This window comes from Carcharodon carcharias, chromosome 25, assembly GCF_017639515.1.
Source record: "Carcharodon carcharias isolate sCarCar2 chromosome 25, sCarCar2.pri, whole genome shotgun sequence".
Lineage (NCBI taxonomy): Eukaryota > Metazoa > Chordata > Chondrichthyes > Lamniformes > Lamnidae > Carcharodon > Carcharodon carcharias.
The window spans coordinates 182,136-326,314 of record NC_054491.1 but is presented as its reverse complement, the minus strand read 5'-3'; the positions used below and the strand labels follow the sequence as shown (position 1 = coordinate 326,314).

The 144,179-nt window shown below is 43.9% G+C and overlaps 2 protein-coding genes across 2 annotated transcripts; both read left to right on the top strand.

Annotated features, from left to right (window-relative positions):
- The first annotated feature begins 57,454 nt into the window (after positions 1–57,454).
- LOC121269694 (myb/SANT-like DNA-binding domain-containing protein 2) lies at positions 57,455–65,437 on the top strand. Its single transcript, XM_041174502.1, has 4 exons — positions 57,455–57,733; positions 61,032–61,080; positions 62,342–62,786; positions 64,798–65,437. The coding sequence occupies exons 1-4, from the start codon at positions 57,727–57,729 to the stop codon at positions 65,197–65,199; spliced, it is 903 nt and encodes a 300-aa protein (XP_041030436.1). The 5' UTR covers positions 57,455–57,726; the 3' UTR covers positions 65,200–65,437.
- Positions 65,438–96,891: 31,454 nt separating this feature from the next.
- Positions 96,892–140,813, top strand: LOC121269490 (cystathionine beta-synthase-like). Its single transcript, XM_041174086.1, has 16 exons — positions 96,892–96,951; positions 97,265–97,374; positions 106,651–106,757; positions 108,175–108,309; positions 109,342–109,421; positions 115,653–115,787; positions 116,105–116,174; positions 118,508–118,599; positions 123,054–123,179; positions 124,050–124,134; positions 132,045–132,150; positions 133,709–133,789; positions 134,488–134,622; positions 136,118–136,226; positions 138,839–138,923; positions 140,680–140,813. Exons 1-16 carry the CDS (start codon positions 96,892–96,894, stop codon positions 140,811–140,813), a joined length of 1,650 nt encoding a protein of 549 aa, XP_041030020.1.
- The last annotated feature ends 3,366 nt before the right edge of the window (positions 140,814–144,179 follow it).

Here is a 144,179-nt window from a genome sequence, read left to right as displayed (position 1 = left end):
GCGGATGATTGAAAATCTCAGCTGGTGTTGCTAAAATCAAGTAGTCTCCAGATTATCTTGGTAATCGTTCAGCCCTCAATGTGGAGATCAATACCACCTTTCCCTTATCATAAAACCTCTTCCTATTTTCTTTGCGTTTCACTTCCTTTTATACCTAGAGATTGCATTCAACTGGTGAACAACAAGATGGATGTAATCCTCTGCCTAGATACCCTCTGCCTAGATGGCTGCTTTGCCAATGCCCTACCATCTACAGCCCCTCCTTAGTAAACTCAGTTGCTGGGATGGTTTTGTTTGGTGTGGAATTTTTAAAATCTGCTTCAAATCTACTGATCTGCAACATTACTCAAAGTTATCAGGAATCTTGTTTCCTGCTTGCTAAGGGATTCAATTATATTTCTTGCCAATTTTTGTTAATTGGATAATTGAACTTACCAGCAATAGCAAATCAGAGCCCAGAGGAGGGGCAGGAGGGGAGGAGGAGAAGAGTTGAAACTGTGATGTGATTGGCTGGAAAATACTATACATAAAACTGTCTAATGTGTCTCATGATCCAACTGTCTAAAGATATGGAATTTTTTTGGAGATATACAAAAATCTCATTTATCAATGGATTAAATCCTGCTGTTCTCTGCCATACAAAAAACCATTTCAATAAGGAACAAGCCAACAGCATGCTACATTGATATTTCAAAGCATGGTGAGGCTTTGATTTATGTCAGCGATTGATTGGGTGAATTGTCAATCTCAGTGCCCTTTCAAAGAGTTATTAAGTAATTATTCTCCATTCAGAAGTAGTCAGACTGAGCTGCCGCTTAGTTGCAGAAGTTCAAATGTTATCCACGTTGATGGACCCGTCCATTATTCTATTGGAAATCTATATGTTGTTTGTTGTTTTCCCAAGTCTTTCTATGTGTGGTCAATAAACAATCTGGTTAACTTTCTGAAAAATCTGTGCTTCCTTCAATTGTCTCTCTGTCCTATTGTATAAGCTACCGACACATCCTGTCAAATGGTTATAGATTTGAATTGAAGAAAATGGGAGTAGAGTGTTTGAATAATTTCTTTACAGGGGCATGATTCATGAGGAAAGGGAGAATATATAGAAAGAAAGATGTGGAAAGTATCACAGAACAACTATTTCAGCAGGATTTGTGGTTGACTCTTAAAAAAAGCCTTCTGAACAAGGGCAGTCAGGGATGGGCAATAAATGCAGGTCTAGGCAGTGATGCCCACATCCCATGAATAAATAAATCAATAAATAAATTGTGGTGTACTTTTCTTTACAGTTTTTTGAGTAAATGTTTTACACAAACTTGATTTCAATGCGACCTTTAGAAAAAAAAATCTCTTTGGATCATCAAAATGGGGAAGCCAGAGCTTTCTTTACATTGAACACAATTCAATAGATGTTGGCTGAAAAGAAATGTATTTGACTCTTTGAGGCCAATAGCATCCTGCCCAGGGTCCCTAAACAATGGGGCATCCAATTAAAACTAACAGCTAGAAGGAGGCCTGAGTAAGCAGGTGCAGGTGGTCTTGAGTTGTGCTCACTTCCCGGTGCCATTTTGTAAAGGCAAATACCTAACCATTACTGGCTTGAAGCAGCTGATAAAATTCTCCGGAGGGCTAGCTTTCCATTAATTGCTTCAGAAACCAACTAACTCTTTTATTTACTGGCGAACATCTCCAGGTGAGTTATTCCATCAGAAACGGTATAAAGAGCAGGCTGCCATAGAATGGAGACTGAAGTGTTTTATCGATCGCGCATGTGTGGCTGCTGTATTTTTGCTCAACAAGATTTGTCAGCAAATTGTAGGCTGGATATTATTTTTCCCCTGATTTATTCCAGCGATGCGATGAAAGAGCAGTAACCAATGTTATTCTATATAGACAACAGTTAAAAATTGAAAATAATAGCAATATGAAATAAAGACACACTACAGCCCACAGTGGGTCAATCGTTGCATCATAATTTTGAACTGTATCCTATATCAGTACTCTGATTAAAGGTTATAGCCCTAGTCAAATATAATTAGACCATTTGTGCATTTCCAGTATTTCCGTATAATGGTCTACTAGCAAACATGTACCATAACATAGGCATTGAGTTTGGTTAGGGCTAAAGTTTCTGCTTGGATTCAATTGCCGATTCTGGCACAAGTTGCACCCAAAGCTGCATTTGTTTTAAAAAGTGCTTTTCCCTAGAATTTTCACTTAAACTCCTTTACTAAATGGAGAATCTGCCATGACCCAGCACAATTAGGTAATGCTTTAAAACATATTTCTCTTAAAATTTGCTTGAAGACATTTTCTCCCATTTATTTAAAGGTGGTGACAGCTGAAAATGGGTTTGTCGCATGAGTTAAGCATTCTTGATCGCAGGGCCGAATCTAAAGTGTGTGTCAGCGAGCCAGCGAGAGCTCTGCATCATCTCTTTTTGTAAGGCCCGTCACATTAAGTGCCGATAAGGCTCCCACCTGATGCCCAGGATTGCTGGGGGACCCAGGCCAAAATTGAGTGATGGCGGGAGGGCGATCAGGAGTTGGGGAAGCAGGAAGGGTAGGGAAATGGGTCGGAAGCAAGGGCTCTCAGTGGCCTCACCCCCCCAATCCCAATGCCGTGTTCCTTGGTCAGGCACTGAGTGCCTTTGAACGAGAGACCCCAATCCTGGAAGACCACAAGAAACACCGACAGGGTTTGCTTTTTGGGCTTCCCACATGGTGAGTCCCCCACACGCTGCTGGGAGAATAACAGCCATGGTGGCATGGGGCACTTAAGTGGGCATTTAAAAAAAAATATTTGTTCATAGTTTGTGGACATCACTGGCTGGGCCAGCATTTGTTGCCCATCCATAATTGCCCTTGAGCAGGTGGTGATGAACTGCCTTCTAGGACCGCTGCAGTCCATTTGTTGTAGGCACACCCACAGTGCTGTTAGGAAAGGGGATTTTGACCTATGATATTAAAGGAATGGCAATATATTTCCAAATCAGGATGGTGTGCGACTTGCAGGGGAACCTGCAGGTGGTGGTGTTTCCATGCATCTGCTGCCCTTGTCTTTCTAGAAGGGAAGAGATTGTGGGTTTGGAAAGTGCTGTCGAAGGAGCCTTGGTGAGTTACTGCAGTGCATCTTGTAGATGGTGCACACTGCTGTCACTGTGTCTTGGTGGTAGAGGGAGTGAATGCTTAAGGTGGTGGATGAGGTACCAATCAAGTGGACTGTTTTGTTCTGAATGGTGTTGAGCTTCTTGGGGCTACACTCAACCAAGCAAGTGGAGAGTATTCCATCACATTCCTGACTTGTGCCTTGTAGATGGTGGACAGGCTTTGGGGAGTCATGGGTGAGTTACTTCCCAGACAATTCCCAATCTCTGATCTGCCCATGTAGCCACAGTATTTATATGGCTGGTGCAGTTCAGTTGCTGGTCAATGGTAACCCCCAGGATGTTGATGGTACTAGAACAGCTTATTCAGTAATTGTCTAAATAAGGGCCTCAATTGGTGGCAGGACGAGAAGGTTGTCCACGAGCTTTCCTGCCACTGACTTAATCGGGGTAGAGGTGGGAGTGTGGTGGAGTCCTCACCTGTTAAATGTACCCCCGCCACCAAACCTGCCTCAGGGAAGAGCATTAAACAGCCACACAGTCAACCACCCCCTAATTATATTCAAGTACATAAGTCAATTTCTTAACATATTAAAACAAAAATCACAGTTAAGAGCTTTTGGAATATATATTTCAATGTGCTTGCACCCAAAAGAACCAGCCTAATTTTTAAAGCCTCCCTGAAGGCCTGCAAACAAGCACAATTAGCAGAAACCCTGGGAGAAAGGCAATTTTGTGGGTGCAGTTGCCCAGGTATCTCTTGTCCACAGAAAGCTGGACAAATCCAACCCAACCAATTACCACCCCACCACTTTAATCTCAATCAACAGCAAAGAGAATGATAAAACAAAAACAGAATTACCTGGAAAAACTCAGCAGGTCTGGCAGCATCGACGGAGAAGAAAAGAGTTGACGTTTCGAGTCCTCATGACCCTTCAACAGAACTGGGTGAATCCAAGGAGAGGGATGAAATATAAGCTGGTTTAAGGTCGGGAGAGGGGGGGTGGGGGGGGGTTGGTTGGGCGGGGTTGGGGGGAGAAGTGGAGAGAGGTGCTGTGGTTGTAGGGACAAGCAAGCAGTAATAGAAGCAGATCATCAAAAGATGTCAAAAGAGCACTTCTCCCCCCCCCCCCCCCCCCCCCCCCCCCCCCACACCTTAAACCAGCTTATATTTCACCCCTTTCCTAAGATTCACTCAGTTCTGTTGAAGGGTCATGAGGACTCGAAACGTCAACTCTTTTCTTCTCTGCCGATGCTGCCAGACCTGCTGAGTTTTTCCAGGTAATTCTGTTTTTGTTTTGGATTTCCAGCATCCGCAGTTTTTTTTGTTTTTATAGCAAAGAGAATGATGCTTGAACAAAGGGAACCATTAAAAATGTCAATAAGGATGTTAGGAAAGGTAATTGACCAGTTATCAGTTGGGCATTGAAGGACCCATAGGTGAATATGGAAGGAATGAGCTTAGAGAGCACAGCGAGAAAGGTGGGAACCATACTACAAAGTGACAGCAGGCTCCCGAGTAGAATGAACAGGGGTTTGGGGCTTACCAGGATCAGGGATGTGAGAGAAAGGGGAAGTTATGGTAGAGGCAGCTGCAGTCTCAACTTTGGAGAATGAAGAAAAAACAATGAACTCTAACTTACTGCTGGGAGTGAGAGTTGGAGAAAAAGTTTGATCATGGAGAACATTGAGTAATGGATTGTGCTTGATCTCCTCGATAGGTAATGAAATTTGGTTTTGCAAAGCAAGGCATTGTAGAACTTAATAGAGTTGAGGCATATTGTAGGATGAATGTTCCTAACAGTCACATGCAGGGTACTTGAGTTTGTAGCTTAAGATAGTGAAGGTGTGCATTGCCAATGTTTTCCATTATGTAAACTGTGGGTGGGGATAAAAGAGGAACAAGGTTCCTAATTGCTATTGTGTGCTCGGAAAATGTAGCCTCAGCTGTAAAGCTTTGAACATTGCTTCAGCAAAAATGTTATCTTGAACTAAAGCAAAGTGGAAATAAGTTGACTTTTTCCTTTTGTTATAATTCCACTTTGCATCAGCATTGGATAGATATCTGGTTTTGTGCGGCAACTTAAATAAGGTCATTTGGCACAAACAATCTTTCAAACATTTCCATCTTGTAACCCAAATAATGGCAACAGCTGTAGTAAACTGTTCCAGATACATTCTAATTATTTCTTTTTAACCAATGCTGTTGCGTCTAAATGTTTGCTTCTACATCTGTCATGTTATTGAATGGAAATGAATTCTCCCCTGCTTTGTTTCTACCGCACTGATTTTGAATGTGTTACTCTGCATTACAGCCCTGAGCTTTGAGTGGAAAATTGATGTCAGTTCCCCTCCCTTGACTGTAATTTGGCTTCGAGTTTTAGTGCCCTTTGGTAGCTCGTTTAATTTCCTCTGAATAGTGTGTATATAATACTTCACAATTAGGTGCACATTAACTGTAATTTCCTCCCTGTTTGTCACTGTAACCTGCTGTTAATTTATAATTGCCTTGATATTTGTCTTTATTCCAAACTCAACTCTCCATCTTAACTGCAGTTGTCTGGGAAAAGCATAAAACTCCCACTTCAGTGATAATCAGGGGCCAACAGCCAGTAATTATTGTATTTATGAGTCAGGCTTTTCAATTAGGCCCTATAGAACCCTGTACACTTTACCTGGACTCCCTTATTATATGCTCGCTGAATCTGAATTGTTATGTTACTGCAGCTCCTAATTGAGGCTGCATATATAGTTAATGCATATTTATATTTCAGTCCTTGATGTGATCATTCTTTCCCTCTGGTAAATAATGCCTAATTTGCTCTGAACGCATTGATCCTAGTTAACCTCAGTTAAAAGCTCACAGGTAACATAGAAGTTTTAACTCTCAAAGGCTGACATTCATTCATTCATATAAGCAAGAAGATTGGTACTACTTTGTTGGGCCACAAAGTGTAGTTTTCTGCGGTGAATAAACACTGGTGCAAATTAAAAATAAATCCAAATGAATTAAAAGCAGGTAGTTGGAACTTGCTATCCTCAAGGACATATCTGGTAGCTTTTGCCCATCTCCCTAATTCATTTGCATCAAGCTTGACTCACTTTCTTAACACTGACTCAGAATTGGAGGAGGATGTTGAAAGAAATTTCAATGAAGGAACCCAGCTTTGTATATGCTGCGTGTTCTCTCCTCTGCTATCCTTACATCCAGCTTTTTATGTTCTTTGCTGCATTATCCATGCTATACTTTCTACATTTCTTATTTATTCTCCTGTGTAATAGCTGTAATACAGGGTAGCACATTCAAAACCAGCTATTTTAGTCATCCTAAAGTTATTAGTTTCTCAGTCACCTTTCTTAACACAAGATATCCCAATGAAATAACTTACAGAGTCAGAACAGCTAAGGCAGAAATTTTTGCCTGTTTTCAGGAAGGTGACAACACATTGCATTTAAATAGCACCTTTAATGTAGTAAAATGACCCAATGTGCTTCACAAGAGCATTATCAAACAGAATGTGACGCTAAATCACATAAGGAGATATTAGGACAAGAGGTGGATTTTAAGGACCATCTTAAAGGAGCAAAGAGAAGTAAACAGGCAGCAGGGTTAGGAAGACAATTCTTGAGATTAGGATTTCAAGGTATAGCCACCAATAGTGCAGTGATGAAAACACAAGGGTGGAATAAATCATACCTGAGTCCCAAGGGCATCAGAAATGATTTCCGATACATCTCCATTTGCTCATGCAGTATTCAGGTAAGCCCTAGGGGCCACCTTAAACAGACACTAGGCTTCTTGCATATGGTATAAAAGGTCCAATGCCTGGCTATGGACCCCACTCTTAAATTGGTTAAAATACGGTGGGGATTATACTTTGCAATCTCTGGTTAGATTATCATGATGTCCAGCAAAGACAAGGTAAGTAAATCTCCCCCCTCCCCCTTCCCCACTCCTCTCCCATTCCCCCCTCCCCCACTACTCGCTCCCCCTTCCCTCCCCTCCCCTCCCCCCTCCCTCCCCCACCCCTCCCCTCCCCCTCTCCCCTCCCCTTCTCCCAATCCCCTCCCCTCCCCCTCCCCCCTCCCCTTTGCCCTCCTCTTTCTCCCCCTCCTCCTCCTCTTCTTCTCTCCCTCCCCCTCCTCCTCCTCCTCCTCTCTCACCCCCCCTCCCTCCCAGGAACAGCTGCCGACATCCTGATCTTGAACTGGGTTCGAGCAGGGAGCTGTGCCAGGACACACAATTGGATTCACAGCCTTTTGGTTTCATGATAACGAGGTCCAAGTACCAGTTTCTGGAAATTCCTTGACATGCTTTTTCACTACATGCTGGAGTTACACATTCCACTTTGCAGCTGTAATCAGTGCTGACCAATTTCTACGCCACTCTCTCATACTGAAGGAATATTTGCAGCCCCAGATGATCATGTGAGGAGTGAATGGCAAGTTTAGTGCTCGGTTCTTCCACAAGTTCCTTACTTTAAGGTTACAAAATTGACTAAACGGTTTCTAAATCCAGTTTATTGTTTGAAATAAAGCTCCATCAATTTACAATCACATTACAAGTGATCAGTCCGTAGTTGAATGAAATCAGTCAATTGATCAAGCTGCTGCTTCTGTCCTCCCTTTTATTCTTTTCCTTGTTGACTGTAAGGGATAGCAACAATCATTCTTGCGCTCTAGGTTTTATACCTTCTGTGGGACATTCTGGAATGTTCCTTTCAAGTGAGATGGGTGCTAGTTAGCCAAATTCACATTGTCCATCTGCTATGAATCTCTGCCTACTTACTCCTCAGATAATATTCTTTCTGTCTTCCACCCACCATTGTTCTCAATCCTTTTGTGTGTCTTTCATCGGCATAGATGCTCCCATGTCTCGACCAAGTACTATAAGTCAGGCATAACAACTTTGCTTATCAGCAGTTGCGGGCAAATGCATTGTGCCAATCAGCAGGTGGATTGACTTCCTGTCTCCACAGGATACACGTTGTGCTGATGACCACAGAATGTCTTTGAATCTGATGCCAGGACCACCTTGCAAAGCCTGTTGGATGTTTTTGGCCAAATTATGCCTGATTTTGATTGGTCAGGTAGAACTCGCAAACCTTGGCCAGCCAACTTTATTTGAGGCAGCATCTCTACAGAATGAACAGATCCGTTGCAATAATATTAAAATATTAAGGCTGAATTTAAAAATACCTGTTGACAGACACTGTGTGGGAAGCTGTTAAAGTTCCATTGCATCTTAAGTGTGTCCCTGAGCATATGTGTAATTGTTATTAGTAATGGTTATCATTGTACATATGTAATTATTGGTAATAATAGTTATCATTTATCATTTATGAATAGTTGTTTGGTAGTACAGAATTTGAGTATTGTTGAAAAAGAAGCATGTTACCGGAGCTTTTCGTCTTGCACTCATCAGGACAGATTTGCAAGAACACCCTATTGTAAAGGGAACAAAAATTAAAACTGCATGAGAAGAGAGTGCTTATTGTTTGGCAAGTGGACTCTGATTGGTAGAGGAATTGCCATGGAGAATGCAGTAGGGAACAGTTAACTGCCAAACCTTTGTTCAAATTCAAACCAGACAGGTTGATTCTGATTGGTCAAGGCATTATCATGGAGAATGGCTGGCCCCCAAGCTTTTGTTTGGTTGAAAAAGGTTCAACACATAGACCTGCTCCTTCGGTCTGCAAAGGACAGGGCTCTGTGTGTGAATATATGTAGCTTCTATCACGCATATGTGAGCCACACTGTGAGCCTGACTGATAATCTTAAGTTGGTTGTCAGTGTAATTCTTAACACAGACAGGATTGTTTAGCAAGTGCTGTCCAATCACATAATCACATCTAATGTTGGACACTATGTTCTGTGTTTTGTGAGCACAGGCTGGTTGGATGCGGTCAGTAATTTGCCTGTTGTGAACAGCTGAAGGGACATACTATTTCATACAATCCACCAGTCGTTGGGACGTACAGCCTATATATCAGGCAGTCCACTTGCCAGCCAATCAGCACTTTCTTATCATGAAGTATAAATTGTTGTTCTTTTCACAACTGACATTCTTGGGAATCTGTCCTGATTGAGTGCAAGATGAAAGGTTTCAACAGCATGTACTTTTTTCAGCTATTATCATTTTGTGCTTAATTTCTATGAAAGGCAATATATGTCTTTGAGCCTTATTACATTGTGGTGTTATGACCAGGTGAGGGGGGGTTCGACTAGTTCCCCTCTATTCCCTCTCCTCATTTGACCACAACTGTTTTTTTGTTTAAAATTAATTACATGCAAACTCTGTGAATGTTTAACTATTTACGTTCTGTGACTATAAAAGACACAATCAAACGGTTTTCTTGAGCTTTTAGCAAAAGAGATAGTTTTTATTGTACTTAACCTGGTCTAAGGAAATAATAAAAATGCTGACTTTTCACACTCATACACATACATTCAAAGTTCACTCCTTGTCACAATAATGTGATATGTATATATGTGATATTAATCTTTAATTCCATAGGCTGATTGAATATATATTGAATAGGTTTAAAAATAATTTTAAAAAGCAAGCACAGACACTGGCTTAAGATGGCTGCCACAGGTCACCAGATGTGTGGTATTACAAATCAACCCGTTTCTGGGAACTTCTAATGTGAATTACATTTAAGGAATGCCAAGGGTACCTCCTATGGAATTTCACAACACTGATGTCAAGAATTACTTCAAAGATTTACTTAAACTGTCTTGGCCCTCACTATTTGTATTTCTATAAAGTTATCTTTCAAGTGGAGACAGGAAGTCAACCGGGACAATGGCTATATAAAAATATTTTTCCTATTTTATCAAGATGGAGGATGGATCGTTCAGGAGTTAATGCCTGGGACATTGAAGAAACTAATCGCCTAGGCCATAACAATAACCAAGGTATGTCCAGACACGAGCTAATCAATTATCTTCTGAAGTCACTATGGGGAGAGAGGTTATGTGACCAGAATAACCATTTGAAATGGCTTTTAATACAGCACCCAAGCAGTGAATGGGAGTCTTGAAGAAATCTGCTAAGGGAGCAGTAATACCAGCTCTCTCTCCCCTCTCTCTCAACTTCAAGATCCTATCTCTGTTACAGTTGGAAGTTCATCAGAGAGATAGAGTACTTTCAAACAGAAGGAGTATCAGGTGCAAAAATCATCGAATTTTGCAAATGACAGATTATGTTTCATAAAAATGTTTCAGAAATACCAGTGAAAAACTCATAAACAGTTAACTCTCTGGTTTTTGTCTTTTATTGTTGAATTTTAATTTGCTTGCTCGTGTGTTGTGAATGTCAATGTATATCTTTACTTAGGTGGATTTTTAACTCCATAAAAACTCACCCCTTTGTGTTTTAAATTCAAGAAAACTGGTTTTTTGCAATCAGCTCATGAATAGTTAGATACAAACATTGAATTATTACCTTCATCCTTATAAATTGCAAAAAAAAACCCTGTTACGATCAGTTTGAGGAGTGGGAAAGGAAAGGCAAGTCCTGATATGTCTCCTCATCGGTTGTAACGACGTACAAATAGATTACAGAATGGGAAAGGTAGATTAAGTAATTTATTTAGAACCCAGTAAAATTAAAGGAATATATAACTTTTGAAGGGTTGGTGACTTGGCTGACTTTGTGCTGAGCTCAGTGGTCTTGCTGCTTTCACTCAGTGGTCCTGCTGCTCTCGATGTTGAAGTAGTTTAAAGTTATGTTCTTCTGGAGTCAATTGCGCTAGGTTGAGTTCTTTTTAAAATACCTGTCTGCAGCCCCTGGGTAGTCAAAATCAGAGACAGGTTTCAACTTCCAACTTGAATGGAGAGGAAGAACCCACTTAGCAACTTGTTCCTTGAGCATCTCAGTTGCATGACCTATTCTGCAGAGAAATCAGGTGCTTAAAACACACAATGGGTTCGTTTGTCACATGACCTTCTTGCTCCAACTGCCCAGTGGTCATGGCCAGTACATTCCAGTTGTAATTTGATTAGATCAGGGCTGTAAATTCCTCTCTCAGCCAGGGTCCCATTGTCCAAGTGATGATGTCTAATGGTTTGTGTCCACCCACTTGAGTACCCAGGTGACTGTCGGAACACTTTGCTAGTTGGATAGCAAATGGGCTCCCATTCACCTCTTTCAAGGCATTTGTTTCTGGTGCATCTTTGTAGACAGCTTGTCTCCATTTCAATAGTTTTGGAATGTGGAAGGGACAGTGATGTAATGTGTAGCCATCTTTGACTTTGATCCCAAGTCACTGAAATGTGACTTCAGTCTTTTTTTCAAAATATAATCAATTAGGGGTTTCCAGCCAGTAAATTCAAAAATAATTTTCTAATATAAAGCATGGTTTCACAATGGTGGACTAACATTAATTTCTGTTACCATGATGTTTTGTCACATCCTTGTGCTATTCGATTTTCCTCTGTCAAGTTTAGGTGAAATGCTTCCATCATTTGTAAATTGGGTGGCTCTACATAAAATCGCTTCCAATTTAGCTGATGTTTTTTTCTTGATAGGCATATTTTATTATTGTATTCAATTTTTAACTGTTTTTCTTGAAACTATTTCGTTATAATTTAACTATATCGCACATGTATCCTGCTTCCTAGACTACCCCCATTGTCCCACAGACTTGCACTCTGGCTCCAAACATTCCCCTTTCAAATACAGCTTTCAAACCTTGATGATTCCACTAATAACATTGTCTGCCCTTGACTTCCTTCAATGATAAAATAGGTACCATTGCAAAATCCTGAGTTCTTCTTGATCTTTACTGGTCCATTGCTCCACCTAAGGGAACACCTCACCCGTGGTCAATCAATTAGGAACTTTCCAGAGACTTGAAATAATCTATGCAGAAATTGCAAAGTTATCTGACCCACAGCAGCTACCTCAGCTGCCTTTGATATCCGTTTTTAAATAAAAACAATTGCAGAAAATTATATCCTGAAGTCCCTGTTTAAAGTTATGAATGTGGCATGCCTTTACAGCATGTGACAGAGGGCAACTTGGCAGTGCCTTCTGTCACATGCTGTGTTAGACATAGTCACTGCTGTGGCTGCAACATCAAGGACAGGACACTTCGATGCAGATGCACCCTCAAAGATAAAGTACATTTTCTCTTTAACCTTGCTGGGGCAAGGCAGGCAGTCCATGAAAATCGAGGGGCTCCTGTTCATTCAGCAATGCCATGCCTGCAGGAGCATCTATTATCACTGAGGGGGCAGGGGGTGCACCTCAGTAGGCAATGAAGTGGCCAGAAAGGAAGGCTCTCCATGAACCTGCTGGGAGGTCACAGGGGTTTATCTGATGGCCTCTCCATGTGGCAGCTCTAGTGTTCAATGGTTTAATTGTTCTGTGTTAGATAATGTTAACCTGATAACTGATTTATGCTCACTGTGCTTTATTGATTATTCCTGGGTGTTTGACTCAGAGCTAAAGTAAACAGACACCATGAAAAGACCTAGGGAGGAAATATCCCCTCCTGTCTGCAGCAGATTTTGTGGCGGGTGAGAGTGGAAAATTTGGACAGAGGCCAAAAATCCGATTCCCGCCATTGGAAGACAATTTGGAATTTTCCACTCACCCCTTTCATGGCAGGTTGATGGCAGGTTGGGTATGCATTACCATGTCCGGCACTAGCCGGAATCACATTCCATTTTCTAATCTTGCGTCACACCAGCGGGAATTCAGACTGATCAGAAACGTATTTGAAAATGAGTGACATTGGTCAGCCCTCATTTCACTCATGACTTTGAGGTGTGTGCAACATTCAAAGCCTAGCTGCAACAGCGCTGCTTCACTTTCTTAGTGAAAGCCATGGAACACCATCCTGGTGGGGGTGTAGGGCTGGTCTGCTCCATACTCCGGGGGCTGCACCCTCAAATAGAGGCCACAATTGTGACTGGGGCTGTTGGGTGGGGGGGGGGTGTGGTGGTATGGGTGAGGATTCAGACACATGGGAAGCGATGGGGTATGGAAGTGTTGGAAAGGGGAAGGGGAAAGGGAGGGGGAGCAATGGCAAGCAGAGGGGAGATTAAGGGTGGGGAAGCTGGAGTCTGACATGGAAGACTAGAACACAGACACAAGGGGGTGGATGGGAATTGAGCTGTATGAATGGGAGAGGATATACACAGACCCTGGAAGAGGAACTGGGGGGAGGAGTGCTACTGTGGCACAAGAAGGATGGGTTGCACAGAGCTTCATAGAGGAGGGGTGGGGGTGTGGGCGCAAGGGAGATTGGGTTGTGATCAGTCAAGAGGGAACGGGGGAGCTCACTGAAAGACAGTCATGGTCCCCGGTCTAGAGATAACAAGTCGGAATGAAAGATTAAAGGCAGTTCTGGGGATTTTCAGGCCATACTACAGGGCTATGCATGGCACTCACATCATAGTCCTGTTTCAGAGACGGAAAAGCCCTGTGTGCTCAACTAGGATAAGGTACAGCTTGGTGTGCAGGGTGTATTCACAGTCTGTAGTGATGGAATTGTTTGGCTTGATACTGGGCTGCAGATAGGATGGTCATGGTTAGGGGAGGCATCTGCAGCCTGAAAATGGGGAAATTGTGATGGGTGGGGGTGTTACTTGAAGGTGTCCTGAGTGGGCTCTCCTCTGTATGTGACCATGCACACAGCCTTGAGTTGGGGAGGGGTGGGATCCGTGTGGAGCATGGGGACATCAACAGTGATAGGTTCAGTGGGAGAAGGGCTGGAATGTCCACCACAATGACAATAAATCCAGGGTTACTAGGGGAGACTGAAGAATAACCCAGGAGTGATCTACCTGCACATCATGATGTTCCAGGAAAATTGAAGAGCCTCGAACACTGACAGGGGGAAACTCGAATCTGGTCTCAAAATAAAAATGGAGCACTACCATCTTGAATCTACAAAAGTAATGGTGCAGTTTGAAATCAAAACTGGACAAAATTTACATGGGAGGGGTCTGAGGCAGTGTGGGAGGAGCACATGGCTAGACTAAGGGGCTCTTTCAGGGGGTACCCTCAAATTTCACAGAGTCACAGCTTTAAAATAGAGGCAGAGCTCAGAATAAAAAGGAAGATTTCCTTGAGAAGGTGCCATAGGAGCCAATGTCTTTTGCTGCACACTAAAGGGAGACTACAGGAGTCATTGGCTTTATAATAGTTGCTCCATTTGAGCATTAACAGAGAGGAATGTGATAATGCAGAATGCAGGCACCCATTAAGGAGGCACAGCTGCTGCATATCTGCCAAATCTTCAATGAAAACCTCTAATGTGCTTTCTCCAATCAGCATGGCTAACAGGCCAAAGGGCATCACGTCATTGCTCAAGTGCTTATTCAGTATACCAGATCTGAGATTGCAGGAGTGAGTCATGTGTCCAAACCTCTTCCAGCCTCTGTGGGATTGAGATGTCAAGTATCAGTGTTGGCATCTTGGTCACCTAGATCTGTGACTTTGCATCTCAGCTACAAGGCTGTGTCAGCAGCAAGTTAGTAGCGCTGACCCAGGTTTAGGGCATGAGAGTGGCTTTCTGGTAGTAACTGGGAGCTTCTCTATACTTGACCAGTATTCATTTATGTGTTGCATCTGTCAGTCCACAGGGAGAAGGAGGATTGAATAATGGCACCTGGGCTCAATGCTGCCTTCTTGATGGTACTGATCAGATGGAGGAGGTAAAGAAGGGCCCAGCACCACCTAGCACAACGTCAAGAGGAGACCCTGACTGAGGTCCATGGTCCAGGGGAGGCCCAACAGGAACCAGAGGATGAGGAGGTCAGACCCATCCTGCGGAGTTGACTGGCATGACCAAGAATCTACTGAAGAAGACTTTCCTATCTGGAGATGAGCTGCACACCCCTGCGCTTTTCCAGAGATGTGGTGGATTGGATCTGCCACATTCTGCGGGAGGATCTAACGCCCCGTCGACTGGGAGGACATCCCCTGACAGTGGCCCTGAAGATCACTGCTGCGCTCAATTTTTTGCCTGCGGTTCTTTCCCGGGATCCACATGGGACCTATGCAGCATCTCACAGTCCTCCACACACAAATGTGTCAGGGAGGTGACAATTGCCCTCCACAGTAAGACTCATCATTATGTAAAGTTCACACTCGATGAAGTTAGCCAGGCCACTAGATTTCATGGGTTTGCAGCTATCTGGGAATTCCATAGAGTACAGGGTGCAATTGGCTGCACGTGTGACTTCAAGGGCTCAACAGTATTGGCCCCTGATGTTCATTAACAGTAAAGGGTTCCACTGCCTGAACATTCAACTCTGTGTGTGATCATCAAAAGCACATCATGCACGTTTATGTCAGGTACCCCGGGGGGTCCCATGACTCGTACATCCTGAGTCACTCTAAGGTGCCTCACATAGTCAAAGGACCTCTGTGATTACAGGTCTGGCTCCTTGGGATATGGGGTACTGGCTGAAATGATGGCTCATGACACCTGTGCTTTGTCCTCAGACTGCCTTAGAGGAGAGCCTCAATGCAGCGCATAGCTCCACACGATCCATCATTGGGTAGACCGTTGGTATCCTGAAGATGCACTTCCGATATTTGGACCGCTCAGGCGGGGCTCTCCTGTGCTCTCCACAGAGGGTGTCCTGCATAAGCATGGTCTGTTACACACTTCACAACCTGGCGCTTCTGAGGGGGGGGATTCCCTTGCCAGAGGGAGACATGGGGGAATCTGAGAGCTCCTCGGATGGTGAAGAGCAGGAAGGGCAAGAAACTGAAGAGGGAGATGAGTGCAGCCTCCAAGTGAGGATGCCATCAAAGAAGCATGACATGGAAGAGGTGCCTGTGCCACATTGATAGCCACAAGATTCCAGGAGGAGGAAAGTGCAGGCATTGGGTGATAGCCACATTCCTCCTGTCCCTTAATGCCATGCCAGTGCACTGAAAGGCCTTCCAACCAGTAACATTGAGAACTGGGGCTTAAGTTGGCTCTGCTGGCGTGTTTGGACCTGCTGGTGCCTGTAAGAGAGTGAAGATAGATTTAGTTGATGAACAGTCTGAATATGGGATAATATATCACTCACTGGGAGTATCAGGATGTGATCAACCCATGGCGGGGAGGGGGGGGGGTTTGCGGGGGGCGGGGGAGCTCATCCACACTGGGTTGCTGGGAGAGGCTGATCTCGCCCTATCCACAGGAGTGATCCCTGTCCTTCACTGCCAGCTCAGCAGCATCCTCCTCAAAGTGAGTGAGCTCCTGTATCCCTGCTCCTTGTCTCAGACCTTCCCATCCTGTAATGGGCCAGTTTGGCCTGCATGAAGGTAAATGGATGGAATGTGTTGAGAAGAGATGGAGCAGAGGTTGGGAAGTAACCGGCAAGGCAAGGTTGGTGGGCCTCCTTGAGCCATCCCTTGGATAGGGGACATCCTGGTGTTGGCGCAATCCTCTTATCAAAGCTTCAAGGGAGTCATGGCTGAACCTCTGGGCAGCTTCTTGTGTGCAGCCATCTGGAGACGTCTTCTGAAGACAGCTGGGCTGGAGAGAGTGAATGTGTGTGTTTGGTGATGTTTAAATAATGGTGCCTGGATCTTCGACCCCATTAGGTAACGGCGGGGTGGACGAATCAGCTCCCGACCTGCCGTGTAATATGGAGAGATACTTGCCTATGCATAATTAATTCACTTCTGAGCCCAAAATTGGGTGAGACTTCCCGCCACTCCAATCAGTGGAAAAGGCGTAGCGAAAGTGTCCTGACATGGCACTTAGTTCCAAAAATCCCACCCCTAGAGGCTAGAGCTTGGATAAGAATGGGTGCAGATATTGTCTGATTGCAGAGATATTTTAAAGCACTGTAAATAAACCCGTTATACACCTAGGCCAGAATTTTCAGGATGGCAGGGGCTCAGCCAATGATGTTTGGTCAATGTTTGACTCTACAATTCTGAATTAAAACATTCACAAAGGAACAGTTGGTGATATTGTAGACCAAACAGCGCCATTCACAGATTATTAGAGGTACTGCAAGTAAAATGATTTTGAGGCTATCACGACTTGTTGATGTGTTTATCCAGTGTGGCTCTGAGTGGATTGAAAATGCCACCTGTCATGTTATGTTGATAAAACAACCGGACTAAATATTTTCAAAGAAATGCCATTTTTTTAAAAAAAAATTAATCGAATTCTTTGAATATCCCCAAATCAGGCAGCAGATCACTGACCAATTCAACATTAAAATTATGGATAGCGCAGAAGGAATTAAAATTCAACTAATGATGATGTCATGTAAATGACATCAGAAGTTGACAATGAATTATGGCCCAGATACTTGTCACTTTTTGCGCTTTAATGCCCAGCAACTATGAGGGGTAATTTTGATTTTAGATAATAGACTCCCGATACCAACTTGGCCACTCATTGAATGACTCCTTTCCTTGCTGTTTCCATGGAAACAAATATCAGAGAGCTGTTTAATAAATGGTTGAAGTTAACTGCCTTCCTCATTACACCATGGTCTTCTGGCTTCATTCCAGCTCGGTTAATACATCTCCTCAAATGGTTTCCCTTCCCGCTTTACCACTCTGCCCTTAGTAACCTTATACTTATATCATTTATATGCTACTCCTAATGATGTCAAAAATACACTTGATGATGGCACATGACTCTACCTCTTCACGACTACTATTGACTTCTGAGCTGTTGCCATACTATCTTGACTAGCTGATACCAAATCAGCTGTAAGTATTTTTTTAGATCATTATCTGCAAAACAGAAGTTACTCTTTTTGTGTTTCTGACTGTAGCTGCATCAGTCTTGCTGGGCTGAGTCCAGTGAAGCACAAGCTCAAGGTTTTATTTGATCCTGAGATGGCTTTTACCCCATATTCAGTCAGTGGCATTTTTCCACCCTGTACAATACAGCCCATTTTTAAAAAGTTCGCCCATGGGATGTGGGCATCGCTGGCTAGGCCAGCCTTAATGCCCATCCCCTAATTGCACTTGAGAAGGTGGTGGTGAGCTGCCTTCTTGAACCTCTGTGGTCCATCTAGTGTAGGTACACCCACAGTGCTGTTAGGGAGGGAGATTTATGCTCCTGTTTCTCTCCCTCTGCAGTTTTAATCTACACCCCCGCCATATCAAGAATTCATTTCCCAAACGGCTTCTTGACTAACCTCCCCTCCTCAAACTCCAGTTAATCCAGAACTCTACAGCCTGAGTCCTCTCTTAAACAAAGTCCCACACATTTAACAAAGCATCCTGCTGGGCTTTGAGACTTAGCGTCATCTTGAAGGACTTCCGGGCCTTCCATCTCATTTACAAATACACCCCCCGCCTATCATCTTGGGTTACTGTATCCAATTAGCTTCTCTCCCTGTAATTCCCTGCCCACGTCCAATCACTCTGCAGTACCATATATTAACTGCTTCGGTGAATTCCCTCCACTCATCTGGCAGATGCTATTCTTTCAGTTACTGCAACTTTGGCCTTTGGAACTCCCTACTTAAACTGCCTCTCTCCCTTGTTGAGAAAAAAAACTTCCAAAAAGCTGTTCAACTAAGTCTTTGTCTCACCCCCAAAGTTTCATAGTCAGCCTCAACCTGTAGATTTCTCAGTAACATTCTGTCATATGCAGCCCGAGTCGTTATTAAATTGTTTAAGCTACTTTACAGGTCCCAAGCTTGTTCGTAATGATCAACATGTTAGGTCAGTAGGCATTCAATAGAAGGCTTCTGATATTTGGCTAGATGCAATTTCTATCTCAGGTCTGTCTTGAACTGTTTCAGGCAGTCGTTGAAAGCATAATAGAACACTATGGCCCATTGTGAGTAAAGTGCAAGCCATCTCTTAACTCAAGACTCCTTGCTGTTCAGTCAGAAAATCCAGTGTCAATTAACGTATTTGAACTGTTCCAAAATAAAGATTAGAAGAAAGACCAAACCCAGCGATAAAACAAATTCGGAGCAATGTAGAGAATACCGCAGCATGGCATCAATTAAGAAATGATAGAAGAGTAGAAACTGGAGTTCAAATCGAGCCTGACTCAGCAGGCCTGAATCAGTTTGTAGCCTTGCTCAAGGGGCTAATTGACTTGAACCATTAAAAGAGTCGATTTTTATCTGGCTGCTAAAGAATGGAACAATTTGAATGAACAGGTGATTTCCAAATACGGATCTATATTAAACTGGTAAAAGTGTGCAGGCTGACAGAAAAATCAATAAAACTATTATTGGCCATGGAGTAGAGCTAAATTTAATTCAGTAAAACTGCAGGTAGTTAGTTGAGATTGACTGGTTTGACAGTCTATTCTCCTGATCCGTTGAACAGATCTGTACTTCATAGCCCCGATTTTAAAACTAACCTGACCGTTGATTTCAATGGTGTAAAACAGATGTCTGACCAGTGCCCACTGTATTGATGCTAGGCAAGTTAGGTTAAAAGCTAGGCACATGTTGCTGCTTCGCGATATGTAATCTTCAATGAGTCCTCATGTTAACAGTGCATGTTACATGGCTGCTAGTGGTCACAGGATGGGGTTAAGTTTACTTTAGCAAAGGAGTTGGGTGAAGCCAGGGAGCTAGTTGTTAATTTAGGGTAAGGCCTTAAAGTAAGAGCTTCTGATGGCTCAGCCTGTAAATGCATTGAACGTACTTCACTTTGGCATCGCATGTAGAAGTTTCAGCTCTAAGGTAAATTGAGACAACACATAATGGCCTTGGTATGTGTGGAGATCTGACTAACTGTTATGCTGGGTGATTCATCAGAAGCACCCCCTTATTGAAAACATATCTCAGAAAGCATAGCTTTACTCAAAAGGTAACAAACATATTGAATGAGCTAAAGAGTAAGAGAAAAAGCATGTAACTTATTTATAAAACCTTTTGTCTCATGCCTCAGAACATCCTAAAACACTTCCATGAGGAGAGGTAAAATATGACTCCCCTGTCCTACCACCCCCTCCCCCCCCCCCCCAAATCTGACTGTAACAAGTTTCTTGAAGAATTTAGAAGGATGAAGTAATTTTGTCAATGTCTGTGTTTAACCATTTACATACTGATTGCAAAGAAACAAGTCTGACAGGCTTTCCTGAGGTTTAAAACAAAAAGGGATTAGTTTTTACTCAGTTAAAAACCCACCCAGGTAAAGATAGCAAAATATTTAAAAGGGTAAACCTATACTTCTCGAACTTTTGTGACCCACATTCACACATACACGGGCGTGTAAAATTTTCAAGTTATACTGTAGGTAGTTACTTTCTTAGCCAAATAAAAGTTCAGTGTTGAAAGGTAGAGAAATGCAGAGTTCACTGTTTGAGTCCTTGGCTGTTGCAGATTTTTCACAATGATGCTGAAGTTCCAGGAGTGGAGTTGAAGCCCATGTAAAGCTACAATTGTCGAGACAATTTATTTTCAAAAACATAATCTGTCTTTTCTGGAAGACAATGAGTGTTGCACTTAATATTCCTTTTGATGGAAAATTCACTATCTCTGTGCTGGATTTTTTAACTGTAAGGGATGGAGTCTTAACTTGGAAGAGGAGAGAAGAGAATGCTTTACTACTTCATTGGCAACTTTCCTGACTACACACTTCTCCTGTCTTTAGCAGCTTGTATTAAAGAGATTTCAAAGTGGTTACTTCAGTCACATGACCTCCCTCCCCACCATATTGATTTAAGAAGGGGTATGTTTACCTGATGTCTTAACCAGCAGTTGCTTTTGTTTCATAGCCATGGGTGTAAGGGGAAATGTGAGAGTCCCTAAAACGAAATATAAATTTCTTGAAAGGAGAAAGCACTTTATACATTAAAAGGAAGAAATACAGCTCTACATACATACTATACATACTATATTACAGAGATATATACTATATTACAAACATTAACCCCAAATTAGTCTGCTCATGACAGCTCCCCAAATGGATAATTCCCAAATTAATCTGTTCCACAACAGGAACCTGATTTGGTAAAATTCCCCTTGGTTCATACATCATCAAGTCTCTGAATAACCGTACACAGGCGGGCACTTTGGTCAATCACTCTGTTCCTGACTCTCCCTCCCATGGTCTCCAGTTGTTGATTATTCCACTCCAGCTGCAGCACTGAATTCTGGAAACAGCGTCCCTTTAAGCCAGATTTCAGGCCCCATTCCAGCCTCTTGAGGTCTTGTTCAGGCATTCTCAAAACTAGGAATCCTTATCAATTCTCCTCCTGGCCCCTGCAAGACTATGCAGACTTCATAATCCAAGTTGTTTATGCATCTTTTGAAGGTGCCTTTCCATCTGCCATCAATCAGGTGGTGTGTCCAAGAAACTCCATCGCCTGATGACCACACTATAGTTGACCACCCCATGTAAGGCTACTCATTGTCCTGGTTGTAGTTCAAGAGTCATCGAATGCAGTAAGAAAAAGGACTTTTGATAAATAAAAAAAACTTTTACTTTAATAGTCTAGCAGGAAAACAACAGCTGTGGATGGCCAATATGGAAAACAAAGTATTGGAAAAACGCATCACTACTGATTATTATTGATTAATTAATCAAAGCACAATCACAGCTTTCCTTAAATCAATGTCTACAAAATAAAATTCTATACAAAATAATTTTAAATATTTAATATAGGCTTAACACCAAGAGCAAAGCAGAAATAAAATGTAAAAATACAAAACTACAAAAAATAGTGGCTGCAGGCCTCAGGCCTACAGAGGGTAGTAGACTCTGTAACGTCCCAGCCATTAACCCCCCTGAATAAGTCAGTATCCATGTTAATGAGATAGGAAAACATATCTCCATAAAACCATTGTTCCAGCAGACTTTCTGTCTCCACTTGAGTCTTATAGAAATATAAATGCTATGCTCTGGACATTTCAATAAATCCCTTTGAAGTGCTTCTTGGCAGCCTCAGGTATGAAATTCCAAAGAAGGATGTCATGGTATGTCTGAATTGTATTCCACATCGGAACTTTCCAGTAACTGGCCCCTGGCAACGCTAGACATCAAGTGACTTGTGGCAGCCATCTTTGGTCAGTGTCATTTCTTGTCTTTCAAAAGTCCTTTTTGAACAGTTTGGTGTACGTTTAGTCAGCCAGTTAAATTATAGATTAATATCATTCATTCACAAGGCACATCTCTGTGACACTACACATAGAATTAATTAGTGTTGTGGCATAGGTAAAAATGGTAACCATTTTGTACAAGACAAGGGCCCACAAAGAGCTATGAGAAGAATAAGTAATTGGTCTGTTTTTGATGCTATTGGGTGATAGAGGAATATTGCTCAGGACACCCCTTGCTGTTGTTTGGATTGTAGCCAGGGATCTTTAAAATCCACTTAAACCAATAAAACTCATCCAACTGCAATTTGAACATTTTATCCAAAGGTATGGAAGTCAGATCTTGTGGGAGTTTAAAAAGCAGTTGTATACTCTGCAGAGTGAGTTGGTTACATGGGCCAAATTACTTCTTTTTCTATCCTTTTCCTTATGGTTTTCCTTGGGTTTTGATGTATCCATACTCTCAGTTAGTTAAAAATTGCATTACAGATTGATCAGTATTTTCCAGGAATAAACTTGTTTCGTGTACTGTCACCAATAGGATTGAATTTCTGTGGCCTTTCTCCTGCTCACCCATCTTTACTTTTCCATTTATCCAAGCGGCTTTTGTGGCAAAGTTAAAATGGATGAACTGGAGGGAATTCACCCCTTTTCAGTTTTACGTGGGCCAATTTGAACATTTTTAGTGCCTTTTAAGTAGTACAATGGTAATTTGCAGAAATATCTGACCAGCATTTGCATTTCGGCCAAAATTCAGTTCATTGGAGCCTCTGAATATAGATGGACATTATTATTTGGGTACGTTGCATTTTAAGGTCGAGGTTGACAATGAGATTCGATGCCAGGCAGTGCACAATCTCAAACTATTTGTGAGTGATACAAGATTCATTTGTAACCTTGTTATAGGTTAATGATGAAGAAAAGGGAGTATAACACATTGTAAAAACAAGGCACATATTCATGTAATATTATTGTTTCAGTACAAATCCACTCAAATAGTTAGTACTGATGCATTGAATATAATAGAAATGCTACTGTCTCTCAACCAACTGCGATTTGGAGTGCCAGGCTCATAAATGAAGCAATGATTTAGCATTTTAGTGAGTGTGTTAGCGCTAATAAGGGACAGGGGCACTATAATGCCTGAAATATTTGTCAAATCACAAGTAGACAGACTGCAGCAGGAGAGAGTAATAAAACTAATTCCGACCACATCTCTGCCATTTTCCAGAGGAAGATGGGGGTCAGCATAGGTTGAGGCAACATAAAATGAGCAGCTGTCTCTTTGCTACTGGGAATACAGAAGCAGGACTTTGGGAAAGCGAAGTGATTTCCCCTGTAGTACAAATGCTAATGTTTGTTTTTAAATTGGAAGTATATATGTATATATAAATATACCTTGTCGTCTTTATTTAATTTTTCCATTTCACAGATACGCTACTAATATTTTTCCTCCATACTGAATCGGGTGTAAAGTAATTTACTTTTGATCTTAGTTATACTCAATTTCAATATATTGCCGACAATTTAAATAAGAATCAACACAAAGTGGGGATATTGATTATTATTTGAATAACTATTTAAGAGTGAAGTTCTAAGTGGTGGTGAGCCACTGTAAATGCCCATGGTGCATGGCTTTGTGGTTGAAGAAAATATCAATTGCTCAGTTCATCAGAATTTTATTAGACTATATAAAAGTTACGCTGAACCCTTCTGAATAATACTGTACTGGTCTCTTTTCCACAGCCTAATTGCCACTGCTCATTAAAAGTGTGAAAACTCTATGCTGTAGCGTTACAACAACAACTTGTATTTATATAGCGGGCAAATCGTCACAAACCGCTTCACAGAAGAGCACTCAGACATAAAGCCTGGACTTAACACTGTACACTAATTTTTCTATGGTTTCACTTAGCTTTAAGGACTCCTGTTTGCTGTGAAATCAACAAGATTATGGAAAACAACAAGAGAAAGTTGATGTGCTTCAGATGGAGTAGGCCCTCTTTCCATACTCTTCTACCACAGCCCCAACAGGCATAGAGAGGCCACAACTCCAAATGTTAAATAGGTTCTGGTTTGATAGGATAACCCCCTCACTGCCCATGTCAACCACCCCAAGCAAAAGCTAGAAATCGGTCCTGTCAATCCTAAATGCATAATGCCTCCATAAAAAATAAAAGCTTTGACCACAAAGTAATTTGAATTGTGAGCTGACAGCAGTGCAGCAAGGGCAACAGGTCACCTGAGACCTTGGTGAACTATGAGACAAACAGCATATTTGCTTTAACAAATGAGATTAAAAGGGTGAGAATTCAGGAAGAACTAAAAGGTGGGTGGGTGAATTCAATTTAAAATCAGGTGTGAAAGAGAAGAGAGAAGGAAAGAAAGATTGGATCAAGAGAGAAACAAAGAGACAGAAAGGAAAAGTAAGAAAATAGATATTGGGCGGAATTTTCCATGCCCTTTGGAGTTGGGCATTATGGAGGGCATGAGCGGACAATATGGCGGGAAGGCCAAAAATTGGTTTCACGCCATCATTAAACCAGTTTGCGATTGTTCGCTCCTCCTGGCAATGGTGGGCCACGTTTCTTGCCACCACTCAGCGGGAGCTTCACTTTAACATATCTGCCTATCATTATTAGCACTGCTCGCTGGAATCATCCCCTCATGTTGGATCATCTGGGGACGTTGGTGTGATTGCACACTGGCGTGTTTTACAAAAGCTTTTATAAGGTGTGCACCTGGCGAGTTGCACTTGGAGGTGAGAGCACAGTAACATTGCACAGCGCTCCCGAGGGTCTCCTATTGGACCTCAAGGCTGAGGCGCCACGCATTCAGGTGAGGGCACAGGAAAGTTGCTTTTTTCCTGACTGGCTGACAGTGCAGTGCCAGAGCAAGGGCGACACTGCAGTTGAGGTGAATTGGGGGAGGCAAGGGCTACACTGCAGTTGATGGTAGTGCACAAGCACATGCAGGGTGGTGGAGAGAGTGAAGCGACCATGCAGGGTGGTGGAGAGAGTGAAGCGACCATGCAGGGTGGTGGAGAGAGTGAAGCGACCATGTATTGAGGAAAATCTTGTGTAAAGTGACCAATCCTCTATAGTTGAGACAGTTCAGGCACAGCCACATTAACATGTTTGGAGTCGGGTCTCTATTTTCTCTGCCCACTCAAGCATCGCAGAGGCATGAAAATGCCACCAGGTGCTCCAGAGCTTTGCACGCCTTGGGCACAGACTGCAAACTAATGAGTGTTTTAGTGAACTGCAGAACAATTGGATGACTGGGCATGTTGTACGATCTCCTTGTGAAAGCTGGCCATGGAGCAGTCACTGGTGGAGGTGCTCACAGCCCCTTGCAATGTCATCACCCCCTTTGGACCAGTCTTCCCCATGGCTCAAGCTAACAGTGCAGCCTTGCAGTGCGGCTTAGGAGGATACCTGCACCTGAGCTGAGAGCACAGCCTGCAGTCCAATGGCCAAAGCTGTCGCCAATCAGTTGGTGTAGGGTGGAGGTGGGTGGGGTTTCTGGCAGCCTTGCAGCGCACTAAACTTTGACCATCCAAATGGTGGCCAGCACTTTCCGGGATGCATTAAGGGGCCTTTAGACTTAACCAAGAGGGATTCTTAGAACACCCAAGCTAACCCAGGCGTCTCTCTCTTTCATCCTGCAGAAGGACTGCATTAGGACAATGCAGCCTGATGACCGAGCTGTATGCCTCGTGGCTTAGAGAGTGTGGAGACAAAGGAGAAGAAAGTGATGGAGGATCCTGGCTGGGCAGAGGAAGGAACAACAGTCTCAGGAAGAAGGGGCGCTGGAGTTCACAGCCACAGCGCTGAAGAGCCACAGTGAGCCGTCGCTGGTCAGGGCCTAGCTAGACTCAGGGTCTATAGATGGCGCTTGTCATTCCTGCCCAATAACCTGTGTTGCTGAAGGTGGCGCATGTCCAAGGAACTGGTTGATCACATCTGCTACCTGCTGCAGGATTTGGTGCCATGGGGACATGGAGGGCATCCACTGCCAGTGGCTGTGAAAGTGACCATGGTGCTCAATTTCTATGCCAGTGGCTCCTTTCAAGGCTCTACAGGTGACCTCTGTGGGATATCGCAAGCCTCCACCCACAAATGCACAAATGAAGTCACGGACGCCATCTTCGCGAAGACACAGAAACTCATGTATTTCACCAGGAATCAGGAAGCAAGAATGCTGGGATTTTCCCAGATCTCAGGCTTGCCACAAGTTCAATGCACTTATGTGGCACTCAGATCTTGGTGGCAACTATGTCAACTGCAAGGGTTTCCACTCGCTGAATGTTCAGCTGGTGTGCGACCACCACAAATACATCCTGCAGGCCTGCACACAGTTCCTAGGGAGTGTCCACAACTCCTATATTCTCAGCAGGTCTCAGATCCCTGGAGTCTTCCAGGGTCCAGAAAGGCTGCAGGGATGCTCCTTGGGGCCAAGGGCTACCTGCAGAGAGCACAGCTGATGACACCCATGAGGCAGCCTCAGAGTACAGCAACTTATGCTTATGCTGCAACTTGCACCTTGGTGGAACAAACTATCAATGTGCTGAAAATGAGATTCCAGTGCCTGGTCCGGTCTGGTGGAGCCCTGCAATACAGCCCACAGATGATGTCAGGCATCGCCATCACCTGCTGCACCCTTCACAAGCTGGTGCTGCTATGGAGAGAAGAGCTGGCTGAGGAGGAGATGGAGGATCTGCATGTCTCCTCCGATGAGGAGGACATCAGTGGGGATGAGGGTGAAGAGTCCTTGAAGATGAGGGTGATGGTGATGAGGCCACTGCACTGGTCAGATGAGACAGGCATGCTTGGGAGGCCCTCATAGCTGCTACATTCAGGGAGGATGATGACGACCTGCAGTGAGGAGACACCATAGATCCTCACATTGCATCTGTGAAAGTTTGACTCCAGTCTGGCTGATGGCAGCGCACATACTCTTTGTGATAAGGCTCCTGTCATGGAGACACAGCAGATGCCCATAGGCCCTACATTCCGGGAGGATGATGCAGTGGGAACACTCCATAGATGTCACTAAGCTTGTGTGAATGTCTGAATCCTGTCTGGCTGATGGCAGCTTGCTTGCTCTCTGTGAACAGGGTCATATCATGGTGATGCAGTGGGGAAACTTTAACTTATCCTGATCGTACGGCACCCTTCATGAGCTGAACCCTTCAGGACCGCACTGTCACCGGACACAGGTGCTGATGAGATGGGGGGTCAGCTGCACCTTAAAGGTGCTGAGAGCACAGAGAGAATGATGGAAACTCTGTGCCGGTGGCTCAGGACATCCTGGCAGCAATGATAAGCCCCATCGAGGTGCAGGCATCACTGATGTGACCAGTGACAGTGAGGGCACACCATCAATGTGCTGGGAAGGCTGCACAAAGTGCAGGAAAGAGCCCCTGGATTGAGACACCTGCTTTTATCTTGTGTAGGGACCAAGAATTCACATCTGAGTGACAAAAACGCTGCTCATCAGAACAAGGAGCCATAGGCAAGGAGACATTCTTGGGAGTTTACTGTTAAAATGAACACTATGTACAAGTTCATTAACACCTGTTCCCAGACTGTGTAACTGCATCTTCTTAACCTTCCTAACACTGCCTTGGTGCTCCCCCGACATCCACAGCGGAGATGGAGGCAGCCTACTGACTGTGATGCCCTGTCTATGATGACCTTGATGGGCGTCCTCTGGAGGGCCGAGACCTGCAGGGCCCTGGCCTGCTTTCGGAGTCCTGATGTGCGGCAGTGGCACCCTCCTCGGCCTGTGGAGCTGGATTTGCTGGGGTCACAGGAAGAGGGGATTCAAATGGGCCAGACACCCCTGGAGTCACCTGGGTGGATGACCCTGGGTGTGCTCATGCTGATCCCCCTTCCCATGGATGCCCAAGGGCCCCAGGCTGACTACTTGAGGAGAAGGGGTAGCTGGACTGAGACTGAGCAGCCCTGCACCCCTCTCGTGTTGACACTGTTAGAGGCCAACTGTAGCGTTGGTGATGGAGTTCAGCCCACACACCAGTGCAGAACCAATGTACTGGACCAAATTCTCCACGGCAGGTGCCATCCTACCAGTATTAACCTTGGTGCATTGGCATGCTGGTGCTACCACCTCAGACTGAAGGCGGACTGACTTCACCATCGTGCCTTGCAATCTGAGGAGTGCAGCGGACATCACTCCCTGATGTTCCTGAGCTTGCCTTTGTAGCTTCAGCAACTGAGGTATAACCAAGTCCAGAGGCTTGTCATCTGACTCAAACTCAGCAGATTTCTGGCCTCCAGCAGTGCCCCGAGTGCCAGAAACCTTGGAAGTCCTTGTTGCCACCTGCTGTGGATCAGAAAGTGTGATGTGCTAACTAGTTGAGACCCTGAGGATACACTAAAGCTTGGTTCCAGCGAGGTGTGTGTCTCTGCGCTGGTGGAGGGTGTGGGCGAGCGCTGTGACGGGTCTTCAATGAGGGTTTCAGCAGATTCCTCTTCCGAGGTGTCATCGAGGCTTGAGCCAAGGACCTGGGTTGTGGATTCTCTTGGCTGTTCCCCAGATGTGCCTGCGAAAGCAAGAAGAGATAGTTAGTGCCTGGCAGTGGCCTGTGAAAGAGGACACATCACTCACAGCGTGGTTGTCTGATGTATGTTGCACTGCTGGATCCTCACTTGGTAGAGCAGCACCAACCTCACTGTCAGCACAGGAACAGTCCAGATCCTCTCCGGTCAGCTGGATGGCTCAATTTTCAAAGTCCGTGAGGACCTTGATTTCAGGCTTTCCTCCATCAGTCTGGGACCTCTCTCTGTTGTTGTGTGCCAGCTTGTCCTGCATGAATAGAGATGGAGAGAGTGTAAGCAGGACACCTGTCAGGCTAGATGATAAGTATGCCTGGCATGTGTGGGTGGTGAGTGGTCCCATAGACGGGATGAGAACAATGACGGTGTGTGTGTAAGAGTGAATTGTGATGTCCCTTGAACTGAGAGTGAGTGAGGGCCCTGTGGATGAATGATGGGTTTGTGAGTGTATGAGAGTGATGCAAAGAGTGATTTACCCTGTTGGAATGAAGGAGATTGTATATCCTCTTTTGGCACTGGGTGTCTGTCCTCTTTTCAGGGCATTGGTACTGACCACCGCTGCCACTGCCTCCAAGCTGGATTGGTAATGTTGCTGCCCCTCCTGTGCTCAGAGCAGGGATAGAGGATGTCATGGTGGGCCTCCACGGCATCCAAAATTACATTCCAGGGACGTGCCACTGAATCAGGGCATGCAGCCTTCTTGCCTTTTGGGGCCAAGTTGTCTGTGCAACAGTCTTGGGCTGGAAGCACTGAGAGGTGTGTGCATGGCTGCACTTTAAATATGGTGCCCAGCATGAGAAAATGGTGAGGTGATGACGTGGCAGGCGAATTGGAGGCTGCCAGACAGCAAAACGGCATGTTTCCCAAGAGTGCATGATTAATATGGTGGGATTGGGACGATACAACATGAAAGCCGCCATTGCAGTCGGTGGGGGTAAAACTTTTATTTTTCCACCCACTACCGCACTTCATGCAAACCTGGGATGGTTCTGCCCATTATTTTTAAAATCTCTTAAAATAATTCACACTCAAGAAGCTCGACACCGTCCAGGACAAAGCAGGCCGCTTGGCTGACACCACGTCCACAAACATTCACTCCCTCCACCACCAGCACACAGTAGCAGCAGTGTGTACCACCTACAAGATGCACTGCAGGAATTCACCAAAGCTCCTTGGACAGCACTTTCCAAGCCCACGACCACTGCCATCTAGAAGGACAAGGACAGTAAATAGATGGGAACACCACCACCTGGAAGTTCCCCTCCAAGTCACTCACCATCCTGACTTGGAAATATATCGCCGTTCCTTCACTATCGCTGGGTCAAAATCCTGGAACTCTCTTCCTAACAGCACTGTGGGTGTACCTACACCACATGGACTGCAGCGGTTCAAGAACACAGCTCACCACCACCTTCTCAAGGGCAACTAGTGAGGGGCAATAAATGCTGGCCCAGCCAGCGAAGCCCACATCTCATGAATGAATTTTTAAAAATCATGAACACCATTAAAAGGGCACAATTAATTGCTAGACTTATCTTTATCTGGTGACTTCAATGAGTAATTATGTACAAATTTAGTAACTTTAAGAAAGTTGCCACAAGGTTAAGCAATGACATGCCATTTTTCAACAGCAGAACAGGGTAAATTGACAGAAAATTGTGGCACTTTGCAGTTCATATGATGTAGCCTCCTCATGACAAGTTGCTGGCTGAGTTGTGCTATGATAACAGAGTGTATCATTCAGACAATTACTTTCTCAGCAAAATCTAGCTCATTATGCATTGCGCTTAGTACAATGTCTTGAAATTGCAATGAATGAATGGAAAAATTGAATTTTAATTTGAAGGCTAAAAGTTTATTCCTGGCAATTTGATGCAAGTTCTTGTGCAAAAAGCTTCAATAATTTGAATTATAAAAATATAAATAACACAGCCATGTGCTTTCAAAAAATGATTCAGCAGATCATTTCAATTAAGCAATTTTGCATTAAGAGGATAATCTACAGAGGAATAGAAACAGAATATGCCATAAACACTGGGCTGATCAGGCAACATCGATGGGGAGAGAAACAGGGTTAATGCTTCAACTTGATGAGTCAGAACTGGAAAAAGTTAGAGAGTGATGGGGTTTAGGCAAGTACAGAGGCAGGGAAAGGTCTGGAGGTGGGGTAAACAAAAGGGAGGGCCCGTGATACGGAGGAGAGATTAAATGTCAAAAAGGATGATGGTGAAAGGCAAAAGGAGATGGTAATGGGACAAATAAAGAAACAAAAGATGGGGATAGAGGAAGTGTGTGTGGGAAAAGCAGCATAATAACTAACAGCTGCCATTGGAAAAAAAATGGGGTTAGAGGTTATGGTCTGAAATTGTTGAACTCACTGTTGAGCCCAGAAGGCCTAATCGAATGATGGGGTGCTTTTTATTTGTATGATTGGAAAAGCAGTTAGAATTTGATGGTAAGTTTTACAGTCCTTTCAATGGCTTCAGCTGACATAGTGTAAATGGTTGTGATGTGACAAGGAGTGGATCTTTCAGGGCAGCAGCTCAAGATATGGGCAAGTTGAAGATTTTCCCAGGAGGGAAAAACAGTAAAAACCGGGAAATAAGAATGCTGCTCCGAACTATTTTTTTTTCCTTCTGGGATAGACTGACTTGGATGGTCACAGTCACAGTTTGAGCTTTTCCTCGTGTTCTTGACCACATTTTTCCTGATCCGTCCTCAAGCAGTTGAGGGTTATCTAGATTTTCCATGGAAGGTTGAAATCTGGGACTTCACCACGTGGGTCACTTGCCAGGTTGAGGTTGGTGATGTTTGCAGTCACCCAGGAGATATGCAATTGGGTGGTGAGGCTGTCATCAGTTTGTGAGGTGTGGAATCTGTTCCAGTTGGGATTACGGGATTTCAGATGAGTGCATGGGGTTTTGTTTTTGAGGTTCTGAGTCAATGGGAATACTTTGTTAACTGTTAGCCGCTGATGTTCTTTTTCCCTGCAGATATATCGGGGACTTCAATATACAGGAGGCCACTCAAGCTGTTTTGATCTCAATGTCCCAGAAATAATCCTCATGACTTCCCGGGTGTGGATGTCTACCATGTTTGAGCGGCAGCTCCTGAGCTAGGTTGAGCACCAGTACTCTGCTGTTGGGTAGACCACAGTGAATGAAGCAGTGTGTCATGTGTTGACTCTGCTGCCCTAAGTGGTACCCACCAGCTTCTGCATGAGATTCACTCTTGCCTTGACCTTGGCCTCCATGTTCTGGAGGTTTTCTTCCTCAAGCTTAGGTTAAGTTTGAGATTTCAGTCTTCCAGCATCAGCAGTGTTTTTGCTTTTGTAGACTGTAGAGGATTTTCCTGTCAGAAGCAAGTTTCCTTTTATATTCATGTCAAAGAAGAAAAGCTATTGGAATGTTGAAGTATATTATCACAATGAATATGTCAGAGTTTAAATTGGTCCAAGGATCCTGAAGGGGAACATGAATATGGCCCACATACATCACTCGGAGATTTTGTTGCAGACTGCTAGCACACCCTGTGCTAATATATTTCTGAACATATCTTCTGAGCTAGAATGGGAGTTGGAGCATTTCCTGATACTTGTGTATGGATAGACTTATGTTTGGATGCAACATGATCATCTATTTTGTTTAGACAGTCCGTCTAGAAAATATGAAACATTTTACATCTGCAACTACATTGGATCAACTTTCTTCATTATGAATTCCTATGCCCATATTTATAATTGCCTATGTTAATTTGTTACTTGGTACTTACACCCTCCATCCAGCGCCACCGCTGTTGGGAGGGTGTAAGTACAACGTGACAAGTTTACACAGCAAGGCAGGATTTTCAGGTCAGCAGAGGCTGTGGTCAGTGTCCCCAAGAATGGCCAGGGAACGGACTGCCACCTGCGATTGGCACCCGACCGCAATTTCACGCTGGTTGGCCAATTAACGGCCAGCCAACGTGAAAGGTGCGCTGAAAGGCTCAGTGCTGGCGGGGTGGGCCTGGGAGGAGGACAAGCACTGAATTCAGCACGAGCTTGTGTAGCGCAGAATGAAAGCTCCCTGAAGGTAGAGAGGTGCCTCAGAGAGCTGAAGAATTTAAATTCAATAAAAACAGGTTTTAAAATCTGGGAAAAAATGCTCATGCATCAGAATGAGTCATGTAAACATATGGGCACTGAAATTTGTGTCAAAATATTTTTATCCTTTTTTAAATTAATCTTGGAAACCTCATCCCGCCATGGGATGAGGTTTTCTGAAAAATCCAAAAGCCGCCTGGCCGATTTGCCCGCCCATCAATCGTAACGTTGGACTGGCAGCGAAAAATCCCAGCTAGTTGCACCGTTAATGGGCTTAATAACCCTCCTAATTGTCGGTGGGTGTGCTGCCGACTCTCGTGCGTGCCCGCTGACTGAAATACCACGCGCGTGCACGATGATGTCGGGACATTCACTCAATGTCATCACGCGCTGTTTAATGCCCACACGCCGAGTGATAAATCTTGGCCCTAGTTTCCATTACAAGTATGGACAGGCACTGAAACGGAAATATCACAATAAGCATTAAGTAGATGACCTTAAAATGGGGCTCCATTACATATGCGTGCTTTGGTCTAATCATTCACCAGCCTCTAACCTTACCTCATTTGAAGGCTACACGTGATCTTGACTTTCCACGTGCATAAAATATTTTACAGCCTGTGTTTGTGTCTACTTGCTGTGCACAAACAGGCTGTTGTCAGAACTTTGCTCACACTTTTATATCAGCATTTGACATTAAAATGTCTATATAATCATTTCTACTGGAAGTTTCCTAAGCTGATGTGATACTGTAGTTGTAAGTTGTAGCCACTAGGTGGGATTTTAGCTGCTCTGCACCATATCACCACACCCCTGATGTACTGAGCAACTCCAAGGGAGATTTATGGGTGATTGTATAATTTGTTTAGATGAATAGTTTTTACTCTTCTCCTACTCAGTTAGTGATGAATTAAGTGGTAGTACCAGGAAACAGTAAATTGAATCCAAAGGCATGTTTGAAAACAATCATTAATGTACATTTATATAGGGTTGCCAAAATAATTTATTAATTCTAACTTTTTCGCTTAAATCTAGAGTACATTTTGCAGACACTTCTGCTTTGCTCCTGAGTTATCAATGGTATTAAAGACAGGTAGAAGGAATATACATAGAGGAGATCATTTCTATTCTTCCAGAACAGCTAATTATATCCATTAGGGATAAAAAACTGGGCACTGGTACCTCTTCTCTATCTCCCTTTCTGCACTTTTGTAGTGATGTTCTCTTAATTCCCTCTCAACCTGTTGGCAATTCCTTTCCTCATCATCCCATCATTTACCTACACACCAAAGGTACACATGGAACTTGGATTCAAATGTAAATATGTGTGCGAGATATTGAGCTATCTAGATCTTTACGGCAGGTAAGGAAATAGATAATAACACTGAAAAAAATACCTTTCGGTAATGTATTTAATTAGCTTACATTGACCTTTCCAATTCAATTAAAGGTAGGGATGTTCAATTTGATCAGGCCTGTGTATCATGTATGTTTTGGATAGGAAATGGTAAATACACTCAAGCGCATAAAAAATATCAATGTGTTTCACTTAGATTTGCTGATTAAAAATTGGGCAGAATCATCCCAGGTTTGGACTAAATGCAGGAGCAGGTGAGAAAAAGGACCCGCTGGCTGCAATGGGGGCTTTTCACACCGGATTGTCCCAATCCCGCCTCATTAATTATGCATTCCTGGGAAACACGCCATTTCGATGTGGGGAGCGGGACTCATTCACTCGTCACACCATCATCTTGCCACTTCATGCCGGGCGCCACATTTAAAGTACAGCCACGCACAAGCCTCTCAGTGCTTCCAGCCCAGGACGACTACAAAGAAGACATGGCCCCAAAAGGCAAGAAAACTGCAGCCCCTTGGTTTAATGACACATCTCTCGAGCAACTTTTGTGTGCAGTGGAAGCCTGCTGTGATGCCCTCTACCCAGGCTCTGTCCATAGGTAGTACATCACTAATCCAGCAGGCGAGGCAGTAGCACTGGAAGTCAATGCCAGTGCCAGGATGAATGGTCCCGTCCATTCTGTCAGCGTAAGTCACTCTTTTCTCATCACTCTTAACTCACACATTCCCAAACCCATCAAACATCCAGCATGATCTCACCCATCAAGGGACAAAAGCGCTAACTCTCTCACACACCCTCACATCTCCATCAGGCTCATACCCTCTGGAGCGCACGTCCTCATCCTGTCCATGGCTCCGCTCATCACACAAACATTCCACATAGTGCCATGTGTCCTGCTCACACTCTCTCCATCTGTTTCCATGCAGGAGAAGCTGGTTTACAACAGCAGGGAGGGGTCCCAGTCTGGGGGTGGAGTGACCCACATTAGGTCCCTCACTCTCTTTGAGGAGCTTGCCATTGTGCTGACTGGTGAGGATATAGACCATGGCCGCTGTGACAGTGAGGTTGGTGGCAAACACCCTTGTGAGGATCATCCCTCTCTCAATGCAAATGTGAGTGCTCTCTCCTGCTTTTAACCCTGTTGCCATACGCTAATTATCTCTACTTTGGTTCACAGGGAGCTCTGCCAAGCGGCCAACACCCTCAGCCAACCAGTCCCTCAGCTCCATCCATGTCCTCACCTCCAGCCAAGAGGATTCCTCCTCCATTTAAGAGCTACAAATAAGCAGCCTGGAAGACCCATCACAGCTCTTACCCACACCCTGCACCAGCGCAGAGACACACACCTTGGTGGGATCTAGATCTAGAGCAGGCTTGGGTTCACAATCTGGTCTACTGTACAGACAGCTGACGCAGCAGGAAGTGGCAGCTTCAGCCGAAATCCCTGGCACTCGGAGAACTGCTGGGGAAGAGGCATCTGTGAACTCTGAGCCAAATGACGAGCCTCTGGATTTAGCCTCACAACTCATCCTGGAGAGACAACAGAAGACAGGGGAACATCATGCAGAGCTGTTGCAAGCCTTCAACAGAGTGGCATGTGAGTCAGAGGAGTGTATCTGCCTGCTCTCTGATGAAATGGTGCCCACATGTGCATTAATGGAGATCTCCATGGGGAGGATGGCAAATACCATAGAGACCCTGGTCCAGCAGAATGCCGAGATGTGTGCAGACCTGCACTCTATCCTGGGAGCCATGGGTGTGTTCCTGCAGTGGCAACATGAGAGGGAAACGGGGCACTTTGATGTCCCCGCAGGTGTTCAGGCCGGGGACACCGGAAGGGAGGAGGATCGGCAGCTGAACGCTCCTGTGTCATCCACTCAGGAATCTCAGAGGCTGTCCTCTCCCCCTGAGTCTCTTTGCCTGTGATCCCCTCAACCTCGTCCTCTGTCACCACAGACTGAGCAGCTGCCCCGAGTGAGGACAGCCAAAGCAATCTGGGGCCCCCATGGCCTCAGCTCTCCAGAGGACCCACGCTGAAGGCATCAATGACAACAGGGCCAACCATTGCACAGGCTGAGCCCACCCCTGCTGCAGATGTCAGGGCAGAACCTAGAAGTCTAAGGTGTTCAAAAGTTAAGAAATTCTGATCACAGTTCGTTGCTCAGGTGAACACATTACAATCTGGAAATATATTCACTTACACTAAGTAATGTTTAACGGTGTCATTCAGCTAATTGACATGCTCCCACTCCATCCCCCGCCCACACCCAACTAGCAGTTCAGCTGCTTGCAGCCGGCCCATGAGTGATTCTGGAGGGAAAGTTTGTGTGTGTGTGTGTGTGTGTGTGTGTGGGGCAGGGCTTTTGGAGACTTGTTCAAGCATTCACCCACGCATGTGGATCATTCACGTATCACACTCACTTCAATGCTGCCGGCTGGGGTTCGCTTTCAGTTGTCTAGCTGAGCCGATCTGCATCTCCACCCACCCAATGATCACACCCCCATGAAGAACCTGATCTCGCCCACCCCAACTCTCATCTCACTTTCACCAGCATAATAGTACTACAGGTTTTCTTTCACCCTCACATCCTTCCCCCTCTCCCAGTCACCCATTTCCTTTCCCCCATCACTGTTGACCCCCCTGGAATCACCTTCCACTTCCCCACCATGACCTACCAGCCACAACCTTTTTCCTTTGGGGATGTCTTGGTGAACATGCACATTTCCTTCCTTCCCAAAAATCCCACCCCCATCCATGTTAACTCCCCAAAACCTCCACCTTCCCACTCCCAGGGTCCACACACCAAATACCCTCACCATCCCTTCTACCGATACCGTTGCACCCTAACCCTCCCAACCTACCCCTCACTCTGCCCTTGGCCATTCTCACCAATCCCTCTTACCACACCCACCCTCAGTTTGCTTCTCATTCATCTGGAACGTCTCCCCCACCCCAGCCTACCCCTCATCGCACTACCTCCAACCCATGGACCCATCCCACAGTCATAGTCCATTTCCCCTCCTGACTCCTTCCTCCACCCTATCTGCTTCCCCTCTCGCAACTCCTTCCTCCCCACTGCACATTTTAAGTGCCCTTCCCCCCGGATACCTTCCCCTCCCTGGACTCCTTCCCTCCTCCAAGCTCCTTCCCTTACACCTTCCTTCCCTCTTACACCTACCTCCCCAGTTGTCATCTTTTCCCTGATACCCCTCCTCTCCCATACTCCCTACCCCCCCAACCTCACCCCCTCACACCTTTGTCACCCCCTTCCAACCTCACCCCACGACACCTTCATTTTCCCCATTCCAACCTCACCCCTCCCGACAAACCTTCCTCTCCCAGTTAAACCTAGACCTTCCTCTCTCACCGTCCCCCTCCCCCCCACCAGTATAACTTCCTCTCCGAAACACAGCTGGATCTTCCTACACCCACCCTCCCCACCCCCTGTTGGCCATCACCTTTTGTGAGCAGACCCTCAACAGTGACTTTCCAATTTCTGTGAGCTGCTTCGCAGCAGCACCATGTCCATGAGAATCCACCTATCTTGCCATGGACGCTCCACTGGGGTCCCATTACTGTTGGGCTCCAGCATCTTCTGCTCCTCGAATGTTCGCAATGTGAGAAAGGCCCTGACAATAAGTCCTGGCTTCTGCGCGTCACACTTGTCAAAGCATGTTCTGCACCGGTATGTTTTCCCAACGATGTGGGTGGATGATCCTGTGTGGAGGGATGATTCTGGTGGGATGGTCTTGTAATGATATGCTGATGTATTACAACGGGATTCCTGATGTCCGACGGCAGGAAATGTGGCCCACCATTGACGGGCAGAGCGGACGATTGCAAACCGGTTTCACAACATCATGAAACTGGTATTTGGCCTTCCTGCCATATTGTCCACTCACAATGCTGAACACACCCGAAGCCAGTGGGCTTGGGAAACTCTGCCCATTGTCATGTAATAGCAATGTACTTCTTCAATGTTCATGGGTTGCATTTCCAAACAGTCCTGTTTTGGTGTGAAAACTCAATACCAAATTCTATCTGTGCCAGCGTAAGCTTGTTTAAAATAAACAGAATTAACAGTTTTCTTAAAATATTACAGGCAAGAATGTGATTTGAATTTGGTTTCCCTCAGTAGGGCAGGTGGAAATATGCCCTGGTATTGTTTCAGAAGTATATTCAGACAGCCTTAATGTCTGGAAAAGCCATTTAGAAGCCACTCCAAAAATTTACCTACAGGCTATTGGCGGTCAAGCAAATACTGCAGATTTGCTCATTTATTTCTATTAAATATAGAAATATTTCTGATAGTGCTGTTACTGAAGCCACTTACACTCAATTCAATTGTTTTCATAATGTGAGGTGTTAACCATTTTAAAAATGTTAGGACCTATTTAGTATGAGTGTTACTACCAAAGCTTTAGTGATTGCACAATATGTCCAGTAACATTTTAGGCGCAACATAATCATAGATGAGTTCGTACTCTTCTGTTCATAAACTGGTAAAGCGAGAAGCACATTTGTCAAGAGGACAACAGCCTTTTACTAACAAAAAAAAAATGGAACTAAAACGTACAACAAGCAGAATGATGAGGGCACAACGCAGAACCTGGAGAAACCGAGTCAAGTGAGAAAGTTGAGTCCCCGGTAACGAAAGGTAGCGAGCGATGAAGAACTAAAATAATAGAACTCACGCTCGTTAGATAAAATTGGGAGAAATGCGTAGTTCTGTCTTCTGTGTCGCTTTCCTGTTTTTCTGTTCCCAATATATTTATCAAACACCTCTTCCCAGTCATTCATTATCACCTTACCGACATTGAATACATGATTCAAATACACGTTCCAGTTGTGAAGCTGAAAAGCCTGAGCTTCAAGGCCAAATATCATCAACGTTAAATAGATCTTACTGTGGCTCTAACTGTCTCAATTAGAATCTCAATGGCAAAAGTAGGCAGTGACACTGTAGAGCGAGTCCTTATAACCTTCACAATTAAACTGACATTTGCTTTAACGGAGCGTTGTCACCTCACTGAACAGTCTGTCATGAAAACCCTGTGGAAAGAATGTCTTACTATGTGGCTCTAGATAGACGCTACTAATCTCGCTTAAACTATTGCCATTCAGAGGAATGAGCAACGCAGCAGACACAATCTCTTAAAGTCCCATTTTCCAATCTAGGAAATATTCTCCCAAACATAAATGGAGGGAAGAAAAAAAAATTTATTCCCAACAAAACAGATAACAATATGTAGCTTGTAAAAAGAATGGATATTGTGTTTCCTTTTGTAATTTGTGTAGGATACATCGAAAGTGAGACTGTGCCTGAGTTATGCTTATATAGGAAACACGTATATCACAGGGTAAGTGTCTTATCTGACGTGAAGAAGGAATTGATCAAAAATATTGCCTGTTGGAGTTTTAGTTACTCAAGACAGTTGTATACTTTATTAAGAATGAACATTGCACACAGAGTGAATTCTCCCAAAGCATGAGCACAAGTATCAGAGAGGTCAAAAACACCTCATGACTACTTCTCTTAAAAAAAATCACTTTAAAATGTAGAAGGATGTAAATCATGTATTACAATGATTTGGTACATGATTTATGCTCACACACGAGTGTTCGAAAATGTCTCAGCGTTCAAGCACTACCTCAGCACAATGTGCAAAACAGCAGGAAGAAGAGAGATGCAAATACAATTGACACTGAAGTTGCATTAAACCTCCCCATCAAGGGCAATAATGGATTAAAGGCCGCTACGGTGCTACAGTTTTCCAGTCAATATTCTTTATTTCCTGCATAACCTCTATTTCATCTTCTTCACACACCATTAGGAGGAGTCGATTTGCTGTCAATTGCCATCTCAGGCAGATGCATTAATGCAGGCTCACAAAAAGACGACACACTGCATTATCACTTCACTCCCTTTCAAATTAGAGCATAATGCTGGCTCCTCACAGCTTGTGACATGTTAACACTATCAGCTATTTGTTGTGATTGGGCTTAATGCATTGTGTCTAAAGATTTCATCAGACGTTTGATGACAGAAATAAACCACTGCCCACTGGGAAATTGGACTGATTAATAGAATTAGACATTGTGTGGAATCAATAAGAAAGAGGTGGCCATGTGAGACCCTTGGAGATTCAACGCTTCAAGGAGACTTTTGTCAACGTTCGAGAGCTGACAGCCTCTCTTAGTAACCTGGAATCCTGTGTGTGTTCTGCTAATGGAACCCTCATTCCTCATCTGTAAAAGCTAGGATCAGGCCTCTGAGAGCAAAATTACATGTACATCCCTCAGCATTTGCACAGCCACATAATCGTGATTCAGAATAATGGTAATTTGCCATTAGTGCTGAGATATTGTTTTAAATTGCATTTTTTTTAAAGATGTGAGGTATTTTTTAGATGCAGTCTCTGAGCTTATCCAGCATTGTTTGACATGTTGTGCATCCCAATCATTTTGTTTCAAAGTCTGTAACTTTGATTTACCTCCCGACTCTCAAAAAAATTCAAATTCATTGCTTACCTGGAAAATAGATGAGATATATAGTGTTTCAAAATGTTTAGAGGGGCATCAGGGGATGATTTAAGGCAGAAACAAAAGTATGAAATATTACACTGAAGACAGAAAAACTACATTTTTTTATTCATTCACAGGATGGGGGCTTCGCTGGCGGGGCCAGCATTTATTGCCCATCCCTAATTGCCCTTGAGAAGGTGGTGGTGAGCTACCTTCTTGAACAGCTGCACTCCACGCTGTGTAGGTGCACCCATGGTGCTGTCAAGGAGGGAGTTCCAGGATTTTGCCCCAGCAAAAGTGAAAGAACCACAAAATATTTCCAAGTCAGGATCATGAGTGACTTGGAGGGGAAGTTCAAGGTATTCCCATCTACCTGATGCCCTTGTCCTTCTAGATGGTGGTGGTTGTGGGTTTGGAAAGTGCTGTCAAAGGAGCCTTGGTGAATTCCTGCAGTGCAACTTGTAGATAGTACACGCTGCTGCCACTGTGTGTTGGTGGTGGAGGGAGTGAATGTTTGTGGATGTGGTGCCAATCAAGTGGGCTGCTTTGTCCTGGACAGTGTCAAGCTTCTTGAGTGTTGTGGGAGCTGCAGTCATTCAGGCCAGTGGGGAGTATTCCATCACACTGCTGACTTGTGCCTTGTAGATTGTGAACAGGATTTGGGAGTCAGAAGGTGACTTACTTGTCACAGGATTCCTGGCTTCTGATCTGCCACAGTATTTATATGGCTAGTCCAGTTCAGTTTCTGGTCAATGGCAACTCCCAGGATGTTAATAGTGGAGGATTCAGTGATGGTAATAGTATTGAACATCAAGGGGCGATGGTTGGATTCTCTCTTGTTGGAAATGGTCGTTGCCTGACACTTGTGTGGCATGAATGTCACTTGCCACTTGTCAGCTCAAGCCTGGATATTTTCCAGTTCCTACTGCATTTGGATATGGGCTGCTTCAGCATCTGAGGAGTCACATATGGTGCTGAACATCAGTGAACATCCCCACTTATAACTTTATGATGGAAGGAAGGTCATTGATGAAGCAGCTGAAGATAGTTGGGCCTAGGACACTATCCTGAGGAACTTCTGCAGTGATGTCCTGGAGCTGAGATGACTGACCTCCAACAACCACAACCATCTTCCTTTGTGCTAGGTATGACTCCAACCAGCAGAGATATTTCCCCCTGATTCCCATTGACTCCAGTTTTGCTAGGGCTCCTTGATGCCACACTCGGTCAAATGCAGCCTTGATGTGAAGGGCAGTCACTCTCACCTCACTTCAGGAGTTCAGCTTTTTTGTCCATGTTTGAACCAAGGCTGTAATGAGCTCAGAAGCTGAGTGGCGCTCAGTGAGCAGGTTATTGCTAAGCAAGTGCTGCTTGATAGCACTGCTGATGACCCCTTCCATTATTGATCAAGCATTTTGATCGTAGTAGGGCTCTCTTTCACCCGTTATGCCATCACCTCACCGCTTCATCACACCAGGTGCCATATTTCAAGTGCAGATGCACGCACACCTGTCAGTGCTTCCAGCCCCTAACTGCTTTCAGGATGGACCTGAAAGGCAGAAAGGCTGCAGGCACCAACCCCCCCCTCCCCCCCACCCACCCCGCTTCAGTAATACATCCCTTGAGTGCCTATTGAATACTGTGGAGGTGCACGTGATGTCCTGTACCTCTGCTCTGGCCACAGAATGGGCAGCTGCATCACCATCACTAAACCAACATGAGTGGCAGTGGCAGCAGTGGTCGGTGCCAATGCCCTGCAAAAGAGGACAGCGAACTAGTGTGGCGGCAGGATGAATGGTCTTATCCATTCTGCCAGAGTAACTCACTCTTCTTATCACTCTCAACTCACACACTCAAACCCATCACACATCCACAGGGATCTCACGCCTCAAGGGTCAACACCACTAACTGTCACACACACCCTCACATCTCCATCAGGTTCATACCCTCCTGAGTTCATGTCCTCATCCTGTCCATGGCTCTGCTCACCACACAAACATTCCACACAGTACCATGTGTCCTGCTCACACTCTCTCCATATGTTTCCATGCAGGAGAAGCTGGCTCACATCAACAGGGAGAGATCCCAGACCAGGGGTGGAGTGGCCCACATTAGGCCCCTCACTCACTTTGAGGAGCGTGTCATCGCGCTGGCTGGTGAGAACATGGACTGTGCCTGTGGTGACAGTGAGGTCAGCAGCGAACACCCTTGTGGGGATCCTGCACTGTATCATCCCTCTCTCAATGTGAATGTTAGTGCTCTCTCTCCTGCTTTTGACTCTGCTGCCGTGCACTCATTATCTCTGCTTTGGTTCACAGGGAGCTCTGCCAAGTGACCGACACCCTCAACCAGCCAGTCCCTCAGCTCCATCCATGTCCTCACCTCCAGCCAAGAGGACACCTCCTCCATTGAAGAGCTGGAAATAAGCAGCCTGGAAGACCTGTCACAGCGCTTACCCACACCCTGCACCAGCGCAGAGACGCACACCTCGGTGGGACCTAGATCTAGAGCAGGTTCAGGTTCACAATCTGGTGGTCACCGCATGGACACGTGTCCACAGCAGGAGGAGGCAGGTTTGTCCGGGCTCCCCAGCACTTGGGGGACTGCAGGGGAAGGGGCATCTGCAAGCTCTGAGCCAGATGATGAACCCCTGGATTTGGTCTTGCAACTCACCCTGAAGAGACAGCAGAAGGCGTGGGAACAACATCACACAGAGCTATTGGAAGCCCTTAACAGAGTGGCACACGAGTCGGAGGTGTGTGTCAGCCTGCTCTCTGATGAAGTGGTGCCCACATGTGTGTGTATGGTGTATGGAGGTCTTCATGTGGGGGATGGCAGATGGCATAGAGATCCTGGTCCAGCAGAATGCCGAGATGTGTGCAGACCTACACTCAATTCTGGGAGCCATGGGTGAGTTCCTGCAGTGGCAACACAAGAGTGAAATGGGGCACCTCGACATCCCTCCAGATGCTCAGGTGCCCCTGGCACCTGAAGGGAGGAGGAGCAGCAGCTGGACACCCCTGGACAATTTCAGACCCTGTCTTCTCCCTCCAAGCCTCCTTTGCGTGTGAATCGCTCAACCTCATCCTCCGTCACTGCAGAGGGAGCACTGGCCCACAAGTGATTCTGGAGGGAAAGGTGTGTGTGTGTGGCAGGGCCTTTCAGACCCTCGTGCAAGCCCTTTCCAACACATGCGGATCCTTGCTGTATTACACTCATGAGCATTTTCAGTGCTGCCTGCTGGGGTTCACTTTCAGTTGTCCACCTGAGCTGACCTGTATATCCACCCACCCATGATCACACTCGAATGGAGCATCTGATCTCGCCCACTACAACTCTCAATTTGGACAGCATGATCGTGATTCAGTTTTTTGTGCGCTCCCCTGTCTTTTCCCCTCCCCCAGTCACCTATTTCCTTTCCCCTATCACTGTTGACACCCCCCCCCGGCATCACCTTCCCCCTCCCCTCTGTGCCAATCCTTTTTCTTCAGGGGTGTCCAGGTGAACATGCACGTTCCCTTCCTTCCCAAAAGTCCCAGCCCCATCATCAATAACCTCCCTGACCTCCCCCTTCCCATCCCCAGGGTCCATGTCTGCCACCAAGTCCACCGCCACCATCATCACCATCCACCCTCGCCATCACTTCTACTGCTACAATCAAACCCTCACCCTCCCACCCTACCACCTTACTCTGCCATTGGTTATTCTCACCATTCCCTCACACCATGCTTCCCAGGATGCAGTCATGGACTATTCAGAGTCCTCCCTTGCATGTTCCTCTTTCACACATGCGGATCTACCACCCCCCCCCCCCGCCCATCCCCCCCCCACCCCACCCCGGCCCCGGGCATCCCCACCCCTTCCAGACCCCTGTCACCCAGCAGCCATCCATCCAGCCGGGCTGGAGGACTGAAGAGCCTCGGCACCTGGGAGTGTCTGGAGATGTAAACCTCAGGGGAGCTGCCTGGGTACCTTGCATAGATTTACAGATTTGCAGAATCTGCATCTTGCGATCACACACCATCTGCATGTTCATGGAGTGGAAGCCCTTCCTGTTGACAAAGGCACCGGGCTCACCTGCTGGCGCCTTGATGGCCACATGTGTGCAGTTGATGGCACCCTTGACGTGGGGGAACCCAGCAGTCACTGCAATGCCTCTGGCTCGCTCAGCCTGGCTGGCCTCATCCATGCAGTAAAGGATAAAGTTCAACACCCGCCTGAATAAAGCTTCTGTCACCAGCTTGATGCAACTGTGGACAGTTGATTGGGACACTCCACACAGATCCCCCACTGAGCCAAGGAAAGTGCATAGAAGTTGAGAGTCACTGTGACCTTCAGAGCCACTGGCATGGGATGTCCATCCACACAGTCGGAGCTGATCTCAGGCCCAATCAGCTGACAAATAGAGGCCACTGTCTCCCTGGAGAGATGGAGCCTCCTTCGGCATTGCACCTCAGACATATTGAGGCAGCTGCATCACTGCCTGTAAACCCTGGCAGCAGGATAGTGGCATCTCCTGCGGCCCCTTCCATCTTGGCCTTCCTGCTGGCCCTGAGCCCCTTGTGCCTGCGCCTCTCCTTCCACAGGTCCCTCCCCTGGAAGCTGCATTGGGACAAGTGGCCTCCTCTCCCTTCTGCCCCTCTCTGCTTCCTCAGAGGAGGTGCCTCCAGCGGAGACCCCATTACCAGGGTAAAGGAAGGTTGTCTGATATCTGGAAGGGTTTATACGGTCTGAATCTTCCGGGGGCCTTGGAGACACCAATGATTCCTGAAATGAAGCCTGGAAATGCTAACAATGAAACCCCAAACAGAGATGAAGCTGCCGAGTACCAATAAGCAACCAGCAGCAAACTATCCCCAAAACTCCTCATTACTCACACTGGCAATGCTGCTGACCCTTTTTATCCCATCTTTGGATGAGGTTTATCAAATTGTTGGCAGCCCGCCTGACCGTTTTGCTCATGCGACAAGCACAAAATCATGAGGTCTAGCTTAATTGCCTTTTTAATGGCCTTATCTGGCCTCGTAATTGACGGCGGGCGTGGCTCCAACTCCCGCGCACGCCCGCTGACTGAAATATTGCGAGAGTGTGCAATGACATCATCAGGCGCTATTTTAGGTTCGAGCGGGTCAGGCGCACGCCCTCCTGCTCAGTGAAAAATTCTGCCCGATTTTATTTGCATAAATCTGTATCAGATAATTAAGAAACCTCACGCTAAATATGAGAAGAAAAATCACTGATTTGTGAAATATGATTAACCTAACATAGAAATACAATCACAATTAGATATCATACAATTCATAAATATTGGTGCTTTCTTGTAGTCAATTTCAGATTTCCATTGATTTCAACCAAGGAGAATTATCTGGTTTCATGAAATGCAGATGGAGAACAAAAAAGTTTCAATACCAATGGGAGTGGATGGCTGAAGTGATTCAGGTTTAAGAGGTAACAAGAGTGAACACTGTAGGTGCAGAGGGTAAGTGATCTCTCTTCGCTTAATAATAAATGACCGCAATCAAGTTCAGTGGATCCATTGGTACAGCATTCTTACAGCCATTTGAGCTGGTCAGATTTTACTTTTCAGTTCAGTGCACTCTCACTCAGCGAATCATTCAGATCTGTAGCCTAGTGGCCTCCAGAGTTCTTATTGTGCTATTGCATGTGCTTTAATAGTTCACAACGATATATAGTTATCCAGCATAGGATGGCATTGTAAAGCTGGAGCACTGCAAGCCGTTCTTTTGGTTCAGACTTAAGACTCTTGGAAACTTACCGTATAAAATACTACAGCCCTAGACCACCCATCAACCCCACCCCAACCAAAACCTTGACATGTGAACAACTAACATCAGTTAATTTGCTTTTAGAATCGGCTCACACTCTTGTCTCTGGGTCAGAGGTCCAGCATTTATTGCCCATGCCTAATGCTCTTGACAAGGTGGTGGTAAGTCAGTTCAGCTCTATTTTCTCAGAACAGAAATCATTTCTATAAGATGGAGGGCACTTTTCTGTGTTGAGGCAATATTGCTGGTAACTATTTTTTGGTATTAGTTCTCAGGTTGTGGGCACAGTAGCAAGGTCTTATTTATTACCTCTTCATCTTTTCATAAGCAGCTTGCTGGGCTAGTTCAGAAGGTATCATAAATCAACCACATAGTGTGAGACTGGAGTCACATTTAGCCTAGAATATGAACGGGTGGTAGATTGCTTTATTGAAGGACATTAATGTACCAGGTAGGTTTCTATATAATCATGCTGCTTTCATTTTTGCTCTTCTGGTGGCTGCTTACAGATAATCAGGTTTATTAAATCTAGTTTTACACTTTATCATGGGCTGATGTGGGCACAAACACCTTACTACCATAAAAGCAAAATACTGCTGATGCTGGAAATCTAGAGCAAAAACAAAAATACCTGGAAAAACTCAGCAGGTCTGACAGCATCTGTGGAGAGGGACACAGTTGACATTTCAGTTCTATGACCCTTCATCAGAAGTACGACATATAGAAATGAGATGAAATATAAGCTGGTAGCAGGGGGTGGGTCTTCTACCAGCTTATATTTCATCTCATTTCTGAATGATTTAGTTTTGATGAAGGGTCATAGAGACTCAAAACGTCAACTGTATCCCCCTCCGCAGATGCTGTCAGACCTTACTACCATATGTTCCCTTCAGCAGTTAATGTAACAGTACTATGTGGTGCATGATGCACAGGTTGATGTGGTGATCTATTATGGAGTATAACTACAGAGTGGGGCTAAGGTAGAATGGGTTTCAAATAAATTGGTGGCTTAAGATAACTAGCATTCAATTAATTAATGTCGTGTTTAATAGTATGGAAATACTAATGAATTAGTGCTAAGTGTCAGAATTGCTGGGTCAAGCAGTGCAAACAGTAAGAAACAGGCAATGACATTAACTAATACAGGGCATCTGGCAACATAATCATAACTTGGAAAAATATTCTGGTGTTCAATAAGATGGTCCACAAGAGATTTGACAGAAAAATTGAAGTGGATGGTACATGAAGAAAAGCACCATCATGATAGAAAGTTGAGTAATTGACAAAAGTTGAATGTGTATTGCTCAGGTTGGAGCAGAGTTGGCAGTGGTGTACCCCAGGGCTCAGTGCTGGGTCCACTCTCATAGATGACTTGAGTTTGAGTACATGCAGTACAATCTCAAAATTTGCTGATGGGCCAAAATTATTTTCTGTAACGATAGCACTGTTGTCGTTTAAGTGGATATCTTGCCGTTAGGGAGGGAATCCCACAGTGTGGAACTGAAGTGATAGAAGGGAGAGCCATTAATGGTGGGGCAAAGTCAGCTGTGCAAGTGCCTGGATGGCATTGGTTAGCAGGTAATTATAATTTCTATTCCAGCCATGCACAGACCCAGATTGGAGAACTAAAGAATCCAATCAACAACAGTGTAAACCTCAGCCCATGTCTGGGTAGAGGTTACAAATAGCAACCACGGCACTTCTGGAGAATATTAAAGGTTTCGCACTAATATTACCAGTCAGGAGAATGTCCATATACTGATAAGCAGCTTGTAGAGAAGGCAGGGGAGTAGCATTAGGTGAATTGTTCCTTCAGGGAGCTGGCACAGACACAATTGGCCAAATGGCTTCCTTCTGTTTAGTAATAATTCTGTGATTTGTTATGAGGTGCAGATTCCTCTCTGGTTTTCTAGGATACAGATCCTAGATGAGCAAGGTGCGCTCTCAGAATCCAGGGGATACAAAACCTTAAGAATTTTTAATAGCTTGGGGGAGGCAATGTGTAGTCGTATTTTCACTGGGCTAGTAATCCAGAGTCCCGGGGTACTGCCCTGGGGACCCAGGTTCCAATCACACCATGGCAGATGGTGGAATTTGAGTTTAATAAATATCTGGAATTAAAAAATAATGGTGACCATAAAACCATTATTGATTGTGTAAAAACCCATCTGGTTCACTAATGTCCTTTAGGGAAGGAAATCTGCTGCCTACATGTGATTCCATGTTTATCCCTGAACAAGGGTAATTAGGGATGGGCAATAAACACTGGTCTAGCCAGTGGTGCCCACTTCCCATGAATACATAATTTTTAAAAACTAGTTTGCTTAATCGGTTGCTCTGTCCCAATAAAATAAATGCATCCTGTGACATAGCTTTGGGTAGCTATGCTGTCTTTCATAACTTAAAATAGAGTGTTCCCAAGAGTTTGTCAAGATTCTTTGGGGTGCTCTATAAATGTGTAATAACTGCAAAGAGAACTATAATCTAATTCTCTCCCAAAGAGAAAAATTTGAACATCATTGGATTGTCAATGCTTGTTTAAATCAATTATGATATTGGGGTCAGACCTTGTCGACTCTGAGCCAGTGAACTGTAGACTCTTTAATAGGCAGCTCATAGGTGAGAGGGATCGAAGACTGGGCTACCAGCAGTGACCCTCAGGTAACTAGTTAAAGGCAGGTGAAGAGGAAGGGTGACTGAGCTGGAAAGACAGGTGACCGGGTCCAGAAATGGGATGGGTGATTTGTTTGGTACCGCCTACCCACCATATTGGAGGAATTTAACATCACATGGTCAGTGACTTACAGGATTGGCAGCATCCCAAGTGTATATATCTGTAACATATTTTCTCTGTCCCTTTTGAAATCGGATGCCATACTTAAGTTGTGACTAAAGGATCTGTTTCAGAAGCCGATTATTTGGCATGAGGGTGCAGTGTCCAGACCAGTGGAGCTGATTTTGTGTGATCATGATTGTGATGCTGGAAGAATTAGCTTTGGTGAGGATGCTGGAGTTTGTTCACTAGTCTTCCCATTGACTTTGAGCATCCAGTGGAGACACTGTTGGTGGAAATTCTGCAGCATCCAGAGGTCTATTTGGTGGGTGACCCAAATCTCACAGCCGTAATGAAAGGTGGTAACAGCAAAAGCATTGTAGACTAAAGCCTTTTTCTCTTATGGAGGTCTCTGTTGTCAATTTTTTGAAGGCTCCAATGGCTCAGCTGATTCTGTGCTGGAACCCCACTTCGATGGTGACTATTGAGAAAGGTAGATGTTGGGATATGGGAAGTGATCAACAGCTTCTGAAGGTGCCCCATCAATAACAATAGCTTCAGGTGTACGTGCTTGTCCAGGGGAGGGCTGGTGGAAAATTTTGATCTTGCTGGTGTTGAGTGAAAGAACAACGCGTTTGTATGCGGAGTTGAAGAGGTTGAGGGTGGCAGTGTGGGCCACAACTGCACAATCATCAGCATATTGCAAGTCATGGCTGGGTTGAAGGTCACCTTGGTCTTAGCTCAAAGCTTGTTAAGCAAAGGAAATACTGTATCTCTGAAGAGTGACTCCTGAATTGCCCCTAGACCGAGATTGGCTATTCCTTGCCACATGAGCAATTGTGTGTATAGAATCCATATCTGACCTCTTTGTCAGAATTCATAATCTTGAAAGAGCGAGTAAGAGAAGCTCACATCCTTCATTCTAAAGCTTTTGAACTTCTGAGTAAACATAATTGCCAATGAACAGGTTGTTTAGTTTATAATCAAAAAGCTCTGACCTATGCTTTCCCAAACACGAGGTGCTTTTCTGTGGCAGATTCTGCCGAATGAATAAACTAGACTCCCGACCCCCACTGTTACACATCTCCAAACGACAACTAATCCCTGTTCTCTTTTTATCTGCACCAATTCATGGAAGGGATGAGAATGCTTTCAGTGCTTTATCTGCATCCAGCTTCAATTAGCTCCAGTTGTACAGGTCAGATAGGTTTAGCAGAACACTGAAAGCTGAGCTTTTGCTAATCACCGAGTCTGGCATCAGCTTGCACCTAAATCCTTTAGCTCATTTGTTTCGGCAGGGATAAAGAAAGTATAAAACTTAACTCTTCTGTTCTGATGGAGGGAAAGATGTTGAATAGGTACACACTTCAGTCTCCACAACAGCTTTATTTTCCTCTATGATAATGTTAGTAACAACACAGTGAATTGTGGTGAAATGCATTGAGAAGACTCCAATGGAACAAAAATGTATGTTTAATTCTGAATTGGATTTAGCATCTGCTAAAGCCAAATTATGTTGGGAAATTGTGCTAAGTATTCAAACGAGCTGACCCTGAAAATATAATACAGTCAGTTGTGGGCTAAATGTCTTGGGATGGTTTGTGCTGAAGTTGCAACATTGGAACATTTGACTACATATGACACATATCTATTTAAAGGCATGTGTTTTCATTACAGTACTATGATGCAGTGTGTGTGTGTGAACACACTGATTTAACATGTAACGTGTACATACAATACTTGGATGCAACCCTCCAAGGTGCATAGTCACCATGGCTTCTGGAGTGTTCCTCCTGGATAGTGTAACTGTTGCTACCTTGTATGAAATGAGTTATTTCTGGTCATTGAGACTTGTCACTTGCTCAATGCTTCACCATACTATTATTGTGAGTTGTACCTTGAAATGTAACAGGGTGGAGAGAAACATCCCACCCGTTAATGCCATTTCATGCTTGGCTCCTCCCCTCACTGGCTGACTCCCAGTTCCTGATTTCTGTTGCTGCTCCGAGGGATTGAACACTGCTGAATTCTAGGGGCTGGAACTCTTATGGCCTTAGGCTTTTCAGTCCACCTCATGAGGCAGCATTCCATCCTCTGCAGTAGACCGAAAGCAGGACCAAAGTGGAAGACTGGACAAGGGGAGGAGAAATATTGCCATCTTGAAATATCAGGGAAAATATGCATTTATGTTATTGTAAAATCAATTTCAAAGCAATCTAACGAACAGTCTAATGCCAATACATCTTCAAACAAGTCCACAATTTTTCTTTGATAAGTGAAAGGAAGCCTTTGCAATTTTATTGCAATTTGTATTTTTTCTATGATAGCGATGAGATGCATCTTAACTGTTGACAATTCTGTGTACCACTGTCCTTTTAAGGTTAGTATATTTTCTAGGCCTATAATCAATGCCAGTGAGCTTTTCTGAGATGGTGCAATTTCTTTTTTAGAAATGGTTGGCATGGACAAGTGGGGCCAGTCACCAAGGGTAGAATTTTACAGCCCCTCCCGTCAGTGGGATCTTCTGGTCCCGTCAAAGTCAATGGAATGTTGAATGGCTCACCTCATTTCATGGTCCTGCCTCCGCAGCGACGGGGCCATAAAATTTCACCCTAAGCCTTTTGACAGTCTACATTAGGCTGAGGGCCCTGACCTATGACCTATTTTTAAAGTGTGACAAGTACAATAAGCCATGAAGGTAAATTGTACAATTTAAAAAAAATGACTGTAACATGGAGCAAGGTGGTCCAGACTTACTTGCAGGCTGATTTTTAATAGAGCTCTTTTAACCTTGTCACGTTGGCGACCTGTACAGATATCATCACACAGAAGGTAGGCGACCTTCCAGGTTAGATGTAACTTTTACCCCACTACTCTTTCTGCTTTGTAATTGAGTTTTCCAGATGATTTTGGGAAGAGGCTCCAATGTCCACTTGCCTGATTATAGCTGCTGCACTAAATCTGGAATTAATTGTCACAAATCCGAGTAGAACAGAAGAATTCATTGTGTAGATTCCCGGCAGATGCTTGAAAATTGCTGGAGGGAAGAAAGGAGCTATGACTTAATTGCTAAAGGTTTGTTCCTCGCTGGCTTCCATTCTTTGTATGAAGATCAGCAACACACGGTCTGCTGGTTTCAATGAGAGCAGCTAACTAACGTATGTAGGGCTAATAACTTCAAGCAAGAAAAGGAATTAGAGAGCCTTATGATAATGGCTGTGGGTCAAAACATCAGTTCCTCTATCAGTATAACTAGAAGGATGTACTAAAGAGGGAAATTGTGAATTTTTGTGATTAAGTATTATAATCATTAATACTCATTATTTTATTAATGTTATTATTTTGTTAGAAACTGAAAATGCTGGAAATGCACAGCTGGTCTGGCAGCATCTGTGGAGTGAGAAACAGAGCTGGCCAGTGTTGGCCTTTCTTTCTCTGGCTAACATTTTGTTGTCAGCCAGATCATTTCCGAGGGGGAAATCGATTCCTGCTACTGATTGCTCAGGGGTAATTCCTGCTATAACAGGGCCTAAAACAAGTTCACACTCCAGGTGGACCATATGAAGCGGTGCAAACACAGATTCTCCTTCCACTCCACTGATCAGGGCTTTGGCCTTCAGGGTGGGGGGGTGGGTGCATAGATTTAGGTTTATCTCCAACATTAAGGACTGAGTGGCCCCAGAGCAGTACAAGAGACTTGCTCACAATTTGGGATGGGTAGGGGGGGGCACTGTTCCTGAAAAGACAAAGCTCTGGAAGCTCTCTGGGAGTTTGTCCGGCTCGGGCACACACAGTGCCATGCCCTCCAAGCGGTAAGTTTCTGTAGCAAGGGTGTCTGCATGCTCTGGTGTGCTACCCATTGAGGCATCCTTCGGGGGATTACTCATATGGAGCCTTATTAGACTGACAGTCTTCCCTTGCCATCTTCAGCACTCAGGCCTGGAATGGCCTATTTTATTACAATGAGAACACACTGGTCTCTGGGAATTCTCCTTTCGGGCTGCAGGAGGGTTTCTCGCACTATCCTTTTTGTTTTCTTTTCTGGTTAGGGGTGGGCTCTCCCATCTGGGTCACCCTGCTTATCTTCCCAATGTTCATGGGAATGGTTTGGAAAGGGTCTGCCTGAGTTTCCAGGCATATGGGTGAGATTGTAGCTGCCTGCTGTGACTGCTGTATCCCTGGTTGTGAGGATTCTCTGTCCCTCTAAGTGCATCTGCAGGTTGGAGGGTAAGCAGTTTTTAAATTCCTCCAATGGTATCAACTCCCACAATCCCTCATAGGCACATAGGATCCTTAAGGACCTTACCCATTGATCAAATGCGATTTGCTTCAACCATTTGAATTCGCAGTAGGTTTGTACGGGTTTCTTACGGGTGTTTCAGACTTGCAGGTGATGCCTCCGGGGACTAGCTCATAGGCACATAGGATGGCAGCCTTGGTCTGCTCATAGTTCACGGACACATCAGGAGTCAGCATGGAGTAGACCTCTTGGGCTCTCCCGGACACCCCCTTGAATTAAAAGTGTCCAGTTAGCTGACAGCTATTTTAGCTTTCCTGCTACTTTCTCAAAAGTGGCAAAAAATTCCTTGAGGGCCTCAGAGAAAGATTCTGGGGTAGGGAGTTAGGGGGTGCTAATGGGTAGAGAGAGAGATTTTCCCTCGCAGCTTCCAGCTGTCTGGTCCCTGTCTGCCTTTGAGCTGCTAGCTCCATTCCCAATTTTTGGAGCTGGAATTCTCTTTCCCTCTCCCGTGCTTCCCTTTCTCTCTCCCTTTTCCTTTTCTGAAATTCTAACTGTGTCCTGAGATTTTCCAGCTCAAATTTGGCTTGGGGAGGTGATTCAAGGTCAGAGTTGAGCCCTCCATCGACCAGTTCTATCAGATATGTGAGATCCAAATGTTCTACCAACAACTGGATCAGTTCACTTCTCCTCACTTTCCTGGGTAATTTTAACTCTGTCTCCCTAACTACAGCTTTCAGTTTCTCTATGCTAAGGGATGCTAAAGTTTCACCATTCAGATCTCTTTGCTTGACCCACATCTGAGCATCAAAAGTTGCCATTTTCTTAATGTTAGGGAAAAGGAGTTTGCAGTGGTAAGTTACCGTGTATTAAAATTTGTTCCAGCCACTGAGTTTTTCCTTTTGGCTTCCAATTGACTCCTCTCACCACCTATCTGTAAACAGGAAGGTGTTTTGATTTCTTTCCCTCTTTGTAAGCAGTGGCAAATTTCCCAACCCCTCAGTTTTGGTGTGATCCAATTTTCTATTAATAAGCCCACAGCAAACTTGAGATGGGATGAACTCAAAGGGTTAGTTTATTTGCATACATTCCAAGCACAAAAAGAGAGTTTGCAATATCCCCCTCACCTTCAGATAGTAAAGAGAGGCATAGTGAGAAGAAAGGTTTACATCCACAGACCACAGAGAAAATAACTATTGTTTCACGTGAGTCCAGAGTCCAGAATCAAAGTCCAATGAGGTATTCCTTCATGGAGGTCAGAGGCCTGACGTCTGAAAACCGATACTGGATAATTCACTTTTCTCTTGGTGTTGACTTCACCTGATGAGATAGGCATGCAGAGATGAATAAGCCTTGTAGGCAATGGTACGGTTTCCAGCAGAAGCAGGGTAGATGGGGATAGGTGTCTAACCTGGGCCACGGCTCCTTTGGTGTGGCCTGCTAGTCAGATGTTAAACAGCAGACTAAGTTTTGCAGTTCTGCAAGGCAATATTACTAGTTCCACAAGCCAGAGATCCATGTCAATTGACTCACACCTCTCCACACTGCCTTTGACAAAGGATATGTTTTCCTTGTCTGGGTCCCGAGATTGTTAAATGGCTTAACCATTAAGAATTGAAAGGAAAGTTGCAGAGCCCTTTGCCTTAGCAGAAGAGCAGACTCCTGTTGACCCCTAGGTTATGAAATGCAGGTGGCCTTTGTACAGTTGTCCTTGAATTTGGTCTCTGCAGTCAATGGCAGTCATTAGTGGCTGCCCAGAAATAATGATATGTGAGTTTCTCCAATATTGCCAAGCAGCTCCTTTTGTCTGAGGATCACAGACAGACATAGATTCAGCATTTTAAGGATCTTTGTTCAGTTTTTAAAATTTTAGAAATAGCCATGAGGATATCTATCTACATATATTTTATAAAAATATATGGTGAGGTCTTAGTCCCTCACAAAGGGGACAAGTGAAGAAATAAAAAATGGATCCAAAGTTGCTTAAAATGGGAATACCAGAATTACCACCAAAAGCTGCTGTTCAGAAACAAAATAAAAGAATGGGTACAGAGTTTATGATCTGAAATTGTTGATCTCAGGTTTCAGTCTGGAAGGCTGTAATATGTCTAATCAAAGTTGCTGTTCCTCAAGGTTATATGGAATTTCATTGGAAAAGGATAGGAGTGTGAGTGGGACATCTTGTAGTGCAATGGGTAGCATTCCTGCCTTTGACCCAGAAGCTCTAGGTTCAGTGCCACCCCAGGACCTGATGGCAATGGAAGGTTCATAACATGGCCAAACAGGTTAAATATCAACCTGCCAATCCTTCCAACACACACCAATTGCAGGTGGTAAGAGAGAGAGAGGTTCCTGGGAAGCCATATACTGGAAAGAAAGTTGGAGCCTCTACCATCACTTTCCATAGCTCCCAGACTGTAAAAGTGCATGTTGTTATTTGCAAACTGCGATAATGGAAAATCTAGACTAGTATAACACTTGAGGAAAATAAAGAGATTGTTGTGTAGAACTGACTTTCTGGGTGAAGCATGATTCTGTTGGGAGGAGAGAAGCCCAAAAATAGCTGACACACTTCTAATCATACGCAAATTACATTTTTGCAATGCGATGATTTTGCCGTTGAGCTGCATCATTATGTTGGTTATTTAGAAAACTATTGAAAAACTTCATTAAACAACGAAACAATACTCCTTTAAATATTTCACTCATGACCCTGTAATCATGTGGTGCATCTGCGATGAACTAATCAGGGTTTAGAAAGAAGAAAAACTTGTTCCGTTGTAATTGGATTTATGCTGATGCTGTTCCAATCATTCCAAACCAACTATGCATAAGCTAAATCTGCTGCTACACAATTGCTCGTATTGTACTCAGAAATGCTGCTAGATGTCATATTACCTAATGTTAACACAGTATAACAATGAAAACTACTTCATTAAAGCAAAAACATTGCCTAGAAATTATTGTTGCTGATACTGAATGAGCAAACTTAGATTATTGAGCACCTTTCACATCTTCAAGATATCCCAACGGATTTCAAGTTAAGGAATGACTTTCGCCAGAACATATGGCTGCCAACTATACACAGCAAAGCCCCCTAAAATAATGACCAGTTAATCTGCTTTGTTAGTGATAGTTGAGGGAGGAAGAATATTGACCAGTATATCTAGAGAATTCCACTGGTTTTCTTCAAATTGTGATGGAAATGTTTACATTGAACTGAACAGGTAGCTAGAGACTAGCTTAAATAATTTATTCTCCAACAATGCAGCATTCCCTCCCAATCATATGGAAGTGTTACCAGAAATGATATGCTGAAGCAGAGCTTGAACTTACAGCCTCCTGACTCAGAGGCAATGTACTACCAGTCTCTCTGACACAGGCACAACTTATTCATGTCACATCCCTATGACCACAAGTAGAGACATTATCCCATTTGGAATAAACAGGCTTTCATCTACAATAAAGCAAAGCAGAGGAGTTATATGAAATGCATTTGTTCACTAATATCAGTGGCATGATTTCTATCCTTGTGTAACCAATTGTGAGAAATATGGAAAAGCAATAACAAACATAACTGATTAATATAGAAGAAGGAAATTCTGTTTATAATAAATTGAAAAGACCCTCCTAAAATCTACCCTGTTTTTCATAATCTTTTGCTGTAAAACCCTTTTTGAACTATATTAGCTTGTCTATTGAAAGAATTCATGCACATCACAGCCAGCTCTGGGGTTAAAGGCTCCAGTCATACAGTAGGGGCCATCTGTGTAAAACAAGCACATTCTTATTCTTCTAAATGAAGCTCTTGTGCATGTCTTGTGTCTTAGAGTAAAACATTTTCAACAACAGGCTGCATTGAGTTACAGTGAAATCCATGTAATTTATTAAGGAGCAGTTTTGATTGCTTTTAGTGCTGCCTGATAATTTTTGCACCAAAATTGCAACAGAAAAAGGACCGGAATTTGTCAGCTTACTCCTAGGACTATATAAAGATATGTTCCATACATTCATTTACTTCTATCCTATAATATGCCTGGTGTATTTACAGGAAGTTATTTTTGTCATGTGCCTAACTTAAAAGCTTCAAAGGGTTAATTATAGACAGAGGTTAAGGATGAGAACTGGGCACAGTGAAGAAGCAGCATTTTGCAAAGACCCATCAGTCTGATCATGCCTGCAGCTAGTTCAAGAAGCATACATTAGTTCCTTAAAAATGAAAAACAAATTGGGACACAGTGGGAAGGCTCCCTGAATTCAACGCAGCATAAAACACAATGGCTGGTAAGGAGACAAATTTCTTAAATAGTTCTGTAAAACACTAACTCAGTAAGATTTTATTTAACCTAGCAGCTAATCTTTGCTGCTTTCACTGGAGTATTGTGAAGGCAATTACCCTGAATAATAATTGCAAAATTGGTTATAGTATGGGGAAAGATTACATTTTGCAGATTTTTATGATTAAAAGCCCAGCACAACATCAGCCACTTTTTTTTGAATAAAAGAATAGTTATACCAGTTAATAGTTGGAGCAAATCAATATATTACCTGATATAATATTAAATTAAATGCTTGTAACAACATCACTTTAAAAAATCTGAGCTGAGTAGATCTGATTGTCTACTCCTGATAATTCAGTGTCATTTTGATGTGTTAAAAATGTTGGATTATCCAATAATTTGAAGTAAACAATGTAAATAAGGCAGGAAAATGAAGAGTTTGGGTTAAAAATGAATATAGGATAATTTAATTTAAGAGGTACAGGATGTAGTGAGGTACATAGGTTTACTAATAAACAGAAATATTGAACTCTTGGCTTCACAATTTCTTTCTAATGAAGTAATGAGTTAAATTAGTTATGGCATCTACTTTATTTTGTTTATACTTCCACTATTATATTCCGATCTATATAGAAAACATGGGTACTAGAATTAGATACCACTTCAAAAGTTGAAGCTGGCATTATCATTATTTTGTTTGATGTAATCAACTTCCATTCTAATAAACTGGTTTACAGTAATATTCAAAATATAAGATTATGATGTGGATATGGCTGAAGGAAGGCATTTGGTAAATTCCACTTCTTAATTCCAAAAAAGACTTTACAGTCTCTTGTTACAGTATCCAACTGTTTCCTAAATGTTCCAAAGTTTTTATCTCCACCGTCCTACCAAAAAGTTCATTCCACAATGCTGATCATTCTTTCTATGACATCATAGCAACTTGCCAAAATTCCTTCGTCAACATGTTCCAACTCTTGACCTCTGACAAGAGCAGCAGATGCACGGGAACATCACCACCCACAAGTTTCCCTCTAAGTCAGATACCATCCTGATTTGAAACTATATCGTTGCTCCTTCAGTGTCACTGGGTCAAAATCCTGGAACTCCCTCCCTAACAGTACTGTGGGTGTACCTATACCACTTGGACTGCAGCGGTTCAAGAAGGTGACTCACCACCACCACCTTCTCAAGGGCAGTTAGGGATGGGCAACAAATATTGGCCTTGTTAGCAATGCTCACATCTGATGAACACATAACCAAATAACTGTTCTGGTGTCAGTCCTCAGCTGATCTTTTGTTTGTCACTCCCTCTTGTAAAAATGATTTAATCTGAAATAATGTTCTAGATTTAGCTTTTCTGTATCATTTATTGTTTTCTATATTTCTCTGTGACCTCTTCTCAGTCATCTCCTTTCAAGGCTGAAAAGCCTTTCCTTGTGATTCAATTTTCTGGCACAATCTTCTGTCTTTTTTATGTATTACTATAAGATTTGAATGACCGACTTTGTATCTCAGTGACCAGAACACAACATAGGGCAGGATTTTTACCTCATTGGGCAGGCGCGCTGGGCAGTCCCGATAGCGGTCATGAAACCCTCTGCTGCGCGCGATCAGGCCTAGAGCATGATTTCATGCTGGCTGGCCAATTAACAGCCAGCGGGAATTGCGAGCTGGAACGCTGAGCACTGCCGGGGTGGGGGGAGGGCGGGAGGAGGGCATGCGCAGATGTTTGTGCATGTACACTGGTGCGCACACCGAAAGCTCCCTGAACACACACAGCTGCCTCAAGCAGCTGAAGATTTAAAAAAAACATAAATAAAGACTTTAAAAATGTTAAAACATGTCCCTGCTCATGTGACTCCATCACATGGGCAGGGACATGTTATAAGAGAGATTTCAACATTTTCATTTTATTTTCAATTCCTGTTGGAAAACTCATCCTGCCCGTGGATGAGGTTTCATAAAAAACCCAAAGGCCGCTTGGCCTTCTCGATTGCCCGCCAATTCAATGGTTGGACGGGCAGCAAAAAATCAGATTTAGTCAATTGATTAAGGGCCGTAGTAGGCCTCTTAATTGTCGGTGGGCACATCGCTGCCTCTTGTGCGTGCCCACTAAGCAAAAGATTGCAAGAGTCTGCGATGGCTTCAGGATACTCACCTGATGTCATCACGCACTATTTTACTCTCGTTCAGATTGGCCGCATCCCCGCCCAACAAGAGAACAATTCTGCCCATAGTAATCAATTTGAACAATTCATATAACATTGGTAAAATATTGGGCAGAATTTTTAGATAGGTGTGCGGGCACCTGCCTTACCCGATCAAATGCAAAATCGCACGAGATGACATTGGATGAGCTTCCTGATATCATCCCTTACTTGTGCGATATTTCGGTCAGCGGGCACGCGCAAAAATTGGAACCGTGCCCACTGACAATTAAGATGCCCAGTAGTGCAGTTAGAGTTGTAATTGTCTCCGATTTTTTGTGGTTCCCCCCAACCTTACGGTTGGCAGACGGGTGAATCGACTAGGCCGATTTTGCATTTTTCATGAAACCTCATCCAAGGGCGGTTTCCGTTATTAAATTAAAAAAAAAAATGTACGGACAGAATTTTTATTTTGTATATGTTCAAGTGACTGATTGTGATGGGTGGACATGCTTGTCTGGATTTTAAAAACTTTATTGATTGGTTTTCAAGTCTTCAGCTCCCCGAGGCAGCTATCAGCCTTCAGGGAGCTTTCATTCAGCATCTACCTGTGCCCGTGCTTAAATCAGCGCCTGCCCTCCTCCCGCTCTGACCCCAGCAGCGCTGAGCATTTCGGTGCGCGCTTCACGAGCGTGAAGCCGCTGTTGGAGGCCGATCGTGGTCGGTGGCCCATTCCCTAGCCACTCCCAGGCCCACTGATCACACCTGCTGGCTGACCTAGAAATCCTGTCCATTATTTCAGTCTAACCATACATCAATAACTTTTCCCATACCCCTTCTGATACCTTGCCATGTCTTGGCATCTGGCCAATTGTGCATTGTATCACCTTGACCTCGAGGTTACAGGTGGAAGTGTAACACTACTCACCTCCTCTGGCATTCTTATTCATGGTTTGGACACCAGAACAAATGTGAAGCAGGGTGATAATATTCTGAAAATAGTGCTCAATAAATCTGTGAAGTTAAAGCCTTAACACTAGAGTGTGTTTCTTGAATAATTGTTATTATTTCTGCATTATTTGTGAATAGACATGTAGATTGTAAATTTATAAAGCATTATTATAATAAATATATTTCTTCTTCCACCGTCAGTATTTATTAACCGTAGATCAATATGTGGGGATATTTCAGGACTGGAGAGGTAGGTGGCGAATATCAAATCTCTTATTAACATTTTCTGTTTTTAGTTGCTAACATCATGCATTGAAGTTCAAATATTTCCTGCAAGCTTTTAAGTGAAGACTTGAGATCATGGGCAGAATTTTCTGCCTGTCAGGCAGGCGGTGCAGGAGTGGGCATGGACCTGACTGGCACCCCTGATCAGGTCCAAACCACCATTTTATGTGGGCGGGCCAATTAAGGAGGTTCCTCAGGGAGATGAGTTTTAAGGTTAAACGGTTTAATAAAGTGGTGAAAAAATTTTCATGACATGTCCCCTCATGTGAAACTGTCACATAAGCTGGGACATGTGTATTAATTTTAATAAAAATTTTTGTGAAATTTTAAAATCATTCATGAAACTTCATCTGCCACCCTTAAGGTTGGATGGGCAATTCAGGTAATTGCTTAAGTGGCTTTTGAAATGGCCTTAATAGGCCTTTGACAGTTCAGCGGGTGAGCAGCCAATTCGGCTGCGTTCTCGCCGAACTGAAAATTTAAGTGACGTGCAGTGATATCAGGATGCATGTCCAATGTCACCCCGCGTCATTTTACACCTTGGCGAGTGGGCCCCACCCCTGCTTGCTGAGCCGAAGATTCTGCCCCATATGTTGAAATTAGACTGACAAAAATCTAAATAGAATTCCTTCTGCTGGTTAATGCCCATTTGTAGAGGTTTCAACAAGATTATATTTGGGCTTGATCCATTGCTTTCTCTTGTAGAAAAAATAGGTTGAAGAGATTTGCTTAGTGGAATAGTTTCTGTATTTCTGTCATCTATTGAAATACAAATATTTTACAGGTGATTTATTACCAAATAATAATAAAGTTGAACCTTGACAATGAATTAACTTTTAAAAATGATGTCAAGCTTGAGGGTTGTTGAAAATAAACTCTCTCAATTGTAAAAGTCTTACCAAAGTTGCGCTTTTTACCAGTAATTATTTTAAGTGAGGGAGGGGTAGATTAGCTCCTGAGCACTAGTAGAGCTGCTAGTTTGTGTATGTATATGGACATGGGGTGCAGACTGTAATTAGTTTGACTTTAATTCTTCCCATGCTCAAACAGCTGACTAGCATCAATTATCTGGATTCAAACATGAGGAATGGTTACTTGGGTGAGATTTTGAAGTGCGCACAGCACCATTGGAAGCATACCCCAGAATGGATCAGCACCTTCATTCAGAGGGCAAATGGAAAGTTCCACTCTAAGCACTTTAAATACTAACTGTGATTCTCTTTCAGGAGAAAGTACCTGACAGTTCGTTCCTACATTCGACTGATAGAAACTGCATGTCCCACTTGGTTGCCTCTCAACATAGATTCCAAAGACCAGATACGTGAACTCTCTGGGTTCGGACTTTATGCCATTGGTTACAACACGCGCTGGAATCCCAAGATCCGCTATTACTTAACCAAACTGAGCGGCAGGGGGTCAAAGCTGGTTGAATCCTTCTTTACTCCAGGTGGCAAGGGTCACAAGGTCATTGAGATGAAAGTTGAGGCTAAAAAATGGAGAAGTGTGTTCTACAAGTATGTGGATATGACAGTAAGTGAGATGGAATGCCTGCAGCTTCTCCAGCGAGTGAAATGGATGCCATTGCGCAGATGTACTTCTGAAGATGTCCTTTCTCGAATCACAGAGGAAAGTGGCCTTTTGGCATTAGGTTACAGTGGACTTAACATAGAGGTTAGTGTTTACCCCATGTTGAAGATGAGACAACCAGACTGATGAAGTGTACTTCATATTCTGATACTGATTTCTTTTCTCTAGCTGTTTTTTTTCTCCTCCTCATGACTTCAGGAGCTGCAGGGACAGCACACCTGGGCCATGTCTGAATTTGAACAGCCTGGTCACATCACTGGCACTATAGCCCTGTGCTTAAAACCGAGCTGAAATTAGAGGTGGAGTTTATAGATTAAGATGTCTGCAGTTTGGGGCTGGCCACTGGCCTTAAGCCATTAAGACTGCCTTCTGTCAGTAAAAGCAATCCAGGGAGATGCTGGAAGAGAAAGCTAGGGCCTGCACTTTTCCAGGCCTCCCTCGTTTCCCTCAGATCCTCTGATGCGAAGAATGTCATGGCACATTGGCAACTTCTTTGGATGCCGCTATGTTTGGGTGTCCTTCCAAGAAACCTTGAGGAGAATGAGATGGGAATACTATAAATGCACGTGCTTCACCCAGGCCTGGATGCAGGCAATCCATGCCTCTCCTTAGGGGAAGCCTCAGAAATCCCACAACAACCTAATGAAATGGATTCCTCACTAACAGCTGTCTTTACCATATCTGGAAAATTGAATATTACTCCTGTCTCTGTTTATTCATTGGATGTGGGCATTGCTGGCAGCATTTATTGCCCTTGTTCAGTGGGCATTTAAGAGTCAACCACTTTGCTGTGGGTCTGGAGTCACAAGTAGGCTAGACCAGGTAAGGGCAGGAAGTTTCCTTCCCTAAAGGACATTAGTGAACCTGATGGGTTTTTACAACAATTGTTTCATGGTCATCATTAGACATTTAACTCCAGATTTTTTACTGAATTCAAATTCCACCATCTGCTGTGGTGAGATTAGAACCCAGGTGCCCAGAGAATTACCCTGGGTCTCTGGAATATTAGTCCAATGACAATACCACTACACCATTGCCTCCTCTCTCTTTGCACTATTTGCACTGTTAATTATCTATGGTCAGATGGTAGGCAAGCAAAAAAAAATCTGAACTGACTTTGCAAATGCATTTTCATGAAGAAAACTGGTACCTAAACTTTATCAATAAATTAAATTAAACATAGATACCAGGAAACACATTCAATTAGCATATTGCTCTATCATCCCTGAAAACCGAGACAGCATCCAGCTCGGGTGGTTGGGATGAGCAACTCTTCTATCTGCATCTATATGAATCCTATTTGAGATAAATTTGGGAGCCTCATGCCTGTCTATATTACAACACTGCAGCTGATGGCTGCCCAACTTCGATGGCAGCGCTGCCAAATTACCCAGGCATCATCTGGTTGGAGGTGAGCAGGCAGCAGTAAATGTTAAAGGCTGTAAGTGATAGGATTGGACATCAATTGTTCTAGATGAACTGGCTGCTTGAAGACCAATCCTTGATATTGAAGAAGGTATACGGCTCAAAATTGAAAATGCTGTTTGGAAATTTGGGAATTTGGAAATTGCATGTACAATCTGATTGACCAGATCTTGCAATGTAAATATTCCACAGGAGGATAGGAGTCAACAACTTGCTTAGCCATTTCACTCAGAAGTAATTCTACAATATTAAAGGACATTACTGAGTGATGGAGAATGCCAAAGCAAAATTATAATTTGGACAGATACAGCATCGTTGTAAATTAATTACAATCTGAGGAGATCTCTCCGTGGAAGGACAAAGTCCAATAATAGGATAAAGATCAGGGCGCTAAACAGGCCTTAGTTGCTATTCTCACTCATAATACAACAAAATACGGATAGTGGTCTATAAAAGAATAGTAATTTAATATTACACGGTTAATTAGAATACTGCATACTATTGACAATCTACCACTAATGTTGTTTTAGAAATACAATAAATAACAGTAGCAGAGACAATTATGCATTCACTAGAATCAACAGGGGCGTTGTTTTATAGAAACCAAGAGCTGCTGCACTTTTCTAATTGCTTTACCAATCAAAATTTGTTCTAACGTTTTTCAATTCAGGTAAGAACAGATGTGTCAGACCTGGATGCCACTGATGACTGGGCTGAAGAATCAGGTGAAGACCAGGCCGCCTCCCCAGAGTCGGATACTGAGCGAGACAGTGAACTCAGTGGAGTAAATCAGGTCCAATACTGCTACATAGAAGCTGTAACAACAAACATCCGGGAACAGCTAATGAAACTGCTCCAATGCCCAGTGAATATAATCGATGATCAACATGCCTGTGCAGATATTCATCATTTCATCTGGCACCCATCTTCAATGGACCAGAGTAAACTTTACTGTAAGTGGTATCCAGTAAAATCTGAGGTCCTCAAACAGGGCTGCATCCAGGAATGCCTGGAGTCAGCACTGGGCTATAGACTCAAGTATAAGAAACCTGGGACCTGCAGAATAAGATAAGCCAAACTAAAAATGTTGTAAATCACATGACCAAAAATTTAGTTCAATGTTGATGATCCTACTATCATTTTGTAAGATGTCTCAGTAAGAAACAGTACAATGTATAGATTTGAAAAATGAGCACCTTTTCGTAGGGAGCTCTGATATGATTATTCATAATTTGTATTATACTTGCAATACCCACATTTAGCAAAATCATACAGTTCCTTTTTAACAAATATATACACAAATAAAATGATTTAAAGTATTTTGTCATATTTTTCATAAACTAATTATAAATATTTTTGAACTTTTGTCTGAATTGCACTTTGTATTAACCCTTGGAGTTGTAGTGATTGGTAATGAAACACACACACAAATTTTCAACAAGTGCAGTTGTATTTGATTTGAAACATACTGGTACACTATATGCCAAATGCATTACTGGCCACTAGTGTCAGATCTAATAACCATGTGTAAAAATTAATTTGACATCTCAGTCCTTTAAATTAAAGGATATTTATTTCTTTAGAATATTTAAGATAGTGGGCAAAACTTTCACTCAGTATCCTGCTGCCAGGGTTTACAGCGATGATGCAGCTACCTCAATATGTCTGGGGTGCAATGCCAAAGGAGGCTCTGTCTCTCAAGGGAGACAGTGACCTCCATCTATCAGAGGATCAGGCTTGAGATCAGCTCCGACTGTGTGGATGGACATCCCATGCCAGTGGCACTGAAGGTCACAGTAGCCCTCAACTTCTATGCCTCTGGCTCTTTCCAGGGCTTGGTGGGGGACCTTTGCGGAGCCTGTTACGAGACATGCTTTCGATAAAGCTGAGTTATTTAAAAATCCCAGAGGGAAACTTTAAACAATTGTCATAACTTATACTTTTAAGTGTTATGTTTGAGATGCAACTCTAAATTCAGGAATCAGACCACCAGTTCTCAAGAGGTTTTATATTAAACTAAATGAAACATTTTATTAATTTACACAAGTTAAATATATAGACATGGCTACAAATTACTACTATCATAACTTTTAACAAATTCCCAAATTGATCTCCATCAAGGCAACAACAACCCATAGACTTAACCAGACACCAGGCAAAGCATTTTCACCTTACAAATTCAAAATAAGGTTCTTTTCACTTTGGTTCCTGTGGAACAGCTGGAGGATTTTACAGCTGCTGTTGATCTCACATTGCCTCTGTCCTACAAGCATGAAAGTTATACCCAGTAGAGCTCATTGAATGTAAATTCTCATTGTATCACCAGCCTCTTCTAACAATAAAACCCCTTTCATAGTACCATTTTTATTAGTAATATAAATATATTGCTTGGAGTCTGCTAGTTAGGAGGCAGATTTCACTTGCCTTCATGAATGCTTTATTCAAAAAATGTAAATTTCTACCTCTCTGTTTACATCTCAAAACTAGTGCACATCAAGGCACCCGGACTAGCTGGTTTTAATCCAATTAAGACACACCCACAGACTAAACCTCTATTTTAGAAGAAAAATATTTTCTAATAATATTATATACATTAATAGCTTCATGACAGAGTCTCACAATCAGCTGCTTACAGTTGCATCAAGCTGGAGACAGAAGCTCTGCTCAGACATGCATTGGCTTTCATTCATTACCATACTGATGAGGCCAGCCAGGCAGAGCGAGCCAGAGGCTTTGCAGTGATTGCTGAGTTCCCCTGGATCCAGGATGCAATCGACTGCACACGTGTGGCTATCAAGGCGCCAGTGGGTGAGCCGGTTGCCTTTTTCAACAGGGTAGGATTCCAATCCATTAACATGCGGATAGTGTGTGATCACAGGATGCAGATTCTGCAAGTGTTTGCAAGGTACCCTGGCAGTTCCCATGATGTTTACATCCTGAGATGCTCCCAGGTGACAAGGCTCTTCAGTGCTCCAGCCCGACTAGATGGATGGCTGCTGGGTAACGAGGGCTATCCCCTGAAAAGGTAGCTCATGACGCTTTTCTGCCACCTAAGATCAGATGCCGAGCAGCAGTATAACAGGAGCCATGTCTCCGTAAGGGCAGTGGTAGAGAACCATAGGTCTTCTCAAGAGTCGCTTCCAGTGCCTGGACTGTTCAGGGGGTGGACAACAATACCCCCAAGACCGGGTGTCACTGATAGTGGTTGCATGCTGCACTCTCCATAATCTGACACTGACAAGGGGGGACCAAGTGGAGGAAGAGGATGTTGACGCTGCTGCACAGGCCACAGATGGTGAATCCAGTAGTGAGTTCGAGGATGAGCATGGTGAGGAGAACACTGGGGACATGGATGCTGATCTGGGTAACTTCCAGGGAGGCAGGGACACCCGGAACATTTTGATCCAATGCTCCTTCAGCTAGCCGACCAATCAAAACCACTACCACATGCCAGGGCTGCAGGCTCCATACTCGATCCCTGACAGGACCAGTTCCTTAACCAACAAGGTACACTCTGTGCCTGTGCAATAGTTTCAGGAGACACAAGCCCATCATTGCATAATGGACCACCTTGTACTAGAGCACACAGAGGCCAATAGCACAAAATAACACCTCATTTAATTGTGAATGTGAAACATAGCTGAAATGAACATTAACTGGTGTTTTTAGTCACGCCATGAAAAAACTTAAAGCAAAATGGGGGAACAAAATATCACCCATGATAAGTCTGTCTTGTGCTTAAGGTGCGTTACAGTTAGGTTTGCGGGTGCTATGTCTAGGTGTCCTCCCTCGCTGGCACTGGTATTGGACACAGCCTGCTCACGCTGCTGTCCTGTTGGCCTTGATGACCTTGGTGGTTGGCCTCTGGCCTGGGGAGCCTGTGCTGGCCCCACCTGGGAGGGTGCAGCCAGTGCCATGGCTGGCATCTCCCAGTCGACACAGCCTCATCAGATGCCATGGTCACTGGCAGAGTGGCAGAGGAACTGTTGCTGTCATCTGGAGCACCCTGAGAGGAGCCCACAGAGACAATAAGCAGTGCCAACATGAGGTCGCATTGGACTTCCCTGCTCACCATTGATGGACAGGCACCTAGTTGGGATATTGGGTGACCAATCCATCTCCTACACAGGCACTGACCAGCTGAGATCATTGCTGGTGTGAGAGCTTGCAGGTCTGAATGCATCCCCAGGGACCCCTGGCTGAGTCCCTGGAGCAGCCTTTCCATGAGAGTTGCCACTCTGTCCATGGAAGAGGCATTGTTCTCAGCCATGAGGATCAACGCAGTGGCCATGCTCCACAGGGACTCCTCCACAGTGGACACCATGGCACACATTCCCCCATGTGTCTCCGCCAGATCCACTGGACTTCCAGCATTTGCCGCCTAATTGACGACTCCAGAGGTCCATCATCAGTCATCAACTGAGCATTATCCTGGTCCCCAGAAGTCCTCCGATTGCTGGCGCCCTGAGCTCTCTCTGCCTTCGCCTGCAGCTCAAGTGATTGTGAAGTGCCCTCACTAATGTGGACCAAGATACTAGAAGGCGATCTTATGCCCCCCAAGGTGCTGGTATCTGCGTTGGTGCCTGATTGACAGAGAGAGTGTGATGCATGTGGGTGCTCAGCATGGTGGTCCTCCGGGGTCAGGGGTGGGCCTTCAGGCTCCTCATTGCCACCGCCTGGTGGTGAGCCAAAAAGGGACAAGAAGGACATGTCATTCGTTTAAGTCATGACACTGTCACTGTGTATGTCTGGCACCCTGGTGAGACAGAGATATGTATCATGGTCCCCTTGTCTTTTGATTATCAATGGGGACTCCAGATGCAAAGCTCACATCAATATAGAGACTACACTAGAACGGTTGCAATAACTGACACTCTGACCTCAGTGCACTGCACTCTTACCTTCATCTGGCATCCCAACCTCACCGTGGCTGGTTGACCGAGGTGCAAGGCGGCTCTCCAGCTCCAGGGCCTCCTGCTCAAAACATGTGAGGATGAGGCGGTGTAGGGGTCCCCCGCCAGCCCATGACCTCTCAATTTTGTTATGGCATATCATCTCCTGAAAGGATGGAAGAGCATTGATTGGTCCACTCTCTACCTGTAGCGCCAGTGCAGCCTGGCCAACCACAGCTGAGGAACACCTCGCAGGGCTCAGTCGATTTGTGACCCTGAAGCCACAAGGCACTCAGTCCAAGCACCAAGTCTCACCCCCTTGGCCAGGTCCTGCCTCATTGACACTTGCCACTCACATGGGGAGATGGGCAGCTCTTATGCAGCTGTTCTGCAAAGTGGCCCATACCAGCACGGTACTCACCCTTCCCGATCACAGCAGATCGTTGAAGTACTTCCGGCACTGCACCCATGTGTGCCTCGCCACATCGTGACTGTTGACCCCGGATGCCACCTCCTCCCAGGCCTTCTTGGTGATGTGGAGGGGTTCCTCCTCCTGTCTCTGGGGACATAGGTTTCCATCTTAGCTGCCATCTCCTCCAGCAGGGCTGCAAAGCACTCAGCCGAGAAACGTGGGGCCTACCGCCCTGCCAACCTCTCCCGCCCGCCATGTCATCCATGAAGTCTTCGGCGTCCTTCCGTGACAGCTTTCTAGGGGCTGCCTGGGCCGGTTTTGAATTGGCCACTGGGTAACCATTGGATCCAGCAGACATCATGACCCCGCCCGCTCCTTCTTACAGATTCCCCAGCCGTCTTTCACGTTGTGCAGGCCTCAATTGGCCTGTCAGCAAGAAATGGCGGTGTGCTTCCTGACCGCCCCCTACTGGCCCCGCCGAGCCTGCAGACCCAGTGTGTTCTTGTATTAGAGAATACATTTGGCTGGCCTTGAAGGTTAGGAATAAGATATGTGGAGTTTTGCTTTTGCTCCAAGCATATTCCAGATTTTCTGTGTCATTGTTGCCATTAAGTGGATATTTCTGTCAAATCCCAGCTTAATAATGCCTTTGGAATTCCAAATCACAGTTTACAAAAGATCAGTATGAAGCTAATGTAAAGCACGATGGGTGGAATCGTCCCAGAATTGCATTAAGTGAGGTGACGGGCTCAATGGTGGATTTTCACACTGTATCATCCCCTTCCTGCCTCATAAATTTTGCAGTAACAGGAAACGCTGTCTCATTGATGGGTGGCCTCCGATTTGCCCACCACACTGTTAGCTCGACACTTCCTCACTCTGGGCACCATACTTAAACTGCAGCTGTGCGCACAGTTCTCAATGGCTTTTGCCCAGGACTGCTCCAGTGAAGACATGGCCCAGCCAAGGAGAGTGCAGTCGCCCCAAATTCACTGATGCATTCCTGGAATGCCTTCCGGATGCCGTGGAGGCCCATGGCACTGTCCTCTGCCCCGCTCTGACCACAGGAGGCCCATCAGTCTCATCGCTCCGCCTTGGGGGGCAGGGGGCATGGTGGTCAGTGCCAACGCTGCGCACAAGATTGGCCATCCAGTACTGTAAAAGGATGAATGTTCTCATCTGTGCCACCAGGGTAAGGCAACCATCTCATCAATCTCAACTCACCCACTCAAGCATTTCACAGATTCACTAGCATCTCACTCACTGCCAGCTCAAAGGGAATCACCACTCGCTCTAGTCGTGTGCTGGATCTAGTTGGAGACGGCGTGAACTTTTCCTGCGGCAATGGTGAGTTTCGTGGCAAGAATCCACATGAGGATTCTGCACCTGTCAACGCAAATCTGTGTCCATGGTTCTGTGTGTATTGCAGCTGCCAATCACTAATAATCTGCACTTTCTCTCCTAGACACATCTGCCCCATCATCCTCAGGTAACCTTGGCCCTGACTCCTGCATCAAGAGCACCCGAAGGCAGCACCATTGAAAATCTGTTACGGGACTCACCCACACTCTCCACCAGCGTAGCTGCAATCTTCAGTGGGACCCAGATGTTAAGCAGCCTTGGGATCACAATCTGGTGAGTGCAGCACACAGTCTGTTCCACAGCAGGCAGAGGCAGGACATTCAAGGTCATCGGCACTGGAGGATTGCTGGATGCCAAGAATTTGCTGAGTCCGAGTCGGATGATGAGTCTCTGGACTTGGTCTTCAATTAGTTGTTGGACCTGCAAAGACAATCACGGGAACATCAGGGAGGGATGTCTGGTGCACTCCTCAGATTGCAAGGGAGTCCGTCTGATTTAAGTCTAAGGTGTTCATGTTGTCATGCCGAAACATCGAGATCATCACTGGTAGGATGGCAGAAGCCACGGAGACCTTCGGCCAGGACATTGGTCCTGTACTGTTGCGCGGGCTGAACGCCATTGCTGACGCCATAGTTGGCTTCCAACAGTGTCAACGTGAGAGGGGTGTAGGTGTTGGTGTGGTCCAGCTTCTTCTTCTCCTCAAGGAGTCAGCCAGGGACCACTGGGCACCCACAGGGGGGAGTATCAGCAGCTTGACACCCTGGGGTCATCCATCCAGGTGACTCTAGGAATGTCCAGCCAATCCAAAACCCCTCTTCCTGTGACCTTATAATCTCCAGCTCCACAGGCTGAGGAGGATGCACCTGGCCCACAGCAGGATACCCAAAGTAGGCCGGGGATCTCCAGGTCTCAGCCTTCCAGAGGACACCCACAAGGTAATCACAGACAGGGAATAACAATCAGCAGGCTGCCTCCACCTCCAATGTGGATGTTGGGGGAGCATCAAGATGTAGAATCAAGGGTAGAAAAATTAAGAAGATGTAGTTGCACTGCATGGGCACAAGTGTTAATCGCTTCAACATAATATTCACTATGGTAAATAAACTCCCAAGAATGTCTACTTGTCTATAGTTCATTGTTATGATGAACAGTGTTCATGTCATTCAGATGTGAAACCTTGGCGCCTCCACAAGATAAAGGCAAGTGTCTCAGTCCAGGGCCTATTCCCTATGCAGTGTGCAACATTCAGAGCAAAGTGACGGCCCGGCTTCATACTCACTGGACACATTAGTGATGCTGACACCTCGCTGGTGCTTGTCATTGCGCTGGAATGTCGTGGGCAGGCATCATAGAGTTCCATCATTCTCCCTGTGTGTTCTCAGCATCTTTGAGGTGGGGCTGGCTCCCATCTCTTCAGCATCTGTGACCAGTAAAGCTGTGCTCCTGAAAGGGACAGGTGATGAATGCTGCCAAAATATCAGGTGCACTTAAATTTCATGGCTACATCTCCAAGATATGATCCTGATCACAGGACACAAATGACCTGCCCTGGGCCAGACAGGAGTCAGGCTTTTGCAGAGGCTGTGTGAAAATCCATGGAGTGTCCTCACTGCATGTCATAATCGTCCTCACTGCATGTCATCATCATCCTCCTGGAATCTAGCGACTATTAGGGCCTCCGCTGCGTCTCCATGACAGGAGCTTGAGCACTGAGGGGATGTGCACTGCCATCGGTCACACAGAAGGCAAACATTCACAGATGCAAAGTGAGGATGTCAGGACTGTCCTTACTGCATCTCATCATCATCCTCTACAGATCTTGCAGCTATTAGGTCTTCACGAGTGTGACGGCCTCATAAACCTCATCCTCTTCGATGTTCTCATCATTGGAGGAGATGTGCAGCTCCTCCATCTACTCCTCAACCAGAGCCTCAACAACAGAGCCCTGTTGCAGCACTGGGGTGTGTGGTGCATAGCAAGTTACAATGATGCATGACACCCTCTGGGGACTGTATTGCAATGCTCCACTGGACCTGTCGAGGCACCGGAACATCATTCTCAAAATGCCTATAGTTTGCTCCACCGAAGTCTGAGTTGCGGCATGAGCCTTGGTTATACAGTCACTCTGCTGCAGTCTGAGGCCATCATACTGGCATCATTAGCCGTGTCCTCTGTGGGTAGGCCTTGCCCCTGAGGAGCCAACCCTGCTGCCTCTGTGGACCCTGGAAGATGCCAGGGATCTGAGACCTGCTGAGGATGTTGGAGTCATGACGTTCCCTGGGAATCGTGCACAGACCTGCAGAGTGCATTTGTGGTATTAGCAGACCAGCTGAACAGTCAGCAAGTGGAAGTCCTTGTGGTTCCCATACTGCACTGCTTGTTGCCATGAAGATGTAAGAACCACACGAGTGCAATCAATGGCACCCTACACCTTTGGAATAGCAGAGATCATCGTAAATCCCAATGCTCTTGCTTCCTGGATTTCCTGATCCTGGGTGAAATGCACAAAGTTCTGTACCTTCGCGAAGATGCCGTTCATGACCACCTGGATACATTTGTGGGTGGGCCTTGCGAGATCCCGCACAGGTCACCTATGGAGCCCTGGAAGGAGCCACTGGTGTAAAATCTGAGCGCCATGGGTACTTTCATGACCACTGTCAGTAGATGCCCTCCATGCCCCTGCAGCATTAAATCCTGCCGCAGGTGGCAAATGTAACCGACCAGTTCCCTAGACATGCGCAGTCTTCGACAACACTAGTTCTCAGTCATATTCAGGAATGACAAGCGCTGCCTATAGACCCTGGGTCTATCGAGGCACCTATGAGCAAAGGCTCACTGTGGACCTTCAGCTGTGTGTGCAGAAGGCCCTGCTGTACCTTCATCTTGAGGATGGCACTCCTCCCTTTGGCGAGCCTGGTGCCTCCATCATACTCTTCTTCTTCTCTGGTTTCTGTAAGCCATTAGGCATATGGTGAGATCACCAGATTCCATGATCTTGATGTCCTCCTCCTGGAGGATAAAAGGGAGAGATGTACAGATTACCATCTCTCTCCCAAGGACTTCCCTTGGTTAAGTCTCCGGCTCCAGATGCATCTCAAGGCCCCCTCGCCAGGGATTGATGGCCACCAATTTGATGGCCAGTGCGTAGTGCGCTTCACCGCTGTCCGACACCCCTCCCACTTCTGCCCCACTCCACTTGGCTGACTGACGGCAGCTTCAGCCACTGGACTGCAGGCTGTGCCCTCAGCTCAGGCACAGGCATTTTCCTAACCCACACTGCAAGGCTGCAATGTTAGCTTGAACTGTAAGGGATACTGGTCCAAACCTGAATAAGCACATTGAAAGGGGCTGTGAGCGCCTCCAGCACTGACTGTGCCATGGCCACATTTCACAAGGGGATTGTATAACTTGCCCGGTCGGCCAATTGCTCTGCTGCCCCCTGAAATGCACATTAACTTGCAGTTTGGGCCTGATGGGTGAAAGGTGGCACTTTCATGCTTTTGTGTTGCTTGAGTGGGCAGATAAGGTTCAGAGGCCTGACTCCAAGCAGGTCAATGGAGCTGCAGCTGAACGGTCTCAGCTGTGGAAGAATGCTCACTTTTGACAAGCTTTACCAAGTGTGTAGCAGCATCATTCGCCTTCCCCTCTCCTCCCACCACTGACCCCCAATCCTGCCATGTGCTTGTGTAATTCCATCAGTCTGTGCTGCCTTGGCACCACCACCCCCACCACCCCCAACCCCCCCTACTGCCCTGGCCCCATCCACATTGGAGCCCTGGCATTGCAGAGAAACCTAGTTGGGAATAAGCGACTTGCCTGTGCACACCGCCTCCCCGAACCCCCAAACATGTGGCACCTTTAGCTTGATATCCCATGGGCGATCCTCACGAGCACTGTGCAAGTTTGTGTGAACTCACCTCCAAGTCCCTCATGAAGTTCGGGTCACCCAGGCACACGCTTTTTAAAGGCAGTTGTAAATCACGCTGTTCTGAAATTCACGCTGATGTGGGAGGTATATTTGATGTTGCGGGGGAGGTGGTGGTTCCGGCGTGAAGGCACAATGATAAGGTGCAAATGCAATAAAATTAAGTTCCCAATGTTGGACGGCGGGAAATGCAGTTCCCAACTGACAGGCGGAGCAGATGCTCACAAACTGGTTTCGTGACAGCATAAAACCAATTGTTGGGCTTCTCACTATATTGTCCCCTCAGGCAGCCAAACACGGATTTGGTTTGGTCCAAGTCGAGCGGAAAGCCTGAGTTGGCGTTGAAGCAGTCACTGACTAAAGTCACCAAAAAACCACACAAGAAGCAGAGGAAATCTCACAAGCAGAACTATCCCACTTACCTGCACAAGGTGTTGACCCAGGTCCACTCTTCCACCAGGACCTCGTCCAAGGCCACGAGTGTTATGAATTCCTTCATTGTCGACATTTTCATGTGCATCGCCTCCGAGGTCCTACACATCATTCATTACGACATGTGCCACACCATCTCAGCCAGGGAGATCTAGAGCACCGTCTGCCTCATGTGTTTCTCATGTGTCGGTGCAGACTCGATGGGACGAAGGGCCTCTTCTGCACTGTGTGATTCTGTGATTCTGTGATTCATGCTGCCAAGGGAACTAGCCAAACATGCCGTCTCTGAAGGCACCAAAGCTCTCACCAAATAAACCAACTCCGTTTAGGTTGACCATTCTAAAGATTATAAGAAACATGCTGCCAAACACACCCGAAGGTGAAGGGAGCAGGAAGTTCTGACTTTTCCCTTACAAAATACCCACAATCTGTGGATAATCTTGTATTGACCTTTTTTACTTATTCCTTCATGGGATGTGAGCATTGCTGGCAAGACCAACACTTGCTGCCCCTTCTTGTTGCCCAGTTCTGGTCTCCTGACCTAAGGAAAGTTATACTTGCCGCAGAGGGAATGTAACAAAGGTTCACTAGTTTAATTCCTGGGATGGAGGGATTGTCCTATGAGGAAAGATTAAATAGACTGGGCCTTTATTCTCTGAGGTTTAGAAGATTGACGGGTGATCTCATTCAAGCATGCAAAATTCTTACAGGGCTCGACAGAATAGATGCAGGAAGGATGTTTCCCCTGGCTGGGGAGTCTAGAACCTGGGAACACAGTCTTAGAATAAGGGGTAGGCCATTTAGGACTGAGATGAGGAGGAATTTCTTCACTCAGAGGGTGGTGAATCTTCGGAATTCTCTACCCCAGTGGATGCTTAGTCATTGAGTATGTTCAAGACTGAAACTGATAGGTTTCTACATATTAAAAACATGAAGGGATATGGGGATAGTGCAGGAAAATGGTGTTGAAGTAGAAGATCAGCCATGATCTCATTGAATGGTGGAGTGTGCTCAAAGGGCTGAATGGCCTCCTCCTGCTCCTATTTCTTATGTTCTTATGTTCTTCATTGCCCTGGAGAAGGCGATGGTAAGCTGCTTTCTTAAACGGTTGAAGTCCATTGGTAATAGGCAAACTCACAGTGCGATTAGGGAGGGAGTTCCAGGATTTTGACCCAGCAATAGTGAAGGAAGAGTGACATAGTTCCTAGTTAGGATGATTTGGGGTTTGGAGGGTAATTTGCAGCTGGTGACATTCCCATGTATTGGTTTTCCTTGCTCTTCTAGGCGGGAGAAGTTGCGGGTTTGGAAGGTGCTATTGATGGAGGCTTGTCAAGTTGCTGCAGTGCATCTTATAGATTGTACACACTGCTGCCATTGTATGATGGTGGTAGAGGGAATGAATGTCTAAGGTGGTGGATAGAGTGCTGATCAAGTGAGCCACTTCATCCTGGATGGCGTTGAGCTTCTCAAGTGTTGTTAGAGCTGCACTCATCCAGGCAAATTTAGTGCATTCCAACACAAGCTTAACTTGTACCTTGCAGATGGTGGACAGGCGTTGAGCTATACAGGTCTTGCTGCATGTGGGCAAGGACTGCTTCGGTATATGAGGAGTCGTGAATGGTGCTGAACATTGTGAAATCATTAGTGGTAATCCTCATTTCTGACCTTATGATTGAGGGAAGGTCATTGATGAAGCAGCTGAAGATGGTCAGGCGCAGGATACTACCTCGATGAACTCCTGCGGTAATGCCCTGGGGCTGAGATGGTTGGCCTCCGAAACTTCCAACCAGTGGAGAGTTTTCCCCCGATTAACTCCGGTTTTGCTAGGGGTCCTTGGTGCCACATTCAGTCAAATCCTGCCTTGATATAAAGGGCAGTCACTTTCACCTCAACTTTTAAGTTCAACTCATTTGTCCATGTTTGAACCAAAGCTGTAATACGGTCAGGAGACAAGTGCCTCTGGTGGAATCTATACAAGTTGAATGAGATAAGACAAACATCTACTGTTTATCAATATACACCTTAAATTGGCTTTTATATCTCTACCTAGAGTTTCATTTGTGAAACCAAGATTATTTTGCTTTAAACATAATCCAATCAGAAAGACATTGATTTAAGAATGTAGTAACAATTTTAGACAAGAGTAGACCATTGACTTATCCAGAATTAAGGGGAAAGAGCTGTGAGGAGCTTTCTACATATTAGCTTCTATAACCCTGAATTCTATTTGCTGAATCTATTCGCTGTTTGAATTTGTCACTGTTCCCTGTTCCACTATGTGCATTTTTATCCAAGTACAACAGCATGAGAATAATCCAGGTCTATCAAGAATAGAGTCATGGTGCAGCACATGACATGCAATTCAATACTTACTTGACAAAGGCTTCAAAGACTTGGTCTGATGCAGAGATGACTGAGTGGCATTTAACAACATTTACTGTACTACAAGTAGTACAGTAAACTATATCATCACAGATTTTTTCAGTAATCACAGTAGAAGTAGGCTGATTGTTAATATAATTTGGCAATGTCTAAGCACAGCAGTAAGTTAACTATATAACAGGGTAATATTGGATGCTTAAGATTACAGAATGGAATTAACACGGTTAAGCTCACAGTCTAAATGCCCCTTGTAAGATTCCAATATTAAGATTGCCCTTTGTATGGCACAAGGATAAGATCACACTTGGGTGGCAACCTGGTTTTCTGTGGTCTGGTTTCATCCCCTGGATTGCTGGTGCCAGGAGTCATCACCTTGTTTCTTCAGCCATTTTCTCTTCATGTCTTTAAGGGCATTTTATTTTCCTTCTCGTTGTTATGGTATAGTTTCTTTCTGCCTAGAAACGTATGCTATTGCTTTTTAAAAATTCATTCACGGGATGCGGGCTTCACTGGCTGGGCCAGCATTTATTGCCCATCCCTAGTTGTCCACTTCCTTTACAGTTTACATTCTCTACTTGTACATGGATCTAAATCAACTATTTTTTTTCCTAAGATCTCTGAACATTACTTTCTTAAACTTTCCCTAAAATTGTCCCTTTTTTCAACAAATAAAGCCTCTACAACTCTTCCAGGAGCTTTCTTCAGATTTTCTAATTTAGGTAAAAAAAATGGAACAAATTGGCATGCAAATATGCCAAGAATGTGAGAGCTGGAAGTAACCTTTCAAATACAGGGCAGGCATGCAGATTAAATATTTTAAAATATATTATAGATCCTTATGTGCATAGAAATTATAAATGGTATTATTTTTATACAAATGATTAACTTGTAATGCATATTTCTCTCGGCACTATATTAAAGCAGATTAATTTTTGGATTATTTTCCTTTTTAAATAACAGAGAAGAATTTTGTCTAAATACAGTGAGTCTTCGTACAAGAACAGCCTTGATTATAATTTCTACTCTAATGTCATCTAACACCTTCATACAATGGAGAGCCATCTGCTGGACAAAATAAAATCAGTACTCTGAATCATTCAATTCTAATTCATTATCCTAAATAAAATTGTATGGAAAAAAAACGGTTAACTAGTTAATTCATAATAATCCATCAAAGTCATTATACTTTGCATCATCAAGTTGAATGTATCAAAGCTAGGTGGTAGGTTTACGTAAAAGATCAAAGACTTAACGTAATCTCAGATGTGCAGTAACTGTAAATGACACAATAGCCTATACGATTCTAGTCCATGATTGTGGAATGATTATCAAACAAAGTGAACAAAAACCACAAGGCACTTGCAGGAAAAAACTGGAACTCGCCAGAGCATAAGGGAAATAACAAAGAGCAAAAGACAATCTGTAATCTGCTTGTTATAGTGAGTTGCTAATTATTTGACATTTGTTTGTGCTTTTTATTCCTTTTTTGAACAAAAGAAGCAAAAAGCATAGTAATCTCCAGAAATGTCTGTAATGAAATGGTACATTCGGATTGACTGGCCAGAATTGGTCAGCTCTACTCTTCACATTTTACTGCTCCAGGTCTTGTTAACAGAGCCAATTGAAGAGGCCTTTATTTTCTGAGCCTTTGAAGGTCATCTCAAGAAAAATTTAGGAACAGATGCCTCATTGTATGATAGTCCACCTCCTGTATGTTACTGTGTGCTGTCGATGAAGGGAGAAACACGTGTAAGGAAACCACTGCTGCTATAAGGTTCATCTAGCCTCAACCTTCTGTGTTTTGACATAGGCCTGTATGAGGTACTCGAAATAAAGAGTTAATCCTCATCAAACAGAGTGGGATAATTTTAATCTAACCTGCTTGGTGGGAAATTAATGTGTCTGGATTAGTCGCCTGTTTTGAACCTGGCCCTGTTTTACTTTCTGTCAAAGTACAGAAAGTGAAATCAGAAAGCGAGCGGTGAAGACAAATCCCATGAGTTTTCTGCTGGGTGGGTTGGACTGGTTAGGTTACAATTTCCCATTAAAAGCAATCAGGTTGATCCAAGTACAGCTAGTTAAGTGCATCTTATGTCTGTTCAAGCTCAAGACCTGCCTATCTGAAGAAACAAAATGGGTTAATGTGCCATTCTCATAGAAATCATAGAAATTTCCAGCATAGAAGGAAGCTGTTCAGCCCACTGTGTCTGCATTGGCCATCCAGACAAACCCCAATTTCCAGCTCTTGCTTTGTAGTCTTGTTGAAAATGGCACTTCAAAGTGCATATCGAAATACTTTGTAAGGGTTTCTGCCTCCACTAACCTTTAGGCAGTGAGTTTCAGATAGAAAAAAAATGGCTTTGAACCACCCCTAAAACTCCTAACTCTTATTCTAAATCTGTGCTGCTTGGTTATCCACCTTACCTAGACCCCTCATAATTTTATACATTTTGATGAGATTTCCCCATAGCCTCCGCTGTTCTAAACAAAACTATCTAACCTACCCAGTCTAGCCTCATAACTAAAATTCTCCAATCGAGATAACATCTTTGTAAATCTCCTCTGTGCCCTCTCTAGTGCAATCATATCTTTCCTATTGCATGCTGACCAGAACTGCACCCTACGTTAGTTATTCCTTGATAAGGCCTTAAGAGCTGTGTTCAGTATTAGCTGTCCGATGAGAAGAGGGAAGAATGAAATAATTGGAAGTATGTTTTGTGTAGAAGTATTGAAAAACTGACAGTTATAATTTCATAGATGTATATTCAGTTGAATGGCGCTCCTGGAAGTGACCCAAATGATGCAGTTGCTTCAAACTGAATTGAAAGAGATAAAAACAGTTCCTTTGCCTCCGTCGCATCTGTTCCGATGATGCTACCTTCAAAAACAGTTCCTCTGACATGTCCTCCTTCTTCCTTAACCGAGGTTTTCCACCCACGGTCGTTGACAGGGCCCTCAACCGTGTCCGGCCCATCTCCAGCGCATCCGCCCTCACGCCTTCTCCTCCCTCCCAGAAACATGATAGGGTCCTCACTTGTCCTCACATATCACCCCACCAGCCTCTGCATTCAAAGGATCATCCTCCGCCATTTCCGCCAACTCCAGCATGATGCCACCACCAAACACATCTTCCCTTCACCCCCCCTATCGGCATTCTGTAGGGATCGCTCCCTCTGGGACACCCTGGTCCACTCCTCCATCACCCCCTACTCCTCAACCCCCTCCTATGGCACCACCCCATGCCCACGCAAAAGATGCAACACCTGCCCCTTCACTTCCTCTCTCCTCACCGTCCAAGGACCCAAACACTCCTTTCAAGTGAAGCAGCATTTCACTTGCATTTCCCCCAACTTAGTCTACTGCATTCGTTGCTCCCAATGTGGTCTCCTCTACATTGGAGAGACCAAACGTAAACTGGGCGACCGCTTTGCAGAACACCTGCGGTCTGTCTGCAAGAATGACCCAAACCTCCCTGTCGCTTGCCATTTCAACACTCCACCCTGCTCTCTTGCCCACATGTCTGTCCTTGGCTTGCTGCATTGTTCCAGTGAAGCCCAACGCAAACTGGAGGAACAACACCTCATCTTCCGACTAGGCACTTTACAGCCTTCCAGACTGAATATTGAATTCAATAACTTTAGATCGTGAGCTCCCTCCCCCATCCCCACCCCCTTTCTGTTTCCCCCTTCCTTTTTATTTTCCAATAAATTATATAGATTTTCCTTTCCCCAACTATTTCCATTATTTTTTAAAAAATTTTTTTAAATCTTTTATGCTCTCCCCACCCCCACTAGAGCTATACCTTGAGTGCCCTGCCATCCATTCTTAATTAGCACATTCGTTTAGATAATATCACCAACTTTAACTTTAACACCTATGTGTTCTTTTGTTCTATTATTGTTGACATCTTTTGATGATCCGCTTCTATCACTGCTTGTTTGTCCCGACAACCAAACCCCCACTCCACTTCTCTCTCTCTCTCTCTCTCTCCGCCCCCCACACACACACCTTAAACCAGCTTATATTTCAACTCTTTCTTGGACTTGAACTCAAGTTCTGTCGAAGGGTCATGAGGACTCGAAACGTCAACTCTTTTCTTCTCCGCCAATGCTGCCAGACCTGCTGAGTTTTTCCAGGTAATTCTGTTTTTGTTTTTGTTTTAGAATTGAAAGAGATTTGGGGGGAAATTTTCCACTCTCTGGATTGTCAGAGACTGGACTTATGAGCCAAGATGCGCATCAGGACCCTGTGAAAAACCTGGGTGGGTATTGCCTGGGAAGTTTCAACTTCTGATGGGCAATTCCCTTGCTATCCCAGGACCCTTCATGAGGGTCTCTGACTCTGACTTAAAGTCGGAGACTTCGGACAGTTCCACAGTATTTACCTGGATGGTTACCCAGGAGATGTTAGATTGATTAATCTAATACCTGGATACCTACACTGGCTCCCTCAGTCCCCTCCCTGAACCCCCGACTACCCCACCAACCCAACCCAAACACCCCCTGACCTGACTACCTTCCCCAACCAACCCGATTAATAGCCGACCTGACTACCCACTGAACCCTTAACTACCCCACTGATTGGCGCGACTAACCCTGAACACCCGATTATCATCCCGATCTGACCCAACTGAAATAACCCCCCCGACCTGTCTTCCCCACCTGACTACCCTCCCAACCTGAAAACCCCCTGACCAGACCTGATTACCCCCAACCTGTCTCCCAACTTGCCCACCTCAGCCACTCAACTAAGCTACCCTCTCACCCATCTACCCACACCCACCTCATGAACCTACCTACCTCATCCACTTACCACCTCACCCACCTGCCTACTCTACCCATCTTACCCACTTACCTACATACCACATCACCCACCTGTCCACCTACCCACATGCCTACATACCACCTCACTTGCCTATCCACTTACACACCTCACCCACCTGCCCATTTACTCACTCACCCATTTGCTAACATTCAAGCTGCACATTTAAACTTACCACATGACAATTAGTGTCATAAAAAAGGGGCGTTTTCCATTTTCCCTCAACCCTACTCCACTCCGATTGAGTTCCCTGTTGAATGCTACACTGTACATTTCGGTGGAAGCGGGTGCTCCGAAGGTCCCTGTAGAATTTTCGAGCAAAGCGGCAATCCAACAAATGTTGCTGTTGCTCAGAATATCCGGGCCATTACTTAGAGAATGGAGTAACAACTGCAGACAAGAGTAGACCATTGGTTCATCTAACCTAGCCACCCAAACTCCCACACGTTAGCATGATCCACCTGTAAATTTAATAACCCTGAATCCTATTTGCCGAAGGAAAAAATCTGGTCTAGTCCCTGTTCAAAGCTTGGCATCATAGCATGGTTACAGCATGGAAAGAGGCCATTTGGCTTTCAGCGTCCATGCCAGCTCTCTGGGAGAATACCTCAGCTAGCCCCACTCTCTTGGCTTTTCCCTGTAGCCCTGCAACTTTTCCCTCTTCAGGAAATTATCCAATTCCCTTTCGAAAGCCACAATTGAATCTGTCTGAACCACACTCCCAGGGAGTGACGCAGTGTCAGGCATTGATTATTATCGGTGTTTCATGGTCCACCATCCTTTCTGGTAGTTTGTCCGACATGTTGGATGAGCTATTAACGCACTCAAAACCTGTTTGATTACAGAGTTAAAATCAGGCCTATCATCACGCTTTTTAATTAATTCTACCAGTAGAGGGCTCCCCAAAGTGTATCATTTTTTTGAGGTTATCACATGAATTGGGACAGATATTATTATTAGGGTCAATCCTATAAGCAGACCTGCTGTGTCTGTACAGAATTCCTTTCAATGTTATGCTAACATGGGCATTTAACGAAAACTCAGTTATGGCTTACTTAAAAGAAGGCAGAGAGGAATTTGACATGATTCAAGTTAAATATTTTTATAAAAATAGCACCAATTGAAATAAAATTCCCAATTTCTAACATATGTGATATTTTGCTTTTACATTAAAATCACATGTTTAGAATACACTACTGTTGTTCCCCTTTAGCTCTTCCCACCTCTACATTTAAAATTTATTTTTTATGTTAAACATCATCCGAAAGCACAGCATTATAGTTTTCACATTTACATTGCAAATGCTCAGCTCCACCTTACAACCACCTCTCTCCACTCCTCCACTGTTGCTAAGTTGTCAGACTGCTTCCTGTAACGCATGAGCAGAAATTTTCTCCAATTAAATATTGGGAGGACTAAAGCCATTGTTTTTGGTCCCCGCTTCAAACTTCCCCAGCTACTGACTCCATTGCTCCCCTTGGCAACTGTCTGAGCCTAAACTACACTGTTCACTACCTCAACGTCATATTTGGACCTGAAGTGACCACATATTCATGGCATCACTAAGACTGTCACTTTCCATTTCCGTAAAATCGCTGAATTTCTCCCTGTTTCAGTTGAAAACCTCATTTGTGACACTGTTAGCTCTAGACTCAAGTATGCCAACTCACTCCTGGCTGGTCTCCCAAATTCTAACCTCCGTAATCTTGAGATCATCCAAAGCTCTGCTGCACATGTCCTAACTCACACCAAGTCCCGTTTACCTATCACCCTTTTGCTCGTTGACCTACATAGGATCTTGGTCAAGCAACATCCTGATTTTTAAATTTTCTTCCTTGTTTTAAAATCCCACCATGCCTTTGGCCCTTTCTAATTCTGTTATCTGCTCCAGTCCCACAACTCTCCAAGATGCCTGCATTTGTCCAATTTTGACCTCTTGCGCATCTCTGGCTTTAATGGTTCCACCATTTGTGGCCTTGCCTTCAGTTGCCTTGGCCCTGTGCTCTGGAATTTCCTTCTTACACCTCTGTGCCTCTGCACCTCGCTGTCCTCCTTTAAGACACTCCTTAAAGCCTACCCCATAGACTGAGTTTTTGGCTATCAGTTCTAATATCTCCTTCTGTGGCGCAATGTCATACTTTGTTTTATATTTATAATGTACCTGTGAAGTGCTTTGGGACAGTTTATTCCATTAAAACTGGGACACAAATATGTTGTTGTTTACTTCTAATGTGTTTACACCATTTTAGATGGTTCACTGCACCCCATTCATTCTGGCCTCCTCTTCCAGGTCCATTAGACTCAGCCTAATCTAGTCCATTGTTGAATCTTACTTTAGTTTGCATTGTGGTTAACCATAAACTTTCACAGCTGCCAGGAAAAATACTGGTTTCTATCTTATCTCACCTAGCTCAAACCGCTCAAGGACGTCTCTTCCTGTGTCAGCAGAAGTACAAGTAGAGAGCAGAAAGTATTTGTTTAGGCTCATGTCATCTACTCATGGTTCCAATGATCGCCATTCTCTTCTGTTGTCTTTAGAAACTTCCAATTTGAGAATTCAGAAAGGAACAGACAGAAGTCATTCACCTACTTAAGATATTCGGATGTATACAAACCACATCTCTAAGAAAATGATACCAGGAATTTCACAGTATTTAATTTACCAGGTCTCAGTCAAATGTATGTGTAACATGGTCACAAAAGAATATGCATTGTAAAAAATTCTGATACATCTGGAACTACAATAATATTTTCTCAGAAACCTTCCTCTTCACACACATCAACATTTTATGCTGACAATTGCTTCCCTGGGATTATCTGTTCCTTCTAAAACTGTTAAAATCTATTGCTTAATGAAAGGAAATTCAAATTGGCTGCTATTGATTGTTTGAATTTTAAATGCTACAATCTACTAGTGGAAAAATTCTTGTGCTGAACTGATAGAAAGGTGGGTGTTTAAGAGTATAGTTATTCTAATTACATTAATTTGCCTTTCTCATTCTTCAATTCTTGTGTCTTATTTCAGCTAATGTTACAGCACCTTATAAATGATATATTCGCCATGGAATGGGTGCTGAATGTTACCAAAGTTCTGAGAGATAAATTATGAAAAGTAGTTGAGTAAACCTTTGCTCGCATATTTCTAGAATATAGGTCAAAAGATGTTTTTGGAAGGAATTAATTGGGTAAATCCAAAATTTGCAGATGATGCAAAACATGAAAGTATTAGGAACTGTGGGGGCGATAGTGATCGACTTCAAGAGGCCGCAGGCAGGTCGGTGGAATGGGCAGACAAGTGGTAGATCAAATTTAATACAGCAAAGTGTGAATGATTCATTTTGTTAGGGAGAATGAGATAAGCTAATATGAAATAAAGGAGGCAATTCTAAAGGTAGTGCAGGTGTAGAGATACCTGGGAGTGAATGTGCACAAATCCTTGAAGGTGAATGGGTAGGTTGAGACTCTAGTTACATGGATGGGTTAGTGTAGCTAAGGCTGTTATTCTTGGAGAAGGTTGAGAGGAGATTTGGTAGAGGTCTTCAAATCATGAGGGGTCTGGACAGACAGAGAGGGGGAGAGAGAGAAAGCGAGGCTGTTTCTATTGGTGGAAAGGTTGAGAACTAGAGATCAGCGATTTAAGATGGTTGACAAAAGAAGCAATGGTGACATGAGGAATTTTTTTATGCAGTAAGGGATTAGGACCTGGAATGCTGGAGTGTGCTGGAGGCAGATTCAAGGCTAGTTTTCAAAAGGCAATTGGATAAGCATCTGAAGGGAAAGAATTTTCAGGGCTACAGGAAAAGGTAGGCGAGTGTGAAAAGCTGAGTTGCTCTTGCAGAGAATCAGCATGAACAATATGGGCTGAATGGCCTGCTTCTGTGTTGTAACCATTCCATGATTCGATGGATTTCACACTTGACCACCATTGGATTTTGCAGTATAAGGGTCTGGCACATACAGTAAGTGGGCCTAAATAGTCCCAGCAGCGCCAGCCAGGAGAGGTGACTACTGGTGGGACTATAGGCATTCCTACCACACCAAGGAGTCCAGGGTCATTCAGAAGAGTGATCTGGAATTGAGGCAAGCTTTTGCTGGCTTTTGGCACTGCTCGGGTTACAGGGCTGCCAGCCAATCAGCACTCTCAAAGAGTTAAGTTTGCCCACCCTCCCACCCAGCGTATTACTACTCCATAGCAGCCAGATTTAAAGTCGACGTAATACCAACAGGCTTTTAGCTCGGGGGGTGCACGTAATCCATCCTCCTGTAAAATCCACCTCTTGCTGAGCAAAATTGGCTGCCTTTTTCCTAGACTCTAAAACTTCAACACTTCATTGGCTGTGAAGTACATGGGGACATTCGGGAGTAATGAGAGCTCTATATAAATGCAAGTTTTTCTTTCTATTCCTGAAAACATTCAAGAGGCCAGGGAGATGGCCTATTGTGAATATTCCAAAGCTTTGTTCGTTCAACAGTTGTTAGCCCTTCATATGCAATGAATTAGGGTTACTGTTGCTATATAGTTGAACATAACAATTGTTATGTACATGGAAGGCTTGGATACAAATAGCTTGTAATTTAGAAAAGCAATAAATAATCCAGGAGACACTTCTTTTACGCGAAGTGTGGTTAGAATGTGGAACTTGCTACCACAAAGCTTAGTTGAGAGGAACAGCCACAGGGCAAGCGTCATCCCAGATTTGCACAAAGTGCAGTGCCGGGCAGGAAAAAGGGTGCTTTACCTGCCGGCTGCGTCCCACCTCATTAATGATGCATTCCCGGGAAACACGCCTCTGATTCGCCTGCCCTGCCGTCACCTCAGACCTTCAGTAATCCGGACGCCATATTTAAAGGGTGTACTGTACATATGGCATGGGAGCTGCTGCTATGACCTTGGCTGGTGTTAATTGTTGCACAAACCAAATCCCAAGGGAAACTTGGCTTGCGGGCCATACCCTTTTTGTTGTAATGTGAAAATGAGAAGAAGTCATACTGATCTCAGCAGCAAGTAACACTTTTGAGGCTTTAGAAATTAAAATTAAAAGTTTTATTAACAAGAATAAAATGCAAGTTAAACACAGATGCTCAATTAAGGTTAGTTTTACAAAAAATTCCCCCCAAAAGGCTCTCTACTTGGCAGACCCACAAGTAAAGACCTTCAAGGCAACACTCCCTTATAGATGATACTGTCAGACCTGCTGAGTTTTCCAGCTATTTTTATTTTTGTTTCAGATTTCCAGCATCCACAGTATTTTGCTTTTAACTCCCTTATAGATGTTTAATTATAAAATAAATTCAGTAATATTGCCCAAAGCAGATGACTGTAGCATTAGTAAAGCCATATCACATGATCTGTAACTCTCCTTCACTCTGCAGTGGAGATCCAAACTTCAGAATAAAACTGCATTTTGCAGCTCAAGACTTATTGGCTTAACTGGATAGTTGATTCAAACCACATCTTCTCCCAGCCCACAGTTCCAGCTGTAGCTCCAGCTGCTACATTCACAGCTCCTTCTCATCTGGCCTGGCAGGCATCTTGCCTCCATCTGTACTCATGAGGGACAAGCTAGCACACAACAAAAGCACAGACTGGTGGAGGAATACCTGACATCAATGGCCTCACTGACTTTGAAAATAGAGTCAACAGTCCAACAGCTATAACCACCCTAAACTCTCCACAGTAACTCTAAAATACCTTTTTTCCTTTTCATCTCAGGTTTTGTTGTTCTGACAGCTCTTTGAAACTCAATTTCTTCCAAATATAAGATCTTTCATGTTTCCATCTTGTCTTTCCTTTTGGGATAAATAAGATATAATATCCCCACTTCTATTTACTGATGGAGGTCTGCAAGATGCCAACATGTTTCTTGGTACCTCTGACTCCCCTTAGATATTCAAAGACACTCTCAATTTATCTAATATTGCAAATATTTCATCTAACCTATTTACTTGTACAGCAAACCTAACACCTCTCTCCTTTTCATGTTTTAAATCCCCCAGATAACCTGCTTGATGAAAACACACACGCACATACACGCACACACACACACACCTTTTCCACAGAATAGCATAATATTCCCAAAAAAATTTTAGAAAAACATTCATTTCTCACACTGCAAAGTAATGCCAAAGGGAGGAAATATGCTGCCCTCAAATTTACAAACACCTCCCTCAGGCACCTATTGGATGCAGTGGGTGCCACTGTGAAGTCTTCTACCCCACTCTGGGTGAAGACCAGCAAGCAAGGTCACTAATCCAGCATGAGAAGTTGTGGCATTGGTGGTTAGCACCAAAGCCCTGCAAAAGAGAACAGCCACATAGTGCTGAAAGAGGATAAATGATCTCCTCTGTTCCACAAGGATAAGGCACTCTTCTCATCACTCTGAACTCACATATCCACACGCCATTCACTCATCCAGAGGGATATCACTCACTGCCTGTCCAAGGAGCATCACCATACCCTCACACATACCTTCATCTGCCGTGCGGATAGTGTCCTCATTCCAGCCATTACCCCTCTCATCATCCACATATCCCAGGCATCCTTCTCAACTGGTCTGGCAACTGTCCTACTAACACTCTCTCCATCCACTGCACTCCTCAGATTGCAAGGTATTGTGGAGTAATCTGTCCACCTTCAGTCTGAGTTGATAGTGCACCGAGGTCAACACTGATAGGATGGTGTCTGCCATGGAGACCTTGGCCCAGGACATCGGTCCCGCAGTGCTGTAGGGGCTGGAATCTATTGGCTGATATCATAGTTGGCCTCCAACAATGTCAGCGCGAGAGGGGTTCAGGGCAGTTTGATCTCACTCCGGTTTCCTCTTATTCTCAAGGAGTCAGCCAGGCACCCGCAGGCACCCATTGGGAGGAGGATCAGCAGGTGCACATCCCTGGCCCATCCACCCAGGTGACTCCAGGAATGTCCAGCCCATCAAAATCCCCTGTTCCTGTGATCTCAGGAATATCTGGCCCATTCTTCTGACCCCAGCAGCTCCAGGTCCACAGGCCGAGGAAGGTGACACTGCCACACAACAGGGCTCTGAAATCAGGCCAAGGTCTTCCAGGTCCTGGCTCTCCAGTGGACACTGCCAAGGTCACACAGACAGGGTGTTGTAGTCAGCTCGCCAGTGGATGTCAGGGCAGCACCAAGACGTAGCAGCAGGGTTAGGAAAGTTTGGAAGAAGTAACTGTTTTTGAGTCAACCAAATAAACTAAATTAACAAAATCAGAGACAAAGTAAAGGGCAGCCCCTTAAAGGGAAACTTCAAAAACAAAAGACAACAGCCTGGGGACGGGTGTTAATCACTTGTACTTAAGTTCATTATTGTAAATTAATTCCCAGGAATGTGAATTCCCAGCAATTTCCAGTGAAGGCCAATGCAAACTGGAGGAACAACACCTCATCTTCCGACTAGGCACTTTACAGCCTTCCGGACTGAATATTGAATTCAACAACTTTAGGTCTTGAGCTCCCTCCTCCATCCCCACCCCCCTTCTGTTTCTTCCCCCTTCCTTTTGTTTTTTCCAATAAATTATATAGATTTTTCTTTTCTCACCTATTTCCATTATTTTTAAATATTTTTAAATCTTTTATACTCCCCCACCCCTACTAGAGCTATACCTTGAGTGCCCTACCATCCATTCTTAATTAGCACATTCGTTTAGATAATATCACCAACTTTAACACCTATGTGTTCTTTTGTTCTGTTGTCTGTGACATCTTTTGATGATCTGCTTCTATTATTGCTTGCTTGTCCCTACAACTACACCAACCCCCTCCACTTCTCTCCCCCCACCCAAACCCACCACCCCTCCCCCCACACACCTTAAACGAGCTTATATTTCACCCCTTTCTTGGATTCACTCAAGTTCTGTCGAAGGGTTATGAGGACTCGAAACGTCAACTCTTTTCTTCTCCGCCGATGCTGCCAGACCTGCTGAGTTTTTCCAGGTAATTCTGTTTTTGTTTTGGATTTCCAGCATCCGCAGTTTTTTTGTTTTTATCCCAGGAATGTCTCCCTGCCTTTGGATCCTTGTTATGATGAACAGTGTTCGTGTCAATCAGATGTGAAACCTTGGTTCATGCATAAGATATAAAGGCAGGTGTCTCAGTCCAGGGCCTCTTCCCTGTGCAGGGTGTTAACTTCAGACGAAAGTGATGGTCCGGCCTCACACTTACTGGACACATTAGTGATGCCTGCACCTCGGCAGTGCTGGTCATTGCTGCCAGAATGTGATGGGCAGGCACCACTGAGTTCTGTCATTCTCTCTCTGTGCTCTCAGCACCTTTGAGGTGGGGCTGGCCCCCCATCACACCAGCATCTATGACTAGTGATGCTGTGCACCTGAAGGGTACAGGTAATAAAAGCTGACAAAGGATCAGGTGTACTTAAAGTTTCACAGTTGTGTCTGCATGACATGAGCCTGCATCAGCCAGATAGGAGTCAGGAATTCTCAGAGACTATGTGAAGATCTATGGAGTGTCCTCACTGCATGTCTTCATCATCTTCCTGGAATCTGGTGACTATTAGGGCATTTGCTGCCTAAACATTGAGTTTATGTGCACTACCATCAGCCACACTGGAGTCATACGCTCACAGATGCAAGGTGATGATGTTAGGACTGTCCTCACTGCATCTCATCATCATCCTCCACAAATCTTACGGCTATGATAGCCTCCCGAGTGTGCCTGCCTCGTCTGGCCAGTGCAGTGATCTCATCGCCGCCATGAGGACCTCATCATCATCAACCCCTTCAATGCCCTCCTCGTCGGAGGATACGTGCAGCTCCTCCGTCTCTTCCACAGCTTGTTGCTCCCCCCATTGCAATTCCAGATTGTGGAGCACCCAGCAAGTGACAGTGATGTGTGACACGCTCTGGGAATTGTATTTCAATGCTCCAATGGACCTGTTGAGGCACCAAAGCCTCTTTTTCAAAATGCCTATCATTTGCTCCACCAAAGTCTGGGTCACGGCATGAGCCTCATTATACCAATGCTCTGCTTCAGTCTGAGGTTATTGCACAGGCATCACCAGCCACTTCCTCAGTGGGGAGGCCTTGTTCCTGAGGAGCCAACCCTGCAGCCTCTGTGGACTCTGGAAGATGTCAGAGATCTGAGACTTGCTGAGGAAGTAGGAGTCATGGATGCTCCCTGGGAATCGTGCGCAGACCTGCAGGGTGCGTTTGTAGTGGTAACAGACCAGCTGAACATTCAGTGAGCGTAACTCCTCACAGTTAACATACTGGACTGTTTGTTGCTATGGAGGTTTAAGTGCCACGTGAGTGCAGTTGATGGCACCCTTCACCTGTGGAAAACTCGAGCTCTGCGCAATTCCCAGCGTTCTTGCTTCCTGGCTTTCATGATCCCAGTGAAATGCACAATGTTCTGTGCCTTTGCGCAGATGGTGTCCATGATCTCCTGGATGTGCTTATGAGTGGAGGCTTGCAAGATCCCGTGCAGGTCACCTGTGGAGCTCTGGAAGGAGCCACTGGTGTAAAATTTGAGCACTGCTGTCACTTTCACGGCCATTGGCAGTGGACGCCCTCTATTATGACACAGAAGGTGATAAATACTGAGCTGTTCAAATCCCAGAGGGAAACTTGAAACAACTATCATAGCTAATTTTCAATTTGTATGATTCAAAATGTGGGTGTTGAATTCAGTAATAAGACCACTGAGTCTTAAGAGGTTCTTATAAAATTAAATTAAACATTTATTAATAAGAGAAATGATTTCAAATACATAGATCTAAAAATTACTTCTTTGATAACTTCTAAATCCCCTAATCAATCTATCTCCCAGTTAGAATTTTGTTAAGACAACAGTAAGACATGTCAATTTAAAAAAGACCCGGGCAACGGAACATGATACCCTGAATGAGTCAAATTCAAAGTGAACAGTTTGGTACATACAGGCTGCAGGCTTTTCGTACTTGTTGGATCTTAAACAGCCTACCCTTACACACAGCCTTCACTCCTTTTTACATATTTTCCCCTTTGAATGCAAATTCCCATTGTTTCACTATGTCTTTTAAACTTTACCTCTCTACTAATCAAAAATCTCTCATTGTACCAATTCCACCAGTAATCTTTGGGAAAAATAAATAATAACACTATTTCTTACTACTTCTGCTGGCAAGGTATACATTATATCCCCTCCTTTGAATTCAAGCCACTATAGTTTGTTTAGAAATGCAAATGTTCCTTTTACACTTCACATTCTCAAACTTCCCATGTTTACCTAATTAACATTTCAAACCGAACTTCTCTTCTTATATCAAAGCACCCAGACTAACTGCCTCTAATTCAATTAAGTCTCACACACATACAAGCACACACACACAAAGACACATCCCACCATTACCCTATTTTACAATATATTCCAATAACATTATGGAAATTATTATATTTTCTTGACCCCCTCTATGGCCCTGTGGTGCCAAGTGCAGCAGCACATGGCACATGTGACCAACCAGTTCCCTAGACATGCTCAATCTTGGCGACACTGGTTCTCAGTCATCTGCAGGAATGACAGGTGCCATCTATAGACCCTGGGTTTAATGAGACACCAATGGGTAAGGCCTTGTGGTGGATTTTCAGTGCATGTGCAGCAGGCCCTGTCACCCATTCATCTTGAGGGAAGTGCTCCTCTCTTTGCCATGCCAGGTCCCTCTGCCACTCTACTTCTTCTTTGCTCCCTGGAAGCCATGAGACATACCGCTAAATCACCACGCCCCATGATCCGGATGATCCCCTCCTGCAGGACTAAAGAGAGAGGCCAGAGAGGTTGTTTGGCATTAATTAAGACTTATCATGTTATTTAAAAGGTTTTTACACTGGAATGAGTAAGCCCTAACTTTTGCTGGTGGGATCAGTTCTTATCTCTGAGGTAAGAATAGCAATGTTACATTGTTCAATATACTTCAGTCGTGAGTCTCTCAGATAAATACTCTTTTCATTTACCTTCTGGAGAAGCAGAGTCTCTTAGACAACAAATTCCAGATTTCTATGTTTAACTACACAAGTGCAATCACTGGCTTTTATTTTATTCCAGCATTTGTTGCCCATTCCTAATTGCCCTTGAACTGAGAGGCTTGTTACACCATTTCAGACAGCAGTTAAAAGTCAACCACATTGTTGTGGGTCTAGAGTCACATGTGGGCCAAACCAGGTAAGGATGGTAGATTTCTTTCCCTAAAGGACATTAGTGAACCAGATGGGTTTTTATGGCAATCAATGATAGCTGCATGGTCACAATCTCTGAGATTAGCGTTTAATTCCAGATTTTATTTATTAAATTTAAATGCCACCAGCTGCCATGGTAGAATTTGAACCCATGTCCCAAGAGAATTCACCTGGGCCTCTGGATTACTAGTCCAGTGACATTATCACTACCTCACCGTCTCCCCAGATTTGCTATTTGATTTCCACATGAATGACGGTGAGCATTGTTAAGCTCACTGTTAATTCCTTCACAAAATCCAATCCATCATAATGTGGCAACCAGAGCTGTATGCAGTACACTAGGTTTGGCTGAATCAATGTTCAATATAGGTTTAGCATAATTTCCCTACTTTTCAATTCTATCACCAGGAATAAAGCGTGGAATCTTGTTTTGTTGTTGGGTGTCTTGCCTGCCGGCTGAAGGGCCAGTGAGAGACCCACTGTGCCTCTTTTTGGGAAGGCCTGCTGAACCACACGCCAATCAGGCAGTGGCAAGGCCTCAAGCAGGCCTTCCTCTGAAATCAAGACCTTGGGGCTGAAAGCCCCACCTCGTGAGAGCTGGCAAGCAATCAGAGGCTCGCAGCTCTTATGCTCAGTAGTACCACTGAGGAGGCTGTGGCCACTACCAAAAGGACATGCCCTGGAGCCCCAGGATCAGGGAGGACCCAGGCTGGAGGTAAATGTGGGATGGGGTACATGGGGAGATGGGGTAGGGGTTTCAGAAGCAAAAGCAGCAGGGGTGGCTCTCAGCAGGCTCTCCTCTTCCCAATGTCCAGTCCCTCAATCAGGCACTAATTGGCTTTGATTGATCGATGCCTCCCCCACCCCCTGAGGTGACAAGCAGCCAGCACATTTTCACCTGTTGTGCACACCACATAGCGACAGGCCTGCTTGTAGTTGGGTTAATCTCAGTGTTGGTGCGAAGCGGTTCTTAAGTGGTCATTAAAATTGGCCATTTAAGGGCCTCAACTGGTGGCAGGGTCAGAAGGTTGACCTATGGATCTTCCTGCCCAGAACTTAATTCTGGTGGAGATGGGAAGGTGGTAAAGCTCAGGTACATACCATCCTGCTTAGTTACATGCCCTTCCTACCTCCAAGTTTGCCATCAATAAGAGTAGAGGATTCTGTCCAAAGTTTAATGCCTGGTTTGTTGTTTTCAAATGGTCTTGCCAACCTGTGGCTCAACTTTTAGTAACTGATTTATTTGTATTCCATGATCCCTTTGTTCCTCGACGCCACCTAGACTCACTACTTCCAAATAATAAATAACATCCATATTCTTCCTACCGAAAGGTTCTACCTCCCATTTATCTGTGTTGCATTTCATTTGCCAATTATTTGCTCATTCTGCAAGTCTTTTTAATGTCCTCCTGTAATTTGTTACAGTCCCCCTTAATATTGACTATCCTTCTCCCCACTCTGCCCCACCAATTTAGTGTATTTTTGATCGTAAGTCCAAATTATTCATGCAAATTGTGAACAGCAATGTTTCTAGCACTGATCCTTGTGGAATAACACTTCCCACCTTCTGCCACTCTGAATAACTACCTTTTACACTCACTCTCTCCTTACCATCTTAAAGCCAGCTAGCAATCCATTCTGCTACTTGTCCCATGCCTGTACATTCCCTGACTTTATTACATTACTGTGGGGCACCTTATTATGGACATTTTAAAAATCCAGATAAATTATTTCTACTGCATTACCATTGTTTACTCTTTCTGTTACCTCTTCAAAAAATTCAATAAGGTCAATCAAGCAAGATTTTGCCTTTTGAAATCCATGCTGGCTATCAGGCTGTCAGCTATAGACAGCGCCTAACATTTAATTCTAGCGACTGCAATGTAACTGAACATCAGGCATTGCATAAAATGGGCAGCTGATCTGAACCCACCTGTTTTGTACCAGTTCGCAAGATAACTTTCTACCTCCAAGACTCAAGTTTGGGACATACTTTCTGTAAGAAAGGTGAATATGAATAGAAAAAGTAGTAAAAAACTAAAATGAATAGAAAAAGAAGTGCCTGTGGAATTCGCTACCACAGAAAGTAGTTGAGACCAAAACATTGTATGTTTTCATGAAGGAGTTAGATATAGCTCTTGAGGTGAAAGGGATCAAAGGATATGGGGAGAAAGTGGGAGCAGGCTATTGAGTTGGATGATCAGCCATGATCATAATGAATGGCAGAGCAGGCTCGAAGGGCTGAATGGCCTACTCCTGCTCCTAGTTTCTATGTATGTTTCAAAATAAAAGAGCATTGGAAGAGGAGTGGCCTAAGCTTGGTTCCATAACACATAATACGCTTACCTAAAAAATACCTACTGAATTCAGTTTTGAAATTTTCAATGACCTAGCCTCAATGGGTTTTTGGGTGACCTTTCCAGATTTGCATAACTCTAGCTCTAATTTAAGGGTAGGCCTTCTTGTTCTGGATTCTACCACCAGAGGAAATAGTTTCTGTCTATCTATTCTAATAGCTCCTTACATCATTTTAAAGACCTCCATTTGACCATTCTGTTTGTTCAAAGAAATGTGGGTCTGCTATGTGTAACCTGTTCGCATCATTTAACCCCTGTATCCCCAGTATCAATTTGGTGAGTTTGTGCCTCACCCCCTTCCAAGGGGAATATATTCTCCATAGGTGTGATACCCAGAACTGAATGCAGAACTCCAAATTCAAACTAACTTTATATAATTGTAGCATAAATTCTGGCCCCATCAACCTAAAGGCCCATTAGCTTTTGCAATTACATTCTGTACCTGTTCATAAGCTTTTAGTGATTCTGTGCATTTCCCATCATTTAGAAAATACTCTAATCTGTCTTCCTCAAAAGACTAAGGATCATTTAATTGTGAAACAGTCAGTCCTTTCTCATGCAGATAGCCATTAACCACTTACCTCCTCAGATTTTGGTTACTCCATATTCCTAAAGTGATCCATAATAATAAGACAGCAGCCTTCAGTGTTGCTGAAAAAAGAGACATGTCTAAGCTTTTCGTCTTGCGCTCATCAGGACACTCGCAAGAATACCAATATAAGGGGAAAACAACAATCTATACCGTATGTGAAGAGAGTGTTGACTGGTTGGCAAATATTGTTGCCATGGAGAATGCACCACTGATGATGACTGATGGTTAATTGCCAAGCATTGTTTGAAATTTGAACCAGGCAGCTTGATCCTGCTTCGATGCGGCATTGCCCTGAGGAATGAGTCAGCGAATGGCTGTCACTTATTTTGTTTATTTTAGCTAAACAAAAGGAGTGACTGCATTTCTCCTGATTATTAAACAAAGCAATTTTATCAGAGAATATAGATGCAATACAGTTCAACACAAGCAGTGGCATTTACTGGCATCTGGCGTTTGCACATCCAGGTCAGTGTCAAATCCTTATTAAAACAGAATTACCTGGAAAAACTCAGCAGGTCTGGCAGCATCGGCGGAGAAGAAAAGAGTTGACGTTTCGAGTCCTCATGACCCTTCAAATCCTTACTAATTGTTATACATGTTTTAAATATATGATGCATTTTGATTTCAGGGATGAATCTTATTTTATAAACCATAATTGTCAAAGTTACAAAATTCTCATAACTATCTGAAATAGCATGTGGGAAATCATATTTTATTAATTGAATCCCATTGGCGGTTTTCTATTTCATGTATTCAGCTTTTCCTTGACTTTTTACAGTCAGGCACATTATTCAGCTGTTATCATAATGTGACCAACATGGCCAATTGCAGCAAAGGTGTGATAGGTTCAGAGTTCACAGATGCTAATGGTTTGCTGTTGTTTACTAAGTAAATGTTACTGTCTATGAGGTTTTGCAAATATGAATAAATTATGGAATAATAGCAGAGTTAGTCCTCAGATTTTACTTTAATATTATGTTGACTGCATTGTTGTTAATTCATTGAGGCTTGGCTTGTATAGAATCAGCACTGGAGGAGGCTGTAGCATCGTGACTGTGGCAACCCTTTGATGGAGTTATTCACTTAATTTCATTCCCGTTCCCCTTCCCAATCATCTTGCAAACGTTTTCTTTCCAAGTAAATATCTAACTCCATTTTGAAGTTTACTGTTGGATCTGTGTCTATTGTCCAATCAGGCTGTACATTCCAGATCATAGCAACTCACTGCAACAAACAAAAAATCCTCACGTACTCCCTTTTAGTTATTTTGTTTAAAAAAAAGCAATTAAAAAAACTGTGCCGAATCAAGTGTTCACAATCAAGTTTTGTGGCTGTTTTCAAACATACAATCAAGATTTGCTGCTAGTATCAAATATACCATAAGTATGCATAATGAGGAACAAAAAAATGTAGGAGGGTTTAAAGCTGTAAGTCCTTAACACTGGAGATAGGCACTTAGGTTTTCCTAACTGCTAGTGCCTTTCTGAAGCATTCCAGAACAATCCGTACTTCGCTGTATCTTTTCGTTTTTCAGAAGAAATACGTCTGAATTTGACCACTGATACTTTGCAGGTATGGTTAGCAGGAATATGGTTTCTATAATTTATTTCTTTGCATAATATATTTCTTCATAACTACATTTTTTTTTAAATGGTGCAACAACCAGAACTTTTAATAGTACAATTGCCAGAGCAATTAGCAAAGGAATTTAAAAAAGAGGGAATATCACTGCATTGGTTGTAGCATTCGTTATGATGATGTGAGAATCCTGATCAAACAGAAGCTCGGCAAAATGACTGGTTTTAATATGAGCAGTATGTGAGATAAATGACGGGAATTGCTCTGCTGTTGTAGCTCTCAGGCTAAAATGAGCGATCGGTGTCTGAATTAATTCAATGGGAAAACATGAGCTTGCAAGGAATAAAATGTGTGCAAAATAATTCTTCTATGTTCTTAAAACATCAAATTGTATTATGCTATCAGAGAGCTTATCTAATTATGACAGGAAAAAAATCTAATTTCATTTTATAAAGTTGAGTTATATGTCAAGGCTTCTTAAAATCTAATCTAAGGCAGATCTGCGCAATGATCCAGATGTCATAGAATAGAGTAGAATAGAGTCGGAAAGTTTTCAGAATGCAGGTACACTATTTGGGCAGAAACGTCCCACATTTGCAATAAGTGTGGTAGCAGGCGGGAAAAAGGACCTTTTACCTGCCAACCGCAATGGCAGCTTTTCGTTCGCTTCCCAACTCATTAGTTATGCAGCACAGGAAACGTGCTGTCTCACTGCCGGGCAGTTCCTGAATCCCCTGCTATGTCATCACCACATTGTTTCCTCACTCGGGTGCCATATCTAAACAACAGCCCCCACAGTTCTCGATGCTAGCAGCCAGGACTGCACCAGTGAAGACATGGCCCTGAAAGCCAAGAGGAGCTCAGTGACCTGTCACTGGAAAGCCATTTGGAGGCCGGCCATGATGCCTCTACCCCCACAACTCTAATATAGAAAAGTACTCCAGGAAGCTTCATCAGATTGTAATCAGACGAAAGTTCACACCGATCCAAAGAAGGGATTTTAGGAGGGTTGATGATTAGCTTTGCCTCCTCAGAGGCCATTGGAACAATTGAGTTTGGAGGCAATAAAGGTATGGAAGAGGGTTTCAGCAGCAGGTAGCATGTGGCAGAGGTGCAAGCAGACAACATTACAGAAGTGGAAGTAGGCGATCTTTGTGATGGACGGGCTACAGGGTCAGAAACTCAGCTAAGAATCAAGTATGACTCCAAAGTTGTGAGGGATTGAAGCAGTAGCACACAGTTGTGCCCATATATATTGACCTTGGGCTTCCCAATGTTTAATTGGAGGCACTTACAGTTATCTAGGACTAGGTTCTGGACAAAAAAATGATTGTAGGTGAGTTGACGAGAGCCTGGTTTCAGCAGTATATATGTGTGGAGCCTAATGTTGAGACTTTTGCTGATGTTGCAGAGGGGTAGCATGTAGATGAGAAATAGGAGGAGCTCAAGCAAAGACTTTAGGTGGCTCTGTCAGTACCAGTGTGGGAAGAGAAGGCAGTGCTGGAGATTCTCTAGCAACAAATGAGATAGGTAAGAATGGAACCAGGTGACAGTAGTACCAATTGCCCAGCCAACTGGAGAGAAATACTGCAGGAGGATGATGTGGCTGACTGAGTCACAGCTTGAAGAGATATTGAGAAGGACCCGTTGCATCATTACTTTAAGCGGAAGGAATATCAGGTGGTTTCTGTTACTGACACACTGGCCTGAATTTTCAGGATGGTGGGGGCTCAGTGTTGATTGGCATAACGCGGGACTTCTACAGAAAGTTCCGCATTGGAGAGCTGCCAGCCAATCAGATTGGCTACCAGCTCTCCAGTCCCTCCAGGAACAGTGCTGCAGTGTCTGGAAGAGGCACTGCAGGGAGCTGCCTGATACAAAGTCCCAGGACCTGGAGGACAAGGTAAGTTGCAGGGGTCCCAGGGCGGGCAAGGTAGGGAATGCTTGGGGGCTTGCGAAGGGGGTGATCGGGGTATCAGGGGATAGGCCAGGTGTTGGAGGGATGTCCAGAGGTCACCAGGCCTTAAGGGGAAGGCACCTCCAATCAGAAAGGGGCCCCCCTCCTTTCCCCCTAACGTCCAACTATCTTTATTTCCGGCCTCCCCGACTTGAGCTGTCATCCACCCACTGGCCTAACAACTGAGGCTGGGTGGGAACTAAATGGCCACTTAAGGGCCTTAATTGGGGTAAGGGTGGGTTTCCCGTCCTAGGGTCTACCCGCCCCAGCGCAAAATCGTTCCGAGGTCGGGGCTGACGGGAATCCGAAGGGAATCCCGTCCTTGCAAATTCACACTTCCCCTATGCATCAGAACCTGCGGGGTGGAGGGGTTTGGTGGGGGGGGGGGGAGGTATGGAGTGCAAAATTCTGACTAATATCCTCCTTAACGAGTTACCCCACCCTGCTCACCATCCAGACACTATTTATTGTCTTGGCAGCAAAGATAAAAATCGATTCCACACTTTCCAGCAGTAGGGTTGTAGAATAATGATCTAGAGTGGAATCACTGGCTGGGCTTTCCCCTTTTTAAATAGAGCACTGAGGCCCATTGTGGTATCAGCATGAACAGTTAGCAGCCAACCCAGTACACTCCAGAAACTGAATTGGGGAGTAATTTGCATGACTAATTTGCTAGTTTGCAAGACTGAGTTGCTGGGAAGAATTATTATCAAATGAGTTATTAATCAAGATGGGAAGCATAAAGAGTATCAAGGAAAACTTTTCAATTTTTCTCTTCAGATTGAATATGTTTTTTCCTCTGCTGTTGACAGGATGAGCTCTGAACAGGGAACCAAAATGAAAGAGTTTCAAATGCAGGCAAAGCAGCAGCCAAGGATGCCAGACCGTCCATCGCACTGCACTTGGAGCCTGGGAATGCCACTATACAAATCTCCACACACTCAAGACACTCTGTATGTATTATATATGGTCAGGAGAAGTAGCATCGCAGCAAGAAGACACTTGTCATTTAAAGAGGCATATAAAGAGAGGCATTGCTTTATAAGTGCCCAACAAAGTCAAGTATTTTTTTATAAGGAGTTTTTTTTTAACTAATTTTTGAGGAATCGTAGTCACTTACTCCAGATATTTTTATGTGCAAGCATTGGAGATTAACAAAGTGATTCTATTTGAATTATGAACGTCCAAATACATTCAGAGTATCCAGATCGTTTACTCAAGTGAAGGACACTGGATTAACTGTTCTGGTATTTTTCCCTGTTTACTCAATTTTGATTAAGAGTGTAATCTTTTACTGGTAACTGCTTTAGCCAGGGGAATCATCATCAGAACCTGTAGAGTAAATATTGAACTGAATACAATTGATTGTTATCTAATCAAAGGTCCAGTAAACATAAACTAAAAGAGTCTAGGCAGAGCGGCTTGAAATCATCACCTGAAACCCAATGGGCTAGGTTTAATACTCCCCCACCAACTAAAAGCAGGAGATATCAAGGCCTACTTGCATTTAATGTCCATTTAAAGGCCTAATCCCAGGGCCACTGGGATTTAACTTGTGGCAGGAGAGGCCAAGCACCCAGGCTGGCAAGTTTCCCTGGGCCCATCAGAGAACCCCTCAGTTTTAACCCATTCCCCCTCCCTCAGGTTGCCCCCACCCCACCCCATGATCTTTCAAACCTCAGCCCCCAGTTTCCTTGCCCCCCCCGCCCCTCACCAAGGCCTGCCAGCTTGGCCTGAGTGAGATGTGTGCACCCGGATATTTACTCAAATCCTGATCCAGTGCGACTCACATCTGCCCCTGGAGTCCAGGAGAGCTTTTTGCCTCTGATTGGCCTGTTGCTCTCTAAGCCTGGCCTCCTGACCCAGAAGGATAGAAATTCTGCCTCCTGACTATTAGTGCCCAATTAGCCATTAAAGTGCTGCAGGGCAAGCTCGGCGGGACCCCCACCCGCCCCCCCTCAATCTTTTAACCATGGGGCATGGGGAATCGGGCACCTCGTGTAATTCAGCCCAATGTTACAGTATCACAACCATGAGCTCATTGCCTGTCTCCTTTCCTTTTAAAAATTTGAGGCAGTTTTTATTTGTAGAATTGCCCTAGTGTGTGTGGGAGGCATTCAATTTAATTACATTTATTCGTTCACGAGATGTGTGAGTCGCTTGCATGGCCAATATTTAATGCTTATCACTGGATCCCCTTCAGAAAGTGGTGGTTATCTGCCTTGACCTGCCACAATTTGTGTGGTGCTTCTGGGTAGGGAGTTCAAGGATTTTGACTTAGTGATGATGAAGGATTGGCAACATGTGCCCAAATTAGAATGGTGAGTGGCTTGGAGGGGAACTTGGAGGTAGGGGTGTTCCTAGGCACCTGCTACCCTTGGCATTTCTAGGTGGTAAAGGTTGTGGGTTTGTGGGGACTGCTGCTGAAGAAGCTTGGCAAATTCCTACAGCAAGAATTGCAGATGGAAACACACTGCAGATACAGTGCACCAGTGGTGGAGGGAATGAATCAATCAGGCTGCTTTGTTCTGGATAGTTATGAGCTTCTTGTTGGAGTTGCACTCATCCAGGCAAGTGATGAGTATTCTTTCACACTCCTGACTTGGGGCATGTTCATGGAGGTATTAATGTCCACTGTAGTATCAATAATTAATTATGCATAAATTACAAAAACTTAAAGTTAATACAGTGCAATTACTCAAACTTGAATAATAATTCCCAATTTTGAACAGTACTATAATTTCACTTTATAGCTCTCATATTGTTATGATGTGGCAGCTGGTTCACAAAGAAAACTTGATCACACGGTCACAATGGTTTTGCAATTTGTATTTATTTCGAGATGCGTGCCCTGAATTCAGTAGTAACAAGTCCACTAAGACTTAGATTTTTTGATAAAATTAAATTAAACATGTATTAACAAAAGAAAAGATTTCAAACACATACATATTTCTACAAATTAGTACTATAATAACTCTTGAAACCCATAATTGATCTGGCTTCCAGTTAAGCTCCCATTAAGGCAATGGTAAACAAAATTAGATTTAAACAAATCCAGGTAAGTCACCACAATACCCTGGACAGTAGAATTCAAAGTGGCTTTTCACAGCTTCAGTTTCTAAAGACAGCAGCTTAATGTGCAAATAGGAGGCTTTTCACACTTCTATAAGATCTTACAATGCCTTCCCTGACACATCGCTTCAATCTTCTTTATACATATTTCTCCCTTTTAATATAAATCCCATTGTTCCCATATCTCTTTGGAAGTTTACTTTTCTCATAATATAAATCTTTTCATGATGCTATTGCTATCAGTAACCTTTGGGAAAAATAAACACACTGCTTGGCCTAGCTTTTCTGGCTAGGTGTAACATCCTACCATCTTTCTGAAATTCAAACTACCCTGATATATCTAAAAATGCAATTTCTCCTCACCTCACCCTCTAAAATTTCAGCCAAGTTTATATATTTAACATTTCAAACCTAGCTTCTTTTGATGAGCCAAAGCCTCCAGACCAGGGGCAGGATTTTGCCCTTGGTGGGGGTGCTTGGTGGGGGCAGACGGGGGGGGCGGCAGTTGGGAAGTCGCCTGCCGCCTGTGACCTGCTCCACACCGCGATTTCACGCTGGAGGGCCGATTAAGGCCTGCCCTGTGTGGATGGCGAGCGGCAGTGCTGAGCGCTGCCTGTGCGGACAGGGTGAGGAGGGAGAGCTGGGCCTCAAGCGCAGTTCATGCCTGAGAATGAGTGCTTCAATATCCCTGGGGCATGGAGCTGCCTCAGAGAGATTGAAACGCCGTGTTAAAACAAAATGGAGAGAATGAAAATTTAAGAAAACATGTCCCCTCATGTGACTCTGAGCTGGGACATGTTTTTAATTCAAAAATAAAGTTTTTATTTAACGTATATTCACTTTAGGAAACCTCATCCCGCTTGTGGATGAGATTTCCTTAAAAAATGTAAAGGCCGCTTGGCTTTTCGCCTGGGCAGCGTAAATTTGAATTTAATTAGACTGTTAATGGCCTCAATAGACCTTTTAATTAATGGCGGGCACGCAGCTGACTCTGGTGCACACCCGCCGAATGAAATATTGCGAGACTGCACAATGAAGTCAGGATGGACGCCTGACATCATCGAGTGTCATTTTACGCTCGGATGTGTCGGGCGCACACCCACACGCTAAGCATAATATTCTGCCCCAGCTGTCTCCAATTCAATTAAATCCCACACAGGCACACACACACACATGCTCACACACACACTGCCGCTCGCCATCCACACAGGGCAGGCCTTAATCGGCCCTCCAGCATGAAATCGCGGTGTGGAGCAGGTCACAGGCCCCACTATTAACCTACTTTTACAATAAATCACAATAATATTATGAGAATTATTATGTTTTTGTGACATAAGAAATTGTAAAATTAATGGGTAAAAGTTCATGCATGTTTATTGTGCTCTTTTGACCTGAGTGCAACTATTGGTATCAACTGCTCACTTGAGATTCGATTAGATTGACCTTCTCACTGGTTGTTGAACAGGATTGATTTGAGCTGACTGCTGCTTGTTGAATCACTCAGATCACTTTTTACTGAACAGAAACAATTGCTGCTGTGACTGTTCAGAGTGGAGACAATGAATACCTGTCCTAAAGCTGCAAACTTCTGCTTTGACATTTTAACCTGGTGCCTTAATTAATACTGATCATGACTTGCACTTTTACACTGTGGACCATTGCATCATCTGAAGTGCTTTATCTCCTATTAGCCAGTTTGGCATGCAACAAGGTAGATTTTGAGGCTTCCTACCTAGTGGAAATGTGGAACTGTAACTGTGAGTAATAAGTTACCACCCAATTCCTTCCCACTATGTGGCTAACCCTATTTTTCCTGAGGCCTACTGCATGGGTGGACCAAGAACTGCCTGAGTCAGGCTATATCCCATTTTAATATGAAAATCAGGTTCCCAGGAAGCACACAGGACCCCAATTGTCATTTTAGGACAATAATGGTCAGAGTGGGGGCAATTCAGGATGAACAAAATATCAGATGGTGGTCCAGCTGAAGAAAACACACGCCCAAAAGCAACTTTTTGTGAGATAAGAATGAGCCGAATTGCTCCTTCAGGCTCCATAGAAACAACCTCAGTTGCAGCTTCACTGTTTTCCTCTCGTCTCGCGAAGTGTGATCACTACACCGAAACCCCTTTTATCTTCTGGCCCTCAGATTGGCTGGGCCACTCTCTCCATTTCACTGCAGCCCAAGGCTAACTGGCTGTCCGTAGCTAACTAACTGCCTCAAGGTGTGCGTTTTTCATTTGCAAGCTGCCAGTCTTATGCTAACAAAGTTTGTATCTCAAAATAGACTGGGCCTCCCATCGACAGAGTGATGGGCTCACCCTTCCAACTGGCAAATGAAGCCGACTGGCAGACAAAATATAGACCTGAGTATCTGTTGCTATGTAGGTGAATACAGAATGCATCCAGCAATAGCTTTCACAAACATCAATAAGCTATGTGACAAGATAATCAACTTTTGCTGCAGTCGGTTCAGGGAGAGATATTGGTCTGGGCACTGGAAGAGCGCTTCAGGTATTAATACTGAATCTTTAGCTTGAAACACAGGAAACGGCAGAGGAGTTTTGTATGTCCATCAACTGGGTACAATGTTACAAGCAGGCAGTGGTAACTCAGAAATTGGCAATTCTAACTGTGTGAACCTGGATAGTCAGTGCTGGCAGGAATTGGAGTAAAGTTCATCGGGAATAGAAATCCTGATTCTACCTTCAGCCGACAACCAGATAGAAACATTTTCAAAATCGCTCATGGCTAGAGAAGAAGAAGAGGAATCCTGGCTGTCTAGTTGATGCTAACTCAATCATAGGTCTGAGATCAAATCCGGAATCTTGACCAAGTGCTACACCATGCAAGAACACAAGAACATGAGTTAGGAGTGGGAGTAGGCCATTCAGTCCCTCAAGCTTGCTCTGCCATTCAGTAAGATCATGGCTGTGGCCTCAGCTAATATTTCTGCCTTCAATACTCCTTGAGTCTGTTGTCACTCAACAACCGATCTGTTGGATGCTGATCACCAGTTTCTTGGGACTTATGAATCCAGGTTGCACGCATGTTTTGGGATGGCCAAGTTGGTATAATGGACAGAGTAGGTCAGCAGACAGTTCTTAGATGGAACACATTCTGTTTATGCACCAAGTTATTCAGCAGCTATACTAGCGCGCTTTCAACTTAAACCTTGTCTCTACACTATCGACTCTAACTATAGACTACTGACAACTGAGGTAGCCCGCACTACTCTTATTGGATACTAAGATTGTGTGATCTTCCATTATAACATTCTTCTTAAAGGTATATTACACATCAGGTTACCACACTATCTAACTCAGTCTTGAATATATTCATGACCCAGCCTCTACTGCTCTCTGGGGAAGAGAAATCCAAAGACTAATAATTCTCCTCATCACAGTCTTAAATGGCAGACTCCTAATTTTTAAACTGTGTCCCCTAGTTCTAGACTCCCCATGTGCTGCCTTTACTATTGGATAGGCAGCTCAGATTCTTTAGGACTTCACGATAACATTGTGATAAAATCTATGCATTTTGATGTTCTTTTGCAGAAAGGATTCCCCCAAGATCTTGCCGAACATCCTGTATAAAATTGGCAATACTCCCCTCATCCGAATCAATAATATTGCAAAGGAGAATGGACTCAAATGTGAGCTATGTAAGTAATATCATGTTTCTGTTTCCCATGAATGAACTTAGATTCTTCAATGGACCCGTAATTTTCTAAGAATTTTTTTGTGGTGTTGCGGCATATAAGCATGGCAGGGAGTGGAGACAAATGTTAGCCTGGGCTTGTAGTTTAGCTGTTAACGTTGTGCTGCAATCATTCTGTTCCAATGTTTTCAGCAGCTGGTACAGTTCAAGTCATTGTATAAAAAAAGTGCAAAAATTCTATTGGTTGCAGTCAGATCAAAATTTGAGGGATTACTGCAATCAAACAGCCTTCAATTCGTTAATAAATTTCATAGGAAAACTCATTTTTTAAATTGATATTCTATAAAATGAATGTTTATGCAGAACTATTTTGTTGAAAGTTCGAATAACAATTAATATCTAACAGTAAAAGCCTCAGCGACCTAATGGGAGCATTTCTCAGGTTGCTATTTTTGGCAAAATTGTAAACAAGTTATAAAAATATATCTTGTCTTTTTGTATTCATTCTGGAGATGTGGGCAGTGCTGGCAAAGCTAGTATTTATTTCCCATTCCTAATTGCCCTTGAGAAGGTGGTGGTGAGCTGCCTTCTTGAACCACTGCAGTCTGTGTGGGATAGGTACATACACAGTGCTGTTAGGAAGGGAGTTCCAGGGTGTAGAATCAGCGATAGTGAAGGAAGGACAATATAGTTCCAATTCATCATGGTGAGTAACTCAGAGGGGAGCTTGTGGGTGGTGTGTTCTTATGCATCTGCAGTGCTTGTTCTTCTAGATGGTAAAGGGTGTGGGTTTGGAAAGTGCTGCTGAAGATGCTCCTTGGCAAGTTGCTTGTAGTGTTAATTGTAGATAATACACACTGCTGCCAATGTGCACTGGCAGTGGAGGGAGTGAAATTTAAGATGGTGGTTGAGGTGCCAATCAAGCAGATTGCTTTGTCCTGGATGATGTCTGCTTACATAATGTTGGAGCTGCACTCATCCAGGCAGTGAAGAGCATTCCATCACATTCCTGACTTGTGCCTTGTAGATGCTGGGCAGGGATTTGCTAGAAATAAGGGCTGGGAATTTTCCCTGTATATTGCCAATGTCACTAATATATAATGACTAAAGGAGATCTTCCCCTAGTTGGCTTATAACAGTGGAGAGTATCACATGAAAGGGTGAGGTGTGATTTTAATCCTGTCAGCCTGGTGAAACTGGGCTGCTTTGGGCTACTCTATGTTCGAAAAGATTCACAAAACATTATTTTTAAAGGTAGCATTACTACTACCAACTCCCATTATTTAATACGATATTTTGTGCTAATTTTTATTTGCACTTCCATCACTTTAGTTCTTTGTGCTAGATATTGATAAAATGTTGGAACAGAAATAGCTAGAAACTCAGCTTCCCTAAGGTGACTTTTCTAACATCTTTTCTAGTGGCTAAGTGTGAGTTCTTCAGTGCTAGTGGGAGCATTAAGGACCGCATTGCTTTACGAATGATTGAAGATGCTGAGAAGCAAGGGATTCTGAAACCAGGTGATGTGATCATTGAACCAACCTCAGGTAATACAGGTAAGAATTATTGTGACTCAGATAAAAGGTTTACATCTAAGTGGGTCATTGGACTACAACAAAGGGAGGACAACAATCGGCCTCAGGAGATTCCAGCAAAAGCCTTCCTCAGTGGTGTATCCAGGCTCTGTCCTATTTTCCAAGTTTTCAGCCGAACTTGCAAGATTGCACCTGAAGGTCCCCGGCTTTTTGAAGCCATTGGAACAGAAGTTGATATGTATTGCACCCATTTCCTGGGAGCAAAATGGCTGAAAAGCATTTTAATTTAAAAGTGGGATGGCCTTCCCCAATCTGTACTCAATTGGCCCCTATGCTAAATTCGTGGAGACAATTTTGCAGACGTCATGAGCGGCAAATTGTTGCATCTTTCAATGCACTCTGGGTGCATTTTGACGATTGCGCCCCTAACAGAAACACCATGCCACAGAGCTTTAAACAACAACAATCAAAGAAACCTGCTCCATTTCATTGCTGTGGAAAATTGGTCAAAACATCCCAAAACATGATGCCTAAAAACTCATTGTTTAAATATTTGGCCAGCTCCTGGAAAGTACTCCAAGTGAACAGAAATTAAGGACCTAATGAAGGCGATACTGTAACTGGAGTAGGAACAAGTGGTCATGCTTCCAGATATGTATTCTTTCAGCTTTGCAATTGGCCTCTGTCCTAGGGCACCCAGTTCCATAGCCAACATCAGAATGGGATGTTGCTGGTTATTTTTGTTAGATATTTAAGGATTGGAATACATACCTTTGCAATACATGTGAAATATTGCCTGCAGCAAAATAGCTAGGTTTAGAATTACATTCTTCCACCTTTAGTGAGTTATGTACTCCAGTTACAAGCTACAGTATAAGAAACTGATTCTACTGACCAAATGAAAATCAGTATTGGAAAATCAGGAACCAGGACCAGCATTATTCCAGCTGGTAATCCATTAGATTCGAATGATCAATCATATTTGATGTTGAGTACTGCATTCTGGCCACCCTAAGTGATTAAAAATATCCTCATCAACTCATATTTTCACAGGCATTGGCCTAGGCTTGGTGGCTGCTGTGAAAGGATATCGCTGTATTATCGTCATGCCAGAGAAAATGAGTTTAGAGAAGGTAAAAGTAACATGAAGAAACCCTGAATCTGAACAAAAACAGTGTGGCTCAATTTATTCCAGATGCAACAAAGCTTCTGCTAGTGAATTAACCTGTTGAATGATTGCCCATAGCAACCCTTGTCTCATATTATAGAGATCTGCCAAGGCAACCTGAAATCACCCTCCGCCGTTAAAAATGAAGTGTGGTCATCACCTTCATAGCCACAGAGAGAGCAAGGATACAGAACCATGGCTATTGGTTATCACAGTGTAGGTGAAAGAACTCCTTTATTGCCTCTGTGGTGAACAGTACTCTTTTTATACACATTCCTTCACCAAGATTCTGATAGGACCTGTAGTGAGAGAAAGAGAGTTAACGTTTCAAGTCCTTGAAACGTTAACCCTGTTTCTCTCTCCACAGATGCTGCCAGACCTGCTGAGTTTTTATTTCAGATTTCCTGCATCCGCAGTGTTTTGCTTTTAGCTGATATGACCTGTGTTATCCATATGTTCTAAGGGGCAGTGGAGGAGGATGGACAGGATAGAATATCTGACGCAGTCTGATTTTTCCTTTGCACTATCCTGTCCCCGCTGCTTCTCCTCCTCCATGTTCATGGTATACAAGGGAACATCATACTTGCTCGTGCGAATCCCTCACATTGAGGGCAGAGAGAATAGCTGAAAGTTTCTCAGTGGCCTCACCCTGTCTGAAGCACTGAGGAGTACGCCTAGGTCTGTGTCGGTAAAATGCCAAAGCAGAAATGTTTAAAAGAATGTAATTCGCAGCTACAGAAGCTACAGCTGGAACTCTTCATATTCTTCCGAACCTCACAAACCCCCCATTCCACTTGTGGCAGCTGACGCTGGCAACCGTTACATCTTGTAGTTCTTGAGCACTAAAATCTAGGATGACGTTCCAGTGCAGTATTTGAGGATGTACTGCATTGTAGGAGGTGCTGTCTTTTCAATGAGATGTTAAATAGAGAAATTGGGTGGAATTGTCCCAGATTCACCCGCCATGTCATCATCACTCTCAACTCACACTCACAAACCCATTACGCATCTACAGGACTCTCACTCACGGCCAGTTCAAGGGTCTTCACCATTTACTCTCTCACAGACACCTACATCGTCCTCATCCCATCTATGGGACCACTCACCACCCACAAATGCCAGGCATTTTTCTCATCTGGCCTAGCAGATATCCTGCTTACACACACTCCATGTCTATTCATGCAGGACAAGCTGGCAACACAGCAAAAGGGATAAGCCACAGACCGGTGGAGGAATGCCTGACATCAAGGTCCTCCGGGACTTTGAAAACAGAGCCACCCAATTGGCCAGCAAGAATCTGGACTAGTCCTGTGCTGAAAATGAGGATCCAGTAGTGCAACATTCATCAGACAACCATGCTATGAGTAATGTGTCCTGTTTTACAAGCCACTGCCAAGCACTATATATCTCCCCTTGCTTCTGCAGGCACATCTGGGAAACAGTCAATGGAGTCCATGACCCAAGGCCTCTAACCAAGCCCTGAAGAAACCTCAGAAGGTGAATCTGGAGGCAGCTTCCTTGAAGTCCCATCACAGCGCTCACCTACACCTTCCACCAGCGCAGAGACACACACCTCGGTGGGACATAGCTTTAGAGTAGCCTCGGGATCACAATCTGATATCGCACTCTCTGATCCACAGCAGGTGGCAGCAAGGAGTTCCCAGCTCTCCGGCAATTGGAGGCCAGACATTTGAGTCAGATGATGAGCCTCTGGACTCGGTCATGTCACAGTTGCTGGAGCTGCAAAGGCAAGCTCGGGAACATCAGGAAGCGATGTCCGCTGCACTCCTCAGATTGCATGATACAATGGAGGAGCCCATCAGATTGAGGTGATAGCGCCGGTATACCAATGCACTGAGGTCAATACTGGTAGGATGGCAGCTGTCATGGAGACATTGGTCCAGGACTTTGCTCCTGCACTGCTGCGCAAAGTTAACTCCATCACTGATGCCTAGGTTGGCCTCCAATAGCAAGAATGCGAGTGGGGTGTGGGCAGCTCAATCTCACTCCAGCTACCCCTTCTCCTCAAGGAGTCAGCCAGGGGTCCTTGGGTACCCATAGGGAGGAGGATCAACAGGTATACTCCCCAGGCCATCCATCCAGGTGACTCCGGGAGTGTCCAGCCTATCCGACTCCCCTCTTCCTGTGATCTCAGCAGCTTCGACTTCACAGGAGGTGGAGGGTACCACTCTCACACAGCAAGATCCCGAAAGGAGGCTGGGGCCCTTCAGGTCGTGCTTCTCCAGAGGATGCCTGCCAAGGTTATCACAGACAGGACACATCAGTCAGCAGTCTGCCTCCACCTCCGCTGTGGATGTCCGGGGAGCACCAAGATGTAGCGGCAGGGTTAGGAAGGTTAAAAAGATGTACTTGCACAGCCTGGGCACGGGTGTTAATCACTTGTTCATAATGTTCACTATTGTCAATAAGCTTCCAAGAATGTTTCCCATCCTATGGCTCCGTGTTCCTGTCACTCAGATGTGAAGTCTTTCTGCACAAGATAAAGGCAGGTGTCTCAGTCCAGGGCCTCTTCCCTGTGCAGTGTGTAACCTTCAGACTAAAGTGATGGTCCAGCCTCACACTCATTGGACACATTACTGATGCCTGCACCTTAACAGTGCTGGTCATTGCAGCTAGAATGTAGTGGGCAGATGCCACAGAATTCCCTCATTCTCTCTGTGTAGCTCTCAGTACCTTTAAGGTGAGGCTGGCCCCCATCTCTTCAGCATCTGTGACCAGTGATGCTGTGCTCCTGAAGGGCTGAAGTGCTGAAGACAGACAAGGGATCAGATGCTTTTAAAGATAGCTGCATCTCTTTGATATGACCCTGATCACAGAGCACAAATGGGCTGCCCTTGGCTAGACAAGAGTCAGACATTCTCAGGGACTATGTGAAGATTTATGGAGTGTCCTCACTGCATGTCTTCATCATTCTCCTGCAATCGAGCAACTATGGCCTCCGCTGCATCTCCATGACAGGATCCTTATCACAGAGGGTATGTGCACAGCCATAAATCAGGATGGAGTCAAACATTCATGTGAGAATGTGAGAAACTATCATGTCTCCTCACTGCATGTTGTCATCATCCTCCACAAATCTAGCAGCTATGAAGGCCTCCCAAGCCTGCCTGCCTCATCTGGCCAGTGTGAGGGCCTCATCCCCATCAGCAGCGCCTTCGAAGACCTTCTTCACCCTCATCCCCATTGCTGTCTTCCTCAATGGAGGAGACCTCCGCTCCACCATCTCCTCCTCAGCCAGCTCCTCTCCCCATTGCAGTGCCAGGTTGTAAAGGCTGCAGCAGATGACAACAATGCATGGCACTCTCTGTGGATTATATTGCAGGGCTCCACCAGACTGGTCCAAGCACCAGAACCTCATTTCCAGCATCCCAATGGTTTGCTCCACCAAGTTGCGAGTTGCAGCATGAGCCTCATTGTACCTTAACTCTGCTGCAGTTTGAGGCTGCTGCACGGGTGTCATCACCCACAGCCTCTGTGGGCCCTTGTGCCCCACGAGCCAACCCAGCAGCTTCTGTGACCCTGGAAGACGTCAGGGATCTGAGACCTTCTGAGGTTTTGGAGTCGTGCACACTCCCTGGAAACTGTGACCGACCTGCAAGGTGCCTTTGTGGTGGTTGCACACCCGCTGCACATTCAGTAAATGGAATCCCCTGTGGTTGATATAGTTGACTGTGTGTTGCGATGGAGATCTGAGTGCCACATGAGTGCAGTCGATCGCACCCTGCACTTGTGGGAAACCCGAGATCTTATCACTCTTTCATCCTGGCTGTCCTGGTCCTGGGTGAAACAAAGTTGTGTGCAATTGCAAAGGTGGCATCTGTGATTTCATGGATGGATTTGTGAGTGGAGGTTGCTGATATCCCATAGAGGTCACCTGTGGAGCTCTGAAAGGAGTCCCTGTCACTTTCACGGCGACTGACAGTTGATACCCTTCATATTCCAGGAGTGCCAAATGCTGCAGTTGCTGGCAGATGTGACCCACCAGTTCCTTAGACATGCGCAGTCTTTGATGACACTGGTTTTTTTGGTCATCTGCAAGGATGAAAGGTGGCATCTATAGACTAGCTAGATGCCGACCAGTGACTGCTCACTTTGGCTCTTCAGCAGCGTGCACAGGAGGTCCAACTGCTCCTTCTTTCTGAGGGTGCTGCTCCTCCTTCTGTGCAGCCAGGTGTCTCAGCCTCTCTCTTCTCCATCCCCTCTGCTCTCTGTAAGCCATGAGGCACACAGCTAGTTCACCAGGCTCCGTGATCCTGATGTGCTCCTCCTGCAGGATGAAAGAGTTAACAGGTGCGTTAACATGGGTGTACTGAGAACCTGTCTTGGTTAAGTCTGAGGCCCCTTAATGCATCTAGGAGAGCACTGGACACCACTTGGATGGTCAGAGATTAGTGAGCTGCATGGCTGCCCGAATCCCCACCCATCTCCACCCTATCCCACCTGACCGATTGGCAGCAACTTTGCCTATTGGGCTGCAGGCTGTGCTTTCAGCTCAGGCACAGGCATTCTCCTAACCCACAACGCAAGGCTGCCCTGTTAGCCTGAACCAAGGGGGAGTCTGGTCCAAATCTGGATGCTGACATCTCAAGGTGCTGTGAGCACCTCCACCAGTGACTGCTCCATGCATAGCTTTAGCGAGGAGATTGTACAATGTATGCAGTCGTCCAACTGTTCTGCAGTCCACTAAAATGCTCATTACATTGCAGTCTGTGCCCAAGGGGTAAAAAACTCTGGAACAGGTGCCTCTGTATTGTTTGAGTGGACAGAGAATCTAGAGGCCCGACTCCAGACATATCAATGTTGCTGCACCTGAACTGTCTCAGCTGAAGTGAAATGTTCACTTTATATTAGGTGTCCCACGTGCTTGGCCACTTCCCTCACCCACCACCCTACACCACCTCGAATGCTTGTATGCTACATTAAACCACAGCGCAGCCCTAGCCCCACTCAACGTGCCTCAACTGCAGGGCAGCCCTTGCCCCTCCACCCCCTGCATCCCCTGCTCCCCACCCCCCACCCCCCCCCCCCTCCCCCAACCCCAAGTTGCCTCAATCCTGAAGTCCAACAGATGAGCCTGGCAAGCGCTGCGCAATGTTACTGTGCACTCACCTCCAAGTTCCCCTCACAGTGCAGCCTGTAAAGTGCATGCCTTTTACATGTTGTTGTGAAACACGCTGATGTGTTTTCCTTCAGTGTGTGTGGACGATGCAGTGGGGGGCTGTGGGGGGTGGGTGATGACTCCGGCGGGCTGGCCTAATAACGATATGCCTATGTATTATAACAAAATTCCTGACGTCCAATGGTGGAAAATGCGGCCCTCCATCTGCATGCTGAGCGGACAATGATGGTTTCGCACCGTCATGAAACCAAGCGCTCCATACTGTCCACTAACGCTACTGAACACGCCCAATGCCAGCAGCACCGGAAAAACACGGCCATTGTCTGCCCTGTCTTTGGATGTAAAAGATCCCATGGCATTATTTTGCAGAAGAACAGGGGAGTGATCCTCCGTGTCCTGGCCAATGATAATCCTTCAATCAACATCACTAACAGAAATTGTCCAGTCATTATCACATTGATGTTTCTAGGAGTTTGCTGTATGAAGATTAGTTCCCGCATTTCCTACATTACATGAATAAGGAGAAGGCAGAGTTGAGACAGAAAATCAGCCACGACCTTATTGAATGTCAGAACAGGCTTGAGGGCCCAAATGGACTACTCCTATTCCTATTTCTTATTAGAACAGTGACTACACTTCAAATCTACCTCAATGACTGAAAAGTGCTTTGGGTCTCATCCTGAGATGATGAAAGGCACTATTTAAATGCGAGTATTTTTTTCTTTTCTGTCACTGCCCATCATTATAATACATTTAAATGACCTCACTTAGGACTTGTGGGCCAAACAAAGAGCTAAGGAAGTTGGAAGCACTTGATCTTGGGGTGGAAAACCAGAATAAACATTTCCTGCCCCATTTTGCAGCCAAAAGTGGATGTTTGTCCAAATTAGACATTGACATTACACAAAAATGGCAGAGTGTTCTAGTTCATTAGTACGTTTTGAATGTGTCAGTATGTTTTTATTATGGGAGCAGTGTTCCTTCCAAATTTCAACAGTACCTTTTTAATGAAGCACTGATTAGCAACAATTTCCCAACTCTTTTCCCTTTGTGTAGGTCGATATCTTAAAAGCCTTGGGGGTTGAAGTGGTGCGGACACCAAATGCTGCAAACCTCAATAGTCCTGACTCTCATATTGGAATGGCCTGGAAACTGAAGAATGAGATTCCTAACTCACATGTGTTTGATCAGGTGAAAACTCGTCTTTCAGTACGTCTACTATAAACCTGCTGTACCTTTCATATTACAACAGTATATTGTGTAATGTTATATTTTAAAAAGCGCATCTAGAAGAACTTTGACACCCTCATCGGGTGGGTGGAGGGGTTACAGGCTGGGGAATCAGGCCACTGAAGTTCAAATAAAGTAAAGTAAAACTTTCAGAGAGCTTCAACTTTATCATTGAAATTTCACCCCTCTAATACCCTAGGAAGTTGTAAGACCCATCTATAAATCTGTTGCTTTGATTTAAATGGAAATGCAAATGTCAATATTTATTTTATCCTCAGTATCAAAATGCTGGCAATCCATTAGTGCATTATGACATTACTGCAGAGGAAATTCTGGATCAGTGTGATGGTAAGTACAATGGATAGTGATTCTTTGTAGGAACTATTCTTAAATTACCTAAAAATGCATGGAGCATAGGGTGTCCTAGAGGTATTGTAGGTTGTTATAATGACTGAGCAGTAAGCTCCATGTTATCCATACTATGAATGCATGCTAGATTTCATTGAAGAACAAGACAAGCCACAATGTAGTTGCCAAGTGGATGGAAGTCCTCAGATCTCTTGCCCTACTAAGCCTGAGGTCTAATGCAAACTGCGATGAAGTTCCAGGAATGATCATGTTGGTGCATCAGGGCTATCACTGTTACAGAGATAAAAACAAAAAAACTGCGGATGCTGGAAATCCAAAACAAAAACAGAATTACCTGGAAAAACTCAGCAGGTCTGGCAGCATCGGTGGAGAAGAAAAGAGTTTTTTTCTCCGCCGATGCTGCCAGACCTGCTGATTTTTTCCAGGTAATTCTGTTTTTGTTATCATTGTCACAATCAGTTGATTCAGTTGTACACAAGTTTCTTACTTCCTACATTTACATCCTGTTAGAATTTGCATTTAAACTGGAAACTTTAATGCTGGGGCTTATTTTATTCCTTTGACTTTGATAGATAGTTAATACACCCCTAGATTGAGTTTCTCTCTTCACGCCTATGGACTTAACTCTGATGTAAACCGGAGTAATTCTAAGATCTTTCCTATTCATTACCAACATGCTACTGCCTGTTAACAACATCCACAAGCACTTGGGTCAGCTTCTATATGTACATTGATGACACCCATCTCAAACTCTCTACTAGCACCATTGTCTTTAGGGCTGTTTTATCAGATGACTGCCTATCTATCATCAAGTGCTGGATGATTCCTAATTTGCTACAGCTCAGTGCCAGCAAAATTGAAGTCATCCAAATTGCCCATACCTATATGTCTCTGCTATTGACTCGATAAACATTACCTGGATGTTTGTTCAGGCTAAGCCCTGTCATATCATAGTATTCTGTTCAACCCCCCAGTTCAGCTTTGTGTGCCCTATTTGGTCCGTTGCAATCTCTGGAATATTTGCCAGTCACACTTTTATGCTATACTATGTGCCAAAATTTATATACACAACAGCAAGACAGAGAACAAAGACTCCTCGAATGCCTTCCTCAAAGTATCCCACACCCATTCTTCTCACTTGAGCTCATCCAAAACCACACAGACTGTGATTTTACCCATTCAAAGTCCTGAGCATTTGTTACCTAGTCTTTGCCAGGCTCTTTGTTCCTCAACTCAGACTTCAAGATCTTTGTCCTCACTTTTAAGCCCCTCTACAGTCTTGCCCTATCCCGTCTTCTCTAGACATATGTCCCGTCCAAACCCTGTGTTCTTCCTACTCTGGATGGCCCATCCTCTCTCTGATCCACCAATGAATGGTAACCTTTCTAGCCCCTACGTCCCACCCTCTGGAACTCTCTTCTTAAATCATTTTGCTTTTCTGCTCTTTTTCTTCCAAATAACCATTCAATAATGGACCTGCTTGATCATAATTTTTTCCCATTTTTACTCTTTCTCTCTCTGTCTCTTCAGCTACCATGCCCTAAGAGGGTGACCATGGACCTCCATATTAATCTTGCTTTGGAGCATGGATCATCTTCATTGGTGGTACATTCATCCAGTTTGCGAGATTCTTTAGAAAGATCATTCTTTGTTGACCTTGATCTCTTTTACCATCGATCTTTCCCATCAGCATCAGACTTTCTAACTCATGATTTCTTATTATGCGCCCAAGAAATTCCAATTGTCTTTTCCTGATCTTGGTCAGCAGGCTTCGTTTGGTCTCAGATTTTACTAACACCTCTTCAGTGCTAATGTTACTTGACCAAGATATCTTCATTATTTGCCTCAAAAAATACAATTCTGCATCCTCAATTTTTTTCGGCATTGCTTCACTGATAATCCAACGCTCGCTCCCAATGCCAAAATTGGTGTGATTTAGCACATCACCCTTTACTTTCTGTTAATTCATTTATAACCCGCCAGATGTTTACAGGGGGTGTATTATTTGTGATGGTGCAGGTAGATTTTTCAAACTGAATTAATCAACATAGTCACAGCACCTAGCCACGGCTCTCAGTATAGAACAAGTATCTCTGTGATCTTATTGAAATCCAATCCTGCTAAGGCGACTCTTTGCTGATGGCTTGAGCGTAACTAATCTCATAAGACTGCCCTACATTCAGGCAGCAATACAATACTAAAGACATCATGAAAGGTGTTTTTCCAATGAAATAATTGGCTAATTTCTAATTCCATAATTTGACAGACTCGTAATCCTGAGATTGAGTTTCTATTTTGTTTTGTCTTCATAGGAAAAGTTGATGTTTTGGTAGCAGGTGCTGGAACTGGTGGTACCCTCACTGGCATAGCAAGGAAATTCAAGGAAAAATGTCCCAGCTGCAAGGTATTTCATATTATAGAGAACAAATTAATACTGATAGAGTAAAGCCACGTTGCTAATACTGAATTTACCATTGTCCTTCAAGATGAAAGGGATAATTGAAAAACAGGGTGACAATTGCTTTTGTAGCATTAAAAGTAACAGTGTTAATTTAAAAAAGAAAATCATTCATGGGATGTGGGTGTTGCTGGCTAGGCCAGCATTTATTGTCCATCCCTAATTGTCCTTGAGAAGGTGGTGGTGAGCTGCCTTCTTGAACCGCTGTGGTCCTTGTGATGTAGGTACAACCATAATGCTGTTAGAATAGGAGTCCCAGGATTTTGACGCAGCGACAGTGAAGAAAAGGCAATATATTTCCAAGTCAGGGTAGTGAGCGGCTTGGAGGGGAACTTCCAGGTGGTGGTGTTCCCATCTGTCTGCTGCCTTTGTTCTTCTTGATGGTAGTGGCCGTGGGTTTGGAAGGTGCCACTTGAGGAGCCTTGGTGAGTTTCTGCAGTGCATCTTGTAGATGGTACACATTGCTGCCACTGTGTGTTAATGGTGGAAGGAGTAAATATCTGTGGATGGCGTGCCAATCAAGCGACTGCTTTGTCCTGTACAGTGTCAAGCTTCTTGAGCTTCATTGGAGCTGCACTCATCCAGGCAAGTGGAGAGTATTCCATCACACTCCTGACTTGTGCCTTGTAGATGTGGACAGGCTTTGGGGAGTCAGGAGGTGAGTTACTCATCGCAGGATTCCTAGCCTCTGACCTGCTCTTGTAACCACGTTATTTGTATGGTTAGTCCAGTTCAGTTTCTGGTCAATAGTAACCCCCAGGATGTTGAAAGTGGGGAATTCAGCGATGGTAATGCCACTGAAGGGGCAATGGTTAGGTTCTGGAGATGGTCATTGCCTGGAACTTGTGTGGTGCAAATGTTACTTGCACTTATGAGCCCAATCCTGGATATTGTCCAGGTCTTGGTGCAATTGGACATGGATTGCTTCAATACCTGAGGAGTTGCAAATGTGCTGAACATTGTGCAATCATCAGCAAACATCCCCACCTCTGACCTTATGATGGAAGGAAGGTCATTGATGAAGCAGCTGAAGGAGGTTGGGCTGAGGACACTACCCTGAGGAACTCCTGCAGTGATTTCCTGGAACTGAGATGATTGACCTACAACATCCATAGCCATCTTCCTTTGCACTAGATATGACTCCAACCAACGGAGAGTGTTCCCCCTGATTCCCACTGACTCCTGTTTTGCTAGGACTCCTTGATGCCACACTCAGTCAAATGTGGCCTTGATGTCAAGGGCAGTCAGTCTCACCTCACCTCTGGAGTTCAGCTCTTGTTTCCATGTTTGAACCAAAGCTGTAATTAGGTCAGGAGCTAAGTGACCATGGCGGAACCCAAACTGAGAGCCAGTGAGCAGATTATTGTTAAGAAAGTGCCATTTAATAGCACAACTGATGACCCCTTCCATCATTTTACTGATGATCAAGAGTAGGCTAATGGGGCAGTAAATGGCCTGGTTGGATTTTTCGTTCTTTTTGTGTACAGAACATACCTGGGCAATTTTCCACATTGCCAAATAGATGCCAATATTGTAGCTGTACCGGAACAGCTTGGCTTTGGTGCAGTAAGTTCTGGAGCACAAGTTTTCAGCACTATTGCTGGAATAGTGTCAGGGCCCATAGCCTTTTCAGTGTCCATTGCCTTCAGCTGTTTCTTGACATCATGTGGAGTGAATCCAATTGGCTGAAGACTAACATTGTGATGCTGGGGACCTCCAGAGGAGGTCAAGGTGGATCATTTCTGGCTGAAGATTGTTGCAAATGCTTCAGCCTTATCTTTTGCACTGATGTGTTGGGCTCCTTCATCATTGATGATGTGGAATGTCTTCCTCCAGTGAATTGTTTAATTGTCCACCACCATTCATGTTTGGATGTGGCAGGACTGCAGAGCTTAGATCTAATCTGTTGGTTGTGGAATCACTCAGCCCTGTCTATCACTTGCTGCTTATGCTGTTTGGCACTCAAGTAGTCCTGTCTTGTAGCTTCACCAGGTTCACACCTCATTTTTAGGTGTTGCTCCTGGCATGCCCTGCTGCACCCTTCATTGAACCAGCATTGATTCTCTGGCTTGGGGGTAATGGTAGAGTGGGGGATATGCCAGACTATGAGATTACAGATTGTGGTTTAGTGCAATTCTGCTGCTGTTGATGGTCCATAGCGCCTCACGTTGCCCAGTCTTGAGTTGCGAGATCTGTTCTAAATCTATTCCATTTAGCACAGTGGTAGTGCCACACAACAGGATGGAGGGCATCCTCAATGTGAAGACAGGACTCCGTCTCCACAAGGACTGTGCGGTGGTCACTCTTACTGATATTGTCATTGGCAGATGCATCTGTGGCAGGTAGGTTGGTGAGGATGAGGTCAAGTATGTTTTTCTCTCTTGTTGGTTCCCTCACCACCTTCCGCAGACCCAGTTTCGCAGCTATATCCTTTAGGACTTGGCCAGCTCAGTTCAGTAGTGGTGCTACCGAGCCACCCTTGGTGATAGACATTGAAATCCCCCAGCCAGAGTTCTGTGCCCTTGCCAGCCTCAATGCTTCCTTCAAGTGGTAATTGACATAGAGGAGTACCGATTCATGAGCTGAGGGGGGACAGTAAGTGGTAACCAACAGGAGGTTTCCTTGCCCAAGTTTGACCTGATGCCATGAGACTTCATGGCATCCAGAGTTAATGTTGAGGACTTCCAGGGCAACTTCCTGCAGGCTGAATACTACTGTGCCGCCACATTTGCTGGTTTGTCATGCTGGTGAGACATACCCAGTGATGGTGATGGTGGTACAAAACCAAAAATAGCTGGAAAAGCTCAGCAGATCTGACAGCATCTGCGCAGAGGAATATAGTTAATGTTTTGAGTCCGTTTGACTCTTCATCAGATGGTGATGGTGGTGCCTGGGACATTATCTGTAAGGTATGATTGCATGAGTATGATTATATCTGGCTTTTGCTTGACTAGTCTGTGTGTGAGAGAGAGCTGTCCTAATTTTGTACAAGCAGTTAGTCAGAAGGGCTTTGCAGGGTCGACAGGGCTAAGTTTGCTGTTGTTTCCAGTAACTATGTCGATGCCACATGGTCCATCCCGTTTCATTCCTTATTGACTTTCTCGCCGTTTGATACAACTGAGCAGCTTGCTAACCATTTCAGAGGGCATTTATGAGACAACCACATTGCTGTGAGCCTGGAGTCATAAGTAGGCCAAGCTAGGTAAAGGACAACAGATTTCCTTCCCCAAAGGGGATTAGTGAACTAGATGGGTTTTTACAATAATTGACAATGGTTTCATGGTCATCATTAGACTTTTAACTCCAGATTTTTATTGATTGTGTTGTAATATGTATGTCTCAATGATGAGATATTGAGATTTATACATTTAATCATGAACTGTTAGTTAACCTTTAACTATTTACAGATCCAAAGTATGGTCATGCTTGTGGCTGTTATCTCCATGCAGGCTGGTTTCAGAGAATTCTCTCTCAACTGTTCCCTCAGTCTATTACCATGTGGCTCTATGCATTATACCATAGGTGGTGCTATTCTCCAGTTCCACTTTAACCCATGTTCTGACGAACACCTTTAAATTACAATGGCATGCAACACATGCAACATCATGCAACAGATTGAATTCAAATTCCATGATTCGAACCCTGGGTCTATGGATTATTAGTCCAGTGACAATACCACCACACCACTACCTCCCCTGTAATAATATGTCAGGTCTGCCTGTCAAATAATTGTTATTACTAATGTTAGAGTAATTAATTTGGGTTTATCGAGGTACTACAGAAATCTATCTGGTTATGCATGAATGAATCCAAGATAGCTCATCTTCAATTTTGGGGGTTTTGGTGCCTTGGATTTTACACTCATTAGAAGGAAGAATATTCAGCCAGGAAAATGAAACACACTTGAAACACCATAAATCAGTCCCAGGTCTATGCAGCAGAGTTGGATGATACTCAATCTTGCATGTCTCAACCCTAACCCTGACAATACCAGGATAACATTTTCCATTTCCCACAATATCCATTCTTTGGTCCCCTGAGTGAACCTGCCAATACTGCATTGGTGTTATACTTTGGCTCTCTATGCCATAACAAAATTTTGAAGTGTGTTGTTACCAAACTCCTGCCGATAAAATTTGTCTATTGCTGTCTCATATTACTTGTCACACTTGCAATGACAGGGATCTGTGCTACCAAACAGCACTTAAAGCACATACATCTCTGAAATCTCAGCAGTGCATTGCTGCAACATTGGATTGAGAGCTCACGAACCTAATTTTAAGGTCAGAACTGAAGAAACTGGCCATTTTACCTAACCAGAACTCTGCTACAATTTCCATTAAAATTTAAAATCTTAGTCAAGTCTGTAAAATGTAATTGTTTTTCTTTATTCTTGTTAGATCATTGCTGTTGATCCTGAAGGTTCAACCATGGCTGAACCAGAAGAACTGAATCTTGTAGGCAAGACTTCATATGAAGTGGAAGGAATTGGCCATACATTTATACCCACAGTACTGGACAGAGAAGTATGTCCTAGCACCACAGATAATGGTCATAATTATTTAAAGGTCTCATTACTGACAATTTATTATAAAATGAGGACAATATGATATTTAGGGTTGGTTCAGCTTGAGCCTTGGTTAAAAATGTCAACATTTAAGGCTAATTTCATTATAAATGCTTTCCATTTGCAAATAAATCCAAAATTGTTTTCAGTAATGATGAGCTAGAGAAGGACAACTTTTGTTTCTGCTTTGCATTATATTTTAGAGATTATTTATGGCATAGGTTCTTTCAAAAGGCAGCAAGTGTCACTCATTTGAGGTTCAAGCTGTAAAGAATTTGGAAGAGTGCAAAAGCTGTATAGAATTTGGAAGAGTGCAATGTAAATGAATAAGAAGAGGTTACTCAGCTAAGTGAGCCTGCTGCTTCCAACAGACCATGCCTTATTCTCCATCAAAGTCTCTTGAAAAATGAACTATGGCCTATTAAGAGGCTGGTTGGCAGCTTGTTCCAAAACCTTTGTTTCTGCTTTGGACAAAGTGCATGGGGATGACAGGACGATGGTTCTTTCTCGGATGCTCTTTTTTTCTGTAGGAACAGCTGATTCATATCACAACTGATTGATGTGGGATAGGCAGACATGAACCATCGCAAAATGCAGAAGTGTGTTGTTACCAAACTCTTTCCAATAAAATGCATGCAGTGCTTCCTTGCCCAATAATAGCATGTACCTTAAGATACAATGAATTAAATGCTCCTTGCAGCAAACTGACAACTTCTTAAAGAACTAATGAGACTGAGCAGCTAAGAAAATGTTATTTTTATCTTCAGCCTAATTCTTCAAAACAACACTGTCCCACATAATAGTAACAAGGGTGTTCTTTCTCAAAAAGGTGATTGACAAATGGGTGAAGACTAATGATGCAGAAAGCTTTGCAATGGCTCGGATGTTGATCAAAAAAGAAGGATTGCTATGTGGTAAACCATGTTTCAGATAGTATTTACATGACTTTTTTTTCTGCTTTGATACCAAATGAAATTCACAGCATGCATCTTTCCAACAGCCCCATTTCCCAGGTGGGGGTTATATTGAGTTGTGGGACTTCTTGCTGTTTGATTTTAATATGCCGAATAGAGATATTCTGAAGTTGGTCTTAGGCACAACTGGAAGGTTGAGTAATCAATTTCTCACGGTATGTTATTTTTGACTAGAGTAGCTCCTTGATAATTACCAGCATTATATTGTACACAATCATTAAGAGCAGACCTTGTACAGAAAAATTGCCTGACATGTGCCATAAAGGATTAGAGTCATAGAGTCATTGAGTTTTACAGCATAGAAAGAAGCCCTTCGGCCTATTTTGTCCACGCTGGTCATCAATCCCCTATCTTATCTAATCCCATTTTCCTGCACTTGGCCTGTAGCCTTGTATGCTATGGCATTTCAAATGTTTGTCTAAATACTTCTTAACTGTTGTGAGGGTTCCCGCCTCTATCATCCTTTCAGGCAGTGAGTTCCAGACACCTCCCACCCTCTGGGTGAAAATTTTTTTCCTCAAATCCCCTCTACACCTCCTGGCCCTTACCTTAAATCTATGCCCTCTGGTTATTGACCCTTCCACTAAGGGGAAAAGTTTCTTCCTATCTACCATACCTATGCCCTTCATAATTTTGTACACTTCAGTCAGGTCCCCCCTCAGCCTTCTCAGCTCTAAGGAAAACAACCCCAGCTTATCCAGTCTCTCTTCATAGCTGAAATGCTCCAGCCCAGGCAACATCTGCTCTGCACCCTCTCCAGTGCATTCACGTCCTTCCTATAATGTGGCAACCAGAACTGCGCACAGTACTTCAAATGTGCCCTAACTAATGCTTTATACAGCTCCATCATAACTTCCCTGCTCTTGTATTCAATGTCTCGACTAATAAAGGCAAGTATCCCATATGCCTTCTTAACCACCTTATCTACCTGTGCTGCTGCCTTCAGGGATCTATGGACAAGCACACCAAGGTCTCTCTGATCCTCTGTACTTCTGAGGGCCCTACCATTCATCGTGTACTCCCTTGCCTTGTTACTCCTCCCAAAATGCATCACCTCACACTCCTCAGGATTAAATTCCATTTGTCACTGTTCTGCCCACCTGATCAGCCCATCTGTATCATCCTGTAGGTTAAGGCTTTCCTCCTCACTATTTACCACACCACAAATTTTCATGTCATCTGCGAACTTACTGATCATACCTCCCATATTCATGTCTAGATCATTAATGTACACTACAAACAGCAAGGGATCCAGCACTGAACCCTGTGGTAAGCCACTGGACACTGGCTTCCAGACACAAAAACATCACCCTCTGCCTTTTGCCACTAAGTCAACTTTGGATCTAATTTGCCAAATTGCACTGGATCCCATGGGCTCTTACCTTCTTGACCAATCTCCCATGCGAGACCTTGTCAAAAGCCTTACTGAAGCCCATTTAGACTACATCAACTACACTATCCTCATCTACACATCTATTCGCCACCTCAAAAATTAAATCAAATTTGTTAGACATGATCTCCCCCTGACACAGCCATGCTGACTACCCTTGCTTCTCCAAGTGGAGATTAATTCCGTCCCTCAGAATATTTTCCAAAAATTTCCTTACCACTGACGTTAGACTCACTAGTTCCCTTGTTTATCCCTAACAACCTGCTTGAATAATGGTACCACATTCGTTGTCCTCCAGTCCTCTGGCACTTCTCCTGTGGCCAGAGAGGATTTGAAAATTAATGTCAGGGCCCCTGCAATCTCCTCCCTCGTCTCCCACAGCAGCCTGGTATACATCTCATCTGGGCCTGGGGAATTTACCCACTTTTAAGCCCACTAAAACTGCTAGTACCTCCTCCCTCTCAATGCTAACTTGTTCAAGTATATCACATTCCCCCTCTCTGATTTCTATACCTACATCATCCTTCTCTATAGTGAATACAAATGCAAAGTACTCATTTAAAACCTCACCTATGTATTCTGGCTCCTCACACAGATTGCCACTTTGGTCCCTAATGGGCCCTACTCTTTCCTTGGTTATCCTCTTGCTCCTAATATACTTATGAAATGCCTTTGGATTTTCCTTTATTTTACTCGCCAGTATTTTTTCATGCCCTCTCTTCGCTCTCCCAATTTATTTTTTTAAGTAACCCCCTGCACTTTTTATACTCCTCTAGGGCTTCCGTGTTTTGAGCTCTTGGTATCTACCATAAGCTTCCCTTTTTTCTCCTTATCCAATCCTGGACATTCTTTAATCCAGGGTTCTCTGGACTTGTTGGTCCCACCCTTCACCTTTATGGGAACATGTGGACCCTGCACTCTCACTATTTCCTTTCTGAATGACTCCCACTGCTGTGTTGTAGATTTTTCTACAAGTAGCTGCTCCCAGTCTACTTTGGCCAGATCCTGTCTTATCATATTAAAATCGGCCCTTCCCCCAATTCAGAACCTTTATTGTCGGGCTATCTTTGCCTCTTTATATAACTACCTTAAATCTTACTGAGTTATGGTCACTATCACCAAAATGCTCCCCCATTGACACTTCCACCTCTTGCCCAGTTTTGTTCCCTAAAACTAGATCCAGTACCGCCCCCTCTATTGTAGTTCTTTCTACGTGCTGGCTTAAAAAGCTCTCCTGAATATATATTTAAGAATTCTGCCCCCTCTAAGCCTTTTTATACTTTGCCTATCCCAATTAATATTAGGGAAGTTGAAATCCCCTACTTTTATTACCCTATTATTTTTACATTTCTCTGAGATTTGCCTACAAAAAAGCCCTTCTATCTCTCCCTGACTGTTTGGGGGTCTATAGTACACTCCCAGCAATGTGATTGCCCCCTTTTGTTTTTAAGTTCTACCCAAATAGCCTCATTTGAGGAACCTTCTAAGATATTATCCCTCCTTATTGCAGTAATTGACTCCTTGATGAATATTGCGATACCACCCCCTCTTTTACAACCCATGCCCCCAGTCTTACCTGAAGACTCTATACCCTGGAACATTGAGCTGATAGTCCTGCCCCTCCCTCAACCATGTCTCCATGATAGCAATGATATCATATCCCCATGTATTAATTAACACCCTCAACTTATCTGCCTTACTCACAAGACTCCTTGCATTAAAACAAATGCCACCCAACATTGCTATGCTCCCTTGTGCCTTAACTTGACTCTATATGCTCTGCCTTCCAAACTGACTTGGTTTTCCTTCTATACTTGTCTGTACGTAACCCCCTACTATACCTCCACTCTGTATCCCACCCTGCTGCCAAATTAGTTTAAACCCCCACCAACAGCACTAGCAATCTCCCTGCAAGGATGTTGGTCCCATTCAGATGCAACCCGTCGGACTTGTACAGGTCCCACTTTCCCCAGAAATGGATCCAGTGATCCAGGAATCTAAAGCCCTCCCTCCTGCACCAACTCTTCAGCCACCCATTCATCTGCTCTATCCATCTATTCCTATACTAACCAGCATGTGGCACCAGGAGTAATCCAGAGATTACAACCTTTGAGGTCCTGCTTTTCAATCTGCTATCTAGCTCCCTAAATTCCTTTTGTGGGACCTCATCCCTCTTTCTACCTATGTTGTTGTTACCAATGTGAACCATGATCTCTGTTCACCCTCCCCACTCAGAGTGCCCTGCAGCAGTACAATGATATCCTTGACCCTGGCCTCAGGGAGGCAACATACCATCCTGGAGTCACGTCTGCAGCTGCAGAAGCACCTGTTTGTACCCCTTACTTTTGAGTCTCCTACCACTATAGCTCTTCCTCTCTTTCTCCTCCCACCTTGTGCAGCGGGGCTCTGGCTGCACTCCCCAAAGGAGCCGTCACTCTCACCATTTTCCAACACAGAAAAACTGTTCTAGAGTGAGATGAACCCTGGGGCTTTCCTGACTACCTCCCTTCTTCTGACTGGTGGTTACCCGTTCCTCCTCCGACTGCACTTACTTAAGCTGCGGGGTGACAATGTCTAAAAATGTGCTATCCGCATAACTCTCGGCCTCGCGGATGCAATGTTGTGCCCCCAGCCGATCCTCAAGCTCCGAAACCCGGCACTCAAGCTGGTCAAACCGGTGGCACTTCCTGCAGATGTGGTCATCCAGACTGCCAGGAGCGTCTAAGACTTCCCAAATTCTGCAGACCGTGCATCACATGGGACTGAGCTTCCGTGCCTTACCTTTAGTTAAAGTACTCTTACCTTAAGTTTAAGCCAAGTAGAAAATTATTTAAGCTTCTTTCTTTTAAAGCTAGAACTTTCCTTAGTGCAGTTTTAAAGTGGAGAAGAACAACTTACCCACTATCTACCAATCAGCTCTCTGCTTTGCGCCGACGTCACTTTCGTCAGCCTTTTCAAATTCTGGTGGGGTTCCTGTTTTATCTCCCAACTCTCACTGTTTTATCTCCCGCACTCTTGCTGTTTTACCTCCTGAACTCTTGCTGTTTTATCCCCCGATTCTTGAGCCTTAATGATAGTCATGACCTTAAAGCATGGTTCAGTACTTGTGTTGCATTGCATGACTTCATATTTCAATCTGATCCACCTGATATGTTGTAGCAGTTACCTTGGAGCATTTGATGGGCATTGAAGTCATGGAGTAATTATCATTAGTTAACTCACCGACCAAGAAGTCATTGGCTGTATGGAATCAGCTGGTTTATTGAACCCATTGGTAGGGCCTCAAAAAGTAATTCATAATGCCCCTCCCGCCCCCCCACCCTGCCTTTTTACACATTAAATCTCATTAGCAAAAGAGGGCAGTTCAGTGCTGCCATACAAAGAGTGAGTCTTATCCTACAGCTTTCATGAAAGAAATGATAGAACACTTAGTTTAAGAGAAGTGGTTTTGAATTTTCACCTTGGTTATTTCCAAATTAAACTGATCACCAAAACAAAATTCTTGTTGTATTTATAACTGAACACATTTTATTTAAAATTTGGGACACATCTTGCGAGTAACCAGCGGATATGCAAAATCACAAGTGCACTACCTGCTATTGTGTTCATTGATATCCACATGCTGGGAGAAAGCCTGAAACAATTTTCCCTTAATGTCATACGATTTGGATTATAAGATTAACTAGGCTAAAGAGGATACCTCCATGACTGTTGTACATTGATATAAATGTCCTCTTCAAGATTTTGAACAGTATGTCACTCCTTCATATAGTTATGAAATAGAACAAAAATGGCCTTAGTGAGATAACTGAAGGTTTGCTCATCTTCCCTAAGTCACCTCAACATCAGAGCCAAATTTCCATTGCTGATAATATTACGGTCTGACAGAATTGTGAGAAATTGAGGGCTGAATTTTCTGGCTGACGTGCGGGTGGCAAAGCCCACACATTAGCTCTTAAAATGTCCCACGCTGACGTTGCGCGAGCGTCCCGACATCGCGATGTTTAGGTCGGCGGGTGCTATGCAGCGCAACATGTGCCTGCCATTAATTAAAGGCCTTGTTAAGGTCATTAAGTCACCAATCGTAGACGATTTTGAGGGGCCCATGCGAACTTCAGCTCGGCGCACAGGCCCAACGGGCAGGCGGGTTAGTGATTTTTTAACAAGCCTCAGCCAGTGGTGGGATGAGGTTTGATATCGGATTTAAAAAAGTTTAATAAAGTTTTGGTACTTCATTAATATGTCCCATCTCGTGTGACATTTTCACATGAGGGGGACATGTTAATGATTTTTTTATTTTTCTAGTTTTTCCAGTTTTGAACTTTCACCACCTTTCAGCGATCTCCCTGAGGCAGCACTTAGCCTCAGCGAGCTGTGTGCTCTTTCACACGCATGTGTTAAAGAGCACACTCTCGCAGTTGGGGAATCCCCCCCCCCTCCAGCCTGTATAGGAAGCACATGGCACTTCCCATCAGGCGGCATGCTGGGTGGGCCTTAATTGGCCCGCCCACATAAAATGGCGGCGGGGCCCGTTTCAGTGGCAACGATTGGCTGTCCGGCCGCCCATCAAGGGCAAAATTCAGCCCTGAGAGTTTTCAGAGTCATTATGAATATTAAGCTGCTGAATATTTTGCAAAAATGACCAACTGTTCAAATCATGACACAAGATTTTTGTAAAACTAGGCTTTGTTGTTTAATTTTCAGGATAGGGTTGGGAAGGTCATGAAACCACAATCTAGAAGCCCCTTAAAAGCTTAGAAATAAGAGGTCTCCCATTTAAGACGGAGATGCAGAGAAATATTTTCTCTCACACGGCTGTTAGCTTGTGGCGCTCTCTTCCTCAAAGTGCAGAGGAGGTTGGGTCAGTGAACATTTTTAAGGCAGAGTTAGATAGATTCTTGTCTAACAAGGGAGTCAAAGGGCTTGAGAAAGCAGAGAGAACAATCAGATCAGCCTGATCTTATTAAATGGCAGAGCAGGATCAACGGGCTGAATGGCCTATTCCTGCCCCTAATTTGTACGTTCATATGTTTGTAACTGATTGTCTGACTTCTAATGGCATCTGTGTTACATAATACCATTTTTACCCCAATTAACTCCTGGGAGATGCAAAAATCAAGTTCAATGTCACCTTCAATTCTCTATTAATTGACGTCATTTAGGTTTGAGATGACTGTCAGTTCTTCTGGGTTTTTTTAAATGATGGTGCTTTACATTTTGCACATATACACTGTCAGATTTGGAGGTATATACAAATTTTTTTGAAGATCTTCCATTTTTGAAAGCACTTCCCAGCACTGACCCACGCCGCAGAAAAGGCCCTTGCAATTTTTAAGAAAATAGTTTGCTTTCTAGTCAACATTCTGGTAGAAAACAATGGTTCTCAGATCAGTTACATTTCTTACCATAGTGTCATTAACTATGTAGCCTTTAGAATCATTTTTCAGATAACATGATACAGAGGATTATTTTGATTGTTGACAAAACTATTTGCAGTATAAGATTCAATACTGCCCAGTATTGGATTGAATCCAATAATTGGTGCCAATACTTTTACTTTTAGATGTTGTTAGTGTTGATTGGAGTCATTGGCCCAGATTTTTTAAACGTTGGTAAAACTGTCAGCATTCACCGTCGTTACTCCTCTGAAACTGACAGCAAATTCTGGAGTTCACACTTAAACAGGGAAATCCAGAGGTTGCTGTCATTGATTCTATCTCACACTGTTGAGATCCGCTCAGTTTGCAATCAGTTCAAAACTACTGAACTGGTGGAACTTGCCCTTTTACGCTAATAGCCTTGCTGAAAAACCCTTGAAAAAGTTACATATTGTTGCATGAGGTGTAATTGGGTTTTGAATGCTGCACTATGTTCATGATAACTAATGAACAGCCTCAATAGCCCTGAATTTCTATTTGTGGTATGTCAAAATTCTCTAGTATGTGAAAAAAAACATATTTTCTAAAATCCCTTTATTAATAAAGTGTATTAAAAATATTTTAGCTTTTGCCTTAATCCCATGCAAATGTCCCAAACATTTATTCCACTGCCTGTAAAATGTAATAACATGAAGAATAATCAGTTCATTTTACTTGCTGTCAGTGAGAATAGATAGAAACGTACATAGAAAATACGAGCAAGAATAGGCCATTCGGCCCTTTGAGCTTGCTCCGCCATTCATTATAATCATGGATGATCATCCAACTCAATAGCCTATAGAAATACTACAATGTGATTGGCTGCTTGCCCAGCTTGATGAGATCACTGTTGTTGAACATGTAGAAATCCTGTTCTTTGGTGACAGATTCAAATTAACACCAGGAAAAGGGAAATCCATGCCACATTTTTGTGGGTAGTTTTCTTTGAGGTCAGCAGTGAGCATTGCTGCAAAATCCAGTCCAATGTATGATGAACGTGAGCCTGAGAGTGACCTTTTGTTTCCACCATTCCTGCTGTATAGGTGGGAGTTCTGGTAGTGCCATGTGTGGAGCTGTGAGAGTGGCAAAAGATCTGAAAGAAGGACAGCGCTGTGTTGTGATCCTCTCAGACTCCATCCGAAATTACATGTAAGTCAGAAAGCAGCACTGGAATGATTAACCCATCATACTTTTATACCTAACACAGGAACACTCATAATGTACCTGCCCTTTACGTAAAGGCCTTGGTTTCTGTTCCATACATCTCTGAACGTCTGTTGATTTTAGGATAGGACTTTGGTGGAATTTAAAGTTGTTCCTTTTCCTATTCTAACTGGTGAGCAAAGAAACCGAACAGAATGCACGTATCCCATGAAAAATGAATGTTTCTTTAAAATTATTCATCCTATCAGGATAACGTTCACACTTTTGAGTTCCCAGTATTGAGGAACACAAGTTGAGTGCAAAAGATGGACCGATACATATTCTGCCAGATTTAAATTACTCCTCTGCACCCAATCTTTGTTATTTGCTCCCACCATGAGCTACTCTGTCCCAGGAATGAAACAGCAGGAACCCATACATTTTTTCACCACTCTCTGTAGAGGGTTGCCTGACCAACAGTTGTTCAAGGGGCCTGATTGTATTTACATTGTCCAATGTCTAGGGAGGCATGAGCGCAGAATTATCACCACTCCACTGAGGTTAATTTCAGCTTGGGTAACTAATAGTCCTGGAATGCCCTGGAGTCACCAGGAATTAAAGATTAATCTCCTAGACACCGATAAAAGGATACCAGTAGATTTTCTAATAATCCATCCATTGCATTCAAGGCATTGCTGGTCCCTTTGCATTCCTGAAAGTGTATAGCACTTTTCTATACAATCCATGATTTTGCATCAGTAAGCTACAGATTGAACTAGCGTCCTGTAACAATCGCTGACCCATAGTGAAGGGGTGGAAATTCTTGAGTTCTTGTCAATGCTCTGTTTACCCACCATCTTTCTTCGCAGCAGGCCAAGCCTGCATGATTGTCCAATGGAGGTGAACTTATCCTGCTATATGTTCACCAGTTGAATCAGATCCTCCAAGACCCAGTTCTATATGTTGCGGATTTTACCAGTGACTTTCTCCCAAATTTTCCCATTCCCATCACTTGTGGGAAGTCACATAAAGGCATCTGATACATCCAATCTGAATTGCCAACTTTAATTTCAACTTAATAAGAAATAACATTAATGAAACCAAAGGTGTATAATGAAAAGACTTTGGTGGTGGTGTGTTACAGATCACTCAGGGAGTCCAAATTGCTGTGGCAACGTGCACTTTTTACATGCATGTTGTAGTCTGGAGCTTTGAATTGTGATGGTAGATGCTCCAACTTTCATTCCATCACATCGTTGTCCAGGAATCTTTCCCACTCTTATGCCCTGCCATTGGCCTGTGTTGGATGGATTTGCAAGTTGATACTCAACTTGTTTGGTGGCATTATGAATGCAGGAAAGTTTATCAGGGCTGATAAAAATATTTCAATTAGAAGCTTAGAAAAAATTATTGAAATTTAGGAAGCTTTTTGATACCATTATACCCTGTGCACCAATAACAGCAATTGAAAAAAATCATCCAGCATTGAGCTTTCTTTATGTTTGAATTTCTGAAATTAACTGAATATTTCTGTCCATTTGTTCTTTAACCTGCACTGACATAGGTCAAAACTTCTTAGTGAGAATTGGATGGAAGAGAAAGGATTTCTGCACGCAGATTGTGACCAAGAAAGGTACAGATCAAAGTTAGCTGATTGGTCCTCCAATGCGCTGATGTATTAATAACCAAAAAAGTATCTGTCTCATTTATCAGGTAATGATTTCAAAGAGATTTTCACACACAGGCACAAGTACATTTCTCAAAAAACTACAACTCCACCGTAAAATTATAGATAAATTATTTTAATAGTTGTTTGGTAGTACAGAACCTGAATACTAATAAAAAAAGAGACAAGTTGAAGCTTTGCATCTTGCACTCATCAGGACACTTCACAAGAATACCAATATAAGGGGAAAACAATAATTTACAGTGTATGAGTCAGTATTGCTAATCTTGCAAAGTGTCCTGATGAGTACAAGGTGAAAAGCTTCGACATGTCTCTTGTTTCCAGCAATTATTTCAATAGTCAAACTGAATAAAATATCCGTAGCTTTACCAGTTATGCTGCAACTCAGGCTTCCAAGTGTATGTGTTCCAGTGTTGTGGCCAGTGTATCAGAAAAAAGGAGTAACAATGGGTGCTAAACATTTGAAATGTGGGCATTTTAGTCTTATAAAATTGAGGAAAGTCATATGACCCAACTAAAAGCTTCATATTTATGACTGCCAAGAAGAAGTCAAGAGATTCCCAGAATGATAATTGAAGTGGCAGGGAGTGTTGCAGTACGTCATCTCAACTCTTTTGTTAATTGAATTGATTTGTGGTTTATTCTGGGTTTTGTAGCTGGTGGAATGTACCGATCAATCAGGTGAAGCTTCCCTCAGCTCTGACTGTCCTTCCAACAATCACCTGCCAGGACATCATCCAGATTCTCAAAGCGAATTGCATGGACAATGCAGTGGTTGTTGACTCCAGTGGGTAGGTACTGTCCCAAGTATTAATTTATGGTGAAACTGGGAATTTTATACTGTGGAACAATTAATTACATAAGATATATAGGTAAAGGATATTCAATGTGGATATGGAATTCACAAGTAAATGGGAAAAAAATCTGTCATTCATTCCCTAATATTATCTGCAACTATTTACACCATCATGTCTTGTGTATGACAAGAATTTTTTAATCTTTTATGAAATGGAATCCGTCAATAAGAAAGGTGATTGGGAGCATGCAGAGTGCTTACTAAGTCATTTGAGATGCTTTTCAATCTGTTCAGACTGGTCACTAACCTAGAACAGCATTTAGTGTTGGGTCAGAAGTAAATTCATAGAAAAATCAAATTCCAAACAGAAACTGTTGAAGTTGCAATGATACTTCACTTCAAAATATTAAATATTTTTTCTTTCTTTTAAAAAAAAACTTTGTTGAAGGTATTTACATAACAGAGTTGGTTAATTATATTCAAATTACATAAAATACCCACATGATTTAAACATAATAGCAGATCTTTGGCAGTATTTACAGTTAGTCTGCTGCGTGGGGCTCATTTTAACTATTTCTACAATGAACAAAATGGGTGGCCATGGGTTGGAGGCCCCCAGTGACTTGAGTGAAAAGGAAAATCTGGCATCAGGATGTTTCACTAGGTTCAGACACAAACGTAAGTTGATTTTGCTGTTCTTCAATGTTTATTTGCAAATTTAGCCTGCCCCTGTTTGATCTTTTATCAGGTAGTAAACTCATGCTGGGATTTACAACCATTTGTGAATGTCAGGTTCCATGTCACTCACTGGCTTCCTTTCTCCCTTTCTATTTAAGATTGTTTAGTATCTCTAATTGACAATGATATATGGACTGCAATGCCTTTACTTATTACATATACTGTTTTAAATATATTAACAGATATTCCATGGTGAAAATTATGTGTGGGAAAAAACTCTGCACTTCTGAGCAATTGTTAACATGACTTGATGATTTTGTCTACTATCTTCAATCAATCCGAGCTAATTACAACTACAGACTGTTGAATGTCATCTCCCCAGTCTGAGCAAGGCTTTCTTATCACATAGCTTGCAGGACTGAAGACAAAATTAAAGTCTTCAGCACATATTCTAAATATGAGCAATTGAGTTTGATGTTGGTTTTTAACTTTGCAAAGACATAGAGCAATGCTCATATGATTCATCCAAGATGTCCGTTATACCACTGATATGAAATGGTATACTGGTTGATTCTGAACATAGCAGGTACACCTAATAGTGTTGCCATTTGCAGTGTTCTAATTCTAACCACAGAGCATAATGAGAGCCAATTGGAAGTCAGCTTTAATATTCTCAGTAGTTCCACAGAGTGACTTTATATAACAAAATTATTTCTGAAATATACAAGCTGTTGCAGACAGCTTAATACCATTATTGATATTTTGACAGTCGTGCAATTGGGTAATTATTGTTTTTTATAATTTGTCTGCAGCATGATTCTGGGTTTAATCACTCTAGGAAATGTTATGTCATCAATTAAAGAAGGGAAACTACAGCTCACTGATCCAGTGTCTAAAATCATTTACCAACAGTTCAAAAAGGTAGGGGATTCTCTTTTTAAGTCAGGTACGCAGTTTGTGAGATTGCAACTGTATTGACTTAACCTGACAGTATTTTTAGGAAATCAGTGTACCTTCTGAAATAATTATTAGCTACAGTCTTAATGCTGATTTACCTAACACTTGGCATGGTTAGAAAATGAAATTAGGATTTAAAACTTGACATAATTGTGAAATTTGTTCCTCAATTTAAAGCCTTCAATGAAAAGGTATTGCTTGAATGACAACTTAAGAGAGTCTAACCTTTTACCTGAGACACTCTAGTTTCTCTTTGTACATTAGGATATTGTTATGATCCTGTCAGGAACTATTAACATTTAAAGAGAAATCCAGACACCCCATAATTAACTGACAGAGCTCTGCCAGAAGATTTCACATTTTTAAATAAAAACAAATGTTATTGAATTTAAGGATTAAACAAAGCAATCACTATTAATCTAACATTTTATAATTACTTATGCTATGAACTCAGTTCTACTTTTTACTTCCCCACCAAAAATTTCCTTATACATTAGAAGAATCTTGAAGGTTCATTCACTTCTGTAGGGACCAACTCAAAAGTTTGCCACAGCTTCTCTGGAAGTCACTTTCATTTCTCTTCAGTGTTCCAGCTATTTCCCAAGGTGTGAAATTTCATGGCGATCCTTCCATTTGCTTTTGGCTAAGGATTCCTCCAAATTCTCTTCAGAACCTCTTGATAGTGGATTTCTCAACTCCTTGGTTGGTGATTTAAACATTAGGAACACCCCTGGTACCTAATGGCCCTTTTTGCTCCTATAACATCTGCACAGTTGCTGGTCCAACAGCTGATTCCCAGGTCCTAGCAGATGTTTTATCTCTGTCTGTTCCAAGTTGACTGACCAAGCTGATTACTTCAAAGCTAACTGAAAACTGCCTTGTGCTACCAGACTCTGTGAGGACCACTGTTGATTTCTTTTCTAGCTTCAAGCTAGGCAAATCTTCCATCTTATTTTCTCCACATGAGTTCCAAGCTGAGCACGAGTCTCACCAGCATTCCACACAATGAATGATGAAGTTAGTATTTTCTCTGCTTAAGGTGCAGGCCTGACTAACATTTATTTCCTTTGGCTCTTCCAACTCAGTGAGTTGCAGTCTACACCAAAACTAAAACTGCAACTGCCTGCTTTCTGAGCAAACACACAGACAACTTGAACAAAAGAACATACTTTCCCCACACCCCATCCCTATGAATACATGGCATACTTTGGGGTGGTCTCAAACAGAAATGTAAACAAATTATTTTACCTTTAACAAAACATTCTGATTCTGTAACCCATATGAATAATTTGTATTACTAATGGATGTAATTGCCCTTTCTCCAGATTCTCTTGTTCCATTAAGAGATCCAGAGATGGGTGACCAATTTTTAAACATTTTTTCACTATCAGCTCTAACCTTGTAAGATAAATATAGACTACCTTTTAAGCGTACTAAACCCAGGCTTGTTTGATTTGCATTTACATCAGATTTGTTTTTACTAGTTTCCCAATCAGATGTCTCCATTCATCCTTCCTATAACTAAAAGCTACATTCTAATACATGATTTATAAACTAGATTTTTGCAACAGTACTTTAAACAGTTAATGATATTGCATCAATATCAGGATGGTTATTTGCCATGTTACAATATGTTTACACAAAAATCACTGACAGCCCAAACATAACTAATTGTTTTCTCTAATATCAAGTGGCTGCACTAGATTGGTCATTAAGGGATTGCATAGGTGAAACCTCATAGGCACTTGAGGTGCCAGTGCAGCACTGTGACCATACACCATTATTTGTGTTTTAAAATAATTTCTCCTATTTGAACACCAGGGGGAGCAACAGTGTTTTGGGAAAATTATGCTACTGCATTCTTCATATTAGTCGGTAATATTTAAAACTATTTTATTGCATCTCTTTCCTACCTTGAGATGTACTCCTGCAACTGTAACACTGTAACCCATGAGAGGGCTAACCCTCAGAGAAGGCTGGCACTCTAAGGCTCATGTTGCAGTAACAAAATCACTCCTGATATTCAAATGCCTTTATAGTTGTAGTTTTAGAGCGTGCTACAGGAAGACGATTACTGAGTTGAAAATGTTTCAAAAAGTCTGTCCCAATGACCAAACAATTTATTGCTGAGAGAATGCTTTGACCACTTTTATTTTGTGTTTTATTTTTCTTCCAACTCAAAACATAACGTTTGCTTTTTCAGATAAGTATATTTTCACTGAGTTGCTATAATGTATTCTATCTATTCTATCTTTCCTCTCATTTTTCCCTTCTCCTTACCATCTATACAACTCAATCAGCTAATCAATGCACATTGACTTATACTTACATACTTGGACAGAAGAATATCTTTGATGGGTATTCACTATCAATATAATTATTACTCAATGGGTTAATTTAACAGTTTCATCAGTGAAGTGTATTGTCTGCAGAAGAGTCGTACTTACAAGAAAAAATCTTCCTCATTTTAATTTTTTAATGAAGGTAGCTGACAATATTGTGACTTGTCACAACTTTAAATGTGTAATGAATATTCAATACACTACCTCTGTTTAACTATTTATTTTCTCCGATAGGTGAATTTAAATGGCACACTTGGAAAAGTATCTCAGGCTTTGGCGCTGAATCACTTTGTCTTAATCGTTCATGAACAAATACACTGTAAGTCTTGGCTGATTTTATTCAGCTGGTTATAAACGCAGGCTATAAAGGACAGTGAATTTACCCACCAGATTATTACTCAGGCAGTGAAGAGGGCACTCTCTTCAAATTGAGCCACGTCCAACATAGCATAGACTATAGATTGAACCTAGGATCTTTCAGATCATGGTGGCTCACATTTCAAATCACTCAGTTATTTACATGCCTACCTTTTGCATGGCTCTTTAATTTTTTTTAATACCTAAACAAAATTGACAAAATGGAACTAATTCTTCACAATTTTTACTCCTGGTTCCTATACAGGACTAATTAGCTATATAATTCCATTTTCAGAATAGCAATGCTTATTTCCATCCCTGTTCCTCATAACTCCAAGTTTATGATTGAGTGAGACTGCTAACTTAGTATTGATTAATATGGGTTTATAGGCAATATTGCGCTGTGAATTCACCATCCCAATTAGTCACTTGCTAAGGTCACCCATTTTTCTTTAGAACCTAGCTGGGAGAGAAGGAGAATGGACTTAAATCTTGATCCTAGAGGTGACAGACACTCAAAACCGCTGTGTGACCCATTTCCCTTAGTGGCTTCTTTATGATTCTCAAACTCTCAATAGCTGAACTATAGTCAAATATTGAGCAAACGTTGAAGTATGAATATAGGGGGAAATGAATTCCCGAATAAGGCTTCTTTTGACCTTTCCATTAATTCAGCATCAGTTGTAATTTACTAACCTATAACTGGCTTTCATTTATGCTACAGTATCATTTTGTTCTGTTTGATAAATATTTGGGAAGACAATGGCATATTGATAATGTCACTAGAGCAGTAATCCAGAGGCCCAGGCTAATGTTCTGGGAATATGAGTTCAAATCTCACCACAGCAATTGGTGGAATTTAAATTCAGTGAATAAATTTGGAATTGAAAATTAGTCCCAGTAATGGTGATCATTAAAAAGGATCAATTGTTGTAAAAATCCATCTGGTTTATGAATATCCTTTAGGGAAGGAACTCTGCTGTCCCTTACCTGACCTGGTCTAATCCCGCAGTAATGTGGTTTGACCTCTGAAATTGTTCTCTCAACTCATGCCCACATGTCCGTCCTTGGCCTGCTGCAATGTTCCAGTGAAGCTCAACGCAAACTGGAGGAACAGCACCTCATCTTCCGACTAGGCACTTTACAGCCTTCTGGACTGAATATTAAGTTCAACAATTTTAGATCATAACCTCTCTCCTCCATCCCCACCCCCTTTCCCATCCCCCTTTTTCCAATAATTTATAACTTAAAAAAATATATATTTTTCTTTTCCCACCTATTTTAAAATTTATTTTGATTTATTGTTTTATCTCCACCTTTTAGCCCGAGTCGATCCCTTCCCTCCACCCCACCCCCACTAGGGCCATCTGCCACTAGCTTGTCCTGCTTGCTACTCTTAATGTCCCCATTGGCACATTACTTAGATAATATCACCACCGTCAACACCCCTTTCTCCTTTTGTCAATGACATTTTTGGCAATCTCCTCTTTGCCTCTACCTGTCACTGGTTCCCCTATCCTGCTCTACTTGTCCCACACTCCTCTACTAGCTTATATTTCATCTCATTTCTCTATTTCCTTGGTTCTGATGAAGAGTCATATGGACTTGAAACGTTAACTGTATTCCTCTCCGCAGATGCTGTCAGGCCTGCTGAGTTTTTCCAGGTATTTTTGTTTTTGTGACCTAAACAACATTTATTTTTTCTCTTTGTGTTTTAGATGTCGACAGTGGTGAATGTGGAAAGAGAGAAACGGTGCATGGCGTGGTGACATTTAATGACCTAATAACATTTGTTGCAGCCAAGAGGAAAATGATGGGAACAGCAGAAAAAAAATCAAGCCACAGATTTTAAAAACTGATAAGAATATCAGTGGCATCAGCGATTTTCTGGATGTTACGCAAAATTCAGATTATTGATGTTTGTATGAACCCAAATTGTGTTTCTGTATGAAATAGTTGCACGTTTGGTTGCATGTTATCCGCCCAACCAGCATATCACAATTTGAACCCATCATAACTAATAAAAGTTTTTCAGAACCTAAGAGTTCAGTAGAGTCGTAGCACGGAATTGTTCATAAATGAGACTAAGGGCAGAATCATCCCAAATTTGCACTAAGTGCAGTAGCAGGTGTGACAGCAGGTTTTTATTCTGTATCATCCCAAACCTGCCACATTATTGATGCACTCCTGGGAAACACATAAACTTGCTGCTTCTTCATGCCAGGCTAGCTGCAAGGACACATCTCAGTGCTTCCTGTCCACACCGCTGCAGAGAAGACATTGTCCTGAAAGGCAAAAAAGCATGCAGCCCCCTTGCTTCAGTGATGTGTTTCTGGAATGCCTTTTGTTCACAGTGGAGTCCCGCTGGGATGTCCTATACCCCCACTCTGGCCTCAGGATGGGCAGCAGCAACATCAATCAAGCTTGGGAGGGGGTAGCAACAGTGGTCAGCACCAATGCTCTTCAAAATAGGACAGCCACCCAGTGCTGCAAAAGGATAAATGATCTCCTTTGTTCCGTCAGGTTAAGTCACTCTTCTCATCTCTCTCAACTGACACACTCACAAACCCATCACACACCCACAGGGCCCTCACTCCCTGCCAGTTCAAGAGACACCACAATTCACTCTCTCACACACACTTTCATTGTCCTCATCCAGTCCATGGGACCACTCACCACCCACACAGGCCAGGCATACTTATCATCTGGCCTGTCAGGCATCCTGCTTATACTCTCTCCATCTCTATTCAAGCAGGACAAGCTGGCACACAACAACAGGGAGAGGTTGCAGATCGGTGGAGAAATGCTTAACATCAAGGTCCTCACAGACTTTGAAAACAGAGCCATCCAGCCAGCTGGTGACAACCTGGACCGATCCTGTGCTAATGCTGAGGCTGGAGGTGCTCTATCTCAGCAGTGCAACATCCATCAGACAACCTGTGAGTAATGTGTCGTGTTTCACAGGCCACTGCCATGCACTAATTATCTCCCCCTGCTTCTACAGGCACATCTGAGAAACGGCCAAGAGAGGCCATGACCCAGGGCCTCCAGCCAAGCCCTGAATACATTGCAGAAGAGGAATCTGAAGGCACCCTTTAAGTCCCATCACAGGGCTCACCCACACCCTCCACCACCGCAGAGACACACACCTCGGTGGGACCTAGCTTTAGAATAGCCTCAGGATCACAATCTGTGAGCACATCTCACCATCTCATCCACAGCAGGTGGTGCAGGGACTTCCTAAGTGTCCAGCACTTGGAGGACACACTTGGTCATGTCACAGTTGTTGGACCTGCAAAGGCAAGTTAGGGTGCATTAGCTGCACTCCTCAGATTGTAAGGCATGACTGAGGAGTCCATCTGCCTTCAGGCTGAGGTGATAGCGCCTGCATGTCAACTCACCGAGGTCAACACTGGTCGGATGGCGGCCGCAATGGAGACCTTGGTCCAGGACGTCACTCCTGCACTGCTGCACAGGCTCAACTCCTTCGTTGGGGTCATAGTTGGCCTCCAACAGTGTGTATGTGAGAGGGGTACAAGGCAGCCCGATCTCACTCCAGCTACCCCTTCTCCTCAAGGAATCAGCCTGGGGCCCTTGGGCATCCATTGGGAGGAGGATCAGCAGGTGCACAACCCAGGGCCATCCACCTAGTTGACTCTGAGGGTGTCCAGCCCATCCAAATCCCCTCTTCCTGTGACTTCAGCAGCTCCAGCTCTACAGGCCAAGGACGTTGCCACTACCACACATCAGGACCCCGAAAACAGGCTGGGACCTTCCAGCTCTTTGCTCTCCAGAGGATGCCTGCCAAGGTCAACACAAGACATTGCAGTCAGCAGGCTGGCTCTTGTCACTCAGATATGAAATCTTTCTGCACAAGATAAAGGCAGGTGTCTCAGTGCGGGGCCTCCTCCCTGTGTCTGTGCAGCCTTCAGACCACAGTGATGGTTCGGCCTCACCCACCCTGGAAATATTACTGATGCCCACACCTTGGCAGTGCTGATCATTGCTGCCAGAATATCATAGGCAGGCGCCACAGAATTCCCTCATTCTCTCTGTGTAGCTCTCAGCACCTTTAAGGAGTGATTGGCCCCCATCTCTTCAGCATCTGTGACCAGTGATGCCGTGCTCCTGAAGGGCTTGGGTGCTGAAGGCGGACAAAGGATCAGATGCTTCTAAAGTTTCATGGCTGCATCTCTATGAGATGACCCAGATCACAGAGCACAAGTGAGCTGCCCTCGGCCAGACAGGAGTCAGATATTCTCAGAGGGTTTGTGAAGACCTATGGAGTGGCCTCACTGCATGTTGTCATTATCCTCCTGCAATCGAGTGACTATTAGGATCTCCACTGTGCTCCATGCTGCCATAAGACAAACTGGAGTCAAATGTTCGCACATGCAATGTGAGGATCTATGGGGTCACTTCACTGCATGTCGTCATCATCCTCCACAAATCTAGCAGCTATGAAGGCCTCCTGAGCATGCCTGCCTCACCTGACCAGTGCGAGGGCCTTATCCCCATCACTGTTGCCTCTGAGGACCTCCTCACCCTCATCCACGTCGGAGTCCTCCTCATTGGAGGAGACGTGCAGCTCCCCCTTCTCCTCCTCAGCCAGCTCGTCTCCCTGTTGCAACGCCAGGTTTTAAAGGGCGCAGTAGATAACAACGATGCGTGACACCCTCTGAGGACTGTATTGCAGGCCTCCACCAGACCGGTCCAGCCCCGGAACTTCATCTTCAGCATCCCGATTATACCGTGGCTCTGCTGCAGTCTGAGGCCCCCGCACGGGTGTCATCAGCCACGGCCTCTGTGGGTAGCCCTTGTCCCCGAGGAGCCAACACTGCAGCCTCTGTGCACCCTGGAAAGCTTCAGGGATTTGTGACCGACGGAGGATTTAGGAGTTGTGCACCCCTCCTAGAAACCCTGCGCACTCTGCGGGATGTGTTTCTGGTGGTCGCACACCAGCTGCACATTCAGGAAATGGACCCCTTGTGGTTGATGCAGTCACCGTGTGTTGTGATGAAGTTCTGAGCATCCCGTGAGTGCAGTCGATCGCATGCTGAACCTGTGGGAAATCCAAGATCTGGACGAATCCAATCGCTCTTACATCCTGGCTGTCCTGATCCTGGGCGAAATGCACAAAGTTGTATGACCTTGCAAAGATGGCATCCATGAATTCATGGATGCATTTGTGGGTGGAGGCTTGTGATATCCACAGAGT

What these genes read in the sequence shown, in the direction of transcription:
- LOC121269694 (XM_041174502.1), top strand. An exon ending in GATATTTCAGGACTGGAGAG is followed by an intron (nt 61,081 to 62,341) that starts GTAGGTGGCGAA and finishes ATTCTCTTTCAG; the next exon opens with GAGAAAGTACCTGACAGTTC. An exon ending in ACAGTGGACTTAACATAGAG is followed by an intron (nt 62,787 to 64,797) that starts GTTAGTGTTTAC and finishes TTTTCAATTCAG; the next exon opens with GTAAGAACAGATGTGTCAGA.
- LOC121269490 (XM_041174086.1), top strand. Translation starts at nt 96,892, where the DNA reads ATGCAATACAGTTCAACACAAGCAGTGGCATTTACTGGCATCTGGCGT. An exon ending in AATTCTGGATCAGTGTGATG is followed by an intron (nt 116,175 to 118,507) that starts GTAAGTACAATG and finishes TTGTCTTCATAG; the next exon opens with GAAAAGTTGATGTTTTGGTA. An exon ending in AAAAGAAGGATTGCTATGTG is followed by an intron (nt 124,135 to 132,044) that starts GTAAACCATGTT and finishes CCTGCTGTATAG; the next exon opens with GTGGGAGTTCTGGTAGTGCC.